The following is a 102,711-nucleotide window of genomic DNA, read 5'->3' on the forward strand; positions in this document are numbered from 1 at the left end:
CTGAGTAGATAGTAAGAGAAACAAACTTCTCTAACCATGACACCCTCCCCTCAATCTGCCAAGCACTGTGCACAGAAAATTTTTCCCTGAGTCACAGTTTCTATACTAGAAAAAGTAAGATTGAGTCAGATAGCCAGCTTCCCAACTCAGAAAATTGGTACCAGGAGAGTGGGACATTGTTAAAGATACCTGAAAACATGGAAGCAACTTCGGAACTGGGTTATGGGCAGAGGTTGGAACAGTTTAGAGGGCTCAGAAGAAGACAGGAGGATGTGGTAAAGTTTGGAACTGCCTAGAGACTTGTTGAATGGTTTTGACAAAAATGCTGATAATGATATGGACAATGAAGTCCAGGCAGAGGTGGTGTCAGGTGGAGATGAGGAACTTATTGGGAAGTGGAGTAAAGGTCACTCTTTTGCTAAGCTTTAGCAAAGAGACTGACAGCATTTTGCCCCTGCCTTAGAAATCTATGGAACTTTGAACTTGAGATAAATGATTTAGGGTATCTGGTGCAAAATATTTCTAAGCAGCAAAGCATTCAAGATATAACCTGGCTGTTCCTAATAGCATATAGTCATAAGCATTCGCAAAGAGATGGTCTGAAATTGAAACTTATGTTTAAGAAGGAAGCAGAGCATAAAAGTTTGGGAAATTTGCAGCCTGACCACATGGTAGAAGAGAAAAAACCATTTTTCTGGGAAGAAATTCAAGCCTAAGAAATTTGCATAAGTAAAGAGAAGCTAAGGCTGGGCATGGTGGCTCACGCCTGTAATCCCAGCACTTTGGGAGGCTGAGGCGGGTGGATCGCCTAGGGTCAGGAGTTCGAGACCAGCCTGGCCAACATGGTGAAACCCCGTCTCTACTAAAAATACAAAAATTAGCTGGGTGTGGTGGTGGGCACCTATAATTCCAGCTACTTGGGAGGCTGAGGCAGGAGAATTACTTTAACCCAGGAGGTGGAGGTTGCAGTGAGCCAAAATCATGCCACTGCACTCCAGCCTGGGTGACAGAGCAAGACTTTGTCTCAGAAAAAAAAAGAGAAGCTAAATGTTAATAGCCAAGACAATGGGGAAACTGTCTTCAGGGCATGTCCAAGACCATCACAGCAGCCCCTCCCATCACAGGCCCAGAAGCCTAGGAGGGAAAAATGGTTTCATGGATCATACCCAGAGCCCTGCTGCTCTGTGCAGCCTCAGGATATGGTGTCCCAGCTGCTCCAGCTCCAGCCACAGCTAAAAGGGGCATACAGCTTGGGTCGTCACTTCAGAGGATGCAAGCCCCAAGCCTTGGCAGCTTCCACATGGTGTTGGGCCTGTGGGTGTGCAGAAGGTGAGAATTGAGCTTTGGGAACCTCCACCTAGATTTCAGAGGATGCATGGAAACAAATGGATGTCCACACAGAAGACTGCTGCAGGGGCAGAGCCCTCATGGAAAACCTCTACTAGGGCAGGCAGAGAGAAAATGTGGGGTTGGAGTTCCCACACAGAGTCCCCACTGGAGCACTGCCTAGTGAAGCTGTGAAAAGGAGACCACCATACTCCAAACCCCAGAATGGTAGATCCACCAACAGCTGCACCATCTGCTTGGAAAAACCACAGACACTCAATGCCAGCCCATGAAAGCAGCCACAGGGGCTGTACGCTGCAGAGCCACAGGGGCGGGACTGCCCAAAGCCTTGGAAGCCCACCCTTTGTATCAGTGTGGCCTGGATGTGAGACATGGAGTCGAAGGAGATTATTTTGGAGCATTAAGATTTGGCTGGGCACAGTGGCTCATGCCTGTAATCCCAGCACTTTGGGAGGCCAAGGCAGGTGGATCAGGAGGTCAGGAGATCAAGACCATCCTGGCTAACACGGTGAAACCCTGTCTCTACTAAAAATACAAAAAATTAGGTGGGTGTGGTGGCGGGCACCTGTAGTCCCAGCTACTCAGGAGGCTGAGGCAGGAGAATGGCGTGAACCCAGGAGGCGGAGCTTACAGTGAGCCAAGATCGTGCCACTGCACTCCAGCACTCCAGCCTGAGCAACAGAGTGAGACTCCATCTCAAAAAAATAAAATAAAATAAAAGATTTAATGACTGCCCTGCTGGGTTTTGGATTGCATAAGGCCTGTAGCCTCTTTGTTTTAGCCAATTTCTCCCATTTGGAATGGGAGCATTTACCCAATGCCTGTACTCCCATTATATCTTGGAAATAACTAACTTGTTTTTGATTTTACAGTCTCATAAGCAGAAGGGACTTGCCTTATCTCAGATGAGACTTTGGACTTGGGCTTTTGAGTTAATGCTGGAATGAGTTAAGACTTCGGGGAACTGTTGGGAAGGCATGATTGGTTTTGAAATGTGAGAAGGACAAGAGATTTGGGAGGGGCCAGGGGTGGAATGATATGGTTTGACTCTGTATCCCCACCCAAATCTCATGTCAAATTGTAATCCCCATGTGTCAGGGGAGGGATCTGGTAGGAGGTGACTGGATCATGGGAGTGGATTTCCTTCATGCTGTTCTCATGATAGCGAGTGAGTTCTCACCAGATCTAATGGTTTAAAAGTATGGCACTTCCCCCTTTGCTCTCTCTCTCTCTCCTGCCACCATGTAAGATGTGCCTTGCCTCCCCTTCACCTTCCACCATGATTGTAAGTTGCCTCCCCAGCCATGCAGAACTGTCAGTCAGTTAAACCTCTTTTCTTTCCATATTACCCAGTCTCAGGTAGTTCTTTATAGCAGTGTGAAAATGGACTAATACAGGGATACATAATATTAAAAGATGCAAATATGACATCAAGAACAAATGGAGCAACTTCACCAAAATGGTAAAGTAGAAGCACTTCACTCTCCTCCACTGAAAACCAAAAAAAAAATCCAAGACGAATGTCATCAACACCATCCCAAAACTCAAATCAGAGACTAAGACAATCCCTGGGGCCACAGAAAAATGGAAAACTCTGAGGAGAGAGTACGAGAAACAAACTTCTTTATCCATGACACCTTCTCCCTGACTCACAGTTTCTACACTGGAAAAAGTAAGATTGAGGCAGACAGCCAGCTTCCCCACCATCTTGGGTTCCCTTGGAGAAAACCCATTCCTGCTTCAACCAGCATCCCAAGTGCCTATAAGAAGAAAAACCCCTAAGGGAAGCTAGTAACAAAAAGGGGATGTGGGACTAAAAACTCCAGTCCATGAAACTCTGCCCTTTATCTCAGCCAAAGGCTGTTCGGCAGCACCATGCTGTAAGAGGTAGACACCATGGGTCTTCTGGGCATGAACCCCTAGCCAGCCTTCCCCCATAGCTGAGGTATTGCTTTTGAGAACCCCCTGTTTAGGATGGGTAGTGCTCTGACCATTTGCAAGAGTCAAGGAAAACCTTAGCTTCAGGCACCATCTACTGCAACAACAACAAAAAAAGGCAGTAATCTAGCATTATGGGGACTCATGGTAACTGCAAAGAACCTTTAAACAAACAAACCCTAGAAAGGCCAAAATAAGCCAGACAGAGAAGACTGGAATAAATGAGAAGACAGGAATAAATGACTACTCCTTCAATGTGAAGCCATAGATATATATCTACAAGAAACAATAGGAAAAAAGGAAACATAACCTTCCCAAATGGACAAACTAAGAAGCCAATGACTGACCCTAACAAGACAACGTGTGCATTCTTAGATCAAAAATTCAAAATAACGATTCTAAGGAAACTGAACAAACTCCAAGATAACACAGAAGAGCAATTAAGAAATTTGTCAGAGAAATTTAACAAAGAGATTTATTTATTTAAGAGTTAGAGTTTGTTTTATTAGGAGTCTTACTGAGGATTACAACCTGGGAGAGTCTTTCCGAGAGTTTCAGCCAAAAATTTTGTAGTCTGCTAAACTGAGCTTTTTAAATGAAGGAAAAATAAAATACTTTCCAGACAAGCAAACCCTAAGGAAATTCACCACCACTTGACCAGCCCTACAAGAAATGCTCAAAGGAGTTCTAAACATGGAAATGAAAAGGTAATACTCTCCATCATAAAACCACACAAAAGTATAAAACTCACAGATCCTGTAAAACAATTACATCATTGAAAATACAAAGCAACTAGGTAACAGTTAACATTATCATAGAAACAAATCCTCATATATCAATATAAACCTTGCACATAATGATCTAAATGCTCCACTTAAAATATATAGACTGGCAGAAGGTATTAAAAAAAAAAACAAGATCTAACCATATGCTGCTTAAAAGAAGCCCATTTAACAAGTAAAGACATTTACAGACTCAAAATAAAGGGGTGGAAAGAGATACTCCACACAAATAGAAGCCAAAGGCAAGCAATGTGGCTATACTTACATCAAATAAAACAGACTTTAAATCACCAAAAGTAAAAAAAGGTAAAGAAAGTTATTATATAATAATAAAGAAATCAATTCAACAAGAAGATGTAACAATCCTAAATATATATGCACCCAACACTGGAGTATCCAGATTCATAAAACAAATACTATGACCTAGAAAATAAGATAGGCAGCAACACAATAATAGCAGGGGACTTCACACCCCATTGAGGGCACATAGACAGATCACTGAGGCAGAAAATCAATAAAGAAACTCTGCACTTAAACTAGCTCTAGACCAAATGGATCTAATAGACATTTATAGAACATTCTACCCCAAAAGTGCAGAATATACATTTTTCTCATTGGCACATAGAGGATTCTCCAAAAGAGATCATAAGCTTGGCCATAAAGCAAGTCTCAAATAAAAAAAAATAAATAAAAATCATATCAAATATCTTCTTGGACCACAATGGAATAAAACTAGAAATCAATACCAAGGAACTCTCAAAACTATACAAATACATAGAAATCAAACAGTCCACTCCTGAATGATTTTGGGGTAAATAATGAAATTAAGACAAAAATTTAAATTTTTGTTTGTTTGTTTGAGATGGATTTTCGCTCGTGTTGCCCAGGCTAGAGTGCAATGGCACAATCTTGGCTCACTGCAACCTCTGCCTCACGGGTTCAAGCGATTCTCCCGCCTCAGCCTCCCTAGTAGCTGGGATTACAGGTGCCTGCCACCATGCCCAGCTAATTTTTTCTATGTTTAGTAGAGATGGGGTTTCACCATGTTGGCCAGGCTGGTCTCTAACTCCCAACCTCAGGAGATCCACCCACCTCGGCCTCCCAAAGTTCTGGGATTATAGGCGTGAGCCAACGCACCCAGCCTAAAAATGTTTTGATGAATGAAAATAGAGGCCATGTGCAGCGGCTCACACCTCTAATCCCAGCATTCTGGAGACTGACGTGCGCAGATTGCTTGTGCCCAGGAGTGAGACCAGCCTAGGCAACATAGCAAAACCCCATCTCTATTAAAAATACAAAAAATCAGCCAGACATGGTGGCACATGCCTGTAGTCTCGGCTACTCAGGAGGCTGAGGAGGGAGAATTACCTGAGCCCAGGAGGTTGAGGCTGCAGTGAGCCGAGATCGCACCACTAGCACTCCGGCCTGGGAAACCAGAGTGAGACCCTGTTGAGAGGGAAAGAGAGAGACAGAGACAGAGACAGAGAGACAGAGATAAAACAGAGATGCGGCATACCAAAGCCTCTGAGATACAACAAAAGCAGTACTAAGAGGAAAATATAAAGCATTAAATACCTGCCTCAAAAACATAGATCTCAAATTAACAACCTAACATCTCACCTCTAGCAACTAGAAAAGCAAGAACAAACCAAACCCAAAGGTAGCAGAAGAAAATAAATAAAGATTAGAGCAGAACTAAATGATATTGAGACTAAAAAACAATACAAAGTATCGATGAAACAAAAAGCTGGGTTTTTGAAAAGATAAACAAAATTGATAGGCCACTAGCTAGATTAACCAAGGGGAAAAAAAGAATATTCATATAAACACAATCCGAAATGATAAAGGTGGTGTCACAACCGATATCACAGAAATACAAAAGTTCATCAGAGACCACTGAGCATCTCTACATGCACAAACTAGAAAACCTAGAAGAAATAGGTAAATTTCTGGAAATATGCAACTTCATAAGACTGAACCAGGAAGAAGTAGAAATCTTGAACTGACCAATAATGAGTAGTGAAGTTAAGTCAATAATTTTAAAAATCTCCAAACAAAAACAAAAACCCAGGACTAGATGGCTTCACAGCCAAATTTTACCAATGTGCAAAGAACTGCTACCAATCCTACTGAAACTATTCTAAAAAATCAAGGAGGAGGGAATCCTCCCTAACTCATTGTATGATGCTAATATTACCGTGATACCAAAGCCAGGTAAGGACACAACATAAAAAGAAAACTACGGGCCAATACCCCTGATTAACATAGATGCAGAAATCCTTGCCAAAATACTAGCAAACTGAATCCAAGAGCACATCGAAAAGATAATACACCACAATCAAGTGAGTTTTATTCTAAGGATGTGAAGACGATTCAACATACACAAATACATAAATGTTATTCACCACATAAAGAGAATTTCAAACTATGTGATCATCCCAGTAGATGCAGAAAAAGCATTCCATAAAAGCCAGCATCCCTTTAAGATAGGAAAAAAAAAAAACAACAACTCAACAAACTAGGCATCAAAAGAACATACTTCAAAATACTAAAAGCCATATACAACAAATCCATAGCCAACCTCATACTGAATGGGAAAAAGTTGAAATCATTCCCGCTAAGAACCAGAACAAGGCAAAGATGTCTACTTGCACCACTTCTATCCAACATAGTACTGGAAGTCCTAGCCAGAGCAATCAGGCAAGAGAAAGAAATAAGAGGGATCCAAACTGGAAAATAGGAAGTCAGATTATCTCCGTTTGCTGACACGATCTTATGCCTAGAAAACCCTAAAGACTCCTCCAAAAGACTCCTAGATGTCATAAAGTTTCAGGATAGAAAACAATGTACAAAAATCACTAGCATTTCTAAATACATCAATAACAATCAAGCTGAGAACCAAATTAAGAATTCAATCCCATTTACAATAGCTACAAAAAATATATATCGGCCGAGCATGGTGGCTCACACCTGTAATCCCAGCACTTTGGGAGGCCGAGGCAGGCAGATCACCAGGTCAGGAGATCGAGACCATCCTGGCTAACATGGTAAAACCCTGTCTCTACTAAAAATACAAAAAAATTAGCTGGATGTGGTGGCGGGCACCTGTAGTCCCAGCTACTCAGGAGGCTGAAGCAGGAGAATGGCATGAACCTGGGAGGCGGAGCTTGCAGTGAGCCAAGATCATGCCACTGCACTTCAGCCTGGGCGACAGAGTGAGACTCCGTCTAAAAAAAAAAAAATATATATATATATATATATATACAGAGAGAGAGAGAGAGAGAGAGAGCAAGGAAATAAAATCAACCAAGGAAATAAAAGATCTCTACAAAGAGAACTACAAAATATTGATAAAAGGAATTGTAGATGACACAAATGGAAAAACAGCCCATACTCATGGAATGGAAGAATCAATATCATTAAAATGACCATACTGCCCAAAGCAATCTACAGATTCACACTATTCCTATCAAGTTGTCAATGTCATTTTTCATAGAATTTTTAAAAATCTTAAAATTTATGTGGAACCAAAAAAAGAGTCCGATAGCTAAGGCAATCCTAAGCAAACAGACAGAGCTGGAGGCATCACCTCACCTGACTTCAAATTATATTGCAAGGCTACAGTAATCAAAACAGCATGGTATTGGTATAAAAACAGACACATGGGTCAATAAAATAGACAAGACACCCCAGAAATAAGACCATATACCTACAAACAACTGATCTTCAGCAAAGTCAACAAAAATATACAGTAGAGAAAGAACACTCTAGTCAATAAATGGTGCTGGGAAAATTGGATAGCCATATGCAGAAGAAAGAAGCTAGGCCCATATCTCTTAACATATACAAAAATTAACCTAAGATACATTAAAGATTTAAATGTAAGACCTGAAACTATAAAAATCCTAGAAGAAAATTTGAGAAAAACTCTTCTGGACATTGTCCTAGGCAAAGAATTTATGACTAAGTCTTCAAAAACAAACTCAACGTAGACAAATGGGACTTAATTAAACTAAAAAGTTCTGCACAACAAAAGAAATAACAACAGACTAAACAGACAACCTACAGAATGGGAAAAAATATTTGTAAGTGATGCATCCAACAAAGGGAAAATAGCCAGAATCTACAAGGAACTCAATCAACTCAACAAGAAAAAAAGCAAATAACCCCATTAAAAAGTGGGCAAAGGACATGAACAGACATTTTTCAAAAGAAGACACGTAAGCGGCCAAGAAACATGAAAAAAAATGCTCAACATCACTAATCATCAGAGTAAGACAAATTAAAGCCACAATGAGACACCATCTTACACCAGTCAGAAAGGCTATTATTTAAAAGTCAAAAATCCACAGATGTTGGCAAGGATGCAGAGAAAAGGGAACACGTGCACACTATTGGTCAGACTGTAAATTAATACAAGCTCTACAGAAAACAGTATGGAGATTTCTCAAAGAACTAACAATAAAACTACCATTCAATCCAGCAATCCCACTACTAGGTATCTAACCAAAGGAAAAGAAGTCATTATACCAAAAACATACATACACTTTTATGTTTATTGCAGCATTATTCTCAATAGCTAAGTCATAGAATCAAACTAAGCATCCACCTACAGATTATGAAATAAAGAAAATGTGATATATTTATATATTTATCACAAAAAATATATATAGTTTAGTTATCACAAAAAAATATTTAAACACATATATGTTTTTGTTGAGTTTGTTTTTGAGGACTTAATCATAAATTCTTTGCATATGTATTTACTATATGTATATATAAAAAACAGAAGACTACTTATCCATAAAAGAGAATGAAATGTTGCTGGCGTGTTGGCTCACGCCTGTAATCCCAGCACTTTGGGAGGCCGAGGCGGGAGGATCACAAGGTCAAGAGATCAAGACCATCCTGGCCAAAATGGTGAAACCCCGTCTCCACGAAAAATACAAAAATTTGCTGAGCATGGCAGCACATGTCTGGAGTCCCAGCTACTTGGGAGGCTGAGGCAGGAGAATCGCTCGAACCTGGGAGGCGGGGGTTGCAGTGAGTCGAGATCTCACCACTGCACTCCAGCCTGGCGACAGAGTGAGACTCCATCTCAAAAAAAAAAAGGAATGAAATATTTTTTACAGCAACACAGATGGAACTGGAGTCCGTTATCCTAGTGAAATAACTCAGAAACAGAAAGTCAAATACTGAGTGTTCTTACTTGTAAGTGGGAGCTAAATAATGGGTACACATGGACATACACAGTGGAATAATGAACATTTGCAGCTCCAAAAGGTGGGAGGGTGGGATGGGGTGAGGGATGAAAAATTACCTATTGAGTACAATGTACACTGTTAGGGTGATGAGTACACTAAAAGCCCAGACTTTCCCACTCCATGATACAGCCATGTAACTAAATTCCACTTGGACCCCTTAATCTATAAAAAGAAAAAAGTATTTCCCAGACAAACAAAAGCATCACCACTAGACCCATCTTACTAGAAATGCTAAAGGGAGTTCTTCAGTCTGAAAGAAAAGAATGCTAATGTGCAAAACATAAACATTTGAAGGTATAAAACTCACTGGCAAAGGTTAGTACACAAACTAATTCAGAATACTCTACTATTATAATTTTGGTATATAATCCACTCATATCTCTGGTGTAAATACTAAAAGAAAAATCTATCAAAAATAAAAACCACAGCAACCTGTTAAAAGGTAGGCAATACAAAAAGATGTAAATTGAGAAAACAAAAACGAAAATGTGGGAAGATGGAGTTAAAGTGTTAAAGATGGAGTGTTTTAGTTTTCCTCTGTTTCTTTTCTTTGTGATCAAAGTTAGATTGTCATCTGTTTAAAATAACTTGTTATATCTATAGCGTGTGTTTTGTAAGCCTCATAGTAACCACAAGCAAAAATCTATAATAGGTACTCTAAAAATAAAAGGCAACAAATTAAAACATACTTCCAGAGAAAATGATTTAACCCCAAAGTATGACTGTAGGAAAGAAAGAGAGGAGTTACAAAACAGAAAATAAGTAACAAAATGGCAGTATTATGTTCTTACCTATTAATAATAAAATTCAATGTAAATTAATTGAATTCTCCAATTAAAAGACATGGAAGCCAGGTGCTGTGATATGTACCTGTATCCCCAGCTACTTAGAAGGCTGAGGTAGGAAGATTGCTTGAGCCCAGGAGTTCAAGACCAGCCTGGACAACCTAGAGAGACCTCAGCTCTAAAAACAAAAAAAGACATAGAGCTGGGGGCAGTGGCTCACATCTGTAATCCCAGCCCTTTGGGAGGCCGAGGCCAGCAGATTGCTTGAGCCCAGGAGTTCAAGACCAGCCTGGGCAACACAGTGAGACCCTGCCTCTAAAAAAACTTTTTTAATTTAAATTTAAAAAGACATAGAGAGGGGCCAGGCGCAGTGGCTCACACCCGTAATCCCAGCACTTTGGGAGGCCGAGGCAGGTGGATCACCTGAGGTCAGGAGTTCAAGACTAACCTGGCCAACATGGTGAAACCCTGTCTCTACTAAAAATACAAAAATTAGCCGGGCATGCTGGCACATGCCTGTAATCCCAGCTACTTGGGAGGCTGAGGCAGGAGAATCACTTGAACCTGGGAGGTGGAGGTTGCAGTGAGCCGAGATCGTGCCACTGCACTCCAGCCTGGGCAACAAGAATAAAACTCCATCACAAATAACTAAATAAATAAATATAAAAAGACACAGTGTGGCTAAATGGATTAAGAAAACAAGACCCAACTACTATATACTGCCTACAAGAAACTCATTTCACCATTAAAGACACATGTAGCCTGAAAGTGAAGGAATGGAAAAAGATATGCCACACAAAGGCAAAACAAAAAAGAGCAGGAGTCACTATACTTATAGCAGATAAAATGGATTTCAAATCAAAGAATGTAAAAAGAGACAAAGAAGGTCACTGGAAGGCCAGGTGTAGTGGCTCACACCTCTATCCCAGCCCTTTGGGAGTCTGAGGTGGGCAAATCACTTGAGGCCAGGAGTTCGAGACCAGCCTGGCCAACATATCAAAACCCCATCTTTACTAAAAATATAAAAATTAGTTGGGCATGGTGGCAGGTACCTGTAATCCCAGCTACTCAGGAGGCTGAGGCACAAGAATCACTTGAGCTTGGGAGGCGGAGGTTTCAGCAAGCCGAGATCGCACCACTGCACTCCAACCTAGGCAGCAGAGTGAGACCCTGCCACACACACACGCACACATGCACACAAAGATACACACAGACTGAGGGTAAAGGGGTGGAAAAAGACATTCCATGCTAATGGCAACCAAAAGAGTGCAGGAAAAGTCATACTTGTATCTGATAAAACAGACTTTAAGTCAAAAACTGTAAAAAGAGACAAAGAAGGTCATTATAAAATGATAGAGAAGTCAATTCATCAAGAAAATATAACAATCATATATGCACCCAACTTCAGAATACACACACACACACACACACACACACACACACACACACAGGCTTAGGAGTCCAGCTGCATGACTCCTAAACCATAATTTCTAATCTTGTAGCCAATTTGTTAGTCCTGCAAAGGCAGTCTAGTCCTCATGAAAGAAGGGGGTTTATTTTGGGAAAGGGCGTTACCGTCTTTGTTCAAAGTTAAACTACAAATTCAGTTCCTCCCAAAATCAGTTTGGCCTATGCCCAGGAATGAACAAGGACAGTTTGGAGGTTAGAAGCAAGATGGAGTCAGTTAGGTCAGATTTATTTCATTGTCATAATTTTCCCAGTTACAATGTTTGCAAAGGTGGTTTCAATAACATAATACAATATGTACAACATGGTGACTGTAATTAACAGCAATGTATTATATACTTGAAAATTGCTAAGAGAGTAGATTTTAAGTGTTCTTACCACACAAAATATATGTGAGGTAATGAATATGTAAATTAGCTTGATTTAGCCATTCCACAACGCATATACATATTTCAAAACACCTGATTGTCCATGATAAAGATATACTATCTTTATTTTTCAATTATAAATAAGTTAAATATTTTAAAAGTATAAAAATAGGAAGAATACAAAATAGCATTTTAATACTACCTATGAGGAATCAAATTTCTGATTATCAGCAAAACAGAATATCATGTCACAAGTGGATGCATTTTAATAGACAAAAAAAACTTTATATACATAGGGTATGGTAAACTAAATATTTAAAAAAAATACGAAGAACTTAATTTCAATCCAATCACAGGAAAACAGCAGACAAATTCAAATTGAAAGACATTTACAAAACACCTGACCAGTACTCTTCAAAGTATCATGGTCATAAAAGACAAAGAAAGACCGAGGAACTATACTATTTCACGTAGACAGGACAACTAACTACATGCAACATGAGATCCTGAATTCAATCCTAAACCAGCAAAAGAACATCAGTGGGAAAACTAGCAAAACTCAATATGCAGAAAAACGTTAACTCAGCAATATTTCAAACCCTGCATAGTCCAAAGAAAGGACTGGCACTTGACAGCTCCTGGGAGGTAACCTCTATGCCCTTGGAATATCCTGCCTGAAAACAGTATCTTTGTATACTTGGGGCCTTGGGCCATGGCAGGCAGTTTATACTAATAATGTGATTCCGAGTGGGTCATTAGGCCACACTCTATCAGTTTCACATCTGGAGTCGATGGAGACTGAGTAGCTAAGGTCAGCCACACAAGCATCTCATGGGTCTGTGATGACTGCAATAACTCTGGACACCAAAGTGTTGCCAGATGGTGCTATGCAGTTCCAGGCTCTTGGTGTCCCAAACGAAAAGCTGGACTGGGCCGGGTGCCGTGGCTCACACCTATAATCCCAGCACTTTAGGAGGCTGAGGCAGGCGGATCATTTGAGGTCAGTAGTTCGAGACCAGCCTGACCAACATGGTGAAACCCTGTCTCTACTAAAAATACAAAAATTAGCCGGGCATGGTGGCACAAGCCTGTAATCCCAGCTACTCAGGAGGCTGAAGCAGGAGAATTGCTTGAACCCAGGAGGCAGAGGTTGCAGTGAGCCACTGCATTCCAGCCTGGGCAATAGAGCAAGGCTCTGTCTCAAAAACAAAAAAACAAACAAACCAAAAAACTGGACATGACACACACAAGTAGCAAAGCCAGCAGCAATAGTTTGTTAAGTACAGCATTATACTCTCAAAGACGGCAGAGTGGGCTGACCTCTGCGAGATGAGATCAGCATCAGTTTCCTGTGCTTGTGGTCTTCTTATGTGTTCTTTTTTCCCTTTCTTTTCCCAAGGCTGCCTAATCTCTAGCTAGTGTCTGCATTTTGATTGATAGGTGTGTTGCTTACTTTGGCCCTTGTGTGCTTGCACGTTGCCTCCATTCCATAATCTCAAGTTCATGCATGATATGCAGTCCATATGCATGAGCTTTAATGAGCTGATTATCATACGGGGTCATGTTAAAGATACTTTTTCGCTCTAATGAGCATGCCTATTTCGGAGGAGCTGCCCCTTACTGGTTTGGTCAGGATCTTGCCAGCCATGGGGTCTCTTTACTCAGTTTTTTATCTTACTTTTGTTTTGGCTGCTTAACTTCTGCTTCTTATTTTGCTTCTTGCTCGCTCACCCCTTCACCTTGCTTCTGCTTTCGCTCATTCCGCCCTTTATCCAAACTCCAATTCCTTCTGCTGTTCTCCTGCCTCAAAAGTGTGCTTCCCTGGTTGTCAACACTTCATGCATATTGCAAACATCGTTGTTGGGAGAATTAAATGCTGTCCATACAACACCACTGGGAGAGGACACCTAGAAGCTCAGTCTATTCTCTCCTAGACTTCGCGCTATGTACCTTTTCCTTCTACTGATTTTAATCTGTAATCTTTTGCTGTAATAAACTGTAACCATGAGTATTACAGTTTCTTCTTGTTTGTTCTAGAGGCAAAGTCTCACTCTGTCACCCAGGCTAGAGTATAGTGGTTTCATTATAGCTCACTGCAGCTTCGAACTTCTGGGCCCAAGCAATCCTTCCACTGCATCCTCCCAAGGAGCTAGCACTACAGGCACACACCACCACACTGGGCTAATTTTTACACCTTTTTTGGTAGAGACAGGGTCTTGCTATGTTGTCCAGGCTGGTCTCAAACTCCTGGCCTCAAGTGATCCTCAAGCCTCAGCCTCCCAAAGCAATGGAATTATAGGCGTGAGCCATCGCGCCTGGCTCAGTATAACAGTTTCTAAGTTCTATGAGTCTTCCTAGCAAATCACTGGACCTGAGGTTGATCTTGGAGAACCTCTGACACACTCAAATAAGTTCTGAAGATCAGCTGACAATATTGCAGCAGTGTTAATGTCTTGGTTTCATAATTATACCTTAGAAGAGGCTGAGTGAAGGATATACAAGAACTTTTTGCAGCTTTTTGAAATTCTAAAGTTATTTCAAAATAAAAAGTTAAAAACAAAGAACAAGGAGACAAGTGTGATCATTGTTAGTGCGGGGTGTTAGGTACATGCGGGTTCATTATATTTTTCTCTCCACTTTTGTACAAGTTTGAAATATTTTGTAATTTAAAAAGCCTTTTTAAGCTAGAGAATTCAAGAGTTCAGTGCAACAAATCAAAATGATCACATCCAAAACATACAGAACAGGGGTCAGCTTCAAAGTGGATGAGAAAACAATTTAAACATGGAGAGTTTATTAAAAAGCCTTGCTCCAAGGGCCCCTGAGCAAGGCTTTCTTCACTGGGCAGTTCCTGCAATCCAAGCCTTTCTCTATGGCAGAGAGGAACTAAGTCATTGCCCATGGTCAGTGATAACATAAATTCCTGGCAGAGATGAGTCCAGTTGTAAGTAAGAACTTTCACCTCCAAACAGTGGGGCCAAGATCACCTTCCCTGAAACCACTGCCCACAGCAATGAGGACTGCCAGGAGTCTGAGCCCCACAGCTCCAGAAGGACCTGCTAGGTGATAAGTCGCAAAGCTTGGGCCACAGGTCCTGCCTTTTCCTGCAGACACAAGCTAGACACTACCTTGGGGATATGATGGGGTGCTGTGAAGCTCCTTACTGAGCAAATACCTTGCATTACAGGGGAGGCCAAGGCCCAGAAAGGAGTACACCTACTCAGAGTCAACATAGCTCAGAAGCCCTGCCAGAACAGGAGCCTTGATCTCCCACTGGCCCCTTGATTTCTTTCCCAATCTTACACAAATGTGTTACGTAATCTACTTATTGTGCAAACCCAAACAAAGTGACATCCCCTCCCTGAGCTTGTTTCCTTACCTGCAAAATGGGGAGCCATATCTGACTTTCCAAGGTGGTTATGCAGGGAGGGAACCTCTAAGCCTCTCATTCCTCTCACTAAGACCCAGCTCCCATCTGGATCCCACACACTACAGATGGATGCTCCACAAATATTTTTCCAGGGAATGTCAGGGAATGCTAAGCATAAGACAAGCCATATTTTAGAGCAGAAACATGGGGAAAGAGGAAAAACATACACCTTACAGAGCAATCCTTTCACATGAGGACCATCTGATGGAGCCTATTAAGCTCATGTGATATTAACAGCTTGAGTCCCTGAAGGGCACACAGTGAAAGATCAGCGAAGACCAGGATATCACTTTGGAAGCACTGCTGGGGTACACAGCTTTTTGGTACAAGTAGTGTCAAAGGAATCCCTGGCTTTGAGATGTAAGGGCTCCAACTTCCCAGCAGTCCTCCCAGGGCCGCCCCAGCGACAGGCACAAAGGTCACACCCATGCAGGAAGAGAAGGAGGAAGGAGAGGAGCTCCACAAACCCGGACAAGGGCTTGAGAGCTGGTCAAGCAGGGCTCTCAGCTTCTGTGTTCCAGCCCTTCTGTGGGAGGAGAGAAGGGCAGGACCACAAGCCTGCCAGAGGCTACGGCCTACAGCCGGGGAGAGGCCAGCCCGGCCTACAGTGCAGACACAGGACAGAGGGGAGCCAGGTGAGCCAGGTTTTTGGGCGGGGAGGGACTGGGAGACCCCAGAGGAGAGGGCCGCCCCCGTGATGACCGTGTCTGCAGCTCCGAGAGACCCTGAGCAAGGCTTTCTTCACTGGGCACCTCCTGCAAATCAGGCCCTGCACTAAGTGTTAGGGTCACAGCACGACAGTGACAAAGATCCCGGCTCTCTTGCAGTTTCTGTGTTAGTAACAGGGAGATGGAAGTAAACAAAAACATATGAAATGAGTAAATGATCTCAAATGTCAGAAGGGGATAAGTGAAAAGAGAAAAAGGAGAGCAGAGTGAGGAGGACAGGAAATGCCGGGGGAGGGGGCTTGGGGTTTTAAAGAGGGTGGCCTCTTTAAGGTTAAATAAGGTTCAATGCAAAGAGCCCTAGTGACATTTGAAGAAAGGGTGTTCTGGGCAGACGGAGATGCCTCAGCAAAAGCTGGCAGTGGCAGGGAGGCCTGGAGCATTCAGAACAGCAAGGAGGCAGTGGCAGCGGAGCAAGGAAAAGAGGTAAGGCAGGACGAGAGGAGCCGCACTAGGTGCACTTGCAGGACTCCAGGGGGCAGGGGATGGGGCCCCTTGCCAGCACCCCCACAGCCCTGCTAAGGGTATTGGTTTGAAAGCCTCATATGAATCGCTTGCTACATGTGGCTGCATGACCCTTATAAAGTCTCCTCCCTTTCCAAGGCCCACATCCTCTCCATAAAATGGTAATAACAGCAGTGCATCTGCCAGGTTGAGGTCAGGACGGAAGGGGATCAAAAGCACGGCAGCTTGCAGGAGAGATTTACAACATACCTGCTGCAAGCTAGGAAACGCAGAGCTGGCCTCCCAGGCCTTGTGGGAGGAACATGTAAGCAAATAAGAACTTGTCCCTAACCCTAGAGCACCCAGGGGACCAGGGAGCTGAGCTTTGCTCAGAGAGAACAGCAGGGGCAAAGGGTAGGAAGACAGTGAGTGGAGGCCAGGGATGAGGGCAGTAAGTTGACATAGGAGAGAGGCGAGTGGAGTGGGAGGTGGGTAGACACAGCAAGGACTCCATTCCACAAACAGTGGGCCCCAAGGAGCAGATTCCAAGCAGGAGAGGAAAACAACGTGATTTGCAGTTCAAGAGTTCACCTGGCAGCTGGGAGAACAAATAAGAGGAACACTGAGGCCAAGTAAGAGATGACAGTGGCCTGGATGCTAGCCAAAGAGATAGCAAGGAGCAGATAGACTCAAGAGACTTGTGAAATAGGATGGACTGCACCTCATGGTTGCCTTGCTGTGGAGGAATAGGGGCTTCTCAGAGGCCAAGCATTTGCCGTGAAGGAGACAGGGCCCAACCTGGGTATGAAAGACACTCAGGGGCTCCAGGGGAACACTTCACAGGCAGGAAGCAGGCTTCTTCCCTTCAGTTCCACAATACAGCTTCAGGGCTCATAGAAATGGAACTGAATGATCCTAGAACTTATGAGCAGCTGAATGAGACCAAGGTGCCCCCAGTAATCCTCCACAGTGGAGCCATAGTATGGACAACTCATGTGCTTTGTGGTCAGACCCCATCCAACTCCTGGCCATCTCCAGCTGTGTGGCTAGGGGCCGCTCAACCTCTCCAGGATTATTTTCTTCAGGTGTAACCTTCAGTGACTTTTTTGTGAAGATTTCCCCAGGCAATTCATGTAACTCAAACTGCAGTGGATAGAGCCCAATCTTTGGGGTCAGGCCCTGTCCAATCTTGGCTAACAAGTATTGAACAAACATGCACCAAGCAATGGCTGCATACCATGCCTACCATGCACACAGTGCCTGGTCCACAGCCAGTGTCCACAGGGGGAGTGTGGAGGTGGAGTGGCATTCAGGTACTTAGGGATGTCTTTCTTCTACCAACCAGCCCTGGCTGACACCCAGACCTAGGCAGTTCCTCTTGCACACAGGTTCTTTGCACTGACCAATGCCGAGAGCAGACCCTCGGAGCAGCCAGGTCGGAAGTGTCTCTCCACAGTCACCAGAAAGATCCAGGATAGGATGGGCAGCCCAGTGCACCGAGTGTCATTGGGGGATACCTGGAGCAGGCAAATGCACCCCGACATAGAGAGCGAGAGGTATATGCAGTCCTTTGACGTGGAACGGCTCACCAACATCCTTGATGGAGGTGCCCAGAACACTGCACTCCGCAGGAAAGTTGGTAAGGGGAAGCTGGGGAATGGGACATCTGTTTTATGCCCCATGCTTCTCTTGTAAGAAGAGTCCTTCATTAGCAGTTCTTCTTCCAAATAACAAACTTTGCCCTTGAAATTCCACTGTTAGAGATTCATTCCTTTGAACTGTAAAAACAATCTTCACATGTCAATACTGCCTAAGCCCACCTAGGGGATAGAAGAGTCCTAGGCAGCAGAAGACCTGGATTCTGGTCCTAAAATTCTGCCACTGCATAGCTTTGTAACCTTGGGCAATTCACTTTCCCACCTTGGTCCTCAGTTTTGTCATCTGTAAAATAACAATAATGTCTGACTTCCTTTCCAGATCCATGAAGCAAGTGGGTGAGAAGATTTGAAGGTGCCAGAAACCTCACCCAGGTCCCTAAGCCCTCTGTTCTCTGTCTTCTGCAGAGAGCATCATCCACAGTTACCCGGAGTTTAGCTGTAAGGACAATTATTTCATGACCCAGAATGAGCGTTATAAGGCTGCCATGCGGAGGGCATTCCACATCCGGTTGATAGCACGGCACCTGGGTTGGTTAGAAGATGGTCGTGAATTAGGCTACGCTTACAGGTGCTCACTCCTGGGGCAGCCCCACTAGAGAGGGATCTACCCGGGATCACCTGGAAACCCCCCCAGCCCCATGAGCCATTTCCCCCAACAAAGGGAAGACTTGTTGGGAAACCAGGATGCTAGGTGCCCTTTATCTCCTGTACTCTGCTCAGGCAGGGGGTACCTGGGCCCCTGTCTCCAATAGGCTACTCAACTACAGCATCTTTCCCCAACAGAGCCCTTTCTGGAGACGTGGCCTTAAATATACACAGAGTCTTCCTGAGAGCCCTCAGGAGCCTGGGCTCAGAGGAGCAGATTGCCAAATGGGACCCACTCTGCAAAAACATCCAGATCATCGCAACATATGCACAGACAGAGTTGGGACATGGTGAGCTAGGACTGCTGCATGTGGTGTTTAGGTTGTGCACTGCAAAACTCCAGGGGACCCATTTACATCTAGGTCGTCATAGGTTCATATGCTCCGAGGGACATATGTTTAATACGAAAACATTCCAGCAGATGGCAGTCAAGGGTCTTGAGGGAGGGGTGCCGCCTTCTAATTTGCACGTATTGTGTGAGCTCCCAGTGGGGCAAGTCATTCCTTCTGGAAACATCAGCAGCCACCCCTTGTCACGGACTGGCTATAGGGGACTGTGTGTCCCCCACACAGCCCACAGATGAAAGGGGAGAACTGCCTGCAAGTACAGCTGGGAGCTGAGCCCCACTCCGTACTGCGCTGATGCCTAAGAGTTCAGACCCACCTAGAAGCAGCTTCTCAGGTAAGAACCCCACCTCAGGCCAATGTCTAACACCCCTCCTTGATCCTAAGGGACATATCTTCAAGGCCTGGAGACTGAAGCCACCTATGACGCAGCCACCCAGGAGTTTGTGATACACAGCCCCACGCTGACTGCCACCAAATGGTGGCCTGGAGACTGTGAGTATCCATCCACCCCCCTTCCTTATCTCTCCCCAAGTAGAAGAATGTTGGAGGGCAGAGTAGCACTGGCTTTGAGGTCCAACAGACCTCAGATTGATTTTCTGTTCTAGGCTGCTGACCTTTGGCAAGTCAGTTCACCAACCTGAGCCTCAGGTTCTTACTCTGTAAAATAGGTGGGATATTAAACATTTCATTAGTGAGTGGCTGGAAAGTCCCCAAAGGAACTTTGAAGTAGAGGAGACAATCGTCCCATGAGAGACAAGGCCTCACTCACACACACGCACAAACATATATACTTGGTCTAGTCCCAGGCACTCCTCAAAACCCCGGTTCCTCTCGTCTCCCGAGTTAGTGGCAGAGCTTGCCACCAGCCAGAGCACAGGCCCTGTGATGACACAGTGGAAAGAACACGCCTTCCTGCCCCTGCTGCAGACACCCAGGAAGGCTAACGCCCACCACCAGCCCCCATCAGGCCACCAACGCTGTACCTCCCGCCATGGCCACCAGGTGGCGGCCACATCAAGCGTCCCTGAGGCTTGGTGATTTACCAAGCCCCAAGGAGGGATTGCCCCTTCCTCAAACTTGAGAATTTCACCTCCAAGGACACATCTGTGGCACTTGGGGACCCACACCTTGTGTGGAAAAAATTAAAACAAATACGCTGAGTCCAACTAAAGCAGGAGAGTGACAGAGATGAGAGACACACAGAGAGAGGGAGACAGAGGCAGAGACCAGAGACAAGGGAGAGACATGAGCTGGGCGCGGTGGCTTATGCCTATAATCCCAGCACTTCGGGAGGCCGAGGTGAGTGGATCACCTGAGGTCAGGAGTTTGAGACCAGCCTGACCAATATGGTGAAACCTCATCTCTACTAAAAATACAAAAATTAGTCGTGTATGGTGGCGGGCGTCTGTAGTCCCACCTACTTGGGGGGCTGAGACAGGAGAATTGCTTGAACTTGGGAGGCAGAGGTTGCAGTGAGCCAAGCTCACGCCATTGCACTCCAGCCTGGCGAAAGAGCGAGACTCTGTCTCAAAAAAAAAAAAAATGAAAGAAAGAAGAAAGAAAAAGAAAAAAGAGAGAGAGAGAGGAGAGAGTGATGACAGAAAGAGAGAGAGAAAATAAATGACCACTGTCAAAAATGAAGACAAAAGAAACCAGCCTTTAAGATCAGACAGACCAGGGTACAGATGAATCCTAGCTCTGCCCCTCCAGGCCAGTGACCTTCAGTGTGTCACTCTACTCTCTGAGCCTGTTTCCTTATCTGGAAAATGGGACTCATCATCCTCTCTCCCCTGCAAGAACTGGAAAGCATCTATCACAGGGTCTAGCGCCACCTGGATTTTGATAAACGATAATTATCTGTATTCATTATTATAAGGTTGATGACAGAGTAATTCATTAATAGTTGGGGGGTGGGGGGGGCAAAAAAAAAAAGATGGATCATTTCACAGTGCCTTTGCCAAGTCGCTGCTAGGTTTGCTTGGTTCTTTGGGGGTAATCCCCTCTCTCTTTGATCAGTGACTTTTCGGGCCCCAGAGGTACCCATCCAAAACCCCAGCCCCAGGAGGGTGGGTTGGGAAAAGCAATGCACAGTTCTTCCTGTGACGGGCCTCTACTCTCTCTGCCCTCAGTGGGACGGTCAGCCACCCACGCCCTGGTCCAGGCCCAGCTGATCTGCTCGGGAGCCCGGCGGGGCATGCACGCTTTTATTGTGCCAATCCGGAGTCTTCAGGACCACACCCCACTGCCAGGTAAGCCCACAATGCTCCCTCAAGGAACCCTGCCAGGAGGACAGCCCAGGTGGCCTCCCTGACCTGGGGCCCCAGAGGGTCACAGGAGTAGCAAAGACATGTCTCCCTTGGGCAGGGAGGGGTCCAGTTGGACAGACTTGGTGCTAACTGGCTGGGTAAACTTGAGCAAGATTTAGCATCTTTCTGACCTCAGCTTGTTCACCTGCAAAACAGGTACAATAATCCCAGTGTCACAGGCTGCTGTGACCTGGAATGTGTGTGTGATACCTGACACATAGCAAGCACTCTCTCAACTGATAGGTGTTCTCATCTCCATCTCCTTCAAGGAATCATTGTTGGGGACATCGGACCCAAGATGGACTTTGATCAAACAGACAATGGCTTCCTGCAGCTGAACCATGTGCGGGTCCCCAGGGAGAACATGCTGAGTCGCTTTGCACAGGTTACAGGTCTAGGGAGGCCGGGGACTTGTACTTCCTGGAGAGGGGACCTGCACTGTGTGCAGGCTGGGCCTGGGTCCTCCATAGAGCTTAGTTTGGGCCACATAACCTCCTCCCCCAAGAGAGGCTCTGATATCCCACAGACTAGGGTGAAACTCCTGCTTAGGAGCAGTATGATCTTGGGCACAGAGCCTCAGACTTCTCATGCAGAAATGCTCGTCACATAGGCTGATGGCGCAATCATGGGGTGGGGTGGAAGCCCCAGGAGAGGATAGGGCTGAGGTGATCTGCATAATATTTACCCACAGTGAGGCCTGACACAACCAATTGCCCAACAGATACCAGCCAAAATGCCAGCAGGAGTTCTGAAGGTCCCAATTCTGCCAGGCATCGCCTCTTTAGTTATGGGTCGTAGGGAGGTCCAGGGTGTCCCAGGAAAGGCACTGTGAAGCAGGGCACTTGGGGAAATGGCCTGGTATTTTAACATTCCAACTCCAGATGCGCCGGTTGAGGGGCGAGGTGCGCTCCATGTGTGGAGCCCCACAGCTCTGGGGAAGCGGGGGCATCCTGGGGAGCCTTGGCCCAGACCTTGTGCCCGTCCTTGTTCCACACAGGTCTTGCCAGATGGCACCTACGTCAAACTCGGGACAGCACAGAGCAACTACCTTCCCATGGTGGTGGTGCGGGTGGAGCTGCTGTCAGGGGAGGTCCTCCCTATCCTGCAGAAGGCCTGTGTCATCGCCACGCGCTACTCGGTCATCCGCCGCCAATCCCGGCTCCGGCCCAGGCAAGGGGTGCCCAGTGACTGACTACCGCAGATTTGCTGCCTCTTGGTCCCACAGTGCCTCCGCCTGACACCACCCTTCTGCCAGAGCCAGAGCGCTGGGAGCAGGCAATGCCCCCCACCACATACACACACACACAAAATCTACCCAGCCTGGCCCCATCTGGGCATGTCAGAGGGGTCTCTCTGGCTCCCACTAACAGGGCTGACCAGACGGCCTAACCTGCATCCTCAGTGCCTGGCCCCCATCGGGCTCTACGTGATAGTGTCTTTGGCCCTGTAGCACCAGGTCTGTCTGACTTTGTGTCTGTCCGAGTCCAGCTGTGTTCTGTGCGGCTGTGACGGGTTGGACGGGTCTGGGTCAGCCGGTTGCCAGCTGCATCAGACTATGGCTGGCTGAGTTGATTCTGTCAGGCTGAGCCTAGCAAAATCCAATGTCATATCGACTATGTGTGGCTGAGCTCGTTCTGTCCAGCTGCACTGTCAGCATCCGACTGGTATGTCTAGTCTGGATCCCTTTTGTTGTAATTGGTTGTGTTGCTACCACTCCCTCCACCCCACAGCACAGAATAGCAAGAGCTGACTGAACCCTCTGTGAACACTCAGCTCGGCCATTTCACTTCATCCCTCAGCTTCCTCAGCTACAAAATGGGCGTGGCAGAAGCGGCCTTTCAGTGTGGTGTGGAGGGTGAAATGCAGTAAGGCCCATTAAGCCCTCGGCCCAGAGTCCTTTCCTCTGGCAAGCTCACAGCACCCTCGCCTGGCCTGGGCTTCAGAATCCAGGCTGCAAGAGTTCTCTGGAGGACAGGGCCACTGGGAAGAAGGGGCTTCTGCTGCTGTCCTGCCTGAGGCCCATTTATCTGGGCTGCAGAGGTGTCCCCAGGGTGGTTATAAGAAAGATGCACCAGGTAAGCAGCCGCTGTCTGGAAAGGAGGCATCTTGTAATCACATCCTCTTTCAATCCAGTTACTTCGAGCTCCTAAGTGCTGGACATAGTCTTGGGCACTGAGGACATAGCAGCAGATAAGGCAGACACAGTCCCTTCCTTGGGGTTCCATCAGACCCGAGTTTACATCCTAAGAGTTATTGTTTAGGCTTGACATATTCCTCAGCACGCGGCAAGTGCACACCGGCAGTGGAAGGTCACAGGTTCAAATCATCACAGGTGCAGGGCCACAACTCTTCACCCGAAATCTTGGGACCAGATGTGTTGGAATCTCAGAACTTTTCAGGTTTTAGGATAATACTGTGTATATGCTGGAATTCTATAAACCTCCCTTAACAAGGGGCAGTACCCACCAACAAATGTGTCAGTATTCCTGCAGTGAAATGTGTGGATGTTCATGTTAGATGGCATTTTTAAAGGATTATCAATGGCCTCGTGTCAGTTCAAGTTTTGCAATGAGTTCTAAGGAACTGTCTGTTTTTAAGGTTTTTATGGTGTCGGGGATAGGGGAAGGTGGACACAGCATGTAGTGATCTAAATCTTCTGGTTCTTTTCCCTTCAGTGACCCAGAGGCAAAGGTCCTGGACTACCAGACGCAACAGCAGAAACTCTTTCCTCAGCTGGCCATCAGTTATGCTTTCCATTTCCTGGCAGTCAGCCTCTTGGAGTTCTTCCAGCACTCCTACACTGCCATTCTGAACCGAGACTTCAGCTTCCTGCCTGAGGTACCTGCTGTCTGCGGAGGGGCAGGCGCTGGGAGGGCAGCTAAGATTGTTCCACTCACTGGGGAGCAGCCACAGCCCCATCCCCATGGGCACTCCCCACCCCCACTTCTCCCAGCTTTCAGCATCCCAGGGCGTCTGGGTGAACAGCACCCTGGTATATAAATTTACCCACAACCAGCCCCCAGAGAGCTACAAACATGCTAAGAGAAAACAATCACACCTAGCGTAAAGAACACAGGTCCGCAACCCCTGATGTGTATTTGAAACCTGAAAAGCTCTGAAAAACAGTTGTTTGGAACTTATTTGGTGGCATAGTTTGACCTGAACTGACCTGATTTATCCCTCTGAGTGTGAATACATTTTGCAGTAAAATTATTAATGTGTTTAATCACTAAAGCTGCCCCAAACCCCACTGGGGCTATTATATAAAATGCACTTTAAATGCCACTTGGCCTCTCTACAATCCAAAAGTTACTCTGATTCCTAAATGCATCTGGCTCACAGGTCTCAGGTAAAGCATTGTGGACTTACATATATAGTAAAATTCAGTGTGTCCAGGCTACCATGCTTTATAAGCACTGCTCATTAACCCTTCCAACTGCAATTGAGGCACAGAGAGATAAAGGGACATAACTTTCCTCCCAAGGACTTGAAAGCTCCAAAGATAGGCAGGGGCTTCAAGAACCAAAATCTCAAACCAGGCCTGCTGCCCAGCAGCCTCTGTCTCTGTTGGAGCTGCTGTAACAAAATACCATAAAGCAGTGGTTTATAAACAACAGAAATTGGCCTGGCATGGTGACTTACACCTGTAATCTCAGCACTTTGGGAGGCCAGGGCAGGAGGATTGCTTGAGCCCAGGAGTTCAAGACCAGCCTAAGCAAGATGGTGAGACCCCCATCTCCACAAAAAAAAATTGAAAAATTAGTCAGGTGTGGTAGCACACCTGTAGTCCCAACTACTACTTTGGAGGCTGAGGTGGGAGGATTCCTTGAGCCCAGGAGTTCAAGGATGCAGTGAGCTGTGATTGTGCCACTGCACTCCAGTCCAGCCTGAGCAGCAGAGTGAGACCCTGTCTCAAAAAAGAAAAACAAACAAATTTATTTCTCACAATTCTGGAGGCTGGGAAGTCCCAGGTCAAGGCACTAGTGCATTTGGTGTCAGGTGAGGGCCTGCTTCCTGGATGGCTGTCTTTTTGCTGTGTCCTCATATAGTAGAAGCGGCCTCTTTCCTTTTTTTTTTTTTTTTTTTTTTTCCTGAGACAGTCTCACTCTGTCACCCAGGCTGGAGTGCAGTGGTACGATCTCGGCTCACTGCAACCTCCGCCTCCCAGGTTCAAGAGATTCTCCTGCCTCAGCCTCCTGTGTAGCTGGGACTACAAGTGCACACCACCACGCCCGGCTAATTTTTGTATTTTTAGTAGAGACGGGGTTTCACTATGTTGGCCAGGATGGCCTCGATCTCTGGACCCCGTGATCCACCTGCCTTGGCCTCCCAAAGTGCTGGGATTGCAGGTGTGAGCCACCGCCCCCAGCCAGAAGCAGCCTCTTTCATGAGGGCACTGACCCCATTCGTGAAGGCTCCACCCTCATGACCTAATCACCTCCTGAAGGCCCCACCTCCTACTACCATATAATTCCTCCTAATCCTAGTCCTAATCATCAATACCTCCTAATCCTAGCCCTAACCCTTGAGGGTTAGGATTTCCACATAAGAATTTTAGGTGGACACATTCAGACCCTGTCACCCTCCTACAACCCAGTAAGTGGGCTTACAGTGGACACCCATCCTCAAAAGCTAGCTTTCTAAAACCCATACCAGCAAAATCCATAACTCCTGGAGGTTTGTGGGCCCAATCCAGGCAGCACCCTCTTGCCAATACTGGAGACACTGGCCAGGCCAGGTTTTCCTTCACTCTTATGCCCCTACAGCTACACTGCCTAATTGTGTGCCTCTGGGTGAGTCACATAAGCTGAGTAGCCGCCTTCTCATTCATAAAGTTGTGAGAAGAGGAAACACCTCTTACCTCAGAGCTGAGCTGGGCATGCAGTAGATGTTCAGTAAGTGGTGCACAGGGTTGGTCCCTATGGTGGAGGCCCCCTAACACCGCCCAACCCACCTCCGTGTTCTCACAGCTCCACGCACTGAGCACGGGCATGAAGGCCATGATGTCAGAATTCTGCACCCAGGGAGCTGAGATGTGCCGCAGGGCCTGCGGCGGACATGGCTACTCAAAGCTGAGTGGCCTTCCATCACTGGTCACCAAATTGTCGGCCTCCTGCACCTACGAGGGTGAGAACACAGTGCTCTACCTGCAGGTGGCCAGGTAAGGTCCAGGCTGACCCAGGCCTTTGCCCAAGCCCTTGGGGACCCACCAAGCTTCTGTTGGGTGGAGGGTTCCATCTGATGCCCATAAAGGGAGCAGGCTTTGGGAAGTGCTATTTGGGAGCTGTCCAATTCCCCAGTATGACTAATCTATCCACTTCTAGGCCACCATCCTCTCTCACCTCCACCACAGCCTCAGACCCCTCCCTGGTCTCTTGCTTCTATCCTGTCCTGCTTCTCCACAGGCAGCCGGAGGGATCTTTACAGAGCCTAGGGAAGATCACATCTTTCTCTGGTTTGAAATTCTTCTACGGCTTCCCAGTGCTCGTAGGAAAATGACATATTCTATGCTGTGGCCTGCAAGGTCCATGTGACCTGACCCCTGCCTCCCCGTCCATCTTGCTCTCACCACCTCCTGCCTCTGCTCACTTCTTCTTTTTTTTTTTTTTTTTGAGATGGAGTCTCACTCTGTCACCCAGGCTGGAGTGCAGTGGTGCAATCTCGGCTCACTGCAACCTCTGCCCCCCGGGTTCAAGCAATTCTCCTGCCTCAGCCTCCGCAGTAGCTGGGATTACACACCACTATGCCCGTCTAATTTTTGTATTTTTAGTAGAGATGGGGTTTCACCATGTTGGCCAGGCTGCTGTCCAACTCCTGACCTCAGGTGATCCACCTGCCTTAGCCTCCCAAAGTGCTGGGATTACAGGCGCAAGCCACCGCACTCAGCCACCTCTGCTCACTTCTGCCGGCCACACACTTCTTTCTGCCCAGGATGCCTTTGCATTTGATCCCCTCCCACCCAACATGGCCTTGTTTCCTTTGGAGCAGTTTCACAATCTATCATTGTCTCATTTTTTTGTTCACCTTTTTGGCTCTACTCTCCAACTAGATTAGGAGCTCCCTGAGGGCAGGGACTACCCCTACCTTGCTCACTTTAGCATCGTCTAGGCTTGGTGCAGAGCCTGCACACAGAGGCTCCAAGCAATGGCCAAGTCAGCCTCCTCCACACAGGCGATTTCTTTTCATCCCTCTTAGGTCTGTGGGCCCTGGAGGCCGACAGAGCCTCATCCTCACCTATTCTCAGGTGACCAAACAGGGCAAATGCTTCCCTATGCAAGGAGAAAGAAGTTCACTGGCAAATATGAAAAACAACATTTATTATATTTTTAAAAATATATAACATCCCTTGGTTTTTTTCCAAATTAGAAAAGGAATACAATAGCACATATTATGTACTCTGCACTGTGCCAAGCACTCTACAAATATCATCTCATTCCATTTCACAAACCCTCAATCAGATGAGAAGTGTCCTCCCCACCTAGAACTAGAGAAACCGAGACTTGGGAGGTGAAGCTTCTTTCATCACACAGGTCTCGGCGAGGCTGTATGGGAATCCAGGGCTGTCTAAGCCCAGAACCTGTAACCACTGGATTATCCTAAAGCAGCAGTTGAGAGTCACCTATAATCCTCCTACTCCTGTTAGCGTTCTTGCCTCTATCCTTCTTTTTTCAGCTAAGAAAATTTAATTTCCACCCAGTCACTGTACAAGTCATTATAAATCCCAAAATCGCAATGTTCTGATGGAAAATTCTGTTTGCTCAGATCACAGACGGGTTTATGTTCAGGATTGGAGAGTGTCTGGCCCAGCTCCACAGGTCCCGGGGTACGCCTGACTGAGGGCCTCGAGGCAGGATGGCCCGAGGGGGAGCCCTCAGGAGGGAGGCCAGGCGGAGGCCTGGTGACCTGGCCCTCCCATGGGAAGGCTGGAACCTAGCACGAGCTTGCCTGTCTCTGGGAGTGAAGGGTGCTGGGCTGTCCCACAGAGTCTCTGCCCTCTGACCTGCCTCCTCTTCCACCCCCCAGGTTTCTGGTGAAGAGCTACCTGCAGACTCAGATGTCCCCTGGCTCCACGCCACAGAGATCTCTCCCTCCATCTGTCGCATATCTCACCGCACCTGACCTGGCCAGGTGTCCAGCCCAAAGGGCAGCCGACTTCCTCTGCCCGGAGCTCTACACCACGGCCTGGGCACATGTGGCAGCAAGGTAAGCCAGTGCTGAGAAATCAGCCATCCCACCTGGGCACAGGCTCCATGCCACACTAGGGCCTTTGGATTGGTTGGGCGGACATTCGTGGATTCAGTTCTAAAAAGCACCCCATGCCTAGCCTCCCCGGTCCTCTCAGTTCCTGCTACCATGGGCAGACAGAGGGGATGTCCCCCCCTCAGCCACGGACCCCCGTCACTTCCCCATCCTGGTCACAGTAGGAGAAGGACATCACACCTCTGGCCAGTGAGATATTTTTCAAATCTCTAGCTAGGGTCCTATGGTGATTTGCAATACAATGAATGTACCCATATGTAAATACTACAAATGTATTGATATGCAAATACCAATAAATAAAGCAATACTCACTCATATGTTTGAAATATCCCATAATCTAAAAATAGTTTTTGAAAATATGACTACACCACGGGACAGAACTCATTTATTTCCAGGGTCTAGTAGGCTCCAGGGAACATGGACAAAACCAAGGACTCATCCATTCTGTCATTCAACAAATATTGTTCAGTACTTACTATGTGTTAGGAATGAACAAATATGCCAGGGGCTGGGAATAGAGAGGTCCTGACCAAACACACATACCACCATGGAAAAGATGGAGGTTTAACTACCTAAAAAGAAAACCTTCTGAACCCTGCCCCCAAATTAAAACACCGAAAACAGGCTGGGCATGGTGGCTCACACCAGTAATTCCAGCACTTTGGGAGGTCGAGGTGGGCGGATTGCTTGTGCTCAGGAGTTTGAGACCAGCTTGGGCAACATGGTGAAACCCCATCTCTACCAAAAATACAAAAAATTTTAATAAAAAAATAAAAATGAAACACCAAAAACAAACTGGAAAAACATATTTTCAGTATATAATAAGAGGACTTATATCCCAACCTGTGGTCCCAGGGATGGTTAATAGTTATTTCAAGATCACAAGCAACTTGGAACATTCATTTATTTATTCCAAAAATATTTATTAACTGCCTATAATATGGCAGGCACTGTTCTAGGCATTAGGGAACTATCAGTAAATAGGCCTGATAAACACCCCAGACCTCACAGAGCTAACATTTCAATTGGGAGATTTGAGGAGGGGAAAATGAGGCTGCTCGAGGTGATTAAAGTGTCATGGTATTTCTCCTTGCTTGAAACTCAGTGTGACATCTGCTTATCTATTCCGTGACAAAGCAAAAAACATATTGCTTAATAAACAGTTTGCTCTACACACAAATTCTAAAGGTCATGGATGGACGGACAGGGAACAGAAAATAAGAGGGGATTAAAGGTTAATAAAAATGGCAAACGACTAATTTAGTGGTTTGCAGGACAAAGGTTGGTTTTCTCTTTTTGTTTTTAGGTCCCTTGGGTAGAACCTGCAGCAGGCTAGGTGACTGACGGGCCTCTCTAGCCTTTACAGAAAAACCATTCTCCTTGCTCAGGCCATAGGACGTCAGTCAACAAAAAGGCCTGAACATACTGGTGTGAGGCTGGAATCTGCATTAGAAATAGGGGACAGCTCCTGGCCTGTGGCCCTGAGGCTTTTTAACATGGCGATTAACAACAAGTCAAAATCCTGGCTCCACTCCTTACTAGCTGTGTGACCCTGGACAAATTAGTTAACCTCTCTCGGACTCAGTTTTCCCCATTGCAAACTGGGGGGTGCCTGCCCTTAAAAGAGTTAAAGAGATAATAAATATCAATCATTTAGCTTTATGGCATATAAGTGGTCAATAAACAGGCATTATTTTTACTTCTGAGGGACCACAGGAAGCCCATCAGTTGTCTTTTCCACTCAGTCAGGAAGCTGAACCTTTTTTGCTTTGGCCTTCAGGCTCATAAAGGACTCAGTGCAGCATTTACAGACCCTGATGCAATCTGGAGCTGACCAGCACGAGGCTTGGAACCAGACCACTGTCATACACCTCCAGGCTGCTAAGGTGAGCGCCTGCCAGCTGAGGCTGAAAGGGATCCATTTTGCTTCCCAGGCAGGCTACCCTGCTGGGAAAATCCGGGCTCTGCCATTATTCCCCAACTCTGCTTCAGCGGCGGCTGCCCTCATTTCACGTCCAAGGCTTTAGTCCAGGGTATTTTAATTAAAGGACTTAACTCCAAAGCAATCCTGCTGGCAGCTCTTAGGGGAAAAGGTAATGAGGCAGTGTTATTGGATTTGCTTCAGGTTGTTCAAATATTTCCTCCCAGATAGAAAAGCAGGTCAAGTCTCCCCTTAGCCCCACAGGCAATCCTTGGATGTCTGATTCAATTTCCACTCGTTCTGTGTTTGTGCATAATTCACAGTCGGTCGGCAAATATTTGAGCACCCACTCTGCCCTGGGCACTGAGCTGGGTGCTCAACAGTGAAGCCACGGCCCATGCACAGCTACAATCAAGGAAGCACCATGACAGGGAAATACAGGCTGCTATGGAATCCCAGAGCAGGTACATTTCTGCCCACCTGGAGGAGTCAGAAAGGCTTCCCAAAAGAAGTGACATATAGGCTAAGACTTCAAGGATAAGCTGAAATTAGCCAGCTAAAGGGTGGGGTGGCAGCTTTGGAGAGAAAAGTTTCCAGGCAAAGGGAGCTGTGCGTGCAAAAGGAGGCAGCAAGAAGAATCCTGGTGTGCTTGGGAGGAAGTGCAAATCTCCCAAGGAGGACCTAAGGAGAAGGACTGAGACAAGAGGAGAAAGAGAGACAGGCAAGGCCTCTGACCTTTTGCACCACTGTGAAAAGTTGGGGTTTTGTTTTCATTGCAATGTCTTTGCTGAGTTTGTTTGGAGGTGGGGTAAAGTGATCAGTTTCATTCTGGAAGAATCATGCAGGTTGCCCGGGATGGAATGAACGGGAGCAAGTTAGAAAGGAGCAAGTCTGAACCAGGACTGAGGGTGGTCCTGACCATGAGCATGGCAGAAGGCCTGGAGACAAGTGGGTAGATCAGAGATGCTAAGGGGGAAGAAGGCAGGGACAGGCCTCAGAGTGCTGGGGTGGGAAAGAGGTAAGAACAAGTCCTAAGTTCTAGCTTTGGCAGCTGGGACTCTGGCACTGCCAATAACTGGAAAACTAAAGTGATCACGCCAATCCTCAGGCCTCAGACCCAGAAAATGTCAGCCTTGGAACAGGAGAGCCCTGAAGGGCTGCAGAGGCCCTCGTGGGACAGGGCTGGTCGGGCAGGCTGGACGTTGAGCACCACCACGTGACCCACCACCTCCACCACACCACAGGTGCTGGGATTGCCTCTGCAGCCCTCAGTTCTGCTCAGCCTACAGCAGGGGCACCCCCTGCTGTGCTAACTGTCCTGTCAACACAGAGGGTGAGCCAAGGCTTCCTGCTTTCACTGGATCACCAAAACAGGAACCACAGCCGCCCATTATCCACTCATCCATTTTCCAAACCTATGGCCTGCCTTCAAATGGACCAGATGCTGCTTGCCAGGGTTACTTCATTTAATCCACACAGCCCTGGGAGGGAGACTGACATTATCTCCACTTCAAGGGTAAGGAAAGAGAACTCAAGAGTTAGGTCCCAGAGGTAGGAAATAGCTGAGTCTAGATGCTTTCCCTTCCCACACCACTGAAGGTGTGATGAGTGACTGAGGTGAGCAACAAATTCTGGGGGGATGGAGGGTGACAGCCAGCCAGCCTGCAGGGGAAGAACACGTCCCTGACAGCTTCCTGGGGAGGTGGTGCCCCAGCTGAGTCTCCAAGGTCATAATGGATAGGGCTTTCTGTACTCTCTGTGCTTTGTGGGGTTATTTAGTCTACAGAAAGCTTCAGCACCCAACTGGGCCCCATCTGGAAACCATAAATGTGCAGGTAGAGATAACTACAACTTGAGGGAAGGGGGGATGATACTGACAGAAGAGTAGACAAGGGGGAGCCATGGGCTAAATTCTGGTCCCAGTTCTGTGTGACCTCAAGCAGCCCCTTCCCTCTCTGGGCTTTAACTTCCCTGTCTGTAGACAAAGGGGCATGGAAGAGCCCTTTAGGCTCTGTCAGGCTGTGGTCCTATAATTCAGACTCTGACCAGAAGAGATGTCAGTCTCCAGGACCATGGGAACAAATGCTGGCCTCATTATAATCCAGCCTCAGTCTCCTGTGGCTTTGGCCACACAGGGTTAGGAATACAGCCCTGGTGTGGATCTCACTGCTACCACTTCCTAGCCATGACCTTGGGCAAAAAACTTAATCTTTCAGAGCCTCAGTCTCTTTGTCTGCAAGATAGAGCTAATAACAGTACCTACTTTGTAGGATTCTAATAAAGATTAAATGAGCAAAACTTAGAGAGGCAGCTAGCACATAAGTGCTATATATTGCACCCCCAACCCCAAATTAGACAGGAGGCAAGATTTAAACCAACACACACAATGTAAATAATGTTCACTGTGCTCAGAGCGTGGGGTCAAGGTTCAGCTCAGCCCTTCCCCAAAGTGTAGAGGTCACCTCTGTCTCTGATCCTCATCCTGCTTTTTAAGGCCCAGGCCCTTGGGCAGCTCTCCATCACTCCACTCCTCAACTCAGAGCCTTGAGCATTTGAGGATGTGGCTCTCAGATTAGGACAGGAAAAGGAGTGTGGGTCTGCCGTTCTGCCAAGCTGGACCCAGTCTGAGCAACAAAGGCTACTGGAGCCAGCAGAGGCAACACAGCACATCTGCTCACCTTCCACAGCCAAATGCTGCAAGCCTAGCATGGCTGTGAGCACACCATGTCTGAATGGAAAAGTGGAGTTGTCAGCACCTGTGTGAGGGCCCCCTTGGAAACACAAGTTCTTTCCAAGTGAGAAAGTGGATCGGGTCACTGCCCAGCTGAAGACTCCCGGTCCCACAGAACAAATTCTGACCATGTTATTCACAGCCCTTCACTGACCTGGGCCCCAGGTATGAGTCCACCCTAACCTCCATGGTTCCCCATCATAACTTCATTATACCACCACACTTCAGCCTCATTAAATTGCCTGCAGCTTCCTGAAAGTACAGCCTTTTGCACATAAAGCTCCCCCTGCCTGGAATGACCTTTCCCCCCAACTCATGTCCGCCTGGGTGAACTCCTTTGAACCCCCAAGTCACTTTTTTTTTTTCTTAAGATAGAGTCTCACTCCATCACCCAGGCTGGAGTGCAGTGGCACGGTCTCAGCTCACTGCAACATCCACCTCCCAGGCTCAAGTGATTCTTGTGCCTCAGCCTTCTGAGCAGCCAGAATTACAGGTGTGCACCACCACACCTGGCTAATTTTTGTATTTTTTGTAGAGACAGGGTTTTGCCATGTTGGCCAGGCTGGTCTCGAACTCCTGACCTCAAGTGGTCCGCCCACCTCAGCTTCCCAAATTGCTGGGATATAGGTGTGAGCCACCGTGCCCAGCCGAACCCCCAAGACACTCTAAGTCTTGCTACTGAGAATCACTACAGCAGCATGGGCATCACAGGGGACCTTGTTAGAAATGCACAGTCTCAGGCCCTGCCCTGGAATCTGCATTTTGACAAGATCCCCAGGTGATCTATATGCACATAAAAAACTGAGAAGCAGGGCCAGGTCCAGAGGCTCATGCCTGTAATCCCAGCACTTTGGGAAGCCAACGAAGGAGGATCACTTGAGCTCAGGAGTTTGAGACTAGTGTGGGCAACACAGCAAGACCCTCGTCTCTACTAAAAATACAAAAAAAAAAAAAAAAAAAAAAAAAAAGCTGGGCATGGTGGTGTGTGCCTGTGGTCCCAACTACTCAGGAGGCTGAGGTGGGAGAATCACTTGAGCCCAGTGGGACAGAGGTTGCAGCAAGGCAAGTTCGCAACACTGCACTTCAGCCTGGGTGACAGAGTGAGATTCCATCTCAGAAAAAACAATTAAGAAGCACTCTCTTCCTCGCTCGCCCTTATAGAACTCATATATCCTACCTGACAAAATAATTGTGTGTGCTTGTCTTGATGAGATGGGGACTGTTCAAAATATGTTACAACCAGTAGGACAAGGCACCAACCAATCAAAATGGACTTCGGCCCTAGGGGAAGCAAGGTCCTGAAGGCCTCCTGCTGGGTCAAACATTAATCCTTTAGTTGCTGGGCTGTGGAGAGAAGGAGGGGGTCTTCGGGAAGGAGTCCATCTGGCAGGAGGGGCTCTCACAGGGTTGATGGCAGTGGACACTTGCCAGCTGGTATTAAAGTATTATTTTAACAACTGCCACAGCCAGACCATTACATATGGGCTAAATAACAGCACTGCTTACCTTAAGGAGTTTATACTCTAGCTGGAATAAATTTCAGATATATCTTGAAACTTTATTTTCTCACCCCATGGTGCACACATGTGCGTGCACACACACACACCACTGACTTGAACACAGCAGACAACAAATAGCTATTTTCTTTTTTTTTTTTTTCTATTTTTTTTTTTCTATTTTTTTTTTTTTCTATTTTTTTTTTTTTTTTTGAGATGGAGTTTTGCTCTTATTGCCCAGGCTGGAGTGCAATGGCATGATTTTGGTTCACTGCAACCTCCGCCTCCTGGGTTCAAGTGATTCTCCTGCCTCAGCCTCCCAAGTAGCTGGGATTACAGGCATGCACCACCATGCCTGGCTAATTTTTGCATTTTTAGTAGAGACAGGGTTTCACCATGTTGGTCAGACTGGTCTCAAACTCCTGACCTCAGGTGATCCACCCACCTTGGCCTCCCAAAGTGCTGGGATTACAGGCGTGAGCCACCGCGCCCAGCCTTAAAATAGCTAATTTCTTAAGAACAGTGGTGCTGTCCTCCACCTTCCCCAGGCCAGCCTCCAATATGCCTGTATTCTTTCTCTCCACTTTCCAACCTACTTGAAACCGCTCCAAGCAAAAGAAAACAAGGGCCATTTTCAAAGCCCACCAGTCCCCCCCACCCCCGCCTCCACACACACACATATACACAACATCAAAATGCCTTGATCAGACCCAGAGTGAGCTAGGAGAAAAGGCGGCTGCTCATCAGCCTGCTGGGAAGCACATCCTGCCTCAAGTTTATTCCAGCCATCTTGCCACGCTTCCAGGGTGACTTCTGGAGTAGAAAACCAGAAATCAGGAGAACATATCTTTGTGTCTTTGTAGGCGCACTGCTACTATGTCACTGTGAAGGGTTTTACAGAAGCTCTGGAGAAACTAGAAAATGAACCAGCGATTCAGCAGGTGCTCAAGCGCCTCTGTGACCTCCATGCCATACACGGAATCTTGACTAACTCGGGTGACTTTCTCCATGACGCCTTCCTGTCTGGTGACCAAGTGGACATGGCAAGAACAGCCTACCTGGACCTGCTCCGCCTGATCCGGTGAGTGGCAGAGCTTCAAACCATGTTAGCCTTCAGAGAATAACCCTACCCCCTTGTTCACAGGTCACTTCCAACTCCAAAACCTTGCTAATGGGCAGAGTAGCAACAGCCCTGGAGAGGTTTACACCCTATTATCATTACACCAGCATAAAGCATTATGAATTAATGAAAGAAAAAAATGGGAAAAATACTTAAGAATAAATTAGCTACCTCAGTTGAACTCTTTACATTGTCAAGGAAATAGGAATAGTATCTAAGGAAAATCAATAAAATGAAGCATGCTACATATGAATGATATGTGCTAATGTGCTAATAATAGTCTCAACCATAGCTAACTTTTTTTTTCTTTTCTTTTTTTTTAGACAGGGACTTGCTGTGTCGCCCAGGCTAAAGTGCAGTAGTGCAATCTTGTCTCACTGCAACCTCTGCCTCCGGGTTCAAGTGATTCTCCTGCTTCAGCCTCCCAAGTAGCTGGGATTACAGGTGCCCACCACCATGCCCAGCTAATTTTAGTATTTTTAGTAGAGATGGGGTTTCGCCATGTTGACCAGGCTGGTCTCGAACTCCTGACCTCAAGTGATCCACCTGCCTCGGCCTCCCAAAGTGCTGGGATTACAGGTGTGAACCAACGTGCCCAGGCATAGCTAACCTTTAAAGAGCACTTATGTGACAGGCCCTGTGCCAAAGGCTTTTACATACATCTCATTTAATCCTTACAGCCCTTTGAAATGGGTACTATTAATCTCCTCATTTTATTGGAAAGGAAATTCAGGCTGATGGGAGTTGCCCAGTGTCACACAATCAGCCAGAGGAGGGGCTGGGTACAATCTCAGGTCTGGCCCCTGGGCATGAGCTCTTAACCTGTATGTTAAGGTTAAGGTTGAGGTATTATATACTTTGAACACATCGTTGTCTTTGTTGAATGTGCTTAAGCAAATTCTTAACAAATTTAGTAAACTTACCTTAATCCTCCCTCAGCTTCAAGATGAAAATTTTTTTTAAACTCTGTAATTCGTATATTGATTTATAAAATAATAACACAAAAGTTCTTAAATGCAGCATTAATGCAGTGCCATGTATGATCAATGAAATACTAATGCAGTGCTTTCACACTATTATTCTATAATCTAAACGATTGCTTTAAAAACATATCAAAACCAAAGCCCAACCTGATCAGAGTCCTAGAAAAAATAGAAATGAAAACAGTAAAGAAAAAAAAAAGCCTGGGCAACATGGCAAAACCCCACCTCTACAAAAAATACAAAAAATGAATCAGGCACACACCTGTAGTCCCAACTACTCACGAGGCTGAGGTAGGAGGATTGATTGATCCCAGAAGGTTGAGGTTGCAGTAAGCTATGATCACACCACTGCACTCCAGCCTGGGCAACAAAGTGAGACCTTGTCTCAAAAAAAGGAGAGAAAAGAAAACATTGCAAATTATTTACCATTGTCCATAAGATAAAAAAAAATGGACTAATTTGAGAATATAATCTTTTTGAGACCTCACTGGGCAGAAAATATGATACCTATTGCATGGGGTTAGAGGTGACTCCTAGGATCTCCAACAATTCTCATAGCAACAAGACTAATAAAAAGAAAAAAAGAGGCTGGGAGCAGTGGCTCACACCTGTAATCCCAGCACTTTGGGAGGCCAAGGTGGGAGGATCACTTGAGGCAAAGAGTTTAAGACTAGCTTGGGCAACATAGTGAGACCCTGTCTCTAAAAGATTTGTAATTTTTTAAAAATAAGATTTTTAAGACAGGTTTTTAAAAAACTAGACCAAATTCCTTTTATTTCTAACAGTATGCAATATGTTACATGCCCTTTATGACTACTCATAGCATGTAACAGATAGCTGGTGGTCAAAAAAATGTTTGTTCAGGCCAGGCGCAGTGGCTAATACCTGTAATCCCAGCACTTTGGGAGGCCAAGGTAGGTGGATCACCTGAGGTCAGGAGTTCGAGACCAGCCTGGCCAACATGGTGAAACCCGGTCTCTACTGAAAATACAAAAATTAGCTGGGTGTGATGGCACATGCCTGTAATCCCAGCTACTTGGGAGGCTGAGGCAGCAGAATCGCTTGAACCCGGGAGGCAGACGTTGCAGTGAGCCAAGATCGTACCACTGCACTCCAGCCTTGGCGACAAGAGTGAGACCCCATCTCAAGAAAAAAAAAAAAAGTTTGTTCAGTTAAATCATCAAAAACTGTCAAAAATACATTTGACACAATTATGTCCCAGGTATAAAACTTTCCCTAATACAGCGAATCCAGTGGTGAAAACTATTAAGAGCATAATTAAGTACTGCACAGTTCAAGCCCAAGGGTGTCCATCTTTTTGAAACTCTCAGAATTTAAAAGCACTTGAAAATAATGTTCTAGTCCCGGTTGTAGGTGATGATAAAATACAAAAGATTACCTTAACACCCTAGAAGCATGTTTTTTAAATTTGCAAACAGCATTTCTAAGTGCTTGCCTTGGCTCCAGAAACTTATAATTCAAGACAAGACAGACAGCCCAGATGCAATCTGCCAACTTACTCATGCGTCAAATCCAGAAATTGATTTACTGCCATGATGGTTCCTAAGTAGCCTTACTGCTGCAGGGTAATTAGGCACATAACAGATTCTATGCATATCACTGTTTGGTGTCACAGTTCCCTGCCTTGATTAGTCACTATCTCCCTCAGATTTCTGAGATGAAAACTGAAGGGCGGCATAGTATGCTAAGGATGCCAAGAACAAGCTCTCTGTAACGTTAACTGACCCAAACCGTTCTTAGTTGTTTAAGCGGTCATAAAACCTCAGCTGGGGGGACTTCCAGGTAAAGATGACAGATTAAACATATACATTTACTTCTGTTCTTTCCTGAAACCCTACTAAAACATCAGTGAATGGACTGAAATTTTTTAAAAGGCATAAACCCACAAAGAGAAAGAGATGTCTCTATGTTGTCCAGGCTGCTCTTGAACTCCTGGGCTCAAGGGATCCTCCTACCTCAGCCTCCCAAAGTGCTGGGATTACATGCATGAGCTAGCACACCTAGCCTCTGTGAGTAATGTTAAGACTTTCCTTGACTCTGCCCTGGCAGAAGGGTAAATAGAGGGTCTGTGGACTAGGGAGCATCAGGTACAGTTGATAATAAGGCTACCCTTCAGAAAACAGGGTTCTTTATAGGCCAAATGCTGACACCTCCCTCCCCCGAACCTTTCTTCCCACTGGTTCCTAAAAAACTGGCAGCCAGACTAGTACCCTGCAAGAAGATGATAAGATGATCCTTCTCTGGAGAATCTGACCAGCCCAAGGAGAAGGAGCTAAAGACACTGACATCAGAGTCCCCCAGTGGTCCACCCAATTCACTCCATAGTGAACCCCATATTAGCAAGCATAGGCACAAGTTTGTAATCAGCTAGTTAATGCTTTGCTCTTAGCTATGATCAGATACTCAGGGATCACCAAACACCTGAAGAATGCCCCTAACATAAAAGATGGAGACCAAAACAAGCAAGAACAAGGCAATTCAGAGGACATAAGAGAATCCGCAGGGAGAAGAAAACTTAAAAAAAAAAACAGTGATATCTCAGAGTTAAGAGATGGTATTGCAACCACAAAATAAAAAGCTGAAGGCCATTATTTAAGACTAATATTCAGAGAACCTAAAAAAAGAGCTCCTTGAAGTTAAAAAATGATAGTGGAAATGAAAAACTCAGTGTAAGGACCGGAAGATAAAGTTGCAGAAATCTCACAGCAAGAAAGCAAAAAGACAAAAAAAAGGAGGACTTTTAAAAAGTAAGAGGACCAATCTTAGCTGTTCATCATCTGAAGAACAGGTCTAGAAAGAAGACAGAGAAAACAGAAGGAAGCGAATCATTAATAAAATAATTCAAGAAAACATTCCTCAAACGAAGGATACGAGTTTCAGATGAAAAAGGGTCACAGATGCCTACAGACTAGAGGAGAGGAGACAGGCACACACATGCACAAAATAAGTCACACTGTATACCATGTGAAATGGTAATACCTACCATGAAAGAAAGGATAGCAGGAAGTGGGGGAAAGAATGCTGGGGGTCAGTAGGGAGGAGGGGGAGCTACAATTTTAAGTAGGCCAGAGAAGGCCTCCCTGGGATGGTAACATTTAAGGAAAGACCTGGGTAGAAGGTAGGGAGAAGCTGTTGTGGCTGCTAGGGAAAGAGCATTACAGACAGAACATAAGTACAGTCATGCATCACTTAATGACTGGAGGATCCGTTCTGAGAAATGTGTCTTCAGGTGAGTCTGTCATCATGTGAACATCACAGAGTGTACTTACACAAGCCTAAATGGTATAGCCTATTGCTCATAGGGTCACACCTGCAAAGCATGTTGCTGTTCTGAATACTGTAGCCAATTCTAACATCAATCACTAAGCAATAGGAATTTTTCAGCTCTATCATAATGTCATGGGACTGCCATCATATACATGGTCCATCATTGACCAAAACATCATTATGCAGTACATGACAGTACAAATGTTGGAGATCAGAGTGTGCTTGGCATATCCATCCAAAGAACACAGAAGAGGCCACAGGGGCAGGAATGGCATGACTGTGGTGGAAAATGAGGGCAGAGGGCAGAGAGTTAAGGGAGTACAGTAGGGGGTGGGAAGAGACGGTAAGGTAGATCATTGCAAAGACTTAAGAGAATGCGAAGGTTTTGAGCATGGGATAGAATGGGAGGGTTTTGAGCATTGGATAGACACAACCTAGAAGAATCTGATGTATATTTTTAAAGGCTCACTCCAGCTGCCATATTAAGAACTAAGAGTGAAAAGCTGGGAGATCAGCTGGATCACTAATGCAATCATCCAAGTGAGTGATGATAGTGGATTGGAGCAGTGATAGTGCTGGAGGTGGTGGGAAGTGGTTGAAGTTTGAATATATCTTGAAGGCAGAACAGAATTTGCTGACAGATTAGATGTACGGTGAGAAAGAAGAGAAGAATCAAGGTTTTTGGTCAGAAGGACAGAGCTGCCATTTACCATAAATGGTGAAGACTACAGGAGGGCCAGGTTTGGGCAGGGTGGACAGGAAGGAGTTTGGGTTCAGAGACATTACTTTTGAAGAGCCTGTCAGAAATCCAAGTACAGATGTTGGTAAGCAGGGGACACTGGAGGAATAAGTTTGGAAGTCATTGGCATATGGTTGGTATTTAAAGCCTTGAGAAGAATATCACAAGGAGTACATGAAGAGAAGAGGTCCAAGTACTCAGTCTTGAGACCCTCAAAAGATAATAAGGAAGTAACCGCGGCAAGAGCTATTTCTGTGGAGTGGTGGGAGTAAAAACATGAACAGATCCAGTTCAGGAGAATGTGAAAATTGGAAATCATAAGCATAAACACACATAACACTTTCAGGGAGTTTTGTCCTAAACGGGAGCCAAGATGATGGAGAAGGAAATAGAGTCAAAAGCTTGTGTTTAAGATGGGAGAAATGACTGTCTGTTTGTATACTGATGGAAATGATCCAGTAGAGAGGGGATTTTTTTTTTCTTGTACCTTTCTTTGAACTTGATCTTGGCCTCCCATCACGCCTTGTGTTTAAGAGCAAGGTCTTTGAAGAGATCCTTGTTGATGACAGTTTGTCCAAGAGGATATCCACAGAGTACCTTGTGGGTATGAGGTGATTGTAGCTATAAGCTTTTGCAAAAGACTTGATCCTTGACCTCTTGGAGATCTTCTTGCCTATGGCAGCTGTCACTTTGTGAGGACAGCAGTCAATTCCAGCTACCAAAGCATGACTGTAAGAATGGACTGAGGTGCCATCATCAATGTTCTTCATGATGATGGCTTTGCGTCCAGAGTAGCATCCAGCCAGGACCAGCACCACTTCCCCACTTTTTCATGAACTTGCCCATTTTGACAGCAACCAGCCAGGCCTACAGTAAAAACAAAGAAGGGCATTTCCACTAACTTTTTACTCCTGAGAGGGGAATTTTGATGTTGTTGGAGAAAGGCAGGAGAATGTTGTTCTCCAGTATGCAAGAGGAAAAGACATCTAGTAGACAAGGAGGGACTGAGGCTTGAGCTGAGAGCCTGAAGAGAGAAGGCGTTGTATGTATAAATGCAAGGGTGGGAACTTACACAGATTCTCTTACTGCTTCCACTTCATCAGTGAAATACGATGTAAAGCCATCCACGCAAAAGAAATGGAAAAGGTGGATAGTGTCAATCTGAGGATCAAAGAGATGGTATGAAATAACTACCTAAGAAAAGGAAAGAGTAAATGAACAATGAGTAAATACAGCAATGTAATACAATTGCTGAGCTGCAATCAGGGCCCACTTGAGCCCTTATTACACCAGTTATGATTGTTTTTTCCAGCCATGTATAGCTACAAAGGTGGGGGCACAAAGTGGGTGGAAAACTAAAGACAAAGAGGTATGTGTTTTGCTAAACAGGTATGACAAAGCAAGAAAAATTGTTGAATGTGTGTGTGTGTGTGTGTGTGTGTGTGTGTGTATATATATATATATATTTTTTTTTTTTGAATGGGAGTCTTGCTCTGTTGCCCAAGCTGGAGTGCAGAGGCACGATCTTGGCTCACTGCAACCTCTGACTCCCTGGTTCAAGTGATTCTCCCACCTCAGCCTTCCCAGTAGCTGAGACTACAGGCACACACCACCACACCTGGCTAATTTTTGTATTTTTAGTAGAGACAGGGTTCCGCCATGTTGGCCAGGCTGCTCTCAAACTCCTGACCTCAGCTGAGGACCATCTGCCTTGGTCTCCCAAATTGCTGGGATTACAGGTGTGAGCCATCACACCCAGCCTGTTGAATGTATTTTTGAGAGAGTAATAGAACATGGAATTTCAGGTGGATAAGGAATGAAGTGAGACCACAAGGGGGCAGGGGGACATTAAATTGGTGGTGGGGCTCATATGATGTTGGGGATCATCAAGAAAGGATTACATTGGATACAGTATCCCAGTTATCTCCAATGCTTTAATGACACACAGTCATCATAATGTCAATACTAAATATTGGTCTGGCCAAAATTATAACTATATTGGGAGGCCCGAAGGCCAGGAGGAAGAAGAATGGGAACAAGGGGAGGTAGGAGTGAAGAGAAGGGGTAATAAATATAAATCTTTACCTTTTGAATGAAGAATCAACGGATAATATCTCAAACTGAACCATCAACAAGCAGCAATATAAACAAGATATTTTGACATTCAGATAAATACCAAAATATCAACTAAAAGAATGAAATTGCCAGCCGGGCATCGTGGCTTATACTTGTAATCTCAGCACTTTGGGAGGCCGAGGTGGGCGGATCACCTGAAGTCAGGAGTTCGAGACCAACCTGGGCAACATGGTGAAACCCCATCTCTACTAAAAATACAAAAATTAGCCAGGCATGGTGGCGGGCGCCTGTGATCTCATCTACTCGGGAGGTTGAGGCAGGAGAATGGCTTGAGCCTGGGAGGTAGAGGCTGCAGTGAGCCGAGATTGCACCACTGCACTCCAGCCTGGGCAACTGAGAGAGACTCTGTCTCAAAAAAAAAAAAAAAAAAAAAGATTGAAATTGCTTCTGAGGAGAAAGAAGTGGAAATCAGACAGGTATATGCTGGTTATTTATTTCTTTATTTATTTTGGGACAGGAGTCTCACTCTGTCGCCCAGGCTGGAGTGCAGTGGCATGATGTCCACTCACTGCAACCTCTGCCTCCTGGGTTCAAGTGATTCTCCTGCCTCAGCCTCCCAAGTAGTTGGGACTACAGGCATGTGCCACCATGCCTGGCTAATTTTTTGTATTTTTAGTAGAGACGGGGTTTCACTATGTTAGCCAGGATGGTCTCGATCTCCTGACCTCATGATCCGCCTACTTCGGCCTCCCAAAGTGCTGGGATTACAGGTGTGAGCCACCACGCATGGCTGGATATGCTGTTTTTTAAACAAGCCTTAAGGAACCCTTTGACTCTTTATACTATGCATATATAACTGATTAAAAAATAAAAACTAAAAAAAAAATGCTGAATTGTTTGAAAAGCGAATAATCATGCAACCTCTAATTAGGTATTGTTAATCACCATCCAAGACTAGTTTGATTCATAAGAGCAATCTAAAATACTTACAAACTCTTGTTTCCTATCCCAGGAAGGATGCCATCCTGTTAACTGATGCTTTTGACTTCACCGATCAGTGTTTAAATTCAGCACTTGGCTGTTATGATGGAAATGTCTATGAACGCCTGTTCCAGTGGGCTCAGAAGTCACCAACCAATACTCAGGTAGTTGAGTGGAACACATTATAAATTATGTAAGAAAGCAGAGAACAGGCAGTGAATACACCTTCATGTTCTCCCATTTTAATTGATTCCCATTAGGTTGGCAATCACTTGGCGTAGCATGTCTGTTTAAAATATTTTTAGAGAACATAAAAGAAACAAGGAGTGGCGGTATGGCCTGGCAGGAACTCTGAGCCTGGACTGTAATCAGCAAAATGCACTGCTCGGAACTTAGTAAAGGGAATTAAGAGGAAGGCCCAAGCTCTAAATCATGGCTTGACAGACCCAAGGGCATACACACAGAGTGGTAAACTGGCTTTCAAGTAACAAAAAGGAGATAAATCACTGCGGTAATTTAACCGCCTTATTTTCAGCCTTTTAACTTTCAGTTTTGTGTAGATAAAAGTAGGTACTCAGAAGTGGTAGGAAGCTTGAGGGATGTCTCTCTCAGACCTGATTGCCTGCTAGAGATGATACCCTCTCCTCTTCACTCTAAGGAATACAATCCAAGGAGCAAAGAAAGCTGCTGCACTGCCATCAGTAGCCCAGGAAAGCCATATGAGTGACAATTACAAGGGTCATGCCAAAAAAATCCCCAGCCATCCTAGGAGAGCACACCAGAACTCTACATCATTAACAGCGAGAAGACGGGGAGGACTCATAAGGTCCCAACACTCTAGGGCCAGGGTATGCTCGCAGCTCTCTGCTTATGAGCCTCCTTGGGAAAAGTTGTAAATGTCAACGAATATGCTAACAGGAGTGAGGAAATAAACCCTGTAGTTAGAATATGAGGAACCAATATTTAATACCAGATTTTACATAGATGATCAAAACAAAAAGTCTATAGGTACAAAACAGATTATTTTAAATTTGATAGTGCAAATACATTATTCAGGTGGTGAAGCTTTCTTTTTTACCTCTTTGGTCCAATTTCAGAAAAGGTGTCTTAACACCACATCAAATTGGCAACTCTCAGGCTTTCATTCACACCTAGCATGGTGTGAGACTTGCTCTTAACAATTTGCAGCCTGTCATACCACATGGCTTAATTTAACATGATTATCTAAAGTTACAACACAACTAACCCATCTTGGTCACTCCCTGTCTCCAGAAAGACATCCTTTTAACTCAAGGAAATATAAACACTATATGTTCACTGCTTTAGTACAGTTAACCTACTTCCAGTGTGTTACTTTTTCTAATGATTAGATCTCTCTACTTTCTAACATTTAAATCTTGGCATAAAAATACAGCAGTCCTCCCATTCCAGACTAGCTCCCATGGTCTAAAGATAAATGTATGCCCTTTGGTGCTCCAGAGAAAAATCCGCCCTGCTATAACACCTGTCAGAAATGCTGACATATATAGCTCAAACCTGTTTTACCGGCAACACAGGAAACATTCTGGTTTCTCTAAAGAGAATGGAGGGGGCTTTCTTGTGTTTTAGTTTGGTTTTAATATTTATTTTAAAAGACTTTAATCTGGATACTACATGACGACATGTTTATCTAAACGAGAGGAATGACTGACCCAGAGGGTCAACCCATTTGGGAAAACATTGACGCGCTTCATCCCATTCACTTCCATCTCCTTCCACTTGACTGTGAACAACGAAGGAGTCTTCACCTTCCCAACTCCAGGATCTATCACGGAGTAGACACTCCACGTTTATGGAATAAATGAACATGGTTTTACGACCTGCGTAGTGAGACAAAGGAATCTGCTGCGTACACAGTGCCACACACTCTTGTCATCCTAGCTTATATTACCTTCCTAAAAAAGTGACAGGTATAGCACTGTGCGTCTTTCACACATGATAATTTGGGAATGTGAAGTTACAAATGACCTTAGTGAACCGTTTCCAGTCAGTTAAAATGACATGAGGCTGCCTGCTAATGTACATGATCTTACATTTCTGGCTCCTTTTAGAGATCACCAAAATAGCACTTTTAAAGTGTATTTTTTAATGTGCTGTGGATAATTTTTTAACTCTACTCTTAAGATATAATGCTATAATTCTGAAGCTGCAATGAGACATTTTCCTCATTTGCACTAATAGAAAAAGGCACACTACAGATATTTTATGTATTTTTATTATTATTTTTGAGACAGAGTCTCGCTCTGTCACCCAGGCTGAAGTGCAGTGGCACAACCGCGGCTCACTGCAACCCTCTGCCTCCCAGGTTCAAGCAATGCTCCTGCCTCCCAAGTAGCGGGAATTACAGGCACAAGCTACCACACCCAGCTAATTTTTGTATTTTGTATTAGTAGAGAAAGGGTTTCACCATGTTGGCCAGGCTGGTCTCAAACTCCTGACCTCAAATGATCAGCTTGCCTCAGCCTCCCAAAGTGCTGGGATTATAGGTGTGAGCCATGCCTGGCAGATATTTTAAATAAAACAGCAGCTATGTTGAAACACGCCCTGTAGACATAAAAGTACAAACAGGAATATATTTCACTGACATTTTTCTACCAAAAGAAAAGTGTTATGCTAAGGTAAACATCTTAGAAACATAGGAGAAGCTCTCTTCTGTCTGGGGCAGCGTTGAGCTTTATTCCTGGACAGGATGATGTGCTTTCTTGGTTTCAGGGAGGAATCATTGGGGATAATTTCAAAACAAAAAATCCTGTTTTTCCCCAATTATTCTATTGTAAAAATTTGTCCAAGTAGGAGTTAGATGCATTAAATACATCTACTGATTCATTCATTCAATAATTCAACAAATATTTACTAAATACATGCTTTGTGCCAAAAACTATTCTAGATACTGAAGATAACACTGGAGAACAAGAGTCATAAACCCAGGCTGAGTGCAGTGGCTCAAGCCTGTAATCCCAGCACTTTGGGAGGCTGAGGCGGATCACTTGAGGTTAGGAGTTTGAGACCAACCTGGCCAACATGGCGAAACCCGGTCTCTATTAAAAATACAAAAATTAGCCAGGTGTGGTGGTGCACACCTGTAATCCTAGGTACTCGGGAGGCTGAGGCACGAGAATCGCTTGAACCCAGGAGGCAGAAGTTGCAGTGAGTCAAAATCGCACCACTGCACTCCAGCCTGGGCAACAGAGCAATACTGTCTCCAAAAAAAAAAACCGTCAAAAGCCCAGTGTTCGAGGAGCTTACAGTTTTAGTGTAGACAGGCACACACACATACGCAAAGTAAATATTATAAAAGATGAGACTAGGACTAAGAAACAAAGAATCAAGACACTGAATTACAACATAATGAGGATAACCTAGTTGGGCCTAGAATACTGCTTATATGATCCCTATCTGGTTCCTTGCTTTGTGATTAATGTTCAGTTTCAGAGAGCCTCAAAGAGTGAAGCCTTTTATTTGTATTAAATTCCAAAAGCAAGTGATAAGCTGTGTTTTTAATTGGCCACCTGCATCCACAATTTAAAATCTGCATGAGAAAAGGAAGGATGCCCTTTGGAAAAAATGTTTCTCCATATGTTCACACAAAATGAGTTTTAGAAATAATTTTTAAAATTAAGAATCTTACGTAATGTTACTTTTTGAAGCTAGAGACTTAATTTGAAAGTAAAAGTCATTAATCCTGGCAGAAATGTACTGTCTTAATAATGCATTTCTTTCTACAAACAGGAGAACCCTGCCTATGAGGAATATATAAGACCACTATTACAAAGTTGGAAATCCAAACTATGAAATAACCAACAGTATTCAAGAAGCAACCAGCACCATCATGTGATAATGGTACTATGGCATATATGCAACATTAAAATTTTAAATTAGATATTTATGTTTTAGAGTCATTATCTTTTACATACAGTCTGAAGTGATATATGTGAAATAATATCTGTGATTTACTTCAAAATAATCCATAGGAGAAAAAAGCCAAAGTGAATAGTTGTTGAAGCTGGTCAATGGGCAGGTACATGAGTGTTCATTATTACACTATCCTCTCTACTTCTGAATGTGTTTGAAATTTCCGGTGGGGCGTGGTGGATCATGCCTGTAATCCCAACACATTAGGAGTTCAAGATGAGAGGATCGCTTGAGCCTACAAGTTCAAGACCAGCCTGAGCAACATAGAGAGATGCCATCTCTACAAAAATAACTATCTCACGCCTGTAATACCAGCACTTTGGGAGGCCGATGCGGGCAGATCACGAGGTCAGGAGATCGAGACCATCCTGGCTAACACGGTGAAACCCCATCTCTACAAAAATACAAAAAAAGTAGCCAGGCGTGGTGGTGGGCGCCTGTAGTCCCAGCTACTCGGGAGGCTGAAGCAGGAGAACGGTGTGAACCCAGGAGGCAGAGCATGCAGTGAGCCGAGATCGCGCCACTGCACTCCAACCTGGGTGACAAAGCGAGAGTCCGCCTCAAAAAAAAAAAAAACCTGGCCAGGCATGGGGTACATGCCTGTGGTCCCAGCTATCGGGAGGCTGATTGCCTGAGCCCAGGAGGTTGAGGCTGCAGTGAGCCATGATCACACCACTGCATACCAGCCTGAGCAACAGAGTAAGAACCTATCTCAAAAAAGAAAAAGAAATTTCCCACAGTAAAAAAAACCATACCACTGTCCATTTATAGCATCTATTTGGTTAAATACCAGGATTTTGCTGTAGATCTAGCAAAAGCCAATAGGCTCATTAGTTAGTGTGTTTTTAGCACACATTTATCCTTGGGTTTAAAAGGACACACATACATGCACACACACAATCCTCCTAAGTGCTTATACTTGCTGTAATCTAAATAAAATACAGCTCTAAGAATGCAACTATCATTTTTTAAAAATCAACTCTTCCACAGTGAAGATGATTTAAAATTTCATTAAAAGACGTAACTGTCTCAAGTTACCCAAATATAATGAAGCTACATTTTTTATATCATTTTCAACTGCCCAATTAGACAAAACCCTCTAAATGTCACTAGACAAGTAAAATGGCAAAAAAAAAAAAAAAAAAAAAAAAAATTCAGCTGGCTACTTTTCCTAATTTACTCATATAAACAATCATTTCATTGTTAATAATTAGTAAATTTGAGAAAATTTACCAAAAGCAAACTTATCTCCAGTAAACAGGACAAGGAAGAGGCCTCATAAGTTTTTAACTTTTAAAAACTTGGGCCGGGCGCAGTGGCTCATACCTGTAATCCCAGCACTTAGGGAGGCCAGGGCAGGTGGATCACCTGAGGTCAGGAGTTCAAAACCAGCCTGGTCAACATGGTGAAACCCTATCTCTACTAAAAATACAAAAATTAGCCAGGCATGATGGCACACACCTGTAATCCCAGCTACTCAGGAGGCTGAAGTAGAATCGCCTGAACCTGGGAGGCAGAGGTTGCAGTGAGCCAAGATCGCGCCATTGCACTCCAGCCTGGGTGACAAGAGTGAGACTCAGTCTCAAAAATAAATAAATAAAAATCATTTAAAAATAAAATAAAAATAAAAACTGGGAACTAGTATTATTCCTATTTCCACACCTGTTTTCAACCCAAATCATTTTATTTCATATTGACCTCAGCTAGCTCAACAACTCGTAACTGGTTGGGCCTTTTTTTTTTTTTAAAGGTAACTATCAAATCAATTTTAAATACAAAATAATTTTCCAAAATGATAACCTTGTACTCATATACTGATTTACTGAAACCACAGCAACCTGTCAATAACATCAAAGGATCTTAGTTTGAAGATGGTGAAAACGGTAATTACAGGTTTCTGGATGTTGGTATTTGTCAAATTTTAAAATAAATTTTCAGAGACATGGGCAAAAATAGACATAAGGAAGTGTTGTCATCTTCCTTGCAGAGAGAGAACCTCAGAATATTCTCACAGAGAGGAGAAAAGGAGTGGCCTGCTTGCCCCAGGGCACACAGCCTCAGAGCTCCACTCTTCCCTTAGAACTAAAATAGGGAATAAATTACATGACTTCCTTTTATACAGTGGTCTAACAAAGTAGGAAGTCTCAGTACAATTAAAATAATCCTTCCTATGAGTTACTTTCAAGAAATAGAAGCACATGAACTATGCAAAATAAGACTACAGTGAAATAAATAAAAGTACATGTATTTCTCCAAGCACGTGCATTTTGCCAACTGTTCTAGGTCATTCATTCACTGCAGTTTGTTTCTTCTCTTCAGAAATAAACTTAACTTTGTTAACAAAATACATTTGTGGATTATCACAAAACATAAGCATAAAGGGCTAAAGAGTCATTTTGTTCCTGTGCTTAGCACAAAACTGAAATAATGGCTTAGAACTGTGGGCAATTAAAGAAAAATCTGTAATCTTCAACATAAATTCTTTTGAAAAAATATGAAAAACTGTATGTTCGCTGTTCAAATATGCACCCTTTTAGTCAAAATTAATAATTCCATCCATCCTTGCTTCAATGACGCAACAGTTCCTATAAACTGCAACCTAAGATCCCACTGTGTTCTCTCAAATCAAATACAAATGTGCTATGGGCAGTAAACACTGGGACATAAACAATGCATATTTTAGACAAGGAATATGATTTTCTCCCCTTAAGTAATAATAATCAATCAATACAAACTTAATTTTCATATTTCATTTTTTATTAGTTTTGTTTTTTTTTCTGGTAGACAGTACACTTGGGAATTATACTGCACCAGGCATAAAGAGTAAGATTTCTACCACAGGGACATTTTGTATTCAGAATTCAATATAAATATTTCTAGTCAGACATTTCCATGGCTACAGATATTTGGTTCCTTGATTTATATGCATAGAAAGAAACAGTTGTCATAACTGTAAAAAGCAGTACTTAATAAGTACTTTTAAATGATTGGAACAGTTTTCCTTTAATATTACAATACTACTTATTTATTGGTTTGGAAACCAGGTCACCCTACATGATGTTTTGATTTTTCTCAAAGGCATCATGAGTACTCTGCTTATTCTTTCGTTCTTGTATTTTTAGCCTTCTAGTTGAGTTAGGGACCATTTTATCAGAAATCATTTTAGCACTGTAATAAGAAAAGCTCTGTTAAGGGTAGATTATATACCATAATGATTTTCAGACTTCTTTTTATAAAAAAGGTATCTGGAGACTCTGAACAGGCACATGCATACTCAGGGGGAAGGGAACAAAACATGGAGGGGTCTGCCAAAGCACAAAACTTCCTTCTGGTCCTCACTGCCTTCAAATAAATACAAATATTTAAAAGAAAAAAAAAATCTCACACTGTGATTTAAAAAAAAAAAATCAGTATCTTCCATTTCCTGGAGAGTCTGTTTCCAGGAACCTGTGGCAGGGTCGGAGATCAGTCGTCTGTCTTCCGGGCTAGCCTACAGAAAGTCCAGTTGTGCTCCACTGTGTTTTCATTGGCCCGCTCACTCATGTGATGCACCCGGGTGTTGCGGATCGTGAAACCTTGTTTTGTAATGTATTCCATCAGGTGGACCCTAAGAGAAACTTCCTGGTGATAATCACAGGGTCCAAAAGTAAAGGAAACCTGGCAGTCTCTGGTGTCCATCATGTGCTTATTCCACTTGGTAAAATAATTTGAGATGCCTTCTAGTAAGGAATGGACCTTAGTGGTGATGGTTAGTTGGGTTATGATGACAGCCACTGGGTTGGAGTACTTAGAAAGCTTCCGAGTACTAGACAGCTCCACAACTTCTTCAAAAGTATCCATGGGATACAAAGGCTTAGGATCATTGAGACACTGAATCAAGGGCTCAATCTGGTAAAAATCTGCTTCTTTCCGAAGCAGATCAAATTCCTTAAAATCCAACGGTAAGGTCAATTCTGAAGTTCTTAGGAAGTTGAGGACATATCGGAAAAGAGGTCCATCTCGATCAATAAAGTAATTGCCTTGAGGGTCTCGAGCTGTGGGGAAGTCCCCCCCAAACATAGCTCCAAGCATGGAATCCGGGTAACGCGTCAATGTGGTGAGAGACGTTGTATACAAGTGTCCACCTACATTTAACGTGACTGGGTCAGTCATCTGAAATTTTTAAAGAAATGATCAGTCATCTGAAATTTTTAAATACTAACTTTGACAAATTAAGAAAATAAGTGATACTGAGCAAAGCCCAAGATTCTTTCAGGCTATAATGTATTTAGTAATCCTCTAATGCAAAATGACTTTACTACCAGCAATAAACCCACCCAGATGAAGTGATCTAACATTTGCTTTCAATAGAAAAAAAAAGGAGAAATCCAATTCTTTAAAGGCTTATGCTAAGAATACAGGGCATTGACTTCCAGAGCCACATCATTTCAGACCCATTATCTATAGAGTTTTCAGGACAGAATATATTGTGGGAAGGGAAAAGCCACGCTAAAATACACTTATTTTTTTCTGATTTTTTTTAAGGCTTGCATTTTTCTGAACTTAATTTAACATTAGATAGAATTAAAATGATCTGATAATATAGACATTTACTTTCAATATTTCTTTGGTTTCTCCCCCTCAAACAAAAGGAACAAACTATGAAATTTGTTTTTAAAATAAAAATTTGGGCCGGGTACAGTGGCTCATGCCTGCAATCCTAGCACTCTGGGAGGCCGGGGCAGGCGGACTGCCTGAGCTCAGGAGTTCAAGACCAGCCTGGGCAACATGGCAAAACCCCATCTCTATTAAAAATAAAAAAAATAAAAATAAATAAAAAAAAAAAATTCGCTGGGCGTGGTGGGCCGAGTAGTCCTAGCTACTTGGGAGGCTGAGGTATGAGAATCACTTGAACCCGGGAGACGGAGGCTGCAGTGAGCCAAGATCACGCCACTTCACTTCAGCCTGGGTGACAGAGAGATTCTGTCTCAAAAAAAAAAAAAAATTAATTAAATTAAATAAAAAACTGTGCAGACCTAATCTTGGTAACTTTTTCATGGAAGTGATACTTTCGAATACTAAGTTAAAATATACAGTTTAGTCAATACAACCAAGCCAGAAAAGCATCATATACCCAAAAGCTAACAGCAGCCATAAAATTTCATAATCTGATAGTGTATTCACTTTTGTAACATTAATGCTGCAATCTGGCCTTTTTGAGAAGCAAGCTTCTCTTAAAAAACATACCTTCAGTTTTAGAAATACTATTTACGAAAAAAAATAGGCCAGGTGTGGTGGCTCACACCTGTAATCCCAGCACTTTGGGAGGCCAAGGAGGGTGGATCACTTGAGCCCAGGAGTTGCTGACCAGCCTGGGCAACATGACAAAACCCCATCTCTACAAAAAATACAAAATATTAGCCACACATGTTGGTGCCCACCTATCGTCTCAGCTACTCAGGAGGCTGAGGTGGGACAATCACCTGAGCTTGGAAAGTCATGAGCCGAGATCACGCCACTGCACTCCAGCCTAGGCAAAAGAGCAAGACCCTGTCTCAAAAAAAAAAGGGAAGAAAGAAAAAAGAAAGGCAGACAGAGACTTCAGGTACTAGGCAAGTAAAATATACCTTACACCAAAGGAATAGAAAAATAGGGAGACATATGCACACACAAAAAATGCAAGTGAGAAGAGGCACTTTCTCAACCATTAATCTCCCAAACCACAACAAAATATCCTCCATATCATTACTCACTAGATCCTTTTGTAGTCACTATTCATGAAGAAAGAGTCTTCAGAGCAACATACTTTAAAAAATAAAAAATCATGTTACCTCTCCAGTGATTATAAAAAGTATTTGGAAAATCCATTTTGAGTTTGATTCCATTAAAACACCAAACAAAGGCAGAGGATTGTTTGAGGTCAGGAGTTCGAGACCAGCCTGGCCAACGTGGTGAAACCCCGTGTCTACTAAAAATACAAAAATTAGCCAGATGTGGTGGTGCACGCTGATAATCGCAGCCACTCGGGAGGCTGAGGCAGGGGAATCTCTTGAACCTGGGAGGTGGAGGTTGCAGTGAGCCAAGATCACGCCACTGCACTGCAGCCTGGGCAAGAAGGCGAGACTCCACATAAAAAAAATTAAAATACATCTAAACTAAGTAAAAGGGGGAAGAGAGGTTACACAAATTCACAATTTTCTTTTCTTATAAGATATACCTAAAAATACATAAGGATAAAATGACACACAAAAATAATTCCCCAGCCTTCAAAAGGCATCTCTAAGAAGCACTCACCATATAGCCCCAGTCTCCATTATCCATCTGCTCCAGTGATGCGTCTTCAAGAGCCCAGGTTTCAGGGAAACTTCAAGAGGAGAAAAACAGACATATGATAGCATATATAACTATGAAAATAGAGAAGAAAGGCTTTTTCCACCCAACAGAGGAGGCCAAACACCAGAAAAACTACTCATCCTTGCTCAGCTGAAACCTACTACAGGGCAAAGATCTGGGGAAGAAAGCATTCCCCTAGGGCCTTCTACATGTCCTGTATTCTTACCACAGAGAACCCATCTGGAACTAAAAGACTGAAGATTTTCAGAGAAAGAACTATCCCGTACTTAAGAGAAGGAGGAAGAGTCTAGGAAGTAACCCAGTCATTCAAATTCTACCTCTCTTCTTAGAAAATCAATTTTTAGAATTTATATAAGAGAACATTATGATTAACTCTACAACTTTATTCTGGTACAAACCTATAATGGTCCTCACCAAAAAGGTCATTTAAGAAAAAGGGAGAGGCTGGGCATGGTGGCTCACGCCTATAATCCCAGCACTTTGGGAGGCTGAGGCAGGCGGATCACCAGGTCAGGAGTTCAAGACCAGCCTGCCCAACATAGTGAAACCCCATCTCTACTAAAAATACAAAAAATTAGCTGGGCGTGGTGGCGGGCACCTGTAATCCTAGCTACTCAGGAAGCTGAGGCAGGAGCATCACTTGAACCCGGGAGGCGGAGGTTGAAGTGAGCCGAGATTGTGCCACTGCACTGCACACCGGCCCCTGCAATAGTGCGAGACTCCATCTCAAAAAAAAAAAAAAAAAGAAAAGAAAAAAGGAGAAGGGGAAAACTCCTTTTCATCAGCATTTCAGCTATACAAGCCAATCACCTGAGTAAAAGCATCAAAAATCATAAACCTCCCAGGATACTAGCATCCCTTTCCAAGAGAAATACATCAGAATGGTATTTATCTTATAATATAAAAAAAAAGTAATGATGCTTTTAAATAATGATGCATTTCTCTTTGTACAACAATTAAAACAAATAGAAAGCGATTTAAATGCCAAAGTGTTAAAGAGCACAATTTGGGGCAAAAAGAACCTTACCAATATAGATGAGAGTCAATCAGCCAGCACTCATGGAGAGCCAGCCTTAAGACACTGAGAAATGCTCAGATACTAATGATGCCAATGTGAATTTATTTTTATCTACAATTCAAAAGCACTTAAACAAACAGTTTCCCGGCTACTGAACTGCCTTAGTCAGTTCCCTCTCACACACTTCAATCCCAAATCAACCTGCAAAGCAAACTGCAGAGCAAATTTCTAAAGCTCTGGCAAGACATGGTAAGAAACATGGACTTATTGGTATTCATCCAGGAAAAGCACCGGCTTTTTTACGTGGTCCTTTAACAGATTCACTTTTCCCACTTTTAGAGGAATCTGGCACAGAATTCCCAGAACAAGCCCTGGCTACAGAAGATCACAAAGGCTCTTTCTCAAAAGGTCACTCAGGCATGTAGAGAACATTTGCATAGCACAGCATGGGCTGAAATCAGAGCCTGAAGCTTCTATTTCTCTACCTTGCAAATCCTTCAAAGCACACAAACTAAAATGTGGACCAGACTATGGGGCAGTCAGTTTTTATTCTTCACACTCAGCAGTTGGATATAGATAGGCCTCCACATGCTATGGGGTGAGAAATGGAACAAATGTCAAATTCAAGACTGTTATGAGTCTTTCATTTCCTCTGACTTGCTTCATAAATAGTATCCGAAGTAAACAGGACCAAGTAATGGGCTTTGCCAATTTGTCTTGCCAGGATCTGATTCAGTTACTGATAACAACAGATTAGTAACTGAGCAATTTAAAAGGCCACTCATCCAATACTTCTGGTAAGATGCTCATCTTTGGCATTTTCCCATCACCCAAAGTATTCATTCCTGACAGCCTCAATAATCATTCATTCAGCCAACAATTATTGTGGGTCACCTATGGAGTGGAGGGGGTGCCTATGTGCAATGTGGATACACAGAAAGAGGAAAAGGACAATCTTTGCCCTCATGGAGCTTTCCATCTATAATGGAAGGCAACATGCAATGGCTGAAGTACAGAACAGAATTCAAGGTGCTATATAACAGATGGACCAGCAGAGGCCCACGAGAGGAAAAAAGCAAGATTCCAAATGGGAAATGCAGGACTTCTGGGAAGAGCCCACTCAGTTGAATCCTTGAAAGAAAATTCGGACAACCTGAGAAGGGATTCTAGAAGGAAGAAACAATTTAATAGACAGGGGCATGAAAGACTTTTTTTCCCCTACAACATTCCTGATACCAGTAGGATGAGCAGGGATTACTATCCTCATCTTAAGATGCAAAACAGAGAATCAAGGCAGATTAAGTGACTAGCTGAGGGCGCCACAGCTGGGAAGTAACTAGATAAGAACTTGCATGTTCTGACTCTTAGTCTGGATTTTTCCATAAATCCCCTCCTAGGGTAGAAATTGAAAGAACAGAATCCAAGAGACAAGAAATTGAAAAAGATTAACTTTAAACTCTCTATAGCCATCTATTAACCCTATCCATCCAGCAGGGTTTTATTTACAAATTTTACAGTAACTCAGCCTAACTAAACAGTCATAATGGGTTTGTAAAAATTCTCCTGAGCTCCCCCCCCCCACCAAAAAAAGGCAGGAACCCATTCAATTAGTGTGAATAATGGTTGCTGTCCTGTCTGTAGTGATATACAGAACTCCAATTCGTGAATATCCAAATGATTAAATGAGAAACAGAAGATCAAAGACAAGGAAAAAGCAGACATCAACGTTGCAGCCGTTAACGAAAAGTCTGTCCACTATTAACCCTTTTTTTCTTTTTTACTGCTAAATCAAAACAAGGTAACTTCTTGAGCAGTTATCTAAAAAAAAAAAAATTATATGATGTCCCTGAATCTATTCCACAGCAAAAGCAAAAGTTCCGGTACAAAGATGTAATGAAAGCTCACGCTCAATAATTCAGGAAAGCAATTATGGGAATCTACAGCCCATGTTTCTTAAAAACCACCCAAAAGCCTTCCTATATTTGTGTATAAGATACATCAAAATAAACTGAAGCAAAGTCACTATTAGTCACTTCCAATAACAATGACTAAACTGTCTAAAGAAATCAAATTGTTCATTAAAGAGTTCAAAGGGAAAAAACAGTATTGATTAGTTTAAATTTTATCTCTACCTGCTTCTAAATATCTTCTGTGGAGATGCTTAAATACAGCAAGAAACAAACAAACAAACAAAAAAAAGCATGAAAAATTCCTTGTTATCCAATAGCTGGATAATGATCGGCTTCTGAATTCTGAATTGACGACCATTAGGAACATCTCTGAAACAATGCAGATGAATGAAATACAATCCCAAAGAATTTCCAGAATAGTTTCAATCTCTTCTACTGAATCATTTTCCAGAGCTACTAACAATTAGAAAATGATTCATTTGCTTTTCATCTTCTCTCCCTTCTGGCACAGTCTCCAGTGGAGGGCTTAATGAGAAGTTAAATGACCGCAAGACAGGCAGCAGAAGGAAGACCTTGAAATGGGTATCAAATAGGCCTATTTTACTTGATGAAAGCAAAAAAATATCTAATATTTCAGAAAATCTACCAGGAATGGTAACAATAAAAAACGAAAAAAAATTTTTCCTTTATAGTGACTTTCCTTACTAAAACTAAAGATGGTTTTGAAAGACAGCAAATGCAACCAAGCACAAACAGCTATAAAGTTCAAAGAAGCCTCTGACCCTGCAAAATCAGTTCACCTGAAAAGATGTAACCTTTGATGCAAATAAAATTCTTGTGAAAACACCAACCATTCCCCAAAGAATATAAAGCAGTGCTGAAAATTCAACCATGTTTAAGCTTCAAAGGTTATTGTGACTAATGTATAAATTCTGACAGTGTCATGTTAGCAGGTAATTAAGCTTAAGAAAACACATACTGAAGAATTTACAGAAGCCTTAAAAGGAAGTATTAATTTTCTAAAGTAGCATATCTGAAGAAATGCATAATTCAGTAAGTTAAGAACTTAAAAAAATAACCTAAGAACCCTTAAATGCCATTCTCCCTATCACTGCAGAATTGCAATTACAGGCCTAATGGTTATGATGAACTAACTTAACAAAAATATTCTGGGTTTATCATTCCTGCTATAGATTAAGAATTCTCCGGGGCAAAAGTCCTAACCCTATATAACTACCTATATGTTACAATGAAAACCTCCAATGAATAATAAAAAACTCCAACTACTGACTTCCCAGAGTTTCCAGGCAGCCCTTTAAAAATGCTTTTTTATTGAAACCTTCGTGTCTGGTAGTCAGAAAAGACTCAATAAACTCCCTCTTTCTATACTTACCTTCAAAATTGCCTTTGTACTGAGTTTTGCTCTTCTTGAAATGTGGGAGTTTGAAAGTGAAATACTTTTTATAGTAACTAGTTCAGTGACATCTAAAGGAGTCTTTGGGGTTAACATTCACATACAGGCCAGCACAAGTAGCCAGGCATACAAGGATAATGTGATTATGGTTAGATTATCCTTAACCATACCACTGCAGAAATGGATTTTTCTCTAAAAGTAATCATTTTCTCTTTCTCCTTTCTCAACCATGTGGTCTAGAAGAGAGAAGCTATAGGTTTAAAAGTGACCTAATATTAAAAAGCTGTCACAAATAGTCACAAAATCATAACACTCCTCTTAACCCTCAGTTTCCGCAAGATAAAACAGGATAATACCACCTTCCCAAAACGGGGTAATTACACCATTTAGGCACAACGCAAAGGCAAAAATTGGCCTATAAGAGTAACACATCAGGACAAGGAAAGAGAACAGGTTCCCAGGGAGGTCCTGTAGTTGAATTCTGCTCCGTTACTGATTATGAGACCCTGAGGAAATCACTCTTTATGCCCAGCTTCTTCTTTGGGGAAACGGAGAAAATAAGGGAGATCATGAATATAAAACCATCTGTAAACTGGCAAGTATTAGACAAATGTGAAAACACTAGTGGCAGCAGCATAAACAAAATTTCTAGGTTAACATAAGAAACTTGAGTGTGAACACAAGTAATTTAGAGCATTGGCCTGGAGACGGCAAATATGGAGGAGGCAGCCTCTTAATTTGCTTCAAATCTCCCCAGGTCCTCCTTTTCCCAGAGCTCCAGAAGGGAGAACTACATACAGGTAAAGGGGAGTGTCTAGTTTTCCCAGAGATCACCAAACACCTGAGCTCCTGATCTCAGAAGGAACTTCTTTAAAGCATGACTCAGGATTATCTCCAAGGTAAAGCTGAATCCAAATACATACATGTACTCCATTTTAAATGGACCCCACATATCAAAATCCAAACGCACTGAAGGATTCATAGGGGTCACCCTAAGATTCCTTTAAGTAGTAATGCTTTGGTTAAAATATGATTTATGAAAATTCAAATCACAAAACTTTGGAATGGCATCCATGGCTATCCTGACCACTCCATTGTTCATATCTAAGGCATAGCACAAAATCAAGTATCAGTATGGACTGATGGTTTTCGGCCAAAGAGAAAATTCTCTCAACCTACCAACCCTGCTGACAAAAACATTTTCTTTTTCCTAGCTACATATTTGTTCATTTGAAAACATCTCAATCTTGGGCTCAGGACTGTGCTACATGCTGTCCCCAAGCTTCTCTCCTCTCCCAGGATGATTCAAGTAATAGGGCATTTGTGACAGCGAAAAAAAGAACATGCCAGGGGGATATGGAAGAGATACTTAGGCTACCCCAAATATTCTTAGCCGAGCCGAGTCATCCCAGGTCACTTTGCCACCCAAACCTCTTCTATCACAAAGTCCTAAAATTGGATCCATCAACTTGTTCTAGAACTGGTATACTTGAACAGAAACATGGTAACTTCAGCAGAATATCCAAACAGGATCTCTGTCACGTTTCATTTCCCCGTCCCACCCCCAGACACAGCCTCCACCACTGTCAGCCCAGCAGGTGCTGCCAGGGCTCCCCATTACCATGGCCATTTATCACCTCTGACATCAAGCATTAAAAACGCCACCACACACACAAATCTAGGCATAAGGAACTCAGCTGCGATCTGAGAGTCTCTTCAGGGCAGAAAATCCCAAAGGCAGGGTTTTGAATCCTGCCTCAAGCTTTAAACTAGGGCAATTGGTGGCTAATAAGCGCCATCTCCCAAAAACAATCATTTTCGAGCACACCCCAAATATCTCCGTCCGGGCCGCCCTTCGCTGCTGCCCCGCCAGCGAAGCCCCCGCAACCCGACCCGGCCAGGGGTAGGGCGGGCGATGCTCCGGGCCCGGGCAAGGGGCGCGCCGCGGGGCTCCGAACCCCGGCCCGCAGAAACCGCGCATCCCCGCGGGGCGGGGCCCCGGAACCCCCGCCCAGGCCCCGCCGCGGGCACCTCCGCTGCTGGCTCGTGCCAGCCCCGGGACGCGCGGTCCCCTCAACGCGGCCCCGCCGCCGCCCGGTTCCAGGAGCCCCCGCCCAGATCCTCCTCAGCCCCGCTCCCCTGGCCGCTCGGCGCAGACGTCTCCTGAAACCCGGCCCTCCCAAGCCCCTGCCCCGCAAGCCCCGCGCCAGCCCCACTCACTGCGCGGCGGCGGCGGCTGCGGCCGGGCCGGGAGATGCCCGCGGCCGGAGAGCGCGAGCGCGGGGACAAGCGAGCCCGCGCCCGGCGACGGCGGCGGCGGCGGCAGAGGGGACGACTGAGCCCGCGCCCGGAGTTGCGGCTCCAGCTGCCCGGCGCGGGCGGCGCCTTCCCAACAGAGCCGCGGCGCCACGAGCGCGGGCGCCCCCTAACGGCAGCGCGGGCGGGAAGCCAGAGAGCCGAGCGGCCTGAGGAACTCAGCGCAGTCGGAGCCGCGCGGTCAAGACCACACGACCGCAGCCCCGAAGCCCCGCCCCGAAGCCCCAGTCCCGCCCCTTAGGCTCCGCTCCGAAGCCCCGAAACCCCGCCCCTACGTCCCGCCTCCGCCTGCAGCCTGGGGTCCGCCCAACCCCAGGCCCACTGTGTCCTCAGGGCTGGTGCCTCCACAGCTGTTTCTCCTTAGTCATTTCACGAACTTGTATGGGCCCCCCACTATATCTCAGGCCTGGGGGTTTAGGAGATACAGCGGCCACCAAGACGGAAGCGGGTCCTAATGAAAGGAGAAGACAGACAAGACTCAAGGAAACAGCTAACAGACAAAATAATGACAAGTTATGACCGTAAGTGTTGGGAGGGACATGATTAGAGGACTTAGATGGAGAAGAAGGGAAGGGAGTCCCTGCTTCAAACGCAGTGGCCGAGGAAGACCTGGACCCCGACCTGCAACCTAGAGCCCCTCCTGCCTGCCCTGCATTGGGGAGACAACCCTGCGATGAGGCCTGTGAAGAAGCCCCCGGGGCCACCGGGGCAAGACGGTCTGGTCCTGCCTGGAGGGCAAGACAGCAAAGGGCAGCTGGGCCCAGAGGCTCAGCAACACGGGCAGCCAAGTGGAGAGAAGGGCAGAGCCACCTTCAGCAGACAAAACGATCCGTGCAAAGGCTCTGGGGCCTGGAGGAGCTCGGCCCTAAATGAGACTGGCGCTGGTATTGTCCCCACTTCACCAGGAAGGAAGCCAAGGCTGCAGAGGATGGGCAGCACCTAACGCCTCAGGGCTAATTGGTCTCCATCCGTCCACTCGTTCCAAGTCCATTCACTTCCTGCTAGCCAGGCCACTGTCCCCTTCCAGTGGGACCAGTTACCCGATGCTGGGTTTAACCTTCTCCACCAGAATAACCACTGGCCTTAGAAACTCACTTGGGTTTCACGTCTGCATGTGTGTGAGCTAGCTCTGGGGTTGAAATTATATCACCATGATCATCACAGTTATGTCTGGTACTTGATTTGTCTCCAAAAGCTCAAATTCATAGGTTAAATAAATGACATACGCTTCATCAACATAACTGAGTGCTACATTATCAAATTCACAAAGACTAGGTGAGAATACAGGGAAATGTGTGTGAAAATGATCAATATACAAACTAGTATACATGATATCCTGATTTTATTTTTAAAAACATAAATATATACAGACAAAAATTTTGAAGGAAATACATCAAACCATTGACCATCGTGTTGAAGATAACAGTATGGGAATGTTAATGGCATTACTTCATAACGTTCTTCTGAATTTTCATGAATATTGAATTTATAATCAGAACACATGAATATTGAATTTATAATCAGAAAAATACAATGAGTTTTGGTTTGGTTTTTCTTTTTTTTTTTTTTTTGCCCCCCGCCCCACCCCACTGGGTTTTGTTGTTTTTTAATAGAAGGACAATACCAAAATTACCCAATACTCAGATCTCCAGAATTTGGTGCCACTGAAAACCCAGAATTGCCTCTGACTTACTGGGTGTCCTTGAAAGAGTCATTTCCCCTCTCAGGGCTTCTATTTCCCCATATAAAAACTGATGGATTAATTTTGTTGGTGATTTTGTCAGACCTAGTCCTTCCTGTCTTAAAATTTTTATAACTAGTGCTAATTGTACTTTCACTTTTGTATTTTATAATTGATAGATGGCTATTGAAATGCAGTTGGATTTTATATAATCTTATATTCAGCAAAAGTGAATTCTTTCAGTTCTAATAAGTTTGTAGTTTCTCTTGAATTCGCTGTGCAAATAATCATAGAGTCTGCAAGTCATAACAGTGTGGTATCTTCCTGTCCTTTTTTTCCTTTTTCTTGCTGTACTGTGCTGACTAAATTCTCTCACACAATGTTGAAGAGCAGTGATGGTAATGGGCATTTCTAACCTGTTCTTGACTGCTTCTAACATATCACCATTAACTACAGTGTTTGTTGTGGATTTTTTGATAGACATTCTTTATCAGGGTAAGGAAGCACTATTCTTCTTTACTATGAATGAGTGCTGAATTTTATCAATGTGAGATTCCCCCCATTGCAATGTAATGAATTACTACCATGGATCTTACTATATTAAACCATCCATGTATTCCCGGGATAAACTCACCTTGATGATGTATTTTTTTAAGTCAATACATTTTTATTCAAAGAATTTCACACGTCATGATGTATTATTTTTTCAGTATACCGCTAGATTCCATTTGCTAATATTTCATTTAGGATTCCATTTGCTAATATTTCATTTAGGGTTTTTGTATCCACGTGGATGACTGAGATATGCTACTATTTTCCATTCTTATTCTCTCCTCGTCTGGCTTTGCTATCAAAGTTACATGAGCCTCATAACATACCTTAAGGAATGAGTGTCTATTCACTAGACTGGGATTTTCTGTAGTTTGAATGTTCTATAGGATTCTCCCGCAAACCATCTGGATCTGTTGGTTTGGGGGGTTGGGGGTGGAAAGGATTTATATTGGAAGCTGTTTGCCTCCATAGAGCTCAGGGTTGCAAGCCTGCTGGGGAAGGCTGGCTTCTGGTTTACAGCTGCCCCTGACCCTCTGCACCTCTCTTTTCCAGGTGGCCACCAAGTATCCAGGCTCCTGTGGTAAAGATACTGATCCTGGTCTGCCCTGGGGCCAGGCTGACCTGGAGCGGGCTGTTTATTATTGCAGCTACACCTGTTACAGGAAGGAACCAAGCCCAGCACGGTGCTGGGAGGGCAAAGGAAACCAGCAGTTGACAAAACTGAATGAAGCGTGGGGATCTGAGTCCCCTCCCTCTCTCCCTTCTTCTCCCAACTCTCACTGCCTAGCCGACCTCACCTCCTACTTGTCAGGAAAACCTTTCCCCTTCAGTGGGAGCCCCCTGGACCCCTCCTCTGCCCTCTTTTGGAATGACCTGCATTGCACTGTCCTCCCCTCATGAGATGGCTGGGGGATTCCACCTCCTGTCCAGGTGATCCCCTCCCTGGGCTCTAGTCCATTCCTTCTCCCGCCCTTTAGCCTCTCCAGGCTCAGATCTTCCATCCCTCCCTCTCTCCAGTCCCCATCTCCCATGCCCATCAGCAGATAAACAGCCTCAGGTCTCTGTCTGACTGAAGAATTTTCAGACTTCTCCTTCGACACAGTGTCCCCCTCCCTCTCTTCCTTTGCTGTGTCCCCCACTTCCCCTAAGACCCCAACCCGTAACATTCAATCTGGCCTCAGGGCCCACCTCTCCATCTAAATGGGTCACCAGAATCCTCCTTGATACTAAATCCCAAAGAACCTCCTCTGACCTGCATGGCTCAGGCCTCTCTGCAGCAAGGCCTCTGCAGTGACGTCTGCCAGGGGACAGCTCCTTCCCTTGGCTTCTAGGATGCGTGTTCTCCTCGTTCTCCTCCTTCTTCCGTAGCTCCTCCTCTCAGACTTACAAAGATGCTCCTCTTGCTTTACCCCGACACTTATGCTCAAGTTCCTGTTCAACACCATCCCCTCCTTTCCATGTACCCCTCTCCATGGAATGGCTCAGCCACCTCCATGGATTCCTTTACTGTGTCTGAGCCAAAGGCTTCCAAATCCCTGTCTCCGGCCCAACCCTCTGTCCTGAATCCAGAGCTATAGATCTTGTCTGTTCTATAGCCCCAATTCTGTACAAGGTACTGTGCTAGGTGCTTTTACCCACTGTATCAGTTACCTTTTGCCACATAACAAATAATCCCAAAAGGTAGGGTCTTAAAACAGCTTCCAAGTGCTTTCCCCTCCGTTTCTGTGGGTCAGGAACTTGGAAGCAGCTCAGGGTCCCACAGGAGCTTGCAGTCTAATTGGCGGCAGGGGCTGCAGTCATCTGAAGCCTGGAGACTTCCCTTCCAAACTCACTCACGTGGCGTTCAGCACAAGGCATTCATTCCTTGTCATGAGAGTCTCTCCTGACAACATGGCAGCTGACGTCCCCCAGAGCAAGTGACCCAAGAGAGAGCAAGATAGAAGCCACAATGTCTTTTATAACCCAGCCTCAAAAGCGACACACATGATTATGGTCCCACAGATCAACCCTACTACAGTGTGGGAGGGCACCACAAGGCGTAAACCAGGAGGCTGCCACCACACCCTCACGACAGCTCTGAGGGCAGAATACCCCCACCTCCGACGGGATACGTGAGAAGGCGAAGGCACAGAGAGGTGAAGTTATTGATCCAGGCCACGTGACTAAGTGTGGCAGGAGAGACTGGAACATGGTTCTGCCGGCTCCCTGCAGTTTCCTCCTCCTCACAGCCCATCGAACCAGGGTCCACCGCCAGCTTCCTCACCCTCAGCATGTGCAAACCTGAACTCTCCTCACCACCCCCAAACCTCCCAAGTCCCCAGCTCAGCTCGGCAAATGGTGCCTCCGTCCTCCCATCTGCCCAGACCAGAAGCTTTGAGTCATGCCTGCTCCTCCCTCCCCCTCACTTCCCAGTGCCAGAGAACCCAGCCCTGCCAAGTCTTCCCCCTCAGTGCAGCCTGGATCCATTTCTCCTTCTCCCTCTTCATCTCCACCACCAAGCCAGCAATGTGTCCATCTCAGACCTCTGCAGTAGCCCCCTCCTTGTGTCCCCCGTTCCCTCCACCCCGACCCTACACTGCCCATCCGTCATCCTCTCTCCAGCATGAGTCAGCTGTAAGAGCACGAAGCTGTGTGTCACCCTGCCTGCTTTATACTCCTTCAGTGGCACCCATTGCCTTCAGGGTCCAGTTGAAACTCCCCGCAGTGTGGTCTGGTCCCTGCCCACTGGTCCTTCCTCCTCCCCTCTCCTCTCTCTCTGGGCCCAGCCTCTCTGGCCACATTTTAGGTCCTGGGACCCACTGCTCATTTTCTCACTTTGGGGCCTTCCATTATGCGGTTCCCTTGACCTAGATCTCTCTTTCCCCACCCCTTAGCATACCTGTCTCCTCATCCTTCAGCATATTGTCACCTCCTCAGGGAGGTCTTCCCTGACCTCCCAGGGAGGCTGAGTTCCCCCAGCTATAACTTCCACAGTGCCTGTCCTTCCCTCTCTCCACCTCCCTGCTTCTCAGCTGGACTGTGAGCTTCCTGAGGGCAGAGGCTGTGTCCCATTAGCTCATAACTGCACCCTAGAACTTCACCTGGTACCCGGCACTTAGCATGTACTCAACAGCTGTGTGACGGTTTGGTGCATTCTCTGCACTGCCTCCTGCCCTCTTGCACTCCATACTCCAGCATGTGGACAATGTTCATTTCCTTAGATGAATTATGGGATCTCTGACCTCCAGATGTTCACTCATGCTGTTCCCTCTCAGGCATGCCCTTCCCTTTCTTCCCCCAATTCACTCAGCTAACTCCAGTTTATTCATCAGCAACTTGGTTTGCCAGATTTAGCAAATGAAAATACAGGATGCTCTGTTAAATTTGAATTTCAGGTAAACAACGAATATTTTTTTCATATAAGTATGTCCCAAATATTGCAGTAGATACAAGCATCCAGTATTTTACCTGGCCACCCTATCAGGAACCAGCACCACTCCCCTCTCCTTTGAGAGGTCTCCCTGGCCTGCACCTCTACTTTAGGTCTGCTCGCCCCCTAAGCCAGAGGTCCCAAACCAGCCCCCTGCTGGCTCCTGCTGAGCACATAAACACTCCGTCTGTTTTGAAATAGTCCGTACCAACTGGACTGTGATCTCCTGACACAGAGAACTGTGTCTCAGACTCCATTCAGAATCTCTCTTCACCTGCAACAATCTTGGCCCTCAGGAGATGGTCACTCAGCTTTAGAGAGAAGAGAAATGAAAGAGCAATGAAGAGAAAAAAGTAAACAAGAGGGGAAAAGGAACTACGAAATGTAACACAGCCCAAGGAGCAAGAGCAGGCTGAAGCTCTTGACTGGTTGCGTGCAATGTGGAGTTCCCCTTCCCACCTCCTTCCATGCCTTGCCTTGCCTCTGTCAAGTAGAGCCCCTCTTCTCCCAGTTCAAGCCTCAGGGACCTTTCAGATTATTCTGGAGCAGGAATGCAAAAAGAAACCAGTCTGGGTCCCTTTAGAAGGTTTTCCAAAACAACCTCTTGAGCTTTAAAATGGGAGGCCCTAGGCAGGCGCAGTGGCTCACACCTGTAATCCCAGTACTTTGGGAGGCCAAAGCAGAAGGATGGATCACTTAAGCCCATGAGTTCGAGACCAGCCTGAGCAACAAAATGAGACCCCACCCCCACCATCCCTACAAAAAAATGCAAAAATTAGCAGGGCATGGTGATGTGCGCCTATAGTCCCAGCTACTTAGGAGGACGAGGTGGGAGGATTGCTTGAGGTGGCTGATGCTGCAGTGAGCTGCGATTGCGCCAGTGCATTCCAGCCTGGGAAACAGAGCAAGACCCCATCTCAAAAAATAAAATAATTTACCAATTCATTAATTAAAATAAAATGGGAGGCCCTGTGAGGGAGCAAGGTGGGAGTTCATGCTTCAGCCCCAGATGGAGGAGAGCTGTGAGGGTGCACTGGGCAGGGAGGCACCCCCAAAGCGGGGGGCTGCTCAACTGCTATCAGAGTCCAAGCAGGTCACCTGAGGGCCAAACCCACACTCAGCCCACACATGGCCATTCAGATTACCTCCCACAAGCCCTGCCATGCTGGGGGTGTTCCCTAGGGACTGCAGGAGGTGAGGAACCCTAAAGCAGTGAGTTGCATCGATTATCTGAACCCTCATCTCTGCTGATCTCCTTCCAACTACCCGTTGTGGCATATTCTGAGCAGTCAAGGAACTGGCCAGTGGGGAAATGCACTCCACTCTGCGTCTCTTGGTGATGGGCTCTGTCTCTTCTGTGTATGGGTGTGTGTGTGTGTCCCTTTCTTTTCCTTTGGTCCTTGTGCCACCAGTTTCACCAGCTGTGGTTTTTCTTAGGACTTGTAAATGGCCTTCTTTCGCTTTCTACTCACTGGGTGCATCAACTTGGAAATAAATTCCTAAACAGTCCCCTAGCACTCTCTGTCCCTGGGAACTGGCCCCGGTCCCTCTCCACACTTGCCTCAGCTTCCGGGCCACCCTCTGGCACAAGTAACCCTTGCAGCCAGCAGTTTCCAATGCCTCCTCCACATCCAGCCATTAAGACGCTTTGGCAAGTTTGATGAGAGTGTTTTTCCTTTTTTTAATAAGGTTTCTAATTGCCTGTTATTTCCAACCTTCTCTTTAATCAGCTTCCAAAACTCTGCTGGGAGCTACAGAACCAGGGAAAGAAATCTGGTTCTCACCAGTGTCAGGAGAGAGGCCCTGTGGTTGTCTTTGGATGTCACCATCCTCTTCACCATTATGACTCTGTAATTATAGACAACGGATCTTAAATTAGCCCAGGAATCAGAAGTTCTGGCTCCTGTCTTCAGCCCCAGGAGTGTCTCAGCGTGCCACCTCTGAAAAGTTTACTGGCTTTGAGACCCCTTTTATGTCAGGTGGAAACAAAGCCGCCTAGCCATAGCATCACCGGCTGGTGTGAAAAAGGCTCGTAAAACAACTCCAGATTCTGAAGTCTCACCCTTTCAACTCCGTGCCCCCAAACACTTGTCTGTAACACATTTCAGGCCTTGGTTTGTCCTCCCGCCCTGTTCCTAATCCAAGTCATTTCCTCTGCATGTGTTTAGTTGTTTAGCAAGAGTGTAATCACTTGCAAAGCCTTGCTTCTGCCTTTTCTGTCCAATCCCTCCCAGGCTGGGTCTCTCTGGGTCCTAGGGCCTCTCTTTCCACACTTTTTCCTACCTGGATGCCTACCCTCAACTTCAACCCAATGAGGGGGCACCGACCCACTGTCCCCGCCCCACCTCAAATATATTGCCTTGTCAAGGAGTTCTGCGTGACTGTCTGAAATATGGTTATGACAGGGATCAGGATATGCTCCCCCAAAATATGGCAGCTCGGTATACTGGATATTTTTAAGCTGAAAGAATTTGAGATGCAGGAAGGACTCTTTGACCTTCCCCTGAAACTAGTCATAAGCCCTTATTTAGTTCATTATGAAGTCCTCCACATCACACAAAACTTATATTACATAAGTGTGTAAGTTTTCTCTTGTTAAGCTGTCTTTTGCTACAAAAGGAAAAAGGTATTTTTTCCTCCATATAGTTACCTTTATAGAGCTCCTATGTTTTATACAACATGCAATAATAATATTTGTAAAGTTGCCATAATACTGGATCTGTGAATGTTATAGGAGCTTCTGAAATGTAAAGTATAATTACAAGGCAAGAACGCTATCTTAACCCTAGTAAAATGTCCCTAGGGTTTTGGGGCGATACAGGGTTTGGAGGGCTCAACACCTCAATGGCTTAACAGTGGATCCATTGTCATCTCAGCAAAAAAAAAAAAAAAAAAAGAAGAGAGATAGACAGAGCATCATGTCGAGCAGTAACTATAGCAACTGCATGAAGAGCCATGTTTTGGGATTCAGAATTGCCTTACACATGTCAGTTATTTCCTGTTACTGACATCAGGTCCCAGGATGACTGGGTGGGACCCCAGCTTGCTCTCTGGCTCTGTCACTTACCAGCAACCAGGGCTCGGACCCACTCAAAAGCCTCTCAGCCTCAGTTTCCTCAACTGTAAAATGGAATAAACAACTCCTATGCAGGGTTGTTATGACACTAAAATGAAACAATTAAAGTATGAAAAATTCTGATAATGCAGTGCCTGGCATGAAGTCGGCACACAATAAATTGGTAGCTCTTATTGTAATAACTAATTGCTGTACTGCTGATTTGAAGAGATAAATATAGAAGTGAAACCCTGGCAGGCAGCAGGAGAACTGGGCTGAGAGATGGGGACTTTTTGAGACTGATGATTTGATTGTTCCAACATGACCTCTTAAAACATCCATTTATTTTGGTTGCAAGTTGAGATATTGTCCACCTTGATAATTGCTATGAATAATTAAGGAACAATGACTTCCACTGACGTTCTTATAGCACTTGTGTGATTAATTAAATATATCTTTTTATAATCCTTTCTGAATTAAGACACACAAAACCTAAACTCCTAACATTGTAAAACTAAGGTGGCAGAGTGATGTAATTATACACGGTAATAAACAGGAAAGTAATAACTTTAAATATCATTAAATACTTAAGTAATAATGAGGAAGAAACAGCATCCCCATTTTGACTGAATTTTTTTTTTAGGTATAATTTTGTTACTGGGGTATAATGTCCATGTAGAAATATGCACAGAGCAAAAACAGCTCAATGAATTTTCACAAAGTAAACATACCCTTGTAACCAACATGCAGATAAAGACAAAGAACAGCACCAGTACTCCAGGAGCCCCCTCATATCCCATCTTGGCTAATCTTTTCATTACTTTCTTTATTTTGTTTTCTTTTCTCCTCTGACTCCTTCTTCCTCTTTGAGATATAATTTGCAAGCCATACAATGTATTCATTGTAAATATAGTTTGATGATTTCTTCTAAATTTATGCAGTTGTGCAACCATCACCACCATTCACTTATTTGTCTGTTTATTTTTTGAGATGGAGTTTTGCTCTTGTTGCCCAGGCTGGAGTGCAATGTCACATTCTCGGCTCACTGTAACCTCTGATTCCTGGGTTCAAGGGATTCTCCTGCCTCAGCCTCCTGAGTAGCTGGAATTACAGGCACCCACCACCATGCCTGGCTAATTTTTGTATTTTTATTAGAGACAGGGCTTCACCATATTGGCCAGGCTGGTCTCGAACTCCTGACCTCAGGTGATCCACCCGCCTCAGCCTCCTAAAGTGCTGGGATGACAGGCGTGAGCCAACACGACTGACCACTATCCAGTTTTAGAATTCTTCCTTTGCTCCAAAAACTTCTCTTGTTCAAAGTCAGTCCCTTTTGATGGTCAATCCTTACTCCCATCCTCAGCCCCAGACAACCATTGATCTGCTTTCTGTCCCTAGAGTTTAGAGTTTTGCCTTTACCAAAATTTTTAAATAAGTGGAAGCATACAACAGGAGAAAAACAATAATAGTCTTTTGTGTTATAACTGGTTTTTGTTTTTATTTTTGTTTTGAGACGGAATCTCGCTCTGTCACCCAGGCTGGAGTGCAGTGGCACGATCTCGGCTCACTGCAACTTCCGCCTCGGGGGTTCAAGCGATTCTTCTGCATCAGCCTCCTGAGTAGCTGGGAGTACAGGCGCATGCCACCATGCCTGGCTAATTTTTCTGTTTTTAGTAGAGACGGGGTTTCACCATATTGGCCAGGCTAGTCTTGAACTCCTGACCTCGTGATTTGCCTGCCTCGGCCATAACTGGTTTTTTAATCATAAAACATATAGATATGAACATTGCCAGATTAGAGTTTTCCAAGGGTGGCACATGAAACAACTTTAGTTCCTCAACAAAATACTAGCAAACAGAATTCAACAACACATTAAAAAGATTATTCACCATAATCAAAGGGGATTCACCCCAGGGATGCAAGGATGGTTCAGCATATGCAAATCAATAAACATGATACATACATCATCAGAATCAAGGACAAAAACCATATTAGCATTTCCATAGATGCTGAAAAAAACAGACAAAAGTCAATATTCCTTCATGATAAAAACCCTCAACAAATCGGGTATAGAAGGAACATACCTTAACACAGTAAAGGGCATATATGACGAGCCTACAGCTGAACAGGGAAAAATTAAAAGCCTTTCCACTAAGATTTGGAAAAAGACAAGTATGCCCACTTTCGCCACTTTTATTCAACATAGTACTAGAAGGTAGAGAAATACATCAAGGACATTCAAATTGAAAAGGAAAAAGTCAAATAATCTTTGTTTGCAAATAACATGATCTTATATTTACAAAAGCCTAAAGACTCCATGAAAAAAACCTTAGAACTGATCAATGAATTTAGTAAAGTTCCAGAATACAAAATCAACATGCAAAAATTAGTAATGCTTCTGTATGCTAACAGTGATCAATCTAAAAAGAAATCAAGAAAGCAATTTTATTTATAATAGCTACAAAAAAAATAAAATACCTAGGAGTAAATTTAACCAAAGAAACAGGGCCAGGCATGGCAGCTCATGCCTATAGTCACAGCACTTTGGGAGGCCAAGGGGGGCATATTGCTTGTGTTCAGGAGTTTGAGACCAGCCTGAGCAACATGGTGAAACCCCATCTCTACAAAAAGTACAAAAAATTAGCTAGGCATGGTGGCATGCACCTGAAGTCCCAACTACTTGGGAGGCTGAGATAGGAGGATCACCTGTGCCCAGGAGGTTGAGGTTGCAGTTAGTCATGATCACACCACCACACTCCAGCCTGGGCACTGGAATGAAACCCTGTCTCAAAAGAAAAAAGAAGATCTGTACAAAGAAAACTACAAAACAGTGATGAAAGAAATTTAAGAGGACACAAAAAATGGAAAGATATCCCATGTTCATGGATTGGAAAAATTAATATTATTAAAATGTCTATACTACCCAAAGTGATCTACAGATTCAATGCAATGTCTCTCAAAATAACAACGACATTCTTCACAGAATTAGAAAAAAGAATCCTGGCTGGGCACAGTGGCTCAAGCCTATAATCCCAACACTTTGGGAGGCTGAGGTGAGAGGATCACTTGAGTTCAGGAGTTCGACACCAGCCTGACCAACACGGAAAAACCCTGTCTCCACTAAAAATACAAAATTAGCCAGGTGTGGTGGCACATGCCTGTAATCCCAGCTACTCAGGAGGCTGAGGCAGGAGAATTGCTTGAACCTGGGAGGTGGAGGTTGTGGTGAGCTGAGATTGTGCCATTGCACTTCAGCCAGGGCAACAAGAGCAAAACTCTGTCTCAAAAAAAAAAAAAAAAAAGAAAGAAAGAAAAAAGAATCCTAAAAGAATGTGGAACCACAAAATACCCCAAATAGCTAAAGCAATCCTAAGCAAAAAGAACAAAGTTGGAAGCATCACACTACTTGATTTCAAATTATACTACAAAGCTATAGTAACCAAAACAGCATTCCACTGGCATAAAAACAGACACATAGACCAGTGGAACAAAATCAAGAACCCAGAAATAAATCCATGCATTTACAGCCAACTGATTTCCACAAAGGCACCAAGAACATACACTGGGGAAAGGGCTGTCTCTAATAAATGGTGCTGGGAAAACTGGATATCCATATGCAGAAAAATAAAACTAGATCTCCATCTTTCACTATACACAAAAATCAACTCAAAATGGATTAAAGACTTAAATGTAAGGCCTACAACTCTGAAACTACTAGAAGGAAACATTGGGAAAACACTACAGGACAGTGGTCTGAACAAAGATTTTTTGAGTAAGACCTCAAAAGCACAGGCAACAAAAGCAAAAAATTAACAAAGTGAAGAGACAACCTTCAGAATGGGAGAAAACATTTGCAAAATATTTGGATATTTGACCCTCAAAAGCCTCATGTTGAAATTGACCCCAAGGTTGGAGGCGAAGCCTAATTGGAAGGTCCACTTCCAGTGGGTTATAGGGGCAGATCCTTGATAAATGGCTTGGTGTTGACCTCACAGTAAGGAGTGTGCGCTCTATTAGCTCCTGTGGGAGCTGATTGTTTAGAAAGAGCCTGGCACCTGCCTCCCCTCTCTCTTACTTCCTCTCTCTGGCAATGCCAGCTCCCTTTTGCCTTCTGCCATGGGTAGAAGCAGCCTGAAGGCCTCACTAGAAACAGATGCTGGTGCCACGCTTCTTGTATAGCCTGCAGAACCGTGAGCCAAAGAAACCTCTTTTCTTTATAAACAACCCAGCTTCAGGTATTCCTTTATAGGAACACTACACAGACTGAGACACCGTCTGTATTAGTTCATTTTCATGCTACTGATAAAGACATACCCGAAACTGGGAACAAAAAAGGTTTAGTTGGACTTACAGTTCCACATGGCTGGGGAGGCCTCAGAATCATGGCAGAAGGTGAAAAGTTCTTCTTACATGGCAGTGACAAGAGAAAATGAGGAAGAAGCAAAGGCAGAAACCCCTGATAAACCCATCAGATCTTGTGAGACTTATCCACAATCACAAGAATAGCACGGGACCCAGGAGGAGGTAATCATTACCTCCTGTCCCCAGGTAATGATTACCTCCTCCTGGGTCCCTCTCACAACATGTGGGAATTCTGGAGATACAATCCAAGTTGACATTTGGGTGAGGACACAGCCAAACCATATCACCATCCAACAAGGGATTAATAACCAGAATATATAAGGAACTCAAACAACTCAATAGCAAAACAAACAAACAAACAAACAAATAATCCAATAAAAGTGGGCAAAATATATGAATACACACTTCTCAAAAGAAGACATACAAATGGCCAAAAGGCACATGAGAAAATGCTCAACATCACTAATCATCAGGGATATGCAAATCAAAATCACAATAAAATATGACCTCACCCCAATTAAAATGTCTGTTATCAAAAAAACAAAAAATAACAAATGCTGGCAAGGATGTGGGAAAGGGGGAACAGTTGTATACTGTTGGTGGGAAAGTAAATTATGTGGGAAAGCCACTATGGAGAACAGTATGGAAGTTCCTCAAAAAACTAAAAATAGAACTACCATATGATCTAGCAATCCCACTGCAGTGTATATACCCAAAAGAAAGGAAATCAGTATGTCAGAGATATCTGCACTCCTATGTTTATTGCAGCACTATTTACAACAGCCAAGATATGGAATCAACCTGTGTGTCCATCAATGGATGAATGGATAAAGAAAATATGGTATACATACACAATGAAATATTCTTCAGCCATAAAGAAGAATGAAATCCTGTCATTTGCAGCATCATGGATGGAACTGGAGGAGGTCATTATGATCATATAAGCCAGGCACAGAAAGACAAATACCACATATTCTTATTCATATGTGGGAGCTAAAAACGTGGATCTCATGGAGGTAGAGAGTAGAATGGTGGTCACCAGAGGCTGGGAAGGTAGGGGGGATGAAGAGAGGTTGATTAATGGTTACAAAAATACAGTTAGATGGGAGGAATACATTCTAGTATTTGATAGTGCAGTAGGGAAATTATAGTTAACAATAATTTATTGGCCGGGCATGGTGGCTCATGCCTGTAATCCCAGCACTTTGGGAGGCCGAGGTGGGTGGATCACCTGAGGTCAGGAGTTCAAGACCAGCCTGACCAACATGGAGAAACCCCATCTCTACTAAAAATACAAAAATTAGCCACCGTTGTGGCACTTGCCTGTAATTCCAGCTACTCAGGAGGCTGAGGCAGGAGAATCACTTGAACCCGGGAGGCGGAGGTTGCGGTGAGCCGAGATCGTGCCATTGCACTCTAGCTTGGGCAACAAGAGAAAAAAAAAAAAAATTCTTACGCCTATAATCCCAGCATTTTGGGAGGCCAAGGCTGGCAGATCACCTGAGATCGGGAGTTCGAGACCAGCCTGACCAACATTGAGAAACCCCATCTCTACTAAAAATACAAAATTAGCTGGATGTGGTGGCACGTGCCTATAATCTCAGCTACTCGGGAGGCTGAGGCAGGAGAATCGCTTGAACCCAGGAGGTGGAGGTTGCAGTGAGCCGAGATGGTGCCATTGCACTCCAGCCTGGGCAACAAGAGCAAAAACTCTGTCTCAAAAAACAAAACAAAACAAAACAATAATTTATTGTGTATCTCAAAATAGCTGGAAGAGAGAATTACAATGTTTCCAACACAAGGAAAAGGTAAGTGCTTGAGGTGATGGATATCCCAATTACCCTAATTTGATCATTCCACATTGTATACATGTACCAAAATATCACATGTAGCCCCAGAATATATACAACCATTACATATCATGTTTAAGAAAGAAAGAATTGTTCAGGCGCGGTGGCTCATGCCTGTAATCCCAGCACTTTGGGAGGCCGAGACAGACAGATCACCTGAGGTCAGGAGTTTGAGACCACCCTGACCAACATGGAGAAACCCCCTCTCTACTAAAAATACAAAAAAAAAATCTGGGCATGGTGGTACATGCCTGTAATCCCAGCCACTCAGGAGGCTGAGGCAGGAGAATCGCTTGAAACCGGGAGGCGGAGGTTGCGGTGAGCCGAGATCGTGCCATTGCACTCCAGCCTGGGCAACAAGAGCGAAAAAAAAAAAAAGAAAGAAAGAATTTTGTGTGTATAGATAACTATTTGCTATCTTAATTGTGTATTTTTAATTAGATACATGAAAATAACTAGCACATCATGCCAATGATGTCACAAATACTATTGCTTAGATCTGGACTAAGTTTTAAAATTAATCAATTTAAAGAAACATTAGGCCCAGCACGATGGCTCACACCTGTAATCCCAGCACTTTGGGAGGCTGAGGCGGGTGGATCACGAGGTCAGGAGTTCAAGACCAGCCTAGTCAAGATGGTGAAATCCCATCTCTACTAAAAGTACAAAAGTTAGCCAGGCATGGTGGCAGGCGCCTGTAATCCCAGCTACTTGAGAGGCTGAGGCAGGAGAACCGCTTGAACCCGGGAGGCGGAGGTTGCAGCGAGCCGAGGTTGCGCCACTGCATTCCAGCCTGGGTGACAGAGCGAGATTCCATCCCAAAAGACAAAACAAACCAAACAAATAAAAAAGAAACATTAATAATACCACAAGATAACATAGATAACAAAAAAAATATAAAGATATGTGCAAAGGATTGAAGCCAGTAAAATAGTAGCTTAGATTAAGAGAGAGAAATAGTTTCTGGGAGCCCTGAAATTCTGCATATCCATCAATATTTAGCCTTTAAAAAATAATAACAAGAGCCGGGCACAGTGGCTCACACCTGTAATCCCAGCACTTTGGGAGGCTGAAGCGGGTGAATCACTTGAGGTCAGGAGTTTGAGATCAGCCTGGCCAACAAGGTAAAACCCCGTCTCTACTAAAAATACAAAAATTAGCTGGGTGTGGTGGCACATCCCTCTAATCCCAGCTACTTGGGAGGCTGAGGCAGGAGAATCGCTTGAACCCAGAAGGCGGAGGTTGCAGTGAGCTGAGATCGTACCACAGCACTCCAACCTGGGTGACAGAGCGAGATTACTTCTCGAAAAAAAATTATGTTTATGGCCATTGAGGTGTTTTATTCATCATTTCAACACTTTTTTTATTGTGTGCCTTCTATGTGCTAGATGCTAGATAAATGTTCATTTAGAGATTCTACTCAAACTGCTTTTTGTATTTACATTTAAAATATTCTTAAAAGGAATTTGATGATTCAAATTAAATCAGAAAATGTCTATGGAGGTTTAGGAGCATAAGAAGGTGCTGTGCTGTCCCTTCCCCACTCCCATGCAATGAAGGGGGTGCAGGGGTGTGCAGGATACAGCCCCGACCCTCAGAGAGCTCACGATGAGGCTGGAGAGAAAACATACCAATAAAATCAGAAATGGCAGCAAAACAGGAAAGATCAATCCCCAGGAGATGCAGGGACACACAGTAGTGCATGGTTACGTGTTTGCATACAGCGGCTGCCACAAAGGCTTTGGGCTGACAAGATCAGAATTCAGGACGGGGAGTGAAAGTGTGTATGGATGATGAGGGACTTGGCTCAAGGAAGGGTAGAATTTAGACAGGCAAAGAAGAAAGCGATGGTTCCAGCAAAATCAGAAGCAGAACGGAGAAAAGCATATGCTAGGGTCAATGAGCTGACCTATGGACTAGTGCAGAGTTGAAAAGGGTGAAGAGTTGGCCACAGGTCAGAAGGGCTGATTCCAATGTTGACTACCCACAAACAACTATGACCAGGACTCATGAAAAACAAGAGATGTAGTCAGAATGTTTAGGCTGCCTCAATCAATCATTTGTGGAATCCCTACAGAATAGATAGGTGGGTTGGTGGGTGGGTGGCTGTATGGATGGATGGATAGATGGATGGTTGGATAGATGGATGGATGAATGGATGGATGGATAAAGGAATGCAGGAAGGGAGATTGTGCATATGTAGCCCACATCCATCCCTGCCTGTGTATGTAAGACCTAAAATTAAAGTTCAATATTATGTGCTGTCTTGACATCTGGTAAAATGAAAGGGCCTCAAATGGCCTAACAAACAAGTCCTGTTCCCCACTATGTTCCTGTAGATATGGTCCCCTGGCCAAATAATCTTCCTTATTTAAGGGACAAGGCACAGTTTCTGCTTATCACTGAGTAGGAGGTTTCACTTCCTGCCAGCCCACAGAATTATTCCAAAAGCCAATCACTCCCTCCTGTAGGGACTAAAGAGCACTTCGCCCTCTTAAAACTACAAAGCCTGCCTCCCAGAGCCCCTGATTGTTTACTCTGTTCCCGGGTGCAACCCCCATGTGGTCCTGTGTCCCCCTCCCCTGGGCTGTGAGTATATGTGATGAGTAAGCTGTCTCAATCCCACCTGGCCAGTGTAGTGTTCGGTCACCCCATAACCCTAGCTAGGAATCCCTCCCTCACTAATGGGATGAAGAGGAGGCAATCAAAATAATCCTCTCCATTTTTCTTTGCTGATAGAACCTGGATTTTGTTCAAGGGGCCATCCCCCACAACATGACTTAGAAAATGGTCGCTTCATCCCTAGCTCAGAGATAAATCCTAATTGGTTTTATTCCCTCTTAGTGGTACCATCAGACTCTAGCATGTGACCCAGTTCTGCCCATTAAAACCCGAGGATATATCTGATGGGAGGTTTCTGAGAAGGAATTCCTGACTCCTGAGAAGGGGACACTAAAATAAAGGCACCTGTTCTATCTCTGTATGTTGCTATGTCTAAACACCCTGTGTTCACCTGCAGCTCCAGCATACGCAGCCTACTCTAGAGGAAACTGGAAAACAGATGGAAAATCCTGGATCAGGCTGGGAGCAGTGGCTCACACCTGTAATCCCAGCGCTTTGGGAGGCTGAGGCGGGAGGGTCTCAGGCCCAGGAGTTCAAGACTGAGTCTTAACTGCTACCATTGAGCCAGTGAATCAACCTTCACACCTTTGAATAATGTCTTTTCTTACTGTTTATGCCAGTTTGGGTCAGTATTTTCTCTTCCTTGCAACTGCAAACATCTTACTGATACATCAGATTTTAGCTGTATTGGTAAACATGAATTCCTAAATCCATCCAAAGGGATGGCATTCTTAAAGAGTTTTCAGAAGGACCTTAAGTTTAAAGTTTAAATTGACGATGAGGTTGATTTAATTATCAGAGAAAGGAATTAGCCATTGAGTGCCTACTGCATACATTCACAATATCCCTAAAGTTGGTTGCATTATTGCCCCTGTTTTATGGAGGAGGAAACAGAAGCTCAGGGAGGTATGTCACCAGCTCAGGTCACATGAACAGCAAGCATCAGAGCTGGAGTTTAAAACCCAGGTCTATCTGTCTTGTCAAACCCCTGCAGGGGGTTTCACCCTAAGTGGATTAGACTGGGAACTAACTGGGAAGGCAAAATGAAGGAAGAGTTGAAGGAATATCAATAGGCAATTTTTTTTTTAAGCAAAACTAGAAGGACTTCTATTTTTTAGAGAAAACAACGCTACCAGCAACCTCTCACTTTTTCTGGCACGTCTAAACCAGACACAAAAGTATGTGAAAATGCAAAATCACGTGTGAGATGTACAATCCGTCAGTCAGCAAGTATTTATGGAGCTCATAGCATGAGCCTGGCAGCCACAGTAGCTGCTGGGCGCTGTGTTTTCTAGTCCCACTGAGAGAGAGGCCAGACTACAGTACAAACTCCAGGACAAGATGAGAATAATCATAAAAATGTAGTTTAAAGATCCCCTCACAGGCAGGGTGCGGTGCCTCCCATCTGTAATCCCAGCACTTTGGGAGGTTGAGGTGGCAGATCACTTGAGGTCAGGAGTTTGAGACCAGCCTGGCCAACATGGTCAAACCCTATCTCTAGTAAAAATACAAAAAATAGCCGGGCATGGTGGCGCATGCCTGTAGACCCAGCTACTTAGGAGGCTGGGGCAGGAGAATTGCTTGAACCTGGGAGGCAGAGGTTGCAGTGAGCTGAGATCCCACCACCGCACTCTAGCCAGCCTGGGTGACAGAGTAAGACTCTGCCTCAAAAAAAAAGAAAAAATCCTCTCAGGATTACAGGTCCAGCATTTTTTAAGTATCTAAGATACAGCTGAGCACTGATTATAAATAAGTTATTGGACTCTAGAGTCAGGAAAACTGGTATTAAAACCTCTTCTACCACTGCAGTATGACCTTGAGCAAGCTTCTTATATCACTGAGCCTTAGTTTTCTGATCTGTGAAATGGAAATAATAATAGTACTCAGTTCAAAAGGCCAGGTCCAGTTTGTATCTAACAGATGTTAGAAAATATTACTTTTTATCCGTTTATTATTCCTTTTGAAAAAGTAGATGTCTACAATCTCCCACCTGGAAACACAGAGCTGGCTGTGGGCCTGGATCATGCTATAGGGTGTTAATCCACGTGGTTGGGTCTCCTTGTATTTTCCTTTCTCTCTTTCTCCCAATTCAGAAGGGAGCTGACTCTGGGAATACTGTCCAGAGTCTGGAAGCCTTTGGAAGGTACAACCAACCATTACGATAACTTCAGAAAGGGCCCCAGGATGGCAGGAAAGCAGCAGAGGACTCTGAAGCAAAAGCGGCCACTTAGCAAGACCAACAGATCCCTTGACCAACTATGTGGACCAATGACCCAGAGCCAGATTCATTTCCCTCCCTAATCATGGCCTTACTTCAGCCCCCAGGATGGTGGGCAACTCAGTGAATACGTGTTGCTGGGGAAGTGGGTATGTGCCCAGGAAAGACCACGGTTAGACGTTTTATACCAGTCTGGCACAGCAAAGACCTGAACCCAGAGTCAAGTTCTAGAAAAGAAAGCTATATTTTTTATCTACCTGAGTTGTGGCCCAAAATTCCTACCAGCCATAGCTGGTGTGAAGAATTTCCAAGTGCTTGTTCCAAGGAGACCACGGTGGATACAAAGGTCCGCAAATCTCAACCAAGATCAGGAAAGAAGGTAAACCTACAGGCGAGACCACAGGCCCATCACCAGGAGGAGGGCGTGCAGGCAGCGATTGGCCAGAGGCCTTTGGTTTGGGCTTGGGCACCAACGAGGAAGCAAATGAGGGAATGAAGGAACAAATAAACTCACCTGGCAGAAAACTGCCACTGTTCACAGTCTTTCACACCCAATTCTTATTAAATCCAGAGATTTGGGTTTGCAGCTAGGGTTTAGCAATTAAAACTGTTATGTTGCAACACCTTTCCGGTTTGAAGTGGTAAAGGCATAAGGCCTGCGAATTTGTGGATTTGACACCACAGCCTTCTGTGCAAACATCTGACTCACTCTGCACACACCCGGGGGGAAGAAGCCAGCTCAGGTTTCATTCTTAACCCCCAAACCCTGCTGTGAATGTCAGTTCTTTCCCAGAAGCAAACTGAACAAAGCAAATCTCTTTAAATCAGTGCTGACAACCTAAACCCAAGTTTATGAAGGTTCAGGCCACAGAGGAGGCCCTGTGCTCCAGGGTTGCACTGTGAGGGGTGAGGGGCTCTGACTCAAATGAGCCGGAACCTAGACTTCACTATTTTCATCACCTTAACATTTACATTCCGAGAGCCTGGGGAAATGGATCTTTGAGATGACAGAACATTAACCTTTGCTATAGCAAAGTCTGGGCCGTCTCCAAGTGCCTAACAAAAAATGGTACTCCTTATCTTCATTCTAGCCTCCAGTCTGTTGGAAAGGTCAAAACAGGGGAGGGGCATGGACAGCAGTGAAGTCTCAGGAAATCTTAGTGCTCACAGGGCCTGTAGCTACCCTCCAAGTCCACCCTGGCATTTTCTGCATGAGTAAACTCAGGCTTAGGAGAGGTTAGGGAACCTCTGCAATGTCCCAGCGCCGGGTGGTCCATGAGCTGCAGCTGAGATCCACGCTACCTGCTCTGGTCTGTTCATTCACTGTAATGAACATGTGCTGGTTACTCCAAGGAACTTCTGTCTGTGGTTGTATGGGTCATGGTGGACAGCGCAGGCCCAACCTCCACGATGGAAGTTGAGGAGGCCCCAGATCCCCTCTCCCCACCTCCTGAGAGCAGAGATGTGATCCACACCCTGCCATCAGGACACTCACCTGAAACGTCTGTGGGAGATCAGAATACGACCCCCTAAATACGCCTCTTTGTTATAAGCACTGTTGAGCTGAAGGCAATTGAGAAGATGCAGATGCAGGAAAGCTCTCTGCCCTTCCTCTACTTGCCTAAAAGCAGGACATAGATTACGAAGACAAAAGGTATCCTGTACCCCCTTGTACCAAGGAGGACAAAGGTTGGGGCTGGGCGCGGTAGCTCACGCCAGTAATCCCAGCACTTTGGGAGGCCGAGGCAGGTGGATCACCTGAGGTCAGGATTTCGAGACCAGCCTGGCCAAGATGGTGAAACCCTGTCTCAACAAAAAATTAAAAAATTAGCTGGGAATGGTGGCAGAAACCTGTAATCCCAGCTACTTGGGAGGCTGAGGCAGGAGGATCACTTGAGGCAGAAGTTGCAGTGAGCTGAGATCATGTCACTGCACTCCAACCTGGGCAACAGAGTGAGACTCCGTCTCAAAAAAAAAAAAAAGGAGGACAAAGGTTAACCACTGAAGACAACTTGAGACCCTCATGGGCCCCTGGAGATGACACCAGAGGAATCGACATGAACAAACTTCACTCACTGGCCTCTATCTGCCAATTACTTGCCTTCCCACAAGTTGCTGCCCCTGGAGACTCAAGTTCTTTTCCCGTCTTGTCACTTCTCTAAATATTCACTGTTCTTTGTTGTTGATGCTATAAAAGCTGGAATTCCTGGAAAACGACTCATTCCCTGGGTATCCCCCATGTATATATGTTGCTGGAAAAGAGGGTCCTGATCCAGACCCCAAGAACAGGTTCTTGGATCTAGTGCAGGAAAGAATTCAAGGCAAGCCGGGCGTGGTGGCTCATGCCTGTAATCCCAGCACTTTGGGAGGCCAAGGTGGGCGGATCACCTGAGGTCGGGAGTTTGAGATAGCCTGACCAACATGGAGAAACCCCGTCTCTACTAAAAATACAAAATTAGCCAGGCGTGGTTGCGCATGCCTGTAATCCCAGCAACTCGGGAGGCTGAGGCAGGAGAATCGCTTGAACCTGGGAGGCAGAGGTTGCGGTGAGCCAAGATCACACCATTGCACTCCAGCCTGGGCAACAAGAGCAAAACTCTATCTCAAAGAAAAAAAAAAAAAAATTCAAGGAGAGCCACAGACCACAGTGAAAGAAGCAAGTTTATTGGAAACCACCCTGTTACAGAGTCAAGTAGCGCATCCTCAGAAAGCAGGAGGAGGAACATGCCATCCTTGGTTAGCATCTCTACTTATAATAAACTATAAGGAGCTATAATTAAACTTGAAATGTGCAGATGTGCTCGCTAAAGGTAGTGGCTATTAGTATTGTCAATGACCATTAATCCTTCAATCGAAGCCTGCTCATTATCGTTATCTTTAAGTACGTGGGCTCCATGCTTAGGACATCTGGACATTCTGCAGGCTTGGTGGGAGCTGCTCTGTAGGGCCATAAATATTCTGTAATTATAATTGGTGGTCAGCTTAGAGTGTGGCTATTTTCAGGTCCTAAATATTAACCTCTTAAGTGTCTTATGAGTGCCCAGTTACTCACTTCAAGAGGGAGTTATTCTGGTCATGTGTTATTAAACCAGAGGCCTGGTAAGCAGGGTTTCCTCTAACATATATAAAATATATACATTAATAAACTCCTGTTTGCTTTGCTTTTCTCTTGTTAATCTGTCTTTTATTACAGGGGTCTTTTCCAACTAAGAACTTAGGAAAGTTGAGGAAAAATTTGGTTTTTTTTCCCAACATGCCCGAACTGCCCATGACCGCCATGCTGGTCCTGCCCCAGGAACAGAACAGACTACTGTGACCAGAGCCACGTATTCTTTCTTTTTTTTTTTTTTTTTTTTTTGCCCAGGCTGGAGTGCAGTGATGCAATCTCAGCTCATTGCAACCTCCGTCTCCTGGGTTCAAGCAAGTCTCCTGTCTCAGCCTCCTGAGTAGCTAGGAATATAGGCATGCACCACCACGCCTGGCTAATTTTGTACTTTTAGTAGAGATAGGGTTTCCCCATGTTTGTCAGGCTGGTCTCAAACTTCTGACCTCAGATGATCCACCTGCCTCTGCCTCCCAAAGTGCTAGGGTTACAGGCGTGAGCCACCGCGCCCGGCCCCAGAGCCAGGTATTCTAATGATAAATTTGCCAGGTGACCAGTTCACCTGTTGACTAATTTGCATAATGAACAGTTTGCCTCAAATTCAGACCTCTTTTGAGAGTTTTTGCATTTATTCAGCTGCCCTATTCTTTTTTATTTTTTTAGCCACATTTTAGGCATTTTTAATGATTTAAAAAATTAACTTCCTCTAAGGGGCTTTTCCCCTGCTAAATTTCATATTTCTGATTATTTATGAAATGTATGTTCTAAGCAATGAAATTATTATTTATTGTGTGGGAGTCTTTTGATAATATATCGACCTTCAAACAAACTGTAAGATACTTTTCTGTAAGTTTACATAAAGACTCTTTCTTCAAAGTTGTGTGTTTACAGCAAGAGACCCTTACTGAGTCTGATGTTCAAGATATTAAATTCAGAAAATAATCCTAGATTTTAAACATTAAATGAGTGCTCTTGGTGAGCAACTGAGCTGACTTTCATGGTGGCATGAGACACCAGCACAGCTCTTAGCAGCTAACCATAATTAATGTCAGATAATAATGAATAAGAATATACTAGGCCAAGTGTGTGATACTGGGTTCATATTCCATTTCAGTCCATAAATAAGTATTGTGTGTGACTATATTTATAATAAAAGCAGGCCAGATGCAGTGGTTCACACCTATAATCCCAGCATTTTGAGAGGACAAAGCAGGCGGATCACTTGAGGTCAGGAGTTCAAGACCAGCCTGGCCAACATGGTGAAACCCCGTCTCTACTAAAAATACAAAAATTAGCTGATCGGCCGGGCACAGTGGCTCACGCCTGTAATCCCAGCACTTTGGGAGGCCGAGGCGAGCAGATCACGAGGTCAGGAGATCAAGACCATCTTGGCTAACATGGTGAAACCCCGTCTCTACTAAAAATACAAAAAAAAAATTAGCCGGGTGAGGTGGCTGGCGCCTGTAGTCCCAGCTACGCGGGAGGCTGAGGCAGGAGCATGGCGTGAACCCCGGGAGGCGGAGCTTGCAGTGAGCCGAGATGGCGCCACTGCACTCCAGCCTGGGTGACAGCGAGACTCCAACTCAAAAAAAAAAAAAATTAGCTGGTCGTGGTGGCACGCGCCTATAGTCCTACCTACTCAGGAGGCTGAAGCAGGATGATCACTTGAACCAAAGAGGCGGAGGCTGCAGTGAGCCGAGATCCTGCCATTGCACCCCAGTCTGGGTGACAGAGTGAGACTCAATCTCAACAAAAAATATATATATAATAAAAATAAAAACAACTAACATTTTTAAAAGGCTGGCCACGTGCTAAAGACTGGGCTGAGCTGTGTACTCCTGTCTTCTCTTTTTGTGGTGCTTCCTGAGAGCAGGGCCTTGTCTTTCCTCCCCATCATATTCTCAGCTGGCCCATAGTAGATGCTCTATAACTATTTTCAGAATAACTGAGTGACCTTGTTGGCTGGTACTGTTGTTATCTATCACCTCAAGTGTGTAAGTGAGGAAATTCAGGTTTAGGAGTTGTTACTTGCCCAAGAACAAGAGAAAGGGCAGCATGACCCTGGAGCCTGCATTCCTAACGCAGGTGAGTGTGACCTCACCCTTGTGCTCTAACAAGTAAAGCCCTAGAGAGAGGCAGGGGAGGATGACAGATGGATTAAAACATTATTTTAATGTGAGGCTCAGAGTTGGGGGACTGAGGGTGGGTGTGTAGGTACAGCGATCCGTCCGTAGGATGGTTCTGAAATGGCTCTCTATGAACCCTAAATGCCTTTATTATTGGGAATGTGGGAGTAGAACATTCCAGAATGAGCCAAAGCTTTCTAGGGAGCCTTGGGACAGAGAACAAGCTAGGCACAGAGGCCAAGAGTACAACAGGTGGCCTGTTCAACATGTTGTAGCTTTCCAACAAAAGGTTAGCCTTGACCTCTCTTTTTTGCTTAATCTGACACATACAAATTATTTTATTTTATTTATTTATTTATTTATTTATTTATTTATTTATTTTTGGAGACAGAGTCTTACTCTGTCTCCCAGGCTGGGGTGCAGTGGTGCAATCTCAGTTCACTCCAACCTCTGCCTCTCAGGTTCAAGCAATTATCGTGCCTCAGCCACCCAAATAGCTGGGATTACTGGTGTGGGCCACCACACCCTGCTAATTTTCTTTTTTTTTTTTTTTTTTTTGAGATAAAGTCTTGCCCTGTTGCCCAGGCTGGAGTGCAATGGCGCAATCTCTGCTCACTGCAACCTCTGCCTCCCCAGTTTAAGCGATTCTCCTCCCTCAGCCTCCCGAATAGCTGGGATTACAGGCGCAAGCCACCATGCCCGGCTAATTTTTTGTGTTTTTAGTAGAGACCGGGTTTCAGCATGTTGGCCAGGCTGGTCTTGAGTTCCTGGCCTCACATGATCCGCCCACCCCGGCCTCCCAAAGTGTGTGAGCCACTGCACCTGGCTAGTTCTGTATCTTTATTGTGGTGGTTGCCCAATTCCATACGTGCCACAAAATAGCATAGGACTATCCACACACTGTACCAATATCAATTGCCTTGTTTTGATATTGTGCTATAGTTATCTGAGTTGCAACCATTGGAGAAACTAGGTGAAGGGCACACAGGACCTTTTTGTACTGTCTTGGTAACTTCCTGTGAATCTATAATTATTTCAAAATAGAAAGGTTTTTTTAACCGAGCTCAGTGGCTTACACCTGTAATCCCAGCACTTTGGGAGGCCGAGGCGGGTGGATCACGAGGTCAAGAGATCGAGACCATCTTGACCAACATAGTGAAACCCGGTCTCCATTAAAAATACAAAAATTAGCTGGGCATGGTGGTGCGCACCTGTAATCCTAGCTACTCTGGAGGCTGAGGCAAGAGAATCGCTTGAACTGGGTTGCGGAGGTTTCAGTGAGCCAAGATCACACCACTGCACTCCAGCCTGGTGACAGAGTGAAACTCTGTCTCAAAAAAAAGAAAGTTTTTTTTTAAATTGTGGTTCAAGCATCACCTGGTTTCTCCGATTTCCCTTTATAAACATTTGCAGAGATTCCGGTGAAGTGGAAAGATGGATATGCCTTTCGTATACAGAGAGTTCCCTTATTCTTTTGACAGCTTTATAATATTCTAGTTCATGACTGTGCCAGGTATTTTTTAATTCAGACCCTAGCCCATGAATATTTAGGTTATTTCCATTTTTTGCTGTTATAAATATTATCATAAATAGTTGCCATGAATCATCTTATCACTCATTGTTTTTGTGACTGCAGATTCCTCAAATCAAAACTGATTTTCTTAACAGCTATGCTATGTTGTCATATTTATCTGTGTTTTAAGCCATTATATACATTTTTTCAAAGAGCCTCAAAATTTCCGAAAATAGATATTTATATCTACATTCTAAATGGCAAAAGAAAGAGAGAAAGAAAGAAAGAGAAAGAGAGAGAGAGAGAAAGAAAGAGAGAGAGAGAGAGGGAGGGCGAGGCATGGTAGTTCATGCCTATATAATTCAAGCACTCTGGGAGGCCAAAGCAGGCATATCACTTGAGCACAGGAGTCTGAGACCAGCCTGGGCAACATAGGGAGACCTCGTCTGCACAAAAAATACAAACGTTAGCCAGGCATGGTGGCATGCCCCAGTAGTCCCAGCTACTTAGGAGGCTGAGGCAGGAGGATTGTTTGAGCCTGGGAGGTGGAGGTTGCAGTGAGCCAACATCATACCACTGCATTCCAGCCTGGGAGACAGATTGAGACCCTGTCTCAAAAAATACATATAAAACAAAAAAATTTTAAATAATTAAATGGCAAAAATAGTCTTGCTATGGTTTGGCTGTGTCCCCACACAAATCTCATTTTGAATTGCAGTTCCCATAATCCCCACATGTCATGGGAGGGACCAGGTGGAGATAATTGAATCAGAGGCAGTTACCCTCTTGCTGTTCTCATGATAGTGAGTGAGTTCTCATGAGAGCTGATGGTTTTATAAGAGGCTTTCCCCTTTGCTCAGCATTCACTTCTTTCACCTGCCGCCGTGATTATAAGTTTCCTGAGGCCTCTCTAGCCATATGGAATTGTGAATTAATTAAATCTATTTTCCTTATAATTACCCAGTCTCAGGTATGTCTTCATAGCAGCATGAAAACAGAATAATAGTCTACTTCAAGTTACTGTACGTATTCAACATTAATAAAATAACATTTCTGGCTGGGCACAGTGGCTCACACCTGTAATCCCAGCATTTTGGGAGGCCAAGGCAGGTGGATTGCTTGAGCCCAGGAAACCAGCCTGGGCAACATGGCAAGACCCCTGTATCTACAAAAAAAAAAAAAAAAAATAGAAAAAATTAGCCAGGAGTTGTGGCACGTGCCTGTGGTCCCAGCTACTTGGGAGGCTGAGGTGGGAGGATCACTTGAGCCCAGGAGGTGGAGGTTGCAGTGAGCCAAAATTGTGCCACTGCATTCCAGCCTGGGGGGGGAGAGAGTGAGACCCTATCTTAAAGTAAATTTAAAAAATAAAATAACATTTCTGTGTGGTTAATTTAAACTAGTCATTTATCTATTGGCATTGATTTAATTACTTTTAAAAAGGAATATACTCACTATTATAACATAGTTCCTTTTCACACAGACCCAGAGATAATGTGGTGAAATCTTGTCTCCCTAAATACAAGAACAAAACATAAGACTGGTATAATCGTTCAGAGAGACATTAACACCAATGCTATAAGTCAGTTCTAACGTATTTAATAAAACGGCTTTCCTTTAGTCAAAAAAATTTTTTAATCTAGTCAAGTAATCAGCATCGAAATGTTTGGGACACTGAGAAGTGTCTCTTTTGTGCCTGGAAATGGGTGTTTTATTCATCCTCTGGAAGTTTACAGTACAGTATGTGGGCGAAGCTTTCTGGACAACCTGTCCCTCTGTCAGCTTTTGCCTGTGCAAAGCCAAAATGTGGGTTCTGTGTCTGAGTATTGCAACCCACAAGAAATGTGGCTAAGGCCAGAAAACATAAGTGTGAATACTTTTGGAAGGCTGCGCATCTCATGAGTCACATGGGAGCAGCCCCGACCGTGGTTTGTGTACCTTCTGCCCTAGCAGCTGCCAGTCAAGCGAAGAGGCGCCCTCTAGGGGTGATCCTGGGCAACAAAATAGTCACCTTCCCCTGGGAAAGCGAATGTGGGGATTCGCCTTTAGGAATTCGCTTTCCTAAAAAGCTACGCCTCTAAAGCTTTCAAAAATGAAATTCTATCAATAAGGTACCAGAAGTAACCAAATGGACCCATGTGTGTGCCTGCGTGTGTATGCATGCGTGCACGCCCATATAAACTGAGTATCAGTACAAGCAGGAAACTAGTATCCGTGCTGGCCTCCTGGGAGGGGAACCGCATAAAGGAGATGGGGACAGCGGGGAAACTCACTTTCCCCTCCCCTCAACTTTTATTATGAAAAACTTTCAAACAGAAAAGTTGAGAGAATAGTGCAGTCAATTCCCGCATACTCAGCACCTAGATTTCATGTGGTTAGCATGTTTGTATTTGCTTTATCTCTATATTCGTTTGTCTGACTTCTCTTAGACTCACCTTTCACAGTAAAGTCTTTGGACCCTTTCAACTGTATACTGTGTGTATGTCATCTATCCAAATAAGTTTATTAATAATTAATAGTAACCACCTCTGAGAGGCGTTGTGAAGGAGGGTTAAATTAAATGAGGAGAAGGGCATAAAATACCTGGCGCAGCGCCAAGCACATTGCTCAAGAAATGCTGTGGTCGCTCTCAGATTTCCCTTCATTCACTCTTAGGTCCCACAGTAAACTCAGCACCTTTGATTTCATCTGAGTCTTTTCCCAAGCCCCTTTTCCACACCTCTCTCAACTTCTCTATGGCTCCTGGCAGGCGCAGAGTAAAAGGGATCACCACACCCTGCAGGAAAGCGGCAGGGCCTCCAGACAACAGTTATAGGCAGACCACTGGGCTGGAGGAGGCCTAGGCGGCCATGACACTTAACCCTTCCCCGGCTGCTCCTAGAAAATGGCTTCATGCCTACAAATAGCCACCCTTTCTCATGGCCTATCTTGTAATAGGTTTGGCAATTTTCTGATGTCAGACATACGTAAGTACAAAATATTAAAATAATATAAAATAAGGCCGGGCACAGTGGCTCATGCCTGTAATCCTAGAACTTTGGGAGGCCGAGGCGGGTGGATCACGAGGTCAGGAGTTCAAGACCAGCCTGGCCAAGATGGTGAAACCCCGTCTCTACTAAAATTACAAAAATTAGCCAGGCACGGTGGCAGATGCCTATAACCCCAGCTACTCGAGAGGCTGAGGCAGGAGAATCACTTGAACCCAGGCGGCACAGGTTTGACAGAGTGAGACTCTGTCTCAAAATAAATAAATAAATAAATAATATATAATATATATAAAATATAAAATGTAAGTATGTGGTAAAAACCAAGAAGAGATGCTAACTGTATCTCTAAATATATCATATAATATGTACGTGCAGTATCATATACATATATTAATATACTACACTACACATAATATGTGTTACCATGTATATGTTTCATCACATAATATAACATACATATACAATATAATTCAATATGTGGTAAAAATTAAAAAAAAAAAAAAGTAGAAATTCGGCCAGGTGCGGTGGCTTGCACCTGTAATCCCAACCCTTTGGGAGGCTGAGACAGGTGGATCACCTGAGGTTGGGAGTTCAAGATCAGCCTGACCAACATGGTGAAACCCCATCTCTACTAAAAATACAAAATTAGCCAGGTGTGGTAGCGGGTGCCTGTAATCCCAGCTACTCGGGAGGCTGAGGCAGGAGAATCGCTTGAACCCGGGAGGCAGAGGTTGTGGTGAGCCAAGGTCGCGCCATTGCACTCCAGAATGGGCAATAAGAGTGAAATTCTGTCTCAAAAAAAAAAAAAGGTAGAGATTCTATGCTACATCTCTCTTTCTTGTTCTCTATACACATGTATATTCAACATACAGAACATGTATATAACATGTTACATATGTGTATATTATATTACATATGCTATCCATCACACATACATATATGTATCATAGGAAAAAGCAACCCTTTTTACTCTATATACTCACGCCCTCAGTACTTTACTTCTGACATCAGATGTGTGGGTTTTTTCTAACACATCAATTCTCTGGCAGACAGCAATCTGATGTCCTACAATTAATTCAATTTTGACACAAATTAGAGTTAGTGCAAACCCCACAGGTTAAGGGCTCAGTCCCACAAAGCTGCCCCCACTTCAGATGCTGGTTGCAAGTCCCAGGTTGTCGCTTGTACTTCTGACCAACCAACTACAAATCGGGATTCCCTTCCTCAGGTTTGATACTTTGCTAGGGTGGCTTATAGAACTCAGAAAACGCTTCTGTTTACCTGTTTACTATAAAGGATATCACAAAGGATGGAGATGAACAGCCAGATGAAGAGGTACGTAGGCCAAAGAGTTGGGTGACCCATGCCCCAGCACTTTCACCCATTCAGCAACCTGAAAGCTCTCCAAAGCCCACAGTTTTATAAAGGCATCATCGTATAGGCATGATCAATTATTAACTCAATCTCCAGCCCACTCACCTTCCCAGAGGATGGGGAGTGGAGCTAAAAGCTCCAAACTTCTTATCATGGCTTGGTCTTTCTGGTGACCGGCCCCCATCCAGGAACCCACCAAGAGTCACCTCATTAGGACAAAAGATGCTCCTATCACCCAGGAAATTCCAAGGGATTAGGAGCTCTGTGGAACGAACTGGGGTCAAAGACCAAATATTAGAACAAAAGATACACCTAGCACCTCTATCGCTCAGGAAATTACAAGGGTTTTCAGAGCTCTGTGCCAGGAACTGGGTCAAAGACCAAACGATATTTCTTTTTTTTTTTTTTTTTTTGAGACGGAGTCTCACTCTGTCACCCAGGCTGGAGTGCAGTGGCACGATCTCGGCTCACTGCAAGCTCCACCTCCCAGGTTCACACCATTTTCCTGCCTCAGCCTCCCGAGTAGCTGGGACTACAGGCACCCGCCACCATGCCCAGCTAATTTTTTGTATTTTTAGTAGAGACGGGGTTTTACTGTGGTCTCAATCTCCTGATCTCATGATCCCCTGCCTCGGCCTCCCGAAGTACTGGGATTACAGGCGTGAGCCACCGCGCCCGGCCCAAAATATATTTCTTAGTATAAATAACAACATCATAGTATATTATATGTATATACACATACTAACATACACAATATGGTACATATAATATGAGATATAGATATGTTTACAGATCTAGTTAACATCTCTAACTACTTGGTTTTTAACCACGTACTGAATTATGTTTGGCCAGACTCACCCTCCACCCAGCCAGGGCCCTAAGTCCCATCTCTTATTTTTCAAGGTAAACCAGTTGAGTCACCACCTGCTCTGTTAGCCGCATCCAATGTGACTCTGGGGTCTCAGATCTTTCTGGCAACTGCACATAAGCCCAGACCTTACTCCAGTCATTGGGGAGAGAAAACTAGGGAACTCCTCTGCCCCTCAGAGGCCCTGTTTTTTCCATTGCCTTGGTTCTGTTGCTACCACACTGGGCACCAGGGAGAGCAAATCCCTATAAGCCATGTGTGCCTTCTCCACCACCAGAAGGCTGCTCCATGGGACCTGACCCTGCCCACGTGTGACTGTTCCTAGAGGAGAAGAGTTCCCTCATACAGGGTCACAGCAGCCCCAGATGCATCATCCTTGGGTAACAATTCACAGCCACTTGCTGTGGAAGGGCCCACAAAGAAAACCAAGGAAACCCTAACAAAAATAAGAGCATTTGCTGAGCATTCACTGTGTGCCAGGCACTGTGCAAAATCCTTTTTTTTTTTTAAGAGATGGGGTCTCACAATGTTGCCCAGGCTGGTCTCAAAGTCCTGGACTCAAATAATCCTCCCACCTCTACCTCCCGAGTAGCTGGGATTACAGGAATGAGCCACTGCACCTGGCTTAAAATACTAAAAATATGTTATCAAATTTAACCTGATCACCTCAACCCCTCTACAAAGCAGGCATTTTTCCCTGACTTGAGTTCTTCTTTTTTTGGTGAGCTCTTCTTGGGAGACTTTAATTCATGTTTTAAAATTAATTAATCAATTAACATTTATACAGCACTTACTATGTGGCAGACACCGAGTGAGCAGCTTTACAAACATTAACTCACTGAACCCTCATCACAGCCCTATGAGATGAGCACTACTATTATTCCCATAATAGTCACAAGCAATAAGCTCAAAGTCACACAGCTAATAAGTGGTAGAAGTGGGATGCCTGTTCTGCCAGTGGAAATGTAATGGAGGTAACTCAAACTGGGAACATGTGCACATGAAGTATATTGGCAAGGGAGTGGAGAAATAGGCACTCTCAGGTATTGCTTATGGGAGGGCAAATTTGCAAGGCAATGTGACAATATTGAACACAATTTAAAATGCATATGCAGTAGTTACTTTGACCTTGATATTCTTCCTCTAGAAATTATTCACAGATATTTCCATGCATATGAAAACATATGGACAAGTCACCTTATTGCACCATGTTTGTGTTAGTAAAGGCTAGAAGCAACCAGAATGATGATTAATAGGACATCAGGGCGGGGCATGGTGGCTCACGCCTGTAATCCCAGCACTCTGGGAGGCTGAGGCGGGCGGATCACATGAGGTGAGGAGTTCAAGACCAGCCTGGCCAACATGGCAAAGCCCCGTCTCTACTAAAAATACAAAACTTAGGCCGGGCATGGTGGCCCACGCCTGTAATCCCAGCACTTTCGGAGGCCAAGGTGGGCGGATCACGGGGTCAGGAGATTGAGACCATCCTGGCTAATACAGTGAAACCCCGTCTATACTACAAATACAAAAACAAACAAACAAACAAAATTAGCTGGGTGTGGTGGTGGGCGCCTGTAATCCCAGCTACTGGGGAGGCTGAGGCAGGGAGAATTGCTTGCACCCGGGAGGCGGAAGCTGCAATGAGGCGAGATCAGCCACTGCACTCCAGCCAGGGGGAGACAGCGAGACTCTGCCTCGAAAAAAAAAAAAAAATAGGACATAAGTTAAATGAGTTATAATACAGCCACACTCTGGAATACTATAAAGCTGTGAAGATGAATGAGTGAAACATACTGGCACTGAAGTAAAGTCCTCCAAGATGTATTTGTAATGAAAATACAAAGCACAGAGCATATGTGTGTTTTCAAGGCTAATATCCAAGCCAAAGTCTAGGGTCTGACTCCAGGGAAGGTAAACACATTCTCTATCTATTACCGTATGAATGTGATGATAGCAGCCCAAATGAATTTGTTTCCATTTCAGTATATAAATTTGGCTGTGTGGGGAGGGGGCAAAATTCAGGCCACAGTGGGGCTTTAGTCTCCCTGTCCTGGTGCACACTTTCCCCACGGAACTGAATCTGGAACCAATAGAGAACACAGAAAAAGGCAACGGGGATTACCCACTCCCCCGCGCACGCACTCTTGGACCACAGCTCCTCTGGTTAGTGACAATATCCCTCCTCAATGTTAAGTGCCTGCCCACTCGCTGCTGCCACCAACTCCAAGGCATTGCCTCCTGGCAGGGGCAGAGGAAAATAGAAAAAGAAAGCAAAAACCAAAATGGGATTCTCTCCGCTGCTCCCTAGCAAACGCGGGGGCGCGCACGCACGCATACACACACACACACACACACACACACACACACACACTCCCCAGATGAGAAAGAGAAGGCTTCTGGAACGCTTCCCGGCTGGACCTACTGCACGCTTCTGAGTTTCTGGCAGCTGTCTTTGAGTCCAGGCTGGGCAATACTGAAGGGGAAAAAATATGTAAACTTTCCACCATTTCGATGGAACTTTTTTATTTTGGAGAGGAATTTCGCTATGGAGTGCAGTGACGCAGTCTCAGCTCTCTGAAGCCTCTGCCTCCTCAGTTTAAGCAATTCTCCTGGCTCAGCCTCCCGAGTAGCTGGGATTACTGTGGGTGCACCACCACACCTGGCTAACCCAGCTAATTTTTGTATTTTTAGTAGAGACGGGGGTTTCACCATGTTGGCCAGGCTGGTCTTGAACTCCTCACCTCAAGTGATCCACCTGCCTCGGCCTCCCAAAGTGCTGGGATCACAGGCATGAGCCACCGTGCCCGGGCGGAGCTTTGAATTCTCATCTCTTTCCCCAATCCACTGGCTACAATTTGCTTTTCAGAGTCCTTAGCTGCTCCATGCCTTCTGAAAGTATCTGTAGTTGCAGCCAATGTGATCAGAAAGTATTGGGAAGATCACAGAGATGGGGGAGATCAAGAGAGACATCCCAAATAGTTGTGTATGAACTCATGGGGTTCACCCCATGCTTGTATGTATGGATCTCACCCCAAACAGAATACCACAGGCTTTGTGAACTGTGTTGCAGACAGCCCTCTGTCCAGGTCACTGAATGACCTCAATTTAGTAGAAGCCAATTATAGTTTGGCCAGACTTGGGGGCACACAGGTGGGACTGATCTGAATAGCCCTGCAAATACTTTCAAAACTTTACTTGGAACCACAGCTCACACAAAGCCGGTTAAAATTTCTGACCTGAATTTCACCTTCTAGGTTACCTGCTAAAATAAAAAATATCGGCTGGGTACGGTGGCTCACACCTGTAATCCCAGCACTTTGGAAGGCCGAGACAGGGAGATCATGAGGTCAGGAGATCGAGACCATCCTGGCTAACACGGTGAAAACCCGTCTCTACTAAAAATACAAAAAAATAGCCGGGCATGGTGGCACGCGCCTGTAGTCCCAGCTACTCAGGAGGCTGGGGCAGGAGAATGGCATGAACCAAGAAGGCGGAGCTTGCAGTGAGCCAAGATCGCACCACTGCACTCCAGCCTAGGCGACAGAGTGAGATTCCGTCTCAAAAAAAAAAAAAAAAAAATCAACATTATTTAGCCAGACTGACAATGAAATAAGAGAGAAAGGACAGAAACTACTAAATTCAGGAATGAAAGAAGAAATATCACTACAGATTCCTTCCTCGACACTTTAAAAGGCTCGTAAGTGAATATTATGACAAACCAAGGCATAAAAACTTGGTAACTTAGATGAAGTGGACCAATTCCTTGACAGATAAATGACCTCAATTTTCCCAAGAACAAATATATACCCTGAATAGTTCTCTATCTGGTAAAGAACTTGAATTTGTAGCTAAAAGCCCCTGAAAAAGACATCTTCAGGTAGTTTCACTCACAAATTCTAACAAACATTTAAAGAAGAAATAACACCAATTCTACACAATCTCATCCAGAAAACAGAAGAGGAGAGAACATTTCCCAGTTCATTTTGTCAGGCCAACATTACTTTGATAGCAAAATCAGACAAGACAATAAAATTACAAACCAAAGATCTTTTGGCCGGGTGTGGTGGCTCACACCTGTAATCCCAGCACTTTGGGAGGCTGAGGCGGGCAGATCATCTAAGGTTGGGAGTTCAAGACCAGCCTGACCAACATGGTGAAACCCCGTCTCTACTAAAAATACAAAAATTAGCTGGGTGTGGTGGCACATGCCTGTAATCCCAGCTACTCGGGAGGCTAAGGCAGGAGAATCGCTAGAACCCGGGAGGAGGAGGTTGCAGTGAGCCCAGATCTTGCCATTGCACTCCAGCCTGGGCAACAAGAGCGAAACTCTATCTCAAAACAACAACAACAACAACAACAAAAACAAACCAAACAAACCAAAGATCTTTAATGAACATAGACATGAATCTCAACAAAATATTAGCAAATTAAATCCACCAATATACATGCATGTGTGCATATCTTACCATGAGCAAGCAAGGTTTATACCAAGAATTCAAGGATGGTTCAATATTTGAAAATCAATTAATGTAATCCACCATGTTAAAGAGGCCAGGCACGATGGCTCACGCCTGTAATCCCAGCACTTTGGGAGGCTGAGGTGGGGAGATCACAAGGTCAGGAGTTTGAGACCAGCCTGGCCAATATGGTGATACCCCACCTCTACTAATAATACAAACGTTAGCTGGGCATGGTGGCGGGTGCCTGTAGTCCCAGCTACTTGGGAGGCTGAGGCAGGAGAATTGCTTGAACTCGGGAGACAGAGGTTGCAGTAAGCTGAGATTGCACCACTGCACTCCAGCCTGGGCCACAAAGCAAGACTCTGTCTCAAAAAAAAAAAAAAAAAAAAATCTAAAGAGGAAAAAAATCTAAAGAAAAAAATCAATCAAATAAACTGATGTAGACAAAGTATCTCACAAAATTCAGTGGTCATTCTGGTAAAAGAACTCAGCAAACTAGGAACAGAAGAGAGCTTCCTTAGCCTGAATAAGGGCATCTACAAAAAAAACAAAAACAAGCATCATACTTAATGTTGAAAGATTGAACACTTTCCCTCTGAGATCAGGAACAAGACAAGGTTATTCATTCTCACCACTCCTATTCAATATTGTACTAGAAGACCAGCAATAAGACAAGAAAAACAAACAAAAGACGTGCATTTTGGAAGGAAAGAAATTGTGTTTTTCACAGACAACTTTATTGTCTATGCAGATGATTCCATGGAATGTATAGAAAAGCTCCTAAATATAATAAATGAGTTCAGCAAGACTGTAGGACATAATGTCAACACATGAAAATCAATTGTATTTCAAAACACTAGCAGTAACTGATCAGATTCTGATCTGAATTCAATTGAAATTTTTTTAAAACAGCATTGACAAAACCTTAAAAAAACAAAATACTTAGGCAGAAATCTAATAAAATGTGCAGGATCGATATACTGAAAACTATAAAACACTGATGAAAGAAACCAAAGAACACCTAAGCAAATGAAGAAACACGCTACACTTGTGGATGGTAACATTCAGTATAGTTAGGATGACAATTTCCCCAAAATGTTCTATAGATTTAACACTATTCTAATAGATATTCTATCAAGATTTTTTTTAGATGCAGATAAGCTGATTCTAAAACAATTTTGAAAAAGAAGAGCAGACCAGATGTGGTGGCTGACACCTATAATCCCTGAGGCCAAGGCAGGTGGATCACTTGAGGCCAAAAGTTCAAGACCAGCCTGGCCAACATGGTGAAACCCCATCTGTACTAAAAATATAAAAATTAGCTGGGCCTGGTGGCACACACCTGTAATCCCAGCCACTTGGGTGGCTGAGGCACTTGAATCTGGGAGGCAGAGGTTGTAGTGAGCTGAGATCATGCCACTGTACTCCAGCCTGGGTGACAGAGTGAGACTCTGTCTCAAAAAAAAAAAAAAAAAAAAAAAAGCAAGGTGGGAAGACTCACTCTTTCTAATTATCAAAATTACTATATAACTATAGTAATCAAGACTGAATAATATTGAAGAAGGGATAAACACACAGATCAATGGATCAGAATATGGAGTCCAAAAATAGATCCACTCAAAATGACCAGTTGATTTTGACAAGGGTCCAAAGGCAATTCAATGAAGAAAAAATAGTCTTTTCACCAAATGATGTTGAAACAACTGGACAACCAGATGCCAAAAAAACTCACATCTAAACCTCACACCTTAAACAAAAATTAGCTCAAAGTGGACCATAGATCTAAATGTAAAACTATAAAACTTTAGAAAAAAACATAAAAGAAAACTTTGCAACCCGACAGTAAGCAAGGAGTTTGTAGATATGACACCAATACATGATCCATTGAAAAAAAGTGATAAATTGAGTTTCATCACAATTTAAACTTTTTTCTTTGCAAAAGGCACTGTTAAGAGAATGAAAAGACATCTCACACTGGGAGAAAATATTTGCAAATCACATATTCAACATAGAGCTTGTATCCAGAATAGGTAGATAGATATCAATTGTAAGATGCTATAAGAAAACAAATGACTGATTTAAAAATGGGCAAAAGATTTGAACAGACATTTCTCCAAAGATGATATACAAATGGCCAATAAGCACAGTAAGAGATGCTCAATATCATTAGCCATTAGCGAAGCACAACTCAAAACCACCATGAGATATTGCTACATACCTACCAGAGAGGCAAAAACCAAAAACAAACAAATGATAATACCAAATACTGATGAGAGTTCCAGTTGTGGAGCAACTGGGGAGAATACAAAATAGTGTAGCCACTCCAAAAACAGTTTAATAATTCCTTAAAAGTTAGGCTGGGTACAGTGGCTCATGTATGTAATCTCAGCATTTTGGGAGGCTGAGGTGGGCAGATTGCTTGAGTTCAGGAGCTTGAGACCAGCCGGGGCAACATGGCAAAACCCCATCTCCACAAAATATACAAAAATTAGCCAGACATGGTGGCATGTGCCTGGTCCCAGCTACTTGGAAGGCTGAGGTGGGAGGATTGCTTAAGCCCAAAAGGCAGAGGCTGCAGTGAGTCAAGACGGCACCACTGCATTTTAGCCTTGCAATAGGACAAGATGGTAGCTTTTGCCACTTCTATTCATTGGAAGTCCTAGCCAAAGCAATTGGGCAAGAAAAAGAAATAAAAGGCATCTAAATTGGAAATGAAGGAGTAAATTGCCTTTTTCCTCACATGACAAGATCTTATATGTAGAAAACCCTAAAGATTACACACACACACACACACACGCACACCTATTAGAACTACATTTGATGTTGACCAAAAGGCTAAGAAGTGATTCTGTTAGAACAAATGAACAAATTTAGCAAAGTTGCAGGATACAAAATCAACCCACAAAAACCAGTTGTATTTCTACACATTGATAATAGACAATCTAAAATGAACATTAAGAAAACAATTCGATTTACAATAACATCAAAAAGGATAAGGCCAGGCATGGTAGCTCACACCTGTTATCTGAGCACTTTGGGAGGCCAAGGTGGGAGGATTGTTTGAGGAGTTAGAGGCTGCAGTGAGCTGTGATTGTACCACTGCACTCCAGCCTGGGCAACAGAGTGAGATCCTGTCTCCAAAAAAGAAAAAAAGAAAGTCAAGATAATAGGAGAAGCAGCTTTTGCTGACCAAGATGCAGCAGATAAGCTCCCAGATGCCATTAAGAAACTCACTGAGGCTGGGTGTGGTGGCTTATGCCTGTAATCCCAGCACTTTGGGAGGCAGAGGTGGACAGATCACCTGAGGTCAGGAGTTCAAGACCAGCCTGGCCAACACAATGAAACCCCATCTCTACTAAAAACACAAGAAATTAACCAAACGTGGTAGCAGATGCCTGTTATCCCAGCTACTTGGGAGGCTGAGGCATGAGAATTGTTTGAACCTGAGAGGCAGAGGTTGCAGTGAGCAAAGATGGCACCACTGCACTCCAGCCTTGGTAACAGCAAGACTCCGTCTCAAAAAAAAAAAAAAAGAACTGATGAGAAAGGATATCTGCCGGAGCAGGTTTTTATGCAGGTGAAAGTGACCTGTTCTGGAAAATAAAATGCCACAAAGAACATTTATTAGTAAGGAAGAGAAGGGAGCACCAGGAATTAAGGTAGGAAGGGATGAGCTCTACTCTACTGCTTTGTGCAAATGCAGTCAGGTTTATGATCATGACTGCCCTTATCTGTAAAGCTGCTAACCTCTGAGCCTTGCACGGAAAGGATAAACACCAGCTGCTGGTCTTTTGTTTGTACAACAATAAGGCATGGACAATGAGAACCCTTTTTCTGGACTGGTCTCATCGATGCTTTGTCCCTGAACTCAGGAAGTAACTTGACAGTAAGGAATTGCCTTTTAAAGTTCTCTTAATATTGGACAATGCCCCTGGCCACCCAGAACCCCATGAGTTCAACAATGAAGGCGTTGAAGTTGTCTACTTGTCCCCAAACATGAGGTCTCTAATATAGCCTCTAGATCGGGGGTCATAAGGACCTGCAAGGCTCATTACACACAACAGTCTATGGAAAGGATTGTCAGTGCTATGGAAGAAAACCCAGATAGAGAGACTATCATGAAAGTCAGGAAGGGGTTTTCTTGCTTTCTCACTTTCTCTCTTTCTCTCTTTCTTTCTTTCTCTCTCTTTCTTTTCTCTTTCTTTTTCTTTTCTTTCCTCTCCCTCTGTTGCCGAGGCTGCCATGATCTCTGCTCGCTGTAACCACCCTGCCCGGGCTCCCCTGAATCTCCTGCCTCAGCCTGCCAAGTGCCTGGGATTGCAGGCTGGAGTGCAGTGGCGTGATCTCCGCTCGCTACAACCTCCACCTCCCAGCCGCCTGTCTTGGCCTCCCAAACTGCTAAGATTACAGCCTCTGCCTGGCCGCCACCCCGTCTGGGAGGTGAGGAGCGCCTCTGCCCGGCCGCCCCATCTGGGAGGTGAGGAGCCCGTCTACACAGCCGCCCCGTCTGGGAGGTGAGGAGTGCCTCTGTCTGGCCACCCCATCTGGGAGGTGGGGAGCGCCTCTGCCCGGCCGCCACCCCGTCTGGGAGGTGTACCCAACAGCTCCGAAGAGACAGCGACCATCAAGAATGGGCCATGATGACAATGGCCATTTTGTCGAAAAGAAAAGGGGGAAATGTGGGGAAAAGAAAGAGAGATCAGATTGTTACTGTGTCTGTGTAGAAAGAAGTAGACGTAGGAGACTCCATTTTGTTCTGTACTAAGAAAAAATTCTTCTGCCTTGGGATGCTGTTAATCTATAACCTTACCCCCAACCCCGTGCTCTCTGAAACATGTGCTGTGTCAACTCAGGGTTAAATGGATTAAGGGCGGTGCAAGACGTGCTTTGTGAAACAGACGCTTGAAGGCAGCATGCTGGTTAAGAGTCATCATCACTCCCTAATCTCAAGTACCCAGGGACACAAACACTGCAGAAGGCCGCAGGGACCTCTGCCTAGGAAAACCAGAGACCTTTGTTCATGTGTTTATCTCCTGACCTTCTCTCCACTATTATCCTATGACCCTGCCACATCCCCCTCTCCGAGAAACACCCAAGAATGATCAATAAATACAATTAAAAAAAAAAAAAAGAAAGTCAGGAAGGATCACACCATTGAACATGCCATCATTGTTATGGAAAAGCTGTGAAAGCCTAAATAAATAAATAAATAAATAAGTTAACTGAATAAAAATTAAAAGCTGTGAAAGCCATCAAGCCCAAAACAAAAAAGGTGGGAGGGTGTGGGGTGGAGGGTTTCAAGATATGGATCTTGGGGAAATTAAAGTGCTAATAGAAGCCATACAAGAGGAATTAATAGAAGAAGACTTGATGGAGATGAGTGCTTCTGAACCAGTGCCAGACCATGAGGAAGAAGACATACAAGAATCGTTACTAGAAAAGAAATTAACATTAGACAGTCTGACAGAAGGGTTCTCATTATTCATGACTG

At 44.5% G+C, this 102,711-nt stretch overlaps 2 protein-coding genes and 1 long non-coding RNA gene across 6 annotated transcripts; 1 reads left to right on the top strand and 2 right to left on the bottom strand.

Moving 5' to 3' along the window:
• Nucleotides 1-15,819: 15,819 nt before the first annotated feature.
• ACOX2 (acyl-CoA oxidase 2) lies at nucleotides 15,820-48,020 on the top strand. 3 transcript variants are annotated; one of them, XM_024244074.2, is made up of 15 exons: nucleotides 15,820-16,016; nucleotides 17,939-18,189; nucleotides 18,614-18,776; nucleotides 18,992-19,143; nucleotides 19,585-19,692; nucleotides 21,330-21,449; nucleotides 21,776-21,891; nucleotides 22,504-22,676; nucleotides 24,182-24,344; nucleotides 26,477-26,667; nucleotides 28,530-28,709; nucleotides 30,547-30,652; nucleotides 35,778-35,995; nucleotides 44,133-44,265; nucleotides 47,870-48,020. In XM_024244074.2, the coding sequence occupies exons 2-15, from the start codon at nucleotides 18,030-18,032 to the stop codon at nucleotides 47,930-47,932; spliced, it is 2,046 nt and encodes a 681-aa protein (XP_024099842.2). In that variant the 5' UTR covers nucleotides 15,820-16,016; nucleotides 17,939-18,029; the 3' UTR covers nucleotides 47,933-48,020.
• Nucleotides 48,021-50,791: 2,771 nt separating this feature from the next.
• Nucleotides 50,792-61,232, bottom strand: KCTD6 (potassium channel tetramerization domain containing 6). Of its 2 annotated transcripts, none has more exons than XM_009238852.4 (3): nucleotides 60,948-61,232; nucleotides 54,326-54,395; nucleotides 50,792-52,204 (listed from the first exon to the last, which is right to left on the bottom strand). In XM_009238852.4, the coding sequence occupies exons 2-3, from the start codon at nucleotides 54,350-54,352 to the stop codon at nucleotides 51,518-51,520; spliced, it is 714 nt and encodes a 237-aa protein (XP_009237127.1). In that variant the 5' UTR covers nucleotides 54,353-54,395; nucleotides 60,948-61,232; the 3' UTR covers nucleotides 50,792-51,517. The 2 variants fall into 2 exon arrangements, with proteins under 2 accessions (XP_009237127.1, XP_054407941.1); XM_054551966.2 differs by lacking the exon at nucleotides 60,948-61,232 and adding an exon at nucleotides 58,707-60,685.
• Nucleotides 61,233-68,347: 7,115 nt separating this feature from the next.
• On the bottom strand, nucleotides 68,348-91,588 carry LOC129058565 (uncharacterized). Its single transcript, XR_008523738.2, has 3 exons — nucleotides 91,502-91,588; nucleotides 88,987-89,046; nucleotides 68,348-68,533 (listed from the first exon to the last, which is right to left on the bottom strand). It is a non-coding gene; the product is annotated as an uncharacterized LOC129058565 (long non-coding RNA).
• Between the last annotated feature and the right edge of the window lie 11,123 nt (nucleotides 91,589-102,711).

This window comes from Pongo abelii, chromosome 2 (genome assembly GCF_028885655.2).
Source record: "Pongo abelii isolate AG06213 chromosome 2, NHGRI_mPonAbe1-v2.0_pri, whole genome shotgun sequence".
NCBI lineage: Eukaryota > Metazoa > Chordata > Mammalia > Primates > Hominidae > Pongo > Pongo abelii.

Bases quoted from the DNA above. Each gene is read 5' to 3' on its own strand.
- ACOX2 (XM_024244074.2), top strand. From the start codon at position 18,030: ATGGGCAGCCCAGTGCACCGAGTGTCATTGGGGGATACCTGGAGCAGG. The intron at 24,345-26,476 runs GTACCTGCTGTC...GTGTTCTCACAG, and splicing joins ACTTCAGCTTCCTGCCTGAG to CTCCACGCACTGAGCACGGG. The intron at 26,668-28,529 runs GTAAGGTCCAGG...TCCACCCCCCAG, and splicing joins CTCTACCTGCAGGTGGCCAG to GTTTCTGGTGAAGAGCTACC.
- KCTD6 (XM_009238852.4), bottom strand. From the start codon at position 54,352: ATGGATAATGGAGACTGGGGCTATATG. The intron at 52,205-54,325 runs GTGAGTGCTTCT...TAAAAATTTCAG, and splicing joins ATGGAGACTGGGGCTATATG to ATGACTGACCCAGTCACGTT.